At 34.0% G+C, this 144,179-nt stretch overlaps 2 long non-coding RNA genes across 2 annotated transcripts; both read right to left on the bottom strand.

Moving 5' to 3' along the window:
• Positions 1–8,901: 8,901 nt before the first annotated feature.
• On the bottom strand, positions 8,902–51,259 carry LOC119868841. Its single transcript, XR_005373905.1, has 4 exons — positions 51,215–51,259; positions 37,648–37,758; positions 35,299–35,401; positions 8,902–9,833 (listed from the first exon to the last, which is right to left on the bottom strand). It is a non-coding gene; the product is annotated as an uncharacterized LOC119868841 (long non-coding RNA).
• An 11,031-nt stretch (positions 51,260–62,290) lies between these two features.
• Positions 62,291–75,347, bottom strand: LOC111091103. Its single transcript, XR_005373907.1, has 4 exons — positions 75,295–75,347; positions 72,243–72,434; positions 69,463–69,492; positions 62,291–62,438 (listed from the first exon to the last, which is right to left on the bottom strand). It is a non-coding gene; the product is annotated as an uncharacterized LOC111091103 (long non-coding RNA).
• Between the last annotated feature and the right edge of the window lie 68,832 nt (positions 75,348–144,179).

Raw genomic sequence — 144,179 nt, forward strand, 5'->3', positions numbered from 1 at the left:
AAACCTCACCTCAAAAGAAAGAATCAGAAACAGTCCTCTCTCCCATACAATTACAAAATCTGGATTACAATTCAATGTCAGAAAGCCAATTCAGAAGCACTATTATACGGCTACTGGAGGCTCTAGAAAAAAGCATAAAGGACTCAAGAGACTTCATGACTGCAGAATTTAGAGCTAATCAGGCAGAAATTAAAAATCAATTGAATGAGATGCAATCCAAACTAGAAGCCCTAACGACGAGGGTTAACGAGGTGGAAGAACGAGTGAGTGACATAGAAGACAAGTTGATGGCAAAGAGGGAAACTGAGGAAAAAAGAGACAAACAATTAAAAGACCATGAAGATAGATTAAGGGAAATAAACGACAGCCTGAGGAAGAAAAACCTACGTTTAATTGGGGTTCCCGAGGGCGCCGAAAGGGACAGAGGGCCAGAATATGTATTTGAACAAATTCTAGCTGAAAACTTTCCTAATCTGGGAAAGGAAACAGGCATTCAGATCCAGGAAATAGAGAGATTCCCCCCCTAAAATCAATAAAAACCGTTCAACACCTCGACATTTAATAGTGAAGCTTGCAAATTCCAAAGATAAAGAGAAGATCCTTAAAGCAGCAAGAGACAAGAAATCCCTGACTTTTATGGGGAGGAGTATTAGGGTAACAGCAGACCTCTCCACAGAGACCTGGCAGGCCAGAAAGGGCTGGCAGGATATATTCAGGATCCTCAATGAGAAGAACATGCAACCAAGAATACTTTATCCAGCAAGGCTGTCATTCAAAATGGAAGGAGAGATAAAGAGCTTCCAAGACAGGCAGGAACTGAAAGAATATGTGACCTCCAAACCAGCTCTGCAAGAAATTTTAAGGGGGACTCTTAAAATCCCCTTTTAAGAAGAAGTCCAGTGGAACAATCCACAAAAACAAGGACTGAATAGATATCATGATGACACTAAACTCATATCTGTCAATAGTAACTCTGAACGTGAACGGGCTTAATGATCCCATCAAAAGGCGCAGGGTTTCAGACTGGATAAAAAAGCAGGACCCATCTATTTGCTGTCTACAAGAGACTCATTTTAGACAGAAGGACACCGACAGCCTGAAAATAAAAGGTTGGAGAACCATTTACCATTCGAATGGTCCTCAAAAGAAAGCAAGGGTAGCCATCCTAGCCTCAGCAATCAGACAACAAAAAGACATTAAAGGCATTCAAATTGGCAAAGAAGAAGTCAAACTCTCCCTCTTCGCCGATGACATGATACTCTACATAGAAAACACAAAAGTCTCCACCCCAAGATTGCTAGAACTCATACAGCAATTCGGTAGCGTGGCAGGATACAAAATCAATGCCCAGAAATCAGTGGCATTTCTATACACTAACAATGAGACTGAAGAAAGAGAAATTAAGGAGTCAATCCCATTTACAATTGCACCCAAAAGTATAAGATACCTAGGAATAAACCTAACCAAAGAGGTAAAGGATCTATACCCTCAAAACTATAGAACACTTCTGAAAGAAATTGAGGAAGCTGCAAAGAGATGGAAAAATATTCCATGCTCATGGATTGGCAGAATTAATATTGTGAAAATGTCAATGTTACCCAGGGCAATATACACGTTTAATGCAATCCCTATCAAAATACCATGGACTTTCTTTAGAGAGTTGGAACAAATCATCTTAAGATTTGTGTGGAATCAGAAAGGACCCCGAATAGCCAGGGGAATTTTAAAAAAGAAAACCATATCTGGGGGCATCACAATGCCAGATTTCAGGGTGTACTACAAAGCTGTGGTCATCAAGACAGTGTGGTACTGGCACAAAAACAGACACATAGATCAATGGTACAGAATAGAGAACCCAGAAGTGGACCCTGAACTTTATGGTCAACTAATATTCAATAAAGGAGGAAAGACTATCCATTGGAAGAAAGACAGTCTCTTTGATAAATGGTGCTGGGAAAATTGGACATCCACATGCAGAAGAATGAAACTAGACCGCTCTCTTGCACCATACACAAAGATAAACTCAAAATGGATGAAAGATCTAAATGTGAGACAAGATTCCATCAAAATCCTAGAGGAAAACACAGGCAACACCCTTTTTGAACTCGGCCACAGTAACTTCTTGCAAGATACATCCACGAAGGCAAAAGAAACAAAAGCAAAAATGAACTATTGGGACTTCATCAAGATAAGAAGCTTTTGCACAGCAAAGGATACAGTCAACAAAACTCAAAGACAACCTACAGAATGGGAGAAGATATTTGCAAATGACATATCAGATAAAGGGCTAGTTTCCAAGATCTATAAAGAACTTATTAAACTCAACACCAAAGAAACAAACAATCCAATCATGAAATGGGCAAAAGACATGAACAGAAATCTCACAGAGGAAGACATAGACATGGCCAACATGCATATGAGAAAATGCTCTGCATCACTTGCCATCAGGGAAATACAAATCAAAACCACAATGAGATACCACCTCACACCAGTGAGAATGGGGCAAATTAACAAGGCAGGAAACCACAAATGTTGGAGAGGATGCGGAGAAAAGGGAACCCTCTTACACTGTTGGTGGGAATGTGAACTGGTGCAGCCACTCTGGAAAACTGTGTGGAGGTTCCTCAAAGAGTTAAAAATAGATCTGCCCTAGGACCCAGCAATTGCTCTGCTGGGGATTTACCCCAAAGATACAGATGCAATGAAACGCCGGGACACCTGCACCCCGATGTTTCTAGCAGCAATGTCCACAACAGCAACACTGTGGAATGAGCCTTGGTGTCCATCGAAAGATGAATGGATAAAGAAGCTGTGGTCTATGTATGCAATGGAATATTCCTCAGCCATTAGAAATGACAAGTACCCACCATTTGCTTCAACGTGGATGGAACTGGAGGGTATTATGCTGAGTGAAGTAAGTCAGTCGGAGAAGGACAAACATTATATGTTCTCATTCATTTGGGGAATATAAATATTAGTGAAAGGAAATATAAGGGAAGGGAGAAGAAATGTGTGGGAAATATCAGAAAGGGAGACAGAACATAAAGACTCCTAACTCTGGGAAACGAACAGTTAACTAGGGGTGGTGGAAGGGGAGGAGGACAGAGGGTGGGGGTGAGTGGGTGTCGGGCACTGGGGGTTATTCTGTATGTTGGTAAATTGAACTCCAATAAAAAATAAATTTAAAAAAAAGATTTATTTACTTATGTGAGAGAGAGAAAAAAAAGAAAAGGTTGGGGAAGAGGGCAAGAATCTTTGAGCAGACTTCCAGCTGAGCACAGAGCTGGACATGGGGCTGGATCACAACTTATGAGATCATGACCTGAGCCCAAACCAAGACCTGGCTGCTGAACTAACTGAGCCACCCAGGATGCCCCTGGTTATTTTAAAGGTTGGAATTATGTCAAAGTTGTTGTAAACTCCTCATGAAGTCACTAAATTATAGATGATTTCTTTCTGTAGTAGCTGTAAGTTAACTAATCCAAAATTAGATCAAATATCCATTTTATAAATCTTAATGTATTTCTGAAACTGAATATAAATTTATGACACAGTTTAGTTAATTCAGTTAATTTTTCTCACAGGCATATGTATGTAGTCTCAAAGTGTAATTATAGTAATTCATGATTTTTGTGAATAGATATTTCAGAGGGAAATTATACGTTTAATCACTGAGCAAAAGAGCTTTATTCCGAGGACTTAACTCATTGTTTCTTCTTGTGCATATTTGACTATAATGAAATCAAAAAATATAAGTTGATATTTTATAGAATGGCATTTCATTGAATTAATGAATTAATGAATTTCTATTTTTCATAACTAGGAAAATATCATTTCCCAGTTTAATGTATAAAATTGTTTCATGCATAAAATTTGAAGAGAGTAATTTCCAATATCATATTTAAAATGTTATAAAACTATGAACCTGCCTTTCTTTTCCATTTCTGTTTTTTAAAATTTGAAACACACAATGCTGAATACTGGTATTTTAAATGTATGTCAAGTCCCTTGAGTAATAATGTTATTTTTTTTGAGTAATAATGTTATATATGATAACTTGTTGGTATCTGTTCTTTAAATCCACATTACCCTGGTCCCACAATTGCCCTGATAGTTGCAGTATGGCAAATCAATAAATGACTAAGCTTCAAAGCTAACTCAATAATCCTTTGACTTAAATTTTCTAATTGAAAAAAAACAAGAAAAAAAAATTCTAATTGTTCAACCAAATGTAATTGTCAACTACTTGGGGGGCCTTGGGTGGCTCAGTGGTTTAGCACCTGCCTTCAGTCTAGGGCGTGATCCTGGAGTCCTGGGATCAAGTCCCATATCAGGCTCCTGCATGGAGCCTGCTTCTCCTCTATCTGTGTCTCTGCCTCTCTCTCTCTCTCTCTCTGTCTCTCATGAATAAATAAATAAAATCTTTAAAAAAAAAATCTAAAAAAAAAGTCCACTACTTTGCACACCATGAAATTCATAATTTACCTAGAATTATAATGTTTATGCTTGTATAATTTCTCTGACATCTGACATTGTAATTTCATGTTACTAATGCATGATAACTTTAAATTGAAAAATGCAGGAATACATAAAATAGCAAAATGTTTTACTAAAGCATATAAAAGAAACATGAATTAAGTGAAGAAACTGAATATTAGCAGAAAATGCTGGAATAAGTAATCTTGATCTTTACTAAAGAAGACAAAATTAGAACATGTTTAAGTGACTGCTAAAGGAATAAAAAAGTTGGAAGAGAACAAAAGATTTTAGGACTAATTTTAGGACTGATTGTGAACAGAAGAAATAATTTTAAAATACTCATACCTATGTACACTTATAAACATCTGCACACATATACATTATTCAAGTATACTTTTAATAAATGTTAACCTTAATAAATAACTTTAATGTTAACCCTTGTTCAAAACCAGAATTCTACATTTACTGCCTATTTTTAATCTGTAAGATAAATCTAAGAAATGACTCATAAAAATATCCTTCCAAATTTTATATTGATTTATTAAAAGAAAAAAAATAAGATAAATGATCAATTATTGAAAAAGATAAATATTCAAAAGTATAGCATAACCAGGAGATCATCAACTGAGATTTTCACAGCCTTTTTAGTTAAAACAGTAAAATCTCATCTTACAAATTTAACCATGAATAGTCCATTAACCATTAACTCATTTTCCTTACAAACTCAGTTTTCATCATGTAAAAATGTGTAAACAATTCCTTTAGAAAATTTACAGCTTTATAGCTTGCAAAGTTAATTGCAATGAAACCAAAGAATTTTGACAAAACATTTCAAGATTTTTTCCATCTGAATGTGCATTTTAATGATTTAACATGCAATTCCTTGTCTCATTTTGAAACTGTCAAATTTACATGCACTTGTCCTCTGCCCTGTAAACAGTTGTTATTGCAAATAAATATTGCAGTTGAGCTTGAAGATGGATTTGAAATATTAGATCTAAATTACCAAAATATTTTTTAAATTACCAAAATATAACCACTATGATGACAAGTAATTTCCATGAAGTGTCACCCTTTTATTCTTGAGCAAGTTATAACTTTTATGCTGATGATATTGTTGCAGGAAAGAAAAACCTGATCTTAGTACAAAAGGTTAATTTTAAAATTAGGAAGACAAATCTAAAAATGATGCCATTTCCTATTAGTTTTCTAATTTCCGTTACATTTTAATATAATTTATAAATGGCAACATGTATTTATCCTCATTGAAAGTTATTTTTTACATTATTATTCAGTATCAAGAGCCCTTAATCAAAATGATTTGCTATTGAAGAGATATCTAATTGTGAATACTTAAAAAATATAGTAGCCATGACCCTTTATGACATATTGTATCTTCTAGACTTAAATTATTTTCACAATAATGGCTACTAGAAATTTTAATCAGTTTATATTTAAAGATGTATTTTGGAAAGAACAAGCTTTGAAAATCGATTCATGGAATGATCTTTTGTTTGTATTCAGAGTTCTTATGTCATTTGTGCAAATATGAAGAAAGAGAAAAGCATTCCTTAAAAAGTATTATTGAATAATTAAATAATTGAGTAAGAGTAAAAAACAGTAATGATGAGGTAATATATATTATAAGAATTTAAGGGAAAAAAGAATTATAAATATTAAAATAAGAAATTGGTAAAGAATACATAATAGATGGTGGACTCAAACATAAAACATATACCCAAATATCTTTGCAGAAGAGAAAAAATAATTTCTGTGACTATAGAGAATCGGCCTACTCTAACCACCACTTGGAAAAGAGCGAATTAATCAAAATACAAAAATATTAACTCAATCCAGTGAAATCATTTAAGCATTAACAATGACAAAAATAATATGATAGCAATGATAAAATAATGATGATGACAAAATTAAAAAATAATGGTCACACCTAAAACACCTTGAAACATGAGTAGAGTAATGTGTCCAGGAGCCGCTGGGAGCAGAAGTGGCCAGAAATAGATTCTCTCTTGGAACCTCGAGAAGGAACACAACCCCAATGACACTTTGCTTTTAGCTCCTTAAGGCTTCCTTTAGATTTCTGCCTCTAGAAGTGTAAAAAAAATAAATCTGTGCCATTTTTGTCACTGCATTTGTGGAAATTTGTGATAGCACCAGAAAATTACATACCCTGGAACTGGATTCTACCCTTTAGCTTTCATTTACATAGAAATCATTGGCAGGCATCCCAAAGCAAGCAAACTGTTCTTCAAGAGAAGCCAAGACCATTGTGTCCTTCATCAGTCATACTTGACCTAGAAGAAATTGTATTATATACCCAGTTATCTACCCTGTGGTCATGGAAAAGAGAAATAGAGAGTGGAGCAGGCAAAGCATCTTCATTAATTCACCCGACAAATACTTACTCAATGAAATAGGCTTAATCTGGGGGCAATGGAGAAAAAAAAAATACTCAAGAACCCCTGCTCTCATGGATACTACATTCTAGCTTTCTTTTTTATAGACTGTCTCTTCCATTAAAAAAAAAATGTGACTGTTTAAAAGTATAAGCATGGTTCACTTGATGCATGTTTAGTTTTGCTTGCCAAATGGGTGGTCAGGGTAGAGAGAAAAAAAAATATGGTAGCAAGTATTTTTTGGACAAGTTTCTCTGTGAACTCTGCATCAAATATAATCTTTTGAATAAGCCCAGGAATGGTCTATGGTCTGAGAAAGAAAAATGAAACCACTAAACTGTTTCTTGCCAGATACTTCCTTCAATGCAGATTTTATGAGACCTGGATAGGGTGTTGGAAATTTAATACCTAGGGAGACTTTGTAGGTGATGTTTATGAGTTGTCCACAGTGTCTCTGTGGTAATTTATTAAAATTAGCTCTTAATTTAACATTTCTCTCCAAACCATAGATACTCTCTGTCTTTATTGATCTAAGTAGAGCCATGTTTAAAGATTTATTTATTTATTTGAGAGAAAGAGAATGAGTGGGAGTTAGGGGTAGAGCTAGAGAATCTCCAGGAGATTCCATGCTGAGCTCAGAGCCCACGTGGATAAGTCCTACAACCCATGAGATCATGACCTGAGCAGAAACCAGGTATTAATCATTCAACCGACTGAGCCACCCAGAGCCCCTAAGTGGAGTCATGTTTAAAAGATCAAAATGCTTCAGATTTAGTGATCTAGGTTGTTGTTCTAATTTACCTATGTACTATGAATGAAAATGTTACTGGCATAAAGCTTAAATCCCTCATCTGCAATTTTGAATCCACTTAGCCTATCCTACAAAATTCAGTCTATTCCACTGTGATAAATTCTTTAAATAAATATAAGTAATAAAAACAAATGGAGAATACATATTTTGGGTTAAACTTATAGGTTAAACTACCAGCTCTTCCTATAAAATGTGAAATTACATAATCATAAATGAGTATTTGGAGAACTGGATGTCTTGGTATTAATCATAATTATAATTTTATATGACTAATTCACATATTCATAAAATGCCTTTGGTTATCATTCTAAATGTAAACATTCAATCACAAAAGAAAATTTACAAAGTTGTCTTGCTTTTAAAAAGTTTTATTTGGAATTTGACATAATGTTAAGAAACAGAAGGAACCAAAGTTTGAACAAGTTTTTCAGGAAGAAGAACTGTCAAAGGAGAAAGTTTTGCTAGAATAATAGTGAATAGAAAAATTGATTAAAAGCCATCAATAGGGATCCCTGGGTGGCTCAGCGGTTTAGCGCCGCCTTCAGCCCAGGGCGCGATCCTGGAGACCCGGGATCGAATCCCACGTCAGGCTCCCGGTGCATGGAGCCTGCTTCTGCCTCTGCCTGTGTCTCTGCCTCTCTCTCTCTCTCTCTCTGTGACTATCATAAATAAATTTTTTTTAAAAGGTAGAATTTAAAAATATAAATAAAAGCCATCAATAATACTTTCGATTTTTTATTAAAAGTTATACATCATAACCTAATACTATTTTTAATGAGTTTATTCTGTGTTTCTCAACATGAACAAATGCTTAATCAGGACTTTTTTTAACTTCTCCTATGGGAAGTTTGACCAAAGAGGAAGGACAAAAGGGGAAAAAATAGGGTCATCTTCTGCATATACATCTCAATCTTTTCACCTGTAAACTTCTATATTTTTCTTTATTCTGGGAAATATTGTGAGACCATGGATCAAAGCCAATCAAATTAGGCTGAATTTCTACTTACTTGAGAAAAACAATGTTAAATATTTATAATTCCCCTAATATAATACAATTAAGGAATTTGTAAGATTTGTGACCAAATAAATACAAAATACTTTAAAATAAATTTAAAATTTTCAAATTTGATATAAATATGATTACCACAATATGATAAATTACATTTTGCAAGTGATGGCTAAGTATAAAAGTGTATATTTACTTTATTAAGATATAGCCAATATCAAATAATCATTTCATAGTACATTATTGTCATTACTATTTATTTTATTAACTCTAGTTTACAAGCTAATCTTAATATTCAGAAATCCTTAGCTTTCTCTTGGGTGATGCAAATCAAAGTACCTTCCCTCCATTGTCAACATCCTCTAGATATACTTTATTCATTCCAGATCAATCAATCAATAAAGCAATGAGGTAGAAATAAAACTGGAGATGTCTTATTTAAATGTGAAGAACAAAAGTGCAATGGATGTAAATACCTTGCAAACTTTGGAATCTATCTTCCTGGGAAAGTTATGAGAAAATAAAAATTTCTTCTTTTCTGTTCCATAAACTGCATATTTGTTTAGACAATGGCAGAAGCTAGTGAAATACCTTAAATCATCCTGCTTCCAAAGAAGGAAAAATTCAAAGATTTGCAACACGATTTTTAAAAATATTTTATTTATTTATTCATGAAAGAGAGAGAGAGGAAGAGAGAGAGAGGCAGAGAGATAGGCAGAAGGAGAAGCAGGCTCCACGCAGGAAGCCTGATGTGGGACTTGATCCCAGGATTCCAGGGTCACGCCCTGAGCCAAAGGCAGACCCTCAACCACTGAGCCACCCAGGCATCCCTGCAAGACAAAATTTAAAGTCACAGTCTGTATAATACAGCCAAGTGGAAACAATTACCTGGCAATAATTCCCAACTACAAATACATCTACTCTTTCTGGGATTTAATTAAAACTCCTTTTGATAAATGTTCATAGATACTAAAATATAGTAAAGCAATTTTACGTGATTATTTCTAATAAAACTTGAGATGTATGTCATACGCAGTAAATATCTCCTGATAGGAAGTATATTTACCTATTCTCTGTAAGAATATCAAGAATTTGGCCAAGGCAATTCCCTGAGGAATTTAACCTGCAAGGGGGTCATGCAAAGAAAAAGAAGAGAGTCAAGTTTTTGATGGCTGAGGTAGACTGGCCTAAGATAGCAGAATGGCCCTATCAAGTAGAAATCATTGGGAAGAGCTTGGACATCACTCTACAAAATTTAGCTACTGCATATAGAAATATGTTAACTAAAAATTAGAGTGCATGGTCCCTGGAAGAGTAAAGAAATCGAACTCTTCTTTTAGGAAGTTTGACCTACAACTCCTGATGTATCACAGATAACCATTTGCATTGGGCTGGGGGGTTTATATCTGTTGTTTTTTAGAAGATAAATGTATTATGAAGAAGAATATATTTTACCCAACTTGCAAATAAGAGTAAAAACATAAATTCTTCAATTCAAAATTGTAATTCAAAAAAATTGTAATTCAGCAGTATTCTTAAAAAAAAAAGCTTTTTTTCTGATGGGGGAGTGTTAAAAAGTATATCCATTTTTTTCCCATTATTTCCACAAAATGAAAAATAATCAAAACAGTTCTCTTTACTCATTTAGAACAGAACTAGCACAGCACAGAATTCACTGCTAAACACAAATCGACTACAGATATATTTTTTTAAAAATAACTTTTTTATATAAATGTGGTTTCAGAGGCTGTATTTCAAAGACAACACATTAGTAAAAAAGTTGACTTAAATTTTGACAATGTGTTACTATAATCAGCATTTATACAATAACAGAAATATCATTATATATATATATAACACCTATAATTACATGCTGTGATAACCTGTATAAAATACAGATTTTTAAATCTTAATCTCTTTCTTTACACCTTGAATTAAAATCATAATGCCCCTTTCAGGATTATGGTGGAATATATGAGAATTATAGGCAAAGTGTCCAATAACATATTTCATTCGGAATACATCACAAATAACTGATAGGTAATTTCACTCAAGCCATCACAGTGATGGAAAGGTTCTGAGTTTTGGAAAATATGTGTAAATGATCAAACACAAGTCATGTAGGTGAGTTCTTTAAAATTTGGTACCCTTGATGTCGCAATATAAGTTCCATCTTCTACAGATGGGAGGCAATTTCATACTGTTTGATTTCCCATTGAAATGAGAGTAGCCAACTAGGTCTCTCTTAGTGTACTATAAACTGACTTACTGATTTAAACAGATATAATTTAAATAAATATTTAGATCAGCAAAACACAGGGTATAGTTTCCTCACTTTGATGTACACATACACACATTCTTGATGTATATATTTTTACTATTACCTCAAATAATAATCAACTACTCATATCTCCCTCTCTCTATAACATAGTGACTCTAGGTTTCTTGTTTATTCTGTTCTCATTTCCTACATACTTTACCTGGAATTATTAACAGAATTATTTTTATTATCATATCATAGAATTCTTAAAGCCTAGAAGATAATGTTGGATTCTTGTTTTTTATAATGTTGGATTCTAAGAAATAACATTTCAGAAAATTAAATGCAGTCTATTTTTTGTCTTATATATTTCATTAAAGTCACCTGGAGAACAATTGAATAAGTCAGAAATGCAGCATTATCAAATTATTCACAAGGCTTATCTAACTGATTAGAAGTAATTGAAAATATCTTTAAAAGATTGCAAAAGCATGGCTTATGGCAGTCTGATCAGGAAGCATGTAACTACTTTATCAAAAAAACTGGAGGTTTTAAAGCTGCCGCAGACTTGGTAGTGATTTCTTGGATAAGACACAGAGAGCATAGTCAACAACCATATCGAATAGAAAGCTCCTGCACAGCAAAGGAAACAATCAATACATTGAGAAGGCAAATCTATAGAATTGGGAAGATTATTTAGAAACCATACACACTTATGGATTTAATACCCCAAATTTATAGAGCTCATGCAACTCAATTATCAAAAAAAGTAAATAGTCCAATTTAAAAGTGGGCACAAGACTTGAATAGACATTTATCTTAGTTAATACAAACATACATACATGAGCATTACACAACAGAAGTTGACATTTTCCCATATCCTACTTCTCCCTCTGCCTGTGTCTCTGCCTCTCTCTGTCTCTCAAAAATAAATAGATAAACTATTAAAAAAAAAACAAAAAATAAAAAACAAATTACTACTTGAGACTAACTACAAAACTGACCTTATATGTAATATGTCCTCAGTTTGTTATGGTTATTTCCTTCGTTCTTTATTTACTCGGAGTCCTTTTATTATTTATTTTATTTTATTTTATTTTATTTTATTTTACTTTATTCTGTTATTTTATTTTTTTAAGATTTTATTTACTTATTCATGAAAGACACACACAGAGAGAGAAAGAGGCAGAGACACAGGCAGAGGGAGAAGCAGGCTCCATGCAGGGAGCCCGACGTGGGACTCGATCCCAGGACTCCAGGGTTAGGCTCTGGGCTGAAGGCCGCGCTAAACCGCTGAGCAACCCGGGCTGCCCTATTAGTCCTTTTAGTTTAGAATAAAGACAGTTGCCTAAACTTTTCTTTCTTTATTTTTATTTTTTTTTAATTTTTATTTATTTATGATAGTCACACACACACACACACACACACACACACACACACAGAGAGAGAGAGAGAGAGGCGAGACACAGGCCGAGGGAGAAGCAGGCTCCATGCACTGGGAGCCCGACATGGTACTCGATCCTGGGTCTCCAGGATCGCCCCTGGGCCAAAGGCAGGCGCCAAACTGCTGCGCCACCCAAGGATCCCAACTTTTCTTTCTTTAGTAATAGATTTGTATACTGATTGCTTAGTTTAAAGGTAAGGTATTCATTGATAAGATCTAGACCCATAATTTGCCATCTAAAGAATTTACATGGATGTGTTAGTAATATCCTCTAGGTCTACTTTTTAGAAAAGGCTGGGATACACTATTTTGGAATGTGCTTTTGTACAATTATTTCAAATTTTTGTTGAATACATGCCCAAGGAATTTCTTTTAAAGATTTTTCTTTCTTTCTTTTTTTTTTTTTTTTAATTTTTATTTTTTTATGATAGTCACAGAGAGAGAGAGAGGCAGAGAAACAGGCAGAGGGAGAAGCAGGCTCCATGCCCCGGGAGCCTGATGTGGGATTCGATCCCGGGTCTCCAGGATCGCACCCTGGGCCAAAGGCAGGCGCCAAACCGCTGCGCCACCCAGGGATCCCTATTTCTTTCTTTATTCATGAGAGACACACATAGAGAGGCAGAGACACAGGCAGAGGAAGAAGCAGGCTCCATGCAGGAAGCCTGATGTGGGACTAGATCCTGGAACCCTGGATCATTCCCTGGGCCCAACGCAGACGCTCAATCGCTGAGCCACCCCGGCATTCCCCCAAGGAATTTCTTAAATATAAATATCCTCAACATGTGTACATAAATAATATATGCTTAGGAATAAAGGATTATGAAGGATCTTTCAATAAACAAATTTAGATAATTTCACACACACATATTTGGAAATATTGAATTAGAAAATTAAAATGCCAATATTATTATTTCCAGGACTTTTATTCAGAAACATTTAGAATGACCTTTATATTCTGTGCATTCCTACATTGTGTTATTCTTAACTGTTCTTATCTTTTTGTTCTTTCTTTTATAATTGCAAGCATCAGTTTACTCTGTTAAAAGGGTAGACCTGTTAATTATTCTTACCATAATAATAATAATAATAATAATAATAATAATAATATTAATAAAATATAACCATTCATTATGTGGTAACTTAAAATATTGGCACAAATAAACATATAATTACCTTAAAAATTCTGTAATCTCACAATCTAAAGAAGAACAAGTAGAACTATACATATAATAACATGCTTTTTTGTCTTAAAGAAAAACAAAAGTAGAGTTCATGTTAATGAGAGTCATTGTCTCATCCATCCACTACCAGTCCCTTAACTCTCTCTTTCTTTCATAACCTGCTTCATTCAAAATAAATTTTCAATTGTCAATCAAAATAATTAGCATACAATATAAATGTCATTATGATGCACTCATGCTTGAAGTTATTTCTACTTATAATTCATTTTAAACTTAGTTGGACACACCCTTGCTTAAATAGCTTCAGCTTCTAGCACATCATGCTATGGTGCACCCAGAGGAAACTTTACTGTCTTGTAGAAATTTTCCACCCTTTCTGCCTTGTGGATTTTTTGAACTTATGCTATGTTCTCTATATGAACCAATCTTGTAAGAAACTGCCCTCCACCACAATTTCATTTGGATAAAACATTCTTGAACATATGATTTACATTGTATCCCTATATGGTCTACTATTACAACTAATATTTCTTTAGCATAAATTTAAAACCCTTAATTGAACTGTATATTTAATCATCTTTTTCATCTGCCAGGTTGTAAACTCCTTAATGGTTGGTACTGCCATTTTCTTGTTCAGCATTTTACCACTGGTGCATGTCAGAATGCATTAAATGTATTACTGAACACTAAATTGTGGCAGATATCTTTTAGGCCCTGAGGATTTGGTAGTTTACAAGATCAGATAGGCTGCACTCAGAGAGACTGCTTATATATTAATGAAAAGGAGAGAGAAAAAGCATGGAAATATATAAACATGAAAAAGACTCAGATGTGACAATGATGGTGATGTACTATGATGGTTTTAAAAACTAGGATAATAATAGGATAGAGAATATTTTAGGCTGGGAGGAATGGAATCTCTGAAGGTATGATAGTAGAACTATCATGTGAATACTAAGAAGAAAGCTATATAACAATCAGAAGAAATAAATAATCCAATTAAGAAATGGGCAGAAGACATGAAGATACATTACTCCAGAGAAGACACAAATGGCCAAACAGACACATGAAAAAAATGCTCAACACCACTCATAATCAGGGAAATATAAATCAAAACCATAATGAGACACCACCTCACACCTGTCAGAATGGCTAAAATGAACAATTCAGAAAACAACAGTTGGTGAGAATGTGAGAAAGGGCAACCCTCTTGCACTGTTGGTGGGAATGAAAACTGGTGCAGCTGGTCTGGAAAACAGTAGAGGGGTTATTCTATATTCATAATGACACCTATTCATACTCTTATTCATAATAACAGTATAATAATTATAAATAATTATAAATAAACTATAAATAATTATAATTATTATTATAATTATTGTTACAATTATTATAATTATAAATAATAACTTGCACTATTAGATATTTATCCAAAGGATACAAAAATACTAATTCGAAGGGGCACATGCACATCAGTATTTCTGGCAGCATTATCCACAATAGCCAAGTTATGGGAAAATGCCCAAATGTCCATCGACTGACTTCTCTGTCTCTCAAATAAGTAAGTAAATTTTTTTTTTTTTTAAAGGAAGGGGAGCACCTGGGTGGCTCAGTTGGTTACATGTCCGACTCTTGGTTTTGTCTCAGGTCATGATCTCATGGATCATGAGATCGAGCCCCATGCACTCAGCAGGGAGTCTGCTTCTCTCCCTCTCTCTCTCTCTCTCTTACCTTTCTCCTCTCTGTGACTTGAACTCTCTCTCTCTCAAATAAATAAATCTTAAAAAAAAATTTCCCATCAACTGATGAATGGCTAAAGAAGAGGTGATACATATAAATAATAGAATATTACTCAGCCATCAAAAAAAACTCTGACGTGGATGGTGCTAGAGAGTATTATTATTATGTGCTAGAGAAATAAGTCAGTCAGAGAAAGACAAGTACCATATGATTTCACTCATGCATGGAATTTAAAAAACAAAACAGATGAACATAGGGGAAAGGGAAGGAAAACAAAATAAGATAAAAATAAAAAGAGGCAAACCATAAGGGACTCTTAACTATAGAGAACAAACAGGCTTGCTGGAGGGGAGATTGGTGGGGTAATGGGCTAAATGGGTCATAAGTATTTAGGAAGGCACTTGTTGGGATGAGAACTGTGTTGTATGTAAGTGGTGAATCACTAAATTCTTCTCTTGAAACAAACAAACAAAATAGTATGGAAAGAAATAATAAGCTCTGAAAAAACATATTCAAATCTTACAGATATTAATAGAACAAAACAAAACAAACAAAAACAAGAAAATAAATAAAAAGTCAGGATACTACATCAGGTCCTTATGAGACAGGGGAAAAGTGACTGGAGAAAAGGCCAGTGACTGGGGAACAAGTGAGTTTGTAAAGCATCTTATAGGCCATGGTAGGAGTTTGGATTTGTTTTTGCTTGAAATGAAAACCATCAAAGGATAATAAGCAAGATATTACTATGATCATGTTTATTATATAAATGAAAGATTCCAGTAACTGCTGTGCCAAAAATAAAATGTACAGTCTGCTTAGTAATATACTAAATACATATATATACATATATACATATATATATACATATATTCCATTCAAGAGATGATAGTGGCTGAAAATTAGTTGTAAAATGAAGATAGTAAAATGTAATTAAAGTTAGAAAAATATTTTTGAGGCTGAACCAAAAGAAATTGCTTATAGTAAGCTTAAAATATGGGGAAAAGAGTTAAATGAATCGTATCTTCTGTATTTTCTTGTTGAAAATTTCAATGAACTAAATGGATGGTTTCATCATTTATGGCACTAGAGAAGGAACAGATTATAGCAGGAACTGAGAGGTACATTTTGTCTGAATTATATTTGATATGCCAGTTAGGCTTCCAAATGAAGATGCTAAACAGACAGTTTCATATGTGTTTGGGGCCCAGGGCTAGATCAGATGAAGATGAGGCTTGAGACTTATCAAGATACATATGGCAACAGATTTATGAGACTTTTCTGATTGTCTAAGGTAAGATTGGCTAGAACATCTAACACCGAACTTTTTGTAGTTTTCACTTTCTAGGTATAGCAGAAGAAAGACCCTAAGAAAAGACAGGGAAAAAATAAGTTTTCACAGAAACTTAGGATATGAAGAAAAAAGAAAAAAAAAAAGGTTTCAGTTAGAGAAGAATGATGCACCAAGCTAAATGCTATTGAAAGTTCAGGCAATGTTAAGGAAGGTAAATGAGTATCACATTTGCCAAGATTGAGGTTTTGATGAATCTGAGAATTATTTTTGTGGATCATGAGAATGAGTGACCAAATGGAATAAACTGAAGAGGAAATAAAGGAGATGTCATGTATCAAATTACTCTTTAGGGGAGGGGATTGGTATGAAAGAATAGGGAAACATAAAAGACAGTAAATTAAGTTGTTTAAAGCAAAACAAGGGATATCTACATACGAATGGAAATGATCCAGCAGAAGCAAAAGCAATAACAGTAAAGAACAAAATAATTATAATAGTACATGTTCTTGAGTAGGCTACATACAATACTCACTAAAGGATTTAGTAAGCATTTAGTGAGCATTCCAGACACTGGCAATAACGCAGTGTTGTCAATAAACCTCCATCTCTCCCTCCTTGCAGAACCACCAAATTTGAAAAAAAAAAAAATATATATATATATATATAACAGAGATGGTGCAAAGTCAGACATTAGTCTTTGTTGATATTTTTCAATGAATAAGTTTGATAAAGGAGATAAACAGGAGAATTAACAGTTTGTAAAGTTAATGGAAATACCTAAGAAAGTAACCAGTGGCTTTCAGAAAGGAATGAGGAAGAATGGTTTAGAAGTGGAAATGGGGAGTAGGACTAACACCTACCCCATTTTGTCTGTATCCTGCATATATATATATATATATAGTGTGTGTGTGTGTGTAAAGAGAGAGACATAGGGTTTATAATTAAAAAAAAGACCAATAACACATCAATTTGACACAGTTACCAGAGAAATGATAAAAAATGATCATGTCATTTGAGAAAAATCATCTCTGAAGATGGAAAGGAAATAAAGGGAATGTTTACAGAAATCTGAGGACATAGAAGCACCTTCTTATGTCTGTTTTGGGATTCTAGTAGGCATAATGGAGAGGCTGGAGTTGAAAGGAAGAACCTAGAGGTGAAAGGAAAACCTAGATGTGACATTAATTGGGATTTTTCTTGTGGGCCATGGTCTCCCAGTGTGTGAGAGCATAGGGTTAGAGCCAAAACTTTGAAGGTAGAAGCTAAGCAGTGCTCCATCTTATTCTCTTGAGGTATGAGGTTGTGCCTCAGCTAGAGCCAAGTGAAATATAAGGATCTCAGGACTCACTAGCAAGGAGGTGGAATTAAGTCCCTTTGCTTCCTAAAAGAACACTACATAGAAACACAATAATATTGCTTCCACCTGTGAAAGGATAAAATACAAAATCTGAGATATTAATCTTAATTAACTATCTTAGAGAAATAAACTGGCATCAAAATGATAAGAGATTCTGACTAAATGTTAAGACTTCTAGCCCTAGGCAGTAGAGGGACAAGGCTAGATATAGAACAATCAGTGTAGGCCTGAGATTCACTGAGTATAAAGTAGCAGAGAAAGTATAACACAAAAGAGGAGAACTTTAAAAATCAAGGCAATAGACATAAAGTAGTCTGGAAACTTTAATCAAGGGAAAACAGCCAAAACACTTCAGTATGATAAAATAGTATCATTTACTACAGGATTATTACAATGGTTCATGTTTCTAATGATAACTGTTAGTCATCGAGGCAAAGAATAAGTTTTATTAGGATAGTAACTTAAAGCTCTTGACCCTTAGAAGTATTTATTTCATAAAGGCTCATGTTAAAATTTGTTTAAAGATTTCCTGGGTGCCTCATGAGATAAATCTTCAGCTTTCTGGAAATCAAAGCTAGCCCGGTAAACAACATCCCAATATTTCTAGGTAATTTTACTTTCAGAGTTAAGAACATTTTCTTTAGAAAGCAGTAAGAGAGTAAATAAATATTTACCAAATTTTATTTTCATTAGGAATTTTTGCTTTTACTTGATTATTTTTCTTAATTAATTTCTAGATTCTACACTTCCCTTGACTAATTAGAAGGATAGCCTTAGTTGATGTTTTAACTAGCTGTTACACCAAAATACAAATTCAACTGAGTTATTTAAGAGCCAGATAATATGAAAAGCAAAGAGATTATTTGAACTAATGTTGCAAAATGAAAACATAATGAAATGTATTCATTATAAGTCAACAAATGTTTGCCCCATAATATGTGATATCTGAACTAAATGGGTTTCTACTTAGTTCTTTGTTTATTAGGGTAGAATTAGAAGTTTTGAATTTAATATTATATGGGAATCTTTCGTAAAGAGTGTTCCATAGAACATTGGTCCATGCAACTTTTAGAAGTGCTCTGCAGGACAGGTTTATGATTCTCAAAGATATGATCAGTAAAGCAACATTAAACTAGTATTTTTATGCCATAATTTCTCAAATCTTTTATCAAGTAATGCTCTGTTTGATCATGGAATCCATTTTTCAGGACATTTCTCTTAGGTTAATATTCCATGGAATATATACTTTGAGGCATATTGCTATATTTATTTAGTTAGAAAACAATTGTGAAAACTAAACAAGAAATAATTAAACAGAAAAAAAGCCCTCCTTTCTTGTCTCCAACAATAATGACAGAAAAATAAAAAAAAATAGAAAATATATCCCTACCCTACACCTGTGGAAAATCAAAACTACAAATTATATCACATGGTGAAGAAGTTATCTTTTACTCAGTTGTTAAATGTGATCTGCTTAATATCATTTTTTTTCTTTGTCATTTTGGCTCCCTTATTCATTTTTATTTTTAAAAATATTTATTTTTTTGAGAAAGAGAGTTGGAGGAAGAGTTAGGGGGAAAGGGAGAGAGAGAATCCTAAGCAGTTTCCTGCTGAGCATGGAGCCCAACATGATACTCTATCTCATGAGCCTGAGGGTCATGTCCTAGGTTGAAATCAAGAGTCTGGATGCTTAACCAATTGAGCCATCCAAGTACCCCTGAACCTTTCTTTAAAATAGAATCATCTATAATCAAAGTGATTAATGCTCCTTCAGTACAATAAAATACAGCTGGAAGGGACCTAAGAATTGAATAAATGATACGGAAACTATTCAATATATTAAAACATTCACTGACATTGAAAGATCACAGGTCTGCATTTTTATATTAGATAAAACTTATTTCTTGTGTGTTTTCTCCAGTTTAATTGAGATATAATTGACATACAGGTATGTTTAAACTTAAGGTGTTGATTTGATACACTTACCTACTGCAAAATGATCACCACCTTAGCGCCGGCTAGTGAACTCTATCAAGTTACATACATACTGCAAAGTAGCCAAAACTTGTAGGACACCATGTTAGGCATAGCCTGAAGTGTTTGTTTTCTCCCTAAATCTTCACAACTGTCCTATGGAGTTTCATTTTGATAATGTCCTCATTTTCCAGTTAAGGAAAGAGACTGACTAAAGTAGAGATGTTTGCTAATGATACAGGGTAAATACATAGTGCAACCATATTTGAAAATGTATAGTCTGGCCCCAGAGTCCACCTCCTCAAACATTCCTTATAATTTTCCATAATGATGAGGAACAATTACTTACTATGCTAAGGATACTTTTGCTTGGGCTGCTATGGGTGGACAGATTACGTTTCATTCTTTTCATGTAAAACCATATATTTGGTAAGAAGATAGCCATTGGCATATGTAATTTTATTAATGATCATAAAATAGTTTCCTTGCTGCAAAGAAGATAACATTATCTTTAGATTGAAAAAAGAAGAAAGCTTAACACAAAAATAGACTTGCTCAGCGATGAGTAAATTTGTTGTTGTGATGGTAAAATCCTGGTTAAATTGTTAAATAAATATTAAAGCATTCACTTTATTGCTTCTAATATAATGATAACCGCATTTTTTGTATAATCCATCCTTTTATTTTTATAAGTATATGATATATGTTAAATGTGCGCACCACTTACAAGTGCTTAAAGGAATGTAATTCAATAAAATCATTCTTATTGTGCCTTTTTTTCTATTTAAATGCTTTTTTATATCATCCATAACAGAAGGTTGAACTATTATAAACATGGACAACACCATTATATTAGTTTTTCTTATTCAAGTCTCTTTCATGATTTTCAGTCTTTTCCTAGGCACTGTAAAAAGAAATGAGTCACCCAAACACTAAAAAGATAAAATGAAAAAAAAAAAAAACTATAGACAATGTGATATTTATACAACAGTTGAAACTGCAATCCTCAGAGAAAGAAAATAGTGTTTTGACTTGTAAACTGAGAAAAAATAACTAAGGATGTCAGCAAAGGATAATAATATAAACTATAGATGTCATGTTCTTACATTGTCACTTTTCTGACCATAATCACAATTTAAAATGAAACATGTGAATAAAGAGTATTGGATGATAACATAAGCTATAATGACTATAACACATAACAAGAAAAATGACTACATGTGTTTTTTTCTAAGATTTGATCACCATTAATCAACTCTCCACAAAAGTTACGAATTTAAGGAATTGATGAAACCATAGTTCTAAAAAAAATTGGGGACTGATGTACTTATACAGCATACTGAAAACAAACTGAACAACTTGTACGTCCTGAAATTGTTTTTCCAAGATTAATTTTTAAAGGAGCAATGAATTATTTTCCAAAGTATTTTCTTCCATAGGAGAAAAAAGGGCAAATATATATATATTCTACTACCCATTTTTAAAATTGACATTATGTTCTTATAAGTATCATGTGCATAAATAGCTGGCCATTGCCATTTGCATCTATGGAATAGGTAGTGAGAACACCAAATCTCGTCATCATCTATCATTTCAATTATTTTTTTTTTCCAAACACCTACCAATCTATTTTTTATTACATCTCCATGAAAAAAAGTGTCACTATAGCTCTGGAATCTAAGCCATTTAATGACTCTTATCTTCAATATTTATCGTGTGAAATGTATCATTTATCTGATAGATGTTATGAACTTTTATCTTGCTTTACCCTTTGGTGAGGTTAAAGCTAACTAGACACCAACTTTGTCCTACTACTCCTTATTAAAGTTACTCCTTATTAAAGTTACTTATTAGCATTTTATGGTAATAGACAAAAGAATCCCCCAATTGCCAAAAACTGGTAGGAATGCAAAATGTATTTATCAAAATTTTTCCTGAATACAAGAGAATAATACAAGCTTAGGGGAGAAAATGACAGAAAAAAGACAGAATATTTTGACACTTCTAAAATTTCACAGGATGAAATATATAACCTGAAATATTATATTATAAAACTGAGATGGATAATTATAAATGCAAATAGATTTATGCGATCTATGCAAATAGATTTATGCGGATCTAATAAGATTTAAGGAAGAGTGGACATGGACTGATACATGCTTCCAGACAGAAGCAATCTCTATATAATATGCTTCTTACCAGATTGAGGCCCTTTATGTCTAGAAATGCCAAAAGCAGTTGACCAAGATAAAACCACCCCAATCTAAAAGAATGGTCTAAGTCAGTACTTTGTAACAACTACAAAGAAGATAACTTAACAATAATTATATTAACAATTTAAAATAAGAATTACAAATTTTCTAAGTAGCATAATTATACACATCAACATATAATTTTGGATATAAAAAAATTTGGATATAATGAAAATCTTTGTATTAATTATGGCAGGTAATTGTCTCTGCTTTTGTGCCATGGCTATATCCTCTTTTTTTTCCCCTTTAACTCAAGAGAGTTTTGCTCTTCTGATCATTTTCTACATGTACCACCTTATTCTTCCATTTGCCCCCTGCCTTGGAATGGTTGGCAATATCTTTCCGCTAATATTGTCAGAAAATTCTTATGTGTCTACATAAACATAGGTCAAACTTGGCTTTTAACTACTTAGTTTTTATCAAGGATATCTTCTGGATGATTTCTTTGCTCCCATTTACTTTGAAGACTTTTTTTTTTTTTTTTTTTTTTTTTGCTTTGAAGAAATTTTAACCATTAGTTACTTATTAATGAGGAATGACTTTTCATTCTATTTAGGTTTTCTCACCTCTATAAATGTCTTTAGTATGAATGTTTCTTGAACAAGTTGTGTTGTTACCTGATATCTTCCATGATGCACAAAACTATTAATGCCACAGGGTTTGGTTTTGTTTTTAAAGAAATGTTAAATGTCTCTCTCACAGCAAAGTGGCCTTTAAAGTTTATCTTTTCTTTTTGATTTATTTATTTTTTTAAAGTCTATCTTTTCATTGCAGCTGGTGATAGTAATAAAAGTTGGTAAGAAAGAATTCAACCCTTGAACACACAAATGAGTAGGTGTAATCAGAAGTATCTGTAATTTCTTCTCCTCAATACTTACAAATCGTATAAAGGTGGATAAGTGAGAGACAAAACTGCATATCATTTAAGATATCAAAATTACATGCAGTTTTGTCTCTCATCCATCTTTCCTCTCTTCTTACAAAGATACTTACAAAGATACTCTCATCTGCATATAACCATGTGATGATATGGGCACATAACGTACCGCACACAATAAAGACCCAGTGACAGGCCAGTGTTTGGTTAATAGGATAATATACCTAGAAAGGATCGCTATTATTTTGTGATAAAATGATTTCCAATTGAAATATCTTTCTTACATGTGATTCTAGATCCGAGACAAAAACAAAACAAAATTTTTAGAAAGAAAAAAAAAACTTGCAATGCAGTGGAGCACGTCTATTTTCACATATGGGCAAACTGGATGTTGATGATTCAAACTCTAGAACAAGCATGGAATCAGTAGCATCACTGAGTACTTACGGTGGCAACAATGTGTGATGTGAATGTAATGAGGAAAGCTCTGTGACAGGGTATGGTTTCACAGAGTTTATACTTAAGTTAATATGCTTTGAGTTAGACACATTCACAATTGAGTTCTCTTTTATTTAATCAGTTTTAATGTGCCTTAAGTGAGGTTAAAGGTCTCCTATTTCCACGTATTGAAATTGTATTAATGAAATTAAGTAGAGTGTAAAAATGTCTAGTTTACTCACCAGTCATGGTTACTTTTCTCTGTTGAAGTCCAGAGACCATTGATACATGAATTCTTAGGTTTTAGAAATGAAAATTTTCCACTCAAATTTTTATATGAATTTTTAAATGAGACAGGGTATAATTATATTGTCCTGTTAGTCACTAAATTGTCCACAAGAGATTATAATATCTGAATTTATAAGACTTAATATATCTACAAATGACTCAAAGCTGTAGAAACTGTATTATGTGAAAAGCTTATTGATAAATCCATGTTAAAATAAGTAATGGTAAAATCATTCTATTTGAAACAATTTTACATATGATTAAAATAACTATTTCAAAGCCATAAAGTTTAAAGCTAAATTCATTTTACTCATGCCCAGAAGGCATTCGCAGTTCATCACATATCTGATGAAAGCTGTCTTTGCACATTAACTATTTCATTTTTCCCGGCAACAAAACCATGAGGAAAAAAATACACACACACACACTCTAGGTGTGAAAATCTTGGCATTCCAGCTGTTCTCAAAGATAAGCCTATGCATTTTTGACCTTTCAATTTGTTCCAAGAGTTTTCAACTAGCTCTTTTCTGCATTATTTTCTGAAAATTTTATGATTTGGCATTCCTGTCTTCTTCATTATATGGGCCAAGATGAATAAAATATTTCTTTCTTTCTTACATTACATGAAATAATTAACTTCTTCCAAAAATGAAAACGGCAATAGAATGAATGAAGAGACAAAATAATTTATTTGAGCAACCAGACAAAAGTAAGGAAATAGTTGAGTTCCCAGTGTGGCTGGATCTCTTTATATCATAATGGAATTGTTACTTTATGTTTTGATATTCCGTCTTTATTTTTTACGTTTAACTTTTTTTTAAAGATAATACATACACATGACTGAATAATCCAGTGAAATTCACACTTCTCTCCCTGTGCTCCAGGAATCCTGCAATTCCCACAGATAATTGTATTTGTTTCTTATCTGCCATACCAGAGTATTTTAAAGAAAAAATTTTCACTTGTGAGTGTATGCTTATCCTCCACTTTTTATACACAGAGTACTATATGTGTGTGTGTGTGTGTGTGTTTGTGTGTGTGTGTGTGTGTGTGTGTGTATCTTCATCTCCTTGTTTTCCCACTTAATATATCTTGGAGTCTATTTTCATATAAATAAGCCTAGAGCTTCCTCATTGATTAGAGTAGCACATCATAATATTATTTGTTACATGGTAATTTATTTTAACATTCTCTTGTCAAAAGACAGATTATTTTAATTAATTTTATTTTTGTTGTTACAAACAATGCTGCAATTAATGACTTTAGTGAGAGCAGTATATACATAGGATATTTCTCAATTGAGTCAGAGTGAATCCATTTTAATTTAAATATTAAAATTGTAATTATAATGAAGTGAATACATCCTCCTTACAGATGTAATAGCTGACACTCCCACATGCTTTATAAGAGAATACCTATTTTCCAGAAGCTTAATTAACAAAGCACATTGTCATTTATGTTTCAGGTCTAGATAGGGACTGGATACCCTTCCAGCAGCAAAAGCTCTTTTTCTGGCCTTACTTTGATTAGTGTGAGCAGGACCTGCAGTTTTCAATCATTTTCCCTTTAACCTACAAGAGTCTTCATATTTATATTTATACTCAAAGTGAGTTTCTTGTAGGTGGAATACAGTGGGTTTTGTTTCAGATCTCCATTTTCCACCATCATGAAATGCAGAGGTATTCCAGTAGAGAGGAGTTAGTGGTGATGGATGTTTCAGTGCAATGCTGCTTGTATTATAGTATTTGTTATATTATGTCTTGAAGAATAATCTGTGATATGTATACTGCCATAGAGTAAATAGAACTGTGATTTATGATTCACCATTTACATAACTATTTTAATATGCTACCTTCTATCCTGCTTTAATGCATTCCAAAGAAAATTAATCCTATTCTCCTCTACATTTATTCTTCTTTTTGCATTATGGGCCATGGAGGGATTCTTAAACAGAAATTATGGGGCTCTATGATATATTCCTGATGCTGTGTTCACTTCTTCCTTCCTAATATTTGGTCTCAGAACAACAGTGAACTTAAAGATGAAATGGCAAATTTCTTACTTTCAGGTATCTCCCATATTTATACATGTGATATTTTAGGTAAAGATGGGAAGAGGGCATGGCAAATAATCCTGTGTATTATAAAACACTCTGTTTTTCTGTATCCATTTCTAATTGCTAGGTTCAGGCAGTGCAGATTCACTGAATGAGAAAAGATTTTTTCAGCACATTTCATGAAAAATTTTCAAATTTCTAACCTATATTTTTCATTAAATTAATTAAGGAAAACTTCTTAGAAGATTAATATTCTTGTTACAAAAACACTATTTTAGAAAAAGGCTGTTTGAGGAATTCCATTATTTGGACAAAATAATAAAGATAAAGAACTTATTAATAAAGTAGCAGATTTTTTTTTCTCAAAACAATGTTACTAACACTATGCAACATTTAATCTCCAGATATTGAAGACAATTTTCTTTAGAGAAAGATGCTCAATTAACCTCATAGGAAATATTTGACATGCGATGTACAATTCATTCAGGTTGAGTAATTAAACTTCAGTTTACACCAGTATTATAGGATGACAGTGATTTTCCCTACATTTTCAAAATTGGCCATTTATGATTAGTTCACAAGTGTTTAAGGTTTCATTATTTATGTAAACTAGATGTTTCATATTACATAAAATATTTGTTAATATAATATGTCATATACATGTTAACTCTGATTAAAATAAGTTTTTATCTTAAGGACCACTGTGGTGTTCCTTCTTTATGCCAAAAATGTACAGGATGTAAAATATACTGAGAAATATTTAGTACTTTGCTTAGAGCAGTTTAGAAAATGTGTTTATGTGTTGATTGTTTGATTTTACAGGCTTGATTTTGATGTCCACTTTAACTCATTTATTTTATTAATATTTAATATTATTAATATTTAATTGATTAATAAAAATAAAAATATTTGATTCATTAATAATTTCAACCCATACACATAGGATATAATGATACATTTTGCTCATTGGCTTATAATAAAAAAGTAAAACATAATCAATTAAATTAATAATTATAATGTCACAGTATGGCCAGCCTGTGCCTAACCATCACTAGTTTTGAGGAACTATTACTTGAGGAAAACCATTCCATTTCTAAAAATCTGTTGGTAATTACCACCAAGCCTATATACACACAATTTTTAATAGACATCATTCTTAGCATCTGTTTCCCTTCAAGTTTATTTTTAAGGACCAAGGAGGAAAACCAGCATGTAGCACATTTCTTGCATGTGAGCCATTTCTTTTACCTTACTGTTATTTTTTCTACTTAAATATATTAATTTACCCTAAACTTCTTTAATCAGATAAGATTAACTCAATATTTCAGTTATGGCCTGTTTCAAACAGACTAATATTGTTGCATCAATTCTAAATATGTTTATATTACGATAATAGTAAATTAAGCAATAAAGTCCATAGTAATCCCATTTGACTTTTCTCTGAAAAATGAGGAAGTTTTCCTTAAATATTCTCATTTTCACTAATATTTAAGAAAAACAATATCAACAACTTACCTGTGTTATTCGATTATTATTCCTTAGTATTGAAAATATGTATTTTCTTTTACTTTCCATTATTAGATCAAGCTCTCAGTAGAAGTATGGAACAAGTTAAAAGCTCAGAAAATATAAACCTTAAATCAATTATATACATCAATGATTAATAAAATGACTGCAATTTAAATTACCAAATAGCACGAATTTATTTATACATTTATTCATAACATGAAATAATCTAATGACATATATAATCCTAAATCCATTTTGGACCAAACTAGTTATATTGGCATTTTAATCATAGTATAGTTTGATCACACTGTATTAAAAACTAATTTAACTTTTTCAGTATTCACAAAACTCGTGTTTTATTCTGACAATGATAAATGGTTAAAATACTCTACATAGAGTGACATACCACATTGCACGAGGATAAATCATCAAGTTGGTCAGTTATAAAGTGTGAAAAATTCTTCCATTATATTTATTATAATTATCAACTTGTTATTAATGTTATAGTTGCTGTTTAGTGAATACTTGCTAAAACTACAGTTAGAACAAAGTAGCAGATATAATACAGAGTGCCCTAAGCCAGGGATAATAACATCGATAGAGAGACTTTTTCAGTTCTTAGAGATGAAGAGAAGGGTCATAATGAATATTCAGGAAGATGCCAAGTTGTTAATGCCAATAAATGAAAGAGATTAGGTCTGTGAAAAACTGGAAAACACATTTATCCTCTAAAGGAGATAACCAGTGCTTAGCTAGCTAAATTTTAAACATTTTTTAACTTTTTTTTTTTTTCATTTTTTAACTTTTTAATTCTCATTTTGCTGTCATGGAGTTATGAAAACAAGTGAAGTATATGGGCCAAATTAATATGTATATTTGAAGTAGTCTACTTTGCCAATTTCCCTGTTGTAAAACTTCCAATATGGCCAATTTAAATTTGTCAGTGAAATTTGTCAAGGTGATGTCACTGATCATGGGATTGAGAAAAGTTGCATACAATCATTCCTCACAAGCATGTAAAATTCATCTTCAGCATACCACTCACATAGGCCACAGGCTTGCTACCTCAGCTTTAACAAGTTTTTTGATCATCCACAAGCACCAAGAAGTCTACCAAAGGGGGCGTCTATGTATATATTGGTACAACCAGTAACATTTTAACTTTCTCTTTACTTCGTTCACCCTCCTTGATCTCATTGCCTATGTTCTAATTCATATTCGCTTCTTGTTTTTCTATACTTGCTGCCCTACTCCTTCCCACCTGTTCCAAAACTTGCATTTATGGTGACTGGTACCTTTTCATTTCTCTAGGTCATTTTATCCAATACAGAGTTTCCTGTGTTTGGTTCTTTCTGCTCCCACAAACACTCGAGACAGTCCTGCCTCTCTTCTAGTCCTGAGCCCAGTTCCAGATTCTCCCAGACTTTGCTCAGGAGAAGACAAAAGAAAAATACATACAGTTTTCCACTGGAAACATAGTATTTGTTATTACCACACTGGAATGAATACCCTAACAAAGCTATGCACTAAGTATTATAAAAATGTGTAAAAGTGGCATCTAAATGATCTGAGGTAGTTAGTAAAGGAGGGAGAAGACACTTCAGGAAGAAATTGGGAGGTCAACATCTTCATGGAAAAGACTACTAACATTAGACCACATGATGAATCATTAAAAGTACCTTCACCATTTATAGACAGTGACTATAAGACATCTCAAATCCCAATTCTATTATGAAAAAAGAACACACACACACACACACACACACACATGCCACAAGAGAGATGTTCAACTTGGCTTTGTTGGGCTTGGCTTTAAAACAAATCTCTAAAAAGGTGGAAGTACATAGAAAATTATAAATAAAGAACTGAGCAAATTTTCCATATTGTTTTATAATTCTCAATGAGAAAGGGACATACACTTCTTGTGCTTGAGTGGGATTGAAAAACCAAGTGAAGGAAATTGCAAAATCATTACACACAGAGGAATGAGGACAGAGAAAAAAACTCTCATTACACAGATACGCGTACACGCATGTAATTCAAAATGAACCCACAAACCAAACACTATTATTCTAAAACACAGAACGAAATCTTAGGCAGCCAAAACAGCAGTCTAAATATGAGATTCTTGGAGCAAAACATAATTTCCCAGTCACGTCTAGCAAAATCTTTAAAAAATACACTTAAATGGTTAATATGAATTTTATTTACAAAAGGAAAAACCCAAACTGGGGCCCTACAAAGAATGAATTTGGAACTATGACTATATAACAGGAGCAGGCTAATCCAGTTTTTCTTAATGTGTTCACTTTTAGTCCACGGATTATCTGTATCGTACCATGAGCCCTAAAGAGAAAGTGAATGTCCAGATTTCTGCATGTCCAACTCTCCCCTCACTGCCCCAGGACTTTGAGAATCTAAATATCCAGGAGTGAAGCCCAGAGTCTTCATTTTCTATATATTATCTAAGGATATTTTTTGCTTCATTTCCTTCACCATAAGAACTAAATCAACTAAAGGTAAATCACACAATTTAAATGCCAGCTCCTTTCTCCATAATTAGCACTTGGTAGGAAGTAGGAAGTATTACCTGAACACTAAAAGTACTTCACTGAGGTTCAATGAGAGACAGAATGTCATGGTGGCTATGAAGCTTTGGAAGGAACCAGATCTAGGTTCAAATGCTGGCTTCCGTAATAACTACATATGTAAGCATGACATATTATTTAATCTCCTTGAACTTGAGTTTTCGCCACATGGAAAATGGAGATAATACCATGTCACATATTTGTGGTCAAGATTAAATGCAGCCACAAAAGGAGAGTCTTCAGAATAGATCTGACACATTCTAGGTACTTGATACATGATCAGGATTATGATGATTGTTCTATGATTCTTCCTCTCCTTCACCTTTGTTACTATTAGGATCTGAAGAGGATATTAGAGAAACAAAGGATGAAAAGAGATTACTGGGAAAAAATAAATAGTGAATGTATCTGATGTTAATGAGAATATATAGAATGAGGAATACAATGATATTGCAAACTTAAACTGTGGCTGATATTACAGACCTAAATTTGGCAATGCCATATATAGGACCAAATCTTAGGAATTTCATGTACAACCACCAACACTATTTCTAAGTCTATTTTTAGGGTAATTCACGTATTCGCATAGAAATCGGTTCAGCTGTGTTTGTTATATCCTAGATATAAATGATCAAAGTCAGAATTAATCTGAATAACTATCAAGGGAAAATAAGCAAATAAAATCTGGTATTGTCACTTTATTTTGTCAGTGGACTCCACTAAAAGATCACCGGGGTCCTACCTGTAGTTGAATGAACTGCATGTGCAGTTGACCCTTGAATAATGTAAAAGTTAGAGGCACCAATCCTCTGAGCAGTTGAAAACCCACGTGTAATTTTTGACTTTTCAAAAACTTAACTACAAATAGCCTATGTTGACTAGAAGTCTCACCAATAACATAAAACTTGAGTCAACACAAATTTTGTATGTTACATGCATGTTCCATATACTGTATTCTTACAATAAAGTAAGGAAGAGAAAGAAAATGTAATTAAGAAAATCATAAGGAAGAGAAGGGGCTCTTGGGTGGCCCAGTTGCTTTAGCGGTTTGGTTTCAGCTCAGGTCATGAGGTGAGAGTCATAAGATCAAGCCCCGCCTTAGGCTTCATCCACATTCATTGCAAAGTCTGGTTGAGTTTCACTCTCCCTCTGCCTCTTCCCCCCACTCACGTGCTCTCTCTCTTTAAAATAAAGAAATAAATCTTAAAAAAAAGAAAATCAAAAGGAAAAGACATCTATAGGTTATGCAGTGTTTATTGAAAAAAGTTCACATGTGTAATTCCACCCACACAGTTCACACCTGTGTTATTCAAGAGGCAACTGTATTGCTAATTGCACGCAGCTAGACAAATTACACTGTGCAAAACTGTGCAGCATCTAATTAGAATGCATGGAGGGGAATCTCACTTGATTTGGGTCTTTGAGATTATTTAGGGGAGGGTTCAAGAAAACTGAGCTTTGTTTCAATTTAAAAGTTGTTAGAAAGCAGGAGTAATTCTATCATTTGCTATCTTAATAAATCTTTCAGTAGGACCAGCATAAGAAACTGTAATTGGTGAAGGAGCATTCACTTATACCAACCAGAAGAGTTGTACATATTGGGTTTTTATAATTTGCGTCTTATATGGATTGCTTCTTTCAGTACTCAGACTCTTTGCCTTCCTTCCTCACAGTCACAGTGTGTCCTTAATTGATGTTGATGTTCTATGAATTTTTTTTTTTTATGAAATTGTCAACATTTAAAAGAAAGACCTCAGGCTTAGCTCTGAGGGCTTAGGTCAGCACTTGGATGTCTGCTTTGCTCTTTCTTACATAAAATAAAATATGGAAGCTAGAAGAAAGGAGAAGTACACATGTGAGCTTCTACTTATTGTAGCTCCTCCTCCTCTTATAATTTTAACTCTTCCTGTTTTAAAAATCTCGTGTCCTAGTGCACTCTCACTCTGCTGTAGTTCTCTGGTCCCGATCTTGCTAATTTCAATTAATTTCTATTAACTTTGGTTTTTGGTTTCTTTTCTCTCATGTTTGATAAAAAAAAAATTTTTGCTTTAATGTTTAGTGTTTGAGTCTAAGCTAGTTAATATATAGCACTTTCTTTGGGTGGCAGGTTAGTAATAATGTGCTGGCTGTTTTTATTCAAAATTAATTTGAGAGACACCATAGATCTATCTTGGGTACTTTGATTTGGTTGTATAATGAATATCTTAGCAGATGGTAAGAAATTTTTTTACTTAATTAGACATATTAAGAATAATTAAATGAGTTTGACTTTGAAAATGATATTGCTCTTGTCTTCAGTGGTTCTCATACGCATATAAACTAATTGATTAATAGGGAAGAAGACAGGCCACCTGCACATACACAGTGTAACAATCCATGAATGCCCGTATCTGTGCCTTGGATTTTGCACACACACACACACACACACACACACACAGGAACATGTGTGTGCACACCATTTTTCCAAATTTGAGATAATTGTTAAATATATTGAACCATTACCAATATTAGAAAATATCAAAGGAGGCAGAGATCTAGCATAGTATAATCTAAAAACATTTCCGTGGGAAAAAAAAAATTTCTCACTGTTCACTTTACTTGCTAACCTTCTAGCATCTAATTCCTAGATACATAAAAAATGTCAAGTCTTAAGTAAGTTAAGACTGTGTAGTGCACACAGCTGTGATTTAATTACTAACAGTGATATTGTAAAAATTATTAATATGATGTTCTCTTTTTGTACTTTCAAATACGTAACCTTCTTTATCTGTTCAGGAGTACTTGAGTATTTGCTACAGAAGGAACACACATAAGTAGATCAAGGTAACATAACTACAGGATAAAAAAGATTAGCATTATTTTTCCCATTCCAAATAAGGTAGTTTCTCCTCAAAAAATTAATGACAATTTGTTTCTCACTTCATTCATAAAACCTTGCTTCCAAATTTGTCTGATTGGGCAAGCACTAGTGGCACATGACTTTTACAAACTTGAAATATGCCTAAATTAATATGTGCTATAAGTGTAAAATTTGAAATATCTAATATAAAAAAGTATATTAAATACATCATTAATAGTTTCTTATATTGATTGTATTCTGAAATATTCATTTCGATTAAATAAAATATATTGTTGAAATAAAATGTACCTAATTATTAATCTATCCATTAAATATAAAATCACATATATTGGTCCCATTATATTTTTATTCGACAGCACTTGTCTAGACTGCAAATCACCTTTATAAGGTACAGAAGGGGAAAGGAAAGTAAAAGGAACTTCAGAACCTGAAGGAGCAAGACAGATACCCTCTCTGTTGGTAGGATTGAGATAAGGAGAAAGAAGAGGTAAGAATGAGAAAGAGAATAGCAAGGTGTAGGGAAAACACATGTAGAGGCACATATCTATCCCTACTAACATTTAAATCTTCTATTAGGAAGAGAACGAGGTGTGAAGGTCATGGAGGGAGAAGAGAAGCGACACAATTGTTTAAATTATAAGGTCAGGCTCATTTAGTACTTTGTTATTTTTACTTGTACAGGCCCTAAAGCATGCTGGGGCACCTGGGTGGCTCAGTGGTTGAGCATTTGCCTTTGGCTCAGGTCATGATCCCAGGGTCCTGGGGTAGAGTCCCGCATCAGGCCCCCTCCATGGAGCCTGCTTCTCCCTCTGCCTGTGTCTCTGCCTCTGTCTCTCTGTGTCTCTAATGAATAAATGAATAAAATACTTTTTTTAAAAAAGGAAGAAACTGGACATTTTAGAACATATGGTGTAACAACTGAAGGGACTACTCTCTGCACTCTCCACCAGGGCTTGTGGTTGGGTTTCTTGCTTGTATAATTTTTAGTGACTGGGTAGACTGGGTTAATGAAATCTGTTTGTCCTTTACTGACAATGTTAAGCCTTTGATGTCACTCCACAGGCTTGTGCAGCTTCCAGTCACCTTCGGAATATCAGTGGTATGTATTGATAGGGCTCTCTCTCTCTCTCTCTCTCTTTCTCTGATCACATTGGGCTGTTAAGCTCCACTGGTCAGTGGGCAGATTCCTCAATGTTTCAGCAATTCCTGTGGAATCAGTTGCTTTACAAATTAATACAATCAAATTTTGGCTCTTTCTGAGGTCCCTGGTTGATCCTATCCTCACTCCGGGAAAGCTCTCTACAGCCACCTGCTTACCTGGCTCTCTTCCACAAACTATCCAGTTTATGGCATGGATTGTATCTTTAGTAAACCCACAAATCTCCTCCTGTCAATTTTCACCACATTCCACTGTTTTAGAAAGTTTTAAAGATTGACATTTTTCACTTAATAATATGTATTAAAGGCTCCTCCTTGCCTTCTCCTGAATTTATAGCTCATTTGTTTTTAGCACCAAATAATAATAGTCCACAGTCTAGATTTACCAGTTTACTTATCCGTTTACCTAATGAATTGCTTCCATGTTTTGCCAATTTTTAATAAAACTACTAAAACCATCTACGTGCAGTTTTTAGGTGAACATAAACTTTCAACTCCTTTGAGTAAATAGCAAGGCTTGTGATTGCTGGATTACATATGGTAAGACTATTTTCTTTTTTATGAGTTTGCTAAACTATCTTCCAAAATGGTTGTGCTATTTTGCATTCTTACAAGCACCAAATGAGAGTTCCTGTTGCTCCACATCATTGCTAGGGTTAGTATTGTCAATGTTCTGGAATTTGGCCATTCTAATAAATGTGTAGTGGTATCTCACTGTTGTTTTATTTCACTATTCTCTAATGACATATGATGTTGAGAATCTTTTCATATGCATATTTGGTATCTGTATATTTACTGAAGTGTCTGCCCCGGTCTTTTCTCATTTTTAATCAGGTTGTTTTCTTATTTTTGAATTAGAGTTCTTTGTATATTTTGGATAAGAGTCCCTTATCAGATATGTTTTGCAAATATTTTCTCCCATTCAGAGGCTTGTCTTCTCATTTTCCTAATAGCGTTTTTCGCAGAGCATAATTTTTTTAAATTTTTAATAAAATAACTGCTATTTAAAAATAATAAAAAAATAATAATTTTTAAAATTTTTAATAAAATAACTGCTATTTAAAAATAATGAAAAAAATATTTTCATCTCTGCTTCTCTGTGTGTGTGTGTCTCTCATGAATAAATAAATAAAATCTTTAAAATTTTTTTTCATCACTTTCTCTGGTAAGTGGGTCAGTGTGGCTCCTTATGTTGTCATGCCAGAAGTTGATATCTGAGATAGACTTTCTATATCGTGAAATTAATGACTATGAAAATAGTAAACTATATACTATTCCACAGCAGAAAAAAAATCTGTTAATAATAAGTACTTACATATTTTATTATATATCCACATATTTCAATGCTGAGGGAATATAAAATTATCTGTAGAGAAGTCCAGATTATATCCTTCTAGGTTCTAAACCCAAATTTGTATCTGGAAAAAGCAACAAGAAACTTAAAGAATAGAAAGGCTTTTTCAGGAATGCAAAATTAATGAGAAGTAAATGTACTGAAACATTTGGGCAGTCATCTGTATACTGCACTTCACTGTAAACTAAGCATAAAAAGAATACGTTGGGATAAATAATATAAAATGCTCAAATATATTAACACATGTATAAATAGTTACACACACCTCTATCTATATCTATACAATCTACCTCTATCTACATCTATACAATCTATCTGTATAGAGAGATTTTCCACCTCTTTTCCCTAAGTTTTTATTTAAAAACCAGTAAGTTAGTATTACAGTGTAATATTCATTTCAGGTGTACAATTTAGTGTGATTCAGCACTTCCTTCACAAGTGCACTCCTAATCCCCATCACCTACTTCACCCATCTCCTCTCACCCACCTTCCTTCTGGTAACCATCAGTTTGTTCTCTATAGTTAAGAGTCCATTTTCTTGGTTTGCTTCTTTTTTTCCATGTTCATTTTTTTTTGTTTGTTTCTTCAATTCCACAAATGAGTGAAATCCTGTGATATTTGCCTTTCTCCGACTGACTTATTTTGCTTAACATAATACACACTAGCTCTATACACATCATTGCAAACAGCGAGATTTCATTCTTTTTTATGGCTGAATAATATTGCATTATATGTATGTATATGGAATGGAATAGATATAGATAGATGATGATGATGATGATGATGATGAAGATAGATGATAGATAGAGAGATAGATAGATAGATGATAGATAGATCTACCACCTTTCTTTATCCATTCATCAGTCAATGGACCCTTGGGTTCTTTCCATAATTTGGCTATTGTGGATAATGCTGCTATAAATATTGTGGTGCATGTTTCCCTTCAGATCAGTATTTTGTATCCTTTTGGTAAATACCTAGTAATGCAATAGCTGGATCTTAAGGTAGTTCCATTTTTAACTTTTTGGGGGGATCTCCACACTGTTTTCCAGATTGGCTATACCAGTGTGTATTCCCATCAACGGTGTAAGAGGGTTTCCCTTTTTCCACTTGCTCCCAAACACCTGTTGTTTCCTGTTTTGTTGATTTCAGCCATTCCAACTGATGTGAGATGATATCTCATTGTAGTTTTGATTTGTATTTCCTGATGATGAGTAACGTTGATCATCTTTTCATGTGTGGAACGGATTTTCTCTTGATGAGTGACTTAGCATATCTTTTTTTCTTTCTTTCTCTTCAAAACATATTCAGAAATTAAATTCCTTTAAGTATGCTATCTTTGATAAACTTTTGAAATATACCATAATAATAAATATCCAAGCATAGGTCCACAGATAGAGTCTCTCATTTCTGTAATTGATTAATTATGCCCATCTGCCAGCAAAAAAAGAGTGTCTAAGAACATTTCTTTAATAGCAGGTATAATATTAAGTAGTTATAAGCCTTGGGCAAAGACAAAAAGCAAACTATTTCCACTTTTTCTCTCCAAAGTAAACTTGCTAATAATTTCTTATATAAAAACATAGAGAATGTCATTAAAACTGTATAATTACCTAAAAAATGTTCTGCTCCTTAATTTAGCTTGCCATAATACATACAACTGATATATTTTAAATAATTTCCTCTTTTAAATTATTGTCAGTAGTATTTAGGATATATCTACAGTAAGAATTTCTTCTGTTCTATTTTTTGGTTTGGATAAATATATTTAATTAGGTCTTGTCACTTTTGCCATCAAGTACTATAGAAATTTATGTATATATATATATATATATATACACATTATTTTAGTTGATTATATTATTAATACTATACATTGATATTTTTATAACTCAACTGTTTGATATTATTATATTTTACATGCCTTAAGATGCCTAGATCGTATTACATCTTTTCAAATTATCCCACGTTGTTGGTAAATTAGGAAAATTCCAATTTATTGTTATAATGAACACTGTTGCAATAAATTTCTTGTAGATCTTTTCATTCACATAATTGTTTCCTTAGGTTATATTTCTGAAGTGCTATTTCTTACTCATTTTTAAGGCTTTTGCAACTCATTACCAAATTGCCTTCCAAAAAGGTCATACCAATTTATACTCTCATATTAATACAGTGTGAAGAAGACACTTTTTATGTTTTTAATTAGGAGGTTAATTGGCAGATGCTTTCTATAGTATAAGGAAAAGGAAAGTAACCAGTAATTCTAAATTAAAGGAAAAATGTATGCTATAGCTTATGTGTGATTACCATAGGATTTTCTTCTTATAACCCAGGATGCGGAGATTAGAAATAAGTCCAAAGTTATATAGTCCCATTGCTTCATTTTTTTCTTCTGAGAATGGTAAATTGATAAACTCACTACAGAAAAGAAAAACTTTTGTAATATTCTGTAGTTTAAGCTGTTGTTCAGTGGGTAAAATGTTAAAGTATTCAAGATGAATAAGCTCTAGAGATCTGCTATACAACATACCATCTATGGTTAACGACACTGTATTGTACACTTAAAAATTTGTTAAAAGGGTAATCTCATGTTAAGTGTTAGTACTGCAATAAAATATTAAATTAAATTAAAAAATTAATACCAAAGGGGCTGGAAGAAACTTTTTGGGATGATCAATATGTTCGCTAATTTGATGGTGATGATAGTTTTGTGGGTTTACACATGTCTATGCTTATTAAATTGTATTAAATATGTGCAGTTTTTGTATATTTATTATATTTCAATAAAGCTCTTTAAGATATGGTGTATAAGTAAGAAACATCAAAATTTATACCTCTATATCTAATTTGATGAACAGTAGCTATATAATCTAATCCCCTTTTCTACTCAAGAAAACATATGGGAATGCCAATGCATGCTCAGCGAAGCTTTTATGTACATACTATTGATTCCATTGAAATATACATATTTATGGAAAATTTCATCTCTAAATCCTTACACATGTTCTGATCTTTCACAATCTGGTGGATTGCTCGAGGCAGATTAGACAAATAGATTCATCAGGACAAGAGACCATTAATAGGTTTTACCACTACTGAAGATACCACGATATAATTTCCTCATGATTAAGCTTAATTTTAGGAATTGCTACCTTGCCATATCTGGTTTAAGTGATCTGTTTAAATTTGGTCTTATATTCAACATAGCAGTTTGCATTTCTTCAGTTTATTTTTATAAATATATCATTGTTTATATGTTTGCATTCTAATGTAAAACTAGCGTATAAAACACAAAAATCAATGTATTAGAAATATATCAACCAATTTCATTTTACTTTTATTTTTTTAGAGAGAGAGCGCACAAGGCAGGGCAAGAGGTAGACAGAGAGGGAAAGAGGGAAAGAGAAAGTAAGCAGGCTCCACAGTTAATGCAGAGCCCAATGTGGGGCTCGATCTCACAACCCTGAGATCATGAGTTATCTGAGACCAAATCAAGAGTTAGAGGCTTGCCAACTGAACCACCCAGATGTCCCACCAGCTGATTTTATTTCAATAAATAATTTTCCTATGTTCAGAATTCTAAGTTAAGAGCGATGCACTCTACCATATAATAGAGGTCAAGAGTCTGAGCTTTGGACATCTCTTTGTGACTTAGGCAAAGTCATCAATTCAACCTGTGGCAAATTGGTATATAAGTATGCATGTATATATAAGCACAAAATCCAGATAGCAACTGAGATCTATATATACATCTCAGTCATTTTTGTGAGCATATATATATTTGTTGCTATCAAGATTTAATGAAACAGGGGAGGAGCAAGATGGCGGAGGAGTAGGGTCTCCAAATCACCTGTCTCCACCAAACTACCTAGAAAACCTTCAAATTATCCTGAAAATCTATGAATTCGGCCTGAGATTCAAAGAGAGACCAGCTGGAATGCTACAGTGAGAAGAGTTCGCGCTTCTATCAAGGTAGGAAGACGGGGAAAAAGAAATAAAGGAACAAAGGCCTCCAAGGGGGAGGGGCCCCGCGAGGAGCCGGGCTGAGGCCGGGGCGAGTGTCCCCAGGACAGGAGAGCCCCGTCCCGGAGACGCAGGAGCTGCACCGACCTTCCCGGGCGGAAAGGGGCTCGCGGGGAGGTGGAGCAGGACCCGGGAGGGCGGGGATGCCCTCGGGCTCCCTGGGACACTAACAGCAACTGCGCGCCCAGGAGAGTGCGCCGAGCTCCCTAAGGGCTGCAGCGCGCACGGCGGGACCCGGCGGGACCCGGAGCAGCTGGAGGGGCTCGGGCGGCGGCTCCGCGGAGGGGGCTGCGCGGCCCCGGGAGCAGCTCGGCGGGGGCTCGGGCAGAGGAAGAGGCTCCGTGCGGAGGGGCCTGCGCGGTTCCAGGAGCAGCTCGGAGGGGCTCGGGCGGCGGCTCCGCGGAAGGGGTTGCGCGGCCCGGGAGCGCGAATCCACCAGCGCAGGCTCCGGAGCACAGGGCGCCGGGACACAGCCCAGGATCCCGCCTCCCCCGGGACAGGCAGAGGCCGGGAGGGCCCAGGACAGCGAGGACGCTCCTGCCCCAGCTGAGCAGATCAGCGGCCCCGCCCCGGAGCCCCCAGGCCCTGCAGACGGAGTTCCTGCCGGAGCTGAATCCAGGTTTCCAGAGCTGCCCCGCCACTGAGGCTGTTCCTCCTGCGGCCTCACGGGGTAAACAACCCCCACCGAGCCCTGCACCAGGCAGGGGCACAGCAGCTCCCCCAACTGCTAACACCTGAAAATCAGCACAACAGGCCCCTCCCCCAGAACACCAGCTAGACGGACAACTTCCAGGAGAAGCCAAGGGACTTAAAGTATACAGAATCAGAAGATACTCCCCGGTGGTTCTTTTTTTGTTTGTTTGTTTTTGTTTTTGTTTTTGTTTTTGTTTTTGTTTTGTTTTGCTTTTTGATTTGTTTCCTTCCCCCACCCCCTTTTTTTCTCCTTTCTTTTTCTTTCTCTTTTTCTTCTTTTTTTTTTTTTTTTTTTTTCGTTTTTTTTTCTTTTTCTTCCCTTTTTTTTTCTCTTTCTCTTTTCTTTCCTTCTTTCTCTCCTCTCTTTTTCTCTTTTTCCCAATACAACTTGCTTTTGGCCACTCTGCACTGAGCAAAATGACTAGAAGGAAAACCTCACCTCAAAAGAAAGAATCAGAAACAGTCCTCTCTCCCACAGAGTTACAAAATCTGGATTACAATTCAATGTCAGAAAGCCAATTCAGAAGCACTATTATACAGCTACTGGTGGCTCTAGAAAAAAGTATAAAGGACTCAAGAGACTTCATGACTGCAGAATTTAGAGCTAATCAGGCAGAAATTAAAAACCAATTGAATGAGATGCAATCCAAACTAGAAGTCCTAACGACGAGGGTTAACGAGGTGGAAAAACGAGTGAGTGACCTAGAAGACAAGTTGACAGCAAAGAGGGAAACTGAGGAAAAAAGAGACAAACAATTAAAAGACCATGAAGATAGATTAAGGGAAATAAACGACAGCCTGAGGAAGAAAAACCTACGTTTAATTGGGGTTCCCGAGGGCGCCGAAAGGGACAGAGGGCCAGAATATGTATTTGAACAAATTCTAGCTGAAAACTTTCCTAATCTGGGAAGGGAAACAGGCATTCAGATCCAGGAAATAGAGAGATCCCCCCCTAAAATCAATAAAAACCGTTCAACACCTCGACATTTAATTGTGAAGCTTGCAAATTCCAAAGATAAGGAGAAGATCCTTAAAGCAGCAAGAGACAAGAAATCCCTGACTTTTATGGGGAGGAGTATTAGGGTAACAGCAGACCTCTCCACAGAGACCTGGCAGGCCAGAAAGGGCTGGCAGGATATATTCAGGGTCCTAAATGAAAAGAACATGCAACCAAGAATACTTTATCCAGCAAGGCTCTCATTCAAAATGGAAGGAGAGATAAAGAGCTTCCAAGACAGGCAGCAACTAAAAGAATATGTGACCTCCAAACCAGCTCTGCAAGAAATTTTAAGGGGGCCTCTTAAAATTCCCCTTTAAGAAGAAGTTCAGTGGAACAGTCCACAAAAACAAAGACTGAATAGATATCATGATGACACTAAACTCATATCTCTCAATAGTAACTCTGAATGTGAACGGGCTTAATGACCCCATCAAAAGGCTCAGGGTTTCAGACTGGATAAAAAAGCAGGACCCATCTATTTGCTGTCTACAAGAGACTCATTTTAGACAGAAGGACACCTACAGCCTGAAAATAAAAGGTTGGAGAACCATTTACCATTCGAATGGTCCTCAAAAGAAAGCAGGGGTAGCCATCCTTATATCAGATAAACTAAAATTTACCCCAAAGACTGTAGTGAGAGATGAAGAGGGACACTATATCATACTTAAAGGATCTATTCAACAAGAGGACTTAACAATCCTCAATATATATGCTCCGAATGTGGGAGCTGCCAAATATATAAATCAATTATTAACCAAAGTGAAGAAATACTTAGATAATAATACACTTATACTTGGTGACTTCAATCTAGCTCTTTCTATACTTGATAGGTCTTCTAAGCAAAACATCTCCAAAGAAACGAGAGCTTTAAATGATACACTGGACCAGATGGATTTCACAGATATCTACAGAACTTTACATCCAAACTCAACTGAATACACATTCTTCTCAAGCGCACATGGAACTTTCTCCAGAATAGACCACATATTGGGTCACAAATCGGGTCTGAACCGATACCAAAAGATTGGGATTGTCCCCTGCATATTCTCGGACCATAATGCCTTGAAATTAGAACTAAATCACAACAAGAAGTTTGGAAGGACCTCAAACACATGGAGGTTAAGGACCATCCTGCTAAAAGATAAAAGGGTCAACCAGGAAATTAAGGAAGAATTAAAAAGATTCATGGAAACTAATGAGAATGAAGATACAACCGTTCAAAATCTTTGGGATGCAGCAAAAGCAGTCCTAAGGGGGAAATACATCGCAATACAAGCATCCATTCAAAAACTGGAAAGAACTCAAATACAAAAGCTAACCTTACACATAAAGGAGCTAGAGAAAAAACAGCAAATAGATCCTACACCCAAGAGAAGAAGGGAGCTAATAAAGATTCGAGCAGAACTCAACGAAATCGAGACCAGAAGAACTGTGGAACAGATCAACAGAACCAGGAGTTGGTTCTTTGAAAGAATTAATAAGATAGATAAACCATTAGCCAGCCTTATTAAAAAGAAGAGAGAGAAGACTCAAATTAATAAAATCATGAATGAGAAAGGAGAGATCACTACCAACACCAAGGAAATACAAACGATTTTAAAAACATATTATGAACAGCTATACGCCAATAAATTAGGCAATCTAGAAGAAATGGACGCATTCCTGGAAAGCCACAAACTACCAAAACTGGAACAGGAAGAAATAGAAAACCTGAACAGGCCAATAACCAGGGAGGAAATTGAAGCAGTCATCAAAAACCTCCCAAGACACAAGAGTCCAGGGCCAGATGGCTTCCCAGGAGAATTTTATCAAACGTTTAAAGAAGAAATCATACCTATTCTCCTAAAGCTGTTTGGAAAGATAGAAAGAGATGGAGTACTTCCAAATTCGTTCTATGAAGCCAGCATCACCTTAATTCCAAAGCCAGACAAAGACCCCGCCAAAAAGGAGAATTACAGACCAATATCCCTGATGAACATGGATGCAAAAATTCTCAACAAGATACTGGCCAATAGGATCCAACAGTACATTAAGAAAATTATTCACCATGACCAAGTAGGATTTATCCCTGGGACACAAGGCTGGTTCAACACCCGTAAAACAATCAATGTGATTCATCATATCAGCAAGAGAAAAACCAAGAACCATATGATCCTCTCATTGGATGCAGAGAAAGCATTTGACAAAATACAGCATCCATTCCTGATCAAAACTCTTCAGAGTGTAGGGATAGAGGGAACATTCCTCGACATCTTAAAAGCCATCTATGAAAAGCCCACAGCAAATATCATTCTCAATGGGGAAGCACTGGGAGCCTTTCCCCTAAGATCAGGAACAAGACAGGGATGTCCACTCTCACCACTGCTATTCAACATAGTACTGGAAGTCCTAGCCTCAGCAATCAGACAACAAAAAGACATTAAAGGCATTCAAATTGGCAAAGAAGAAGTCAAACTCTCCCTCTTCGCCGATGACATGATACTCTACATAGAAAACCCAAAAGTCTCCACCCCAAGATTGCTAGAACTCATACAGCAATTCGGTAGCGTGGCAGGATACAAGATCAATGCCCAGAAGTCAGTGGCATTTCTATACACTAACAATGAGACTGAAGAAAAAGAAATTAAGGAGTCAATCCCATTTACAATTGCACCCAAAAGCATAAGATACCTAGGAATAAACCTCACCAAAGATGTAAAGGATCTATACCCTCAAAACTATAGAACACTTCTGAAAGAAATTGTGGAAGACACAAAGAGATGGAAAAATATTCCATGCTCATGGATTGGCAGAATTAATATTGTGAAAATGTCAATGTTACCCAGGGCAATATACACGTTTAATGCAATCCCTATCAAAATACCATGGACTTTCTTCAGAGAGTTAGAACAAATTATTTTAAGATTTGTGTGGAATCAGAAAAGACCCCGAATAGCCAGGGGAATTTTAAAAAAGGAAACCATATCTGGGGGCATCACAATGCCAGATTTCAGGTTGTACTACAAAGCTGTGGTCATCAAGACAGTGTGGTACTGGCACAAAAACAGACGCATAGATCAGTGGAACAGAATAGAGAATCCAGAAGTGGACCCTGAACTTTATGGGCAACTAATATTCGATAAAGGAGGAAAGACTATCCATGGGAAGAAAGACAGTCTCTTCAATAAATGGTGCTGGGAAAATTGGACATCCACATGCAGAAGAATGAAACTAGACCACTCTCTTTCACCATACACAAAGATAAACTCAAAATGGATGAAAGATCTAAATGTGAGACAAGATTCCATCAAAATCCTAGAGAAGAACACAGGCAACACCCTTTTTGAACTCGGCCATAGTAACTTCTTGCAAGATACATCCACGAAGGCAAAAGAAACAAAAGCAAAAATGAACTATTGGGACTTCATCAAGATAAGAAGCTTTTGCACAGCAAAGGATACAGTCAACAAAACTCAAAGACAACCTACAGAATGGGAGAAGATATTTGCAAATGACATATCAGATAAAGGGCTAGTTTCCAAGATCTATAAAGAACTTATTAAACTCAACACCAAAGAAACAAACAATCCAATCATGAAATGGGCAAAAGACATGAACAGAAATCTCACAGAAGAAGACATAGACATGGCCAACATGCACATGAGAAAATGCTCTGCATCACTTGCCATCAGGGAAATACAAATCAAAACCACAATGAGATACCACCTCACACCAGTGAGAATGGGAAAAATTAACAAGGCAGGAAACAACAAATGTTGGAGAGGATGTGGAGAAAAGGGAACCCTCTTACACTGTTGGTGGGAATGTGAACTGGTGCAGCCACTGTGGAAAACTGTGTGGAGGTTCCTCAAACAGTTAAAAATATACCTGCCCTACGACCCAGCAATTGCACTGTTGGGGATTTACCCCAAAGATACAAATGCAATGAAACGCCGGGACACCTGCACCCCGATGTTTCTAGCAGCAATGGCCACGATAGCCAAACTGTGGAAGGAGCCTCGGTGTCCAACGAAAGATGAATGGATAAAGAAGATGTGGTTTATGTATACAATGGAATATTACTCAGCTATTAGAAATGACAAATACCCACCATTTGCTTCAACGTGGATGGAACTGGAGGGTATTATGCTGAGTGAAGTAAGTCAGTCGGAGAAGGACAAACATTATATGTTCTCATTCATTTGGGGAATATAAATAATAGTGAAAGGGAAAATAAGGGAAGGGAGAAGAAATGTGTGGGAAATATCAGAAAGGGAGACAGAACATAAAGACTGCTAACTCTGGGAAACGAACTAGGGGTGGTAGAAGGGGAGGAGGGCGGGGGGTGGGAGTGAATGGGTGACGGGCACTGGGTGTTATTCTGTATGTTAGTAAATTGAACACCAATAAAAAATAAAAAATAAAAAAAATAAAAAATAAAAATAAAAATAAAAAAAAAAAAAAAAAAAAAAGATTTAATGAAACAATATTTCTGAAATATTTGGTATAATGAATGCCTGGTACAGAATAAGCATTCACAAGTGTTAGTTATGGTTATTTTCTGCATGTTCATTATAAAATAATTTATCATAAATTGTTAAAAATGCTATATAACATGTTGTAATAGAAGTATTATATTCCTTATTATCATGTTGAGTTTTACTAGAGATATCAATTTTCATTTGTATTTGCTATTATGAATATTAAATAAAACCAAAGGAGATTTATTTACATATGGCATATTTTAACTTTCTAAATGTAAGGGAAAACCTTTTGTCAAATACTGCATTTCTATAAATACTTTAAAACTTTTTTTTTTTACCAAGAAAGGGAGTTAAAGGGATTCAATATATTTGAGAAAAGAAAATAAGCGCTAAGAAAATGTGGCACAGAATGGTTCTGACATGTATATTATCTTACCTGGAATCATTTCATTATGAGGTCTAAAAAAATAGCTGTTCTTTGGGACCGAGTGAATATAGCTCTAATTTCAGCTTCTAATTTCAGGTTCTCATATATAATTACTCTCTCTATGAGTGTAGAGTGGAGGGTTTTCTGTTACCTTGGGTATGAGCTTTAATTTAAATCCTCAGATTTCCAAAATTCTAATTTAAACTGCAGAGCAGCACAGCTATGATCAGATTGTTCTCTTGCAAATGGGGTTTATAATTTGCGAATCCCAAATGAAACAAATCATTTAGCAGAACTCAAAGAAGCCAGTTAGTCTATGCTTTATTTTTTTTTCTTTTACAAAATGAAAGTAAAGAAAACCTTAAATACTGTTCTGAGAACCTAATCAAGAAAAACTACAGAGTTAGTCTTGAATTATATGCCCAATGGCAATTTAAATCCAATCCTTTGGAGAAATATTAGTAAGTTATAGAAATGGCAAATTGGGACAGTCTGAAAACTTTAGTGTCATGTAGCTGATTTTCATGGTTTATAAAAATGGAAGAGAAAGGACCTTTCTTTTATAGATTATATCACACAAGTTTGATGCCATTGCTACTGTAGTAAGAAAGAATTCTCTATTCCCCATATGCAATTCTCAAGGATTTCTAAAATGACAGATATAGAAAATTACTAGTTATTTGCAATTGTCTTCTCTCTTACTCTATTCTCCATTTCCCCAAAGTCACTGGCCCTAAAGCTGGTGAGAAGAACAATCTAACCAGATAGAGAGAGTCAGGGAAAATGTCTTTACAGTCAGAATGTGAGTTCAGAAGTGTGAAGAAAGAAAGGTCAAAACCAAATCAGGAAACAGTTTTCAAGTCCTTTTAAGAGTGAAGTTGGAGCACTTCTACCCCATGTGGGCTTTAGGTAGAGGTTAGTTGACATAAAGATGTCAAGATAAACATACTGCCCTAATCCTAGCTTACCTCCCTTGGTGATATAGTTCAAGACTTCAATATTGATAATGGAAAGTTATTGCACAAACTGAATCTTTTTGAAGATGAATAGTTGTTATCACAAATACTACTCTGGTCTGTATAAAATCTACTATATCTTCAATTGCTTCAAGTGCTAGAAATTTCTTAAGTAGTAGCACAGATTTTGAAAATGTTAGAAAAAGCATTCATTTTGATCATTTAAAAATATAAAGCAAGCTGCCAAGTTTTTGGTAGTATGAAGGGAAAAAGCAAAAATATAAGCGAGATAAACATGCTAAGAAGTAGCTACACGTGAACAGAATTTTTAATCAGTAAGATTTATCTTGATTATCTTATTATGAATAGGCCAAAGAAAGAGCTGTCAAATTACAAATATGGTAGAAACAGAGTCAGATTAAGTTTATAACTTGCATACTTTCTTGTGACACAGACAGAGGGAGAAGCAGGCTCCATACATGGAGCCCGATGTGGGACTCGATTCTGGGGGCCCAGGATCACACCCTGGGATGAAGGCAGGGCCCAAACCTCTGAGCCACCCGGGCTGCCCTATGGCTCCAGTTCTGTTTTTAGTAAGAATTGGGATGATTTTTCCAGTTAAAGATATTTGATTATCCAGGTAAACAAATTAAATAGTTGAATACATCTGATGACCCATAATGGTAAAGACAAACATTTATCAAGCCCAACCAGGCAGACCTTGAAAGCTTCATTAATTATGTAAGTGTTGACATCTAAGTGGAGTAAGATCTGTGAGTAAGCGAGACAAAAGCAAGAATCATAAAATACGGAGCGTGGTGGAAAATTTGTACCAAATCTATGTTAATGGAAAATTTTAAAGGGGTCTAAGTCTCTAGTAAAGGATTAGCAGAATTTATGAAAGTGATGTAGATCTCACTTACCATGTCATGACGCAATACTATATTATACTTGAAGGATATAAAAAAAATGGATAGAGGGTAGTTAAATAGACAGATTGCCTTGTTGCAAGAAGACAAATTCAAGATGTCAAATTTCTGTAGCTACATGTATTTTAAGAAATCTGTTGCTCTTCAGAAATTTCAGCCCTGAGTGCATGAGAAATGTTACATAATTTGAATCTCCTGGGCTGATAAGGTGAAAGATAAAGAAAAATGTCCAGATAATCTACAAGGAGCTTAATATGTGTGGATTGTAGATGGGATAGTTTTATACTTTCTATTTTCATTTTATCTATATTATATGTATGCTGTATGAAGGCTTTTATAGCCAATTTCTCTTAGAATTCAGAATGAAGGAAAAACAAACAAACAAACTAAAACTAATCTGCCCAAAAAGAAAAAAAATGAATGTTTTTCCTCTTGGCTATCAGGACTAAGCACATGCTTTTTATTCCTTACTCTACTCTGACGTCTTAGTCCAGTATGTTCTATGCTTTCCCTTCCTTACTGAACTACTTAGTTTATTCTTTCCTCAATTTTACAAAATATTGATTTACTCATGTAAAAATGAAGAAGAGTTATTTTAGGCACAGTGCATTTATAAAATATAACAATTAATTAGCAACCAAGAGCTATTTCTAAATTAAAGGTAGAGGCCCTACGTAGGGATTAGATGGAATTTTTGAACATATTCATTTAAATTGTAAGTGTGCATGTTCACAAAGGTTAAAATGGCGGCAGGAGTTCATTATATATAAATATATATAATGTATATAAGTATATATATATATATACATATATATATTTAATAGGTAGACTTGCCTATGGATGATGTCTTTGAATTATTATGTTTAATCAAAGCTATTATGAATTATTCCACAACACACATAATATATAATCAAGTACTCTTGTGAATCAGCTTGGTTAGAAATATTCCTGATAATACTTTATGCAATATGAGGGCCTTCAAATTAGCAATAATGGGGAAGAAATGGTTATTAATCTTTGATCATGATGGGGCCTTTGGTCAAGCTGTAGTGATTTCTTAATAATCTAATTCAAATTTCAATCACTTGTTTTCAAATTATTAAATCAATTGATTGAACATAGACAAAGAGAATCAGAGCAAAGAAAAACTAAAGATGGGCATTCTCCAATTGTTCAAGTATTGACATTTTCATCAGTATGATTGGTTCTATTTACTACTAACGCACTAATGCAGCTCTTTCAAAATACTCCATGACAGATAGCCAAATTAAAAATATACACAGTTTATGACATTCAAAGATAACCTATTCTTTAATAAACAATACAATTAGACCTTAGAATCAGTAGCCTAAAAAAGATATTCCTTTCCTTAAGAGAGAAGGGGAAATTACTCCTACTTTTAGTAGACAGTGCCTCCCTAGGGAATTACCATGATGTATACTTTATTTATCCAATCAGTAGTTTGGATTCATTTGTCTTCTTTTCCTACTTTTTCTCTAATCCTAAGAAATATAACATTTGAAGTCTGGGCCACTATGGAAATATGCTTGAGAAATTAAGAAGAGTAATAAGTAAATGGATTAGCCCAGAAAAATCAGTTCTAGGTGCCTATTGTACCCTTCTCTGATGACTTTAACCCCTGAGTTAGCTCCCTCTCTTAATTCATCATTCTTTTGATGTCATACATTGGGGATAGAATCCCACTCAGGAGGTGTGGTCTCTCTGCCTCAAATATCACCAACATACCCCTTTGCAACTCCATGGGGATGTTATTGTTACTTAGGGAAAATTCCAAACATTATCTATAAAAACTCCACATGGTTAAGGCTGCAGCAGATGTGAAAGATGCTAAAATTCAATGTTTTAGGCCTCTACCAGACTATTATTGTATATAAAGTTAAGTAATTCTTATGATAAATTCTGGCAAATGAGAAAACTAACAAGAAAAAGGAGGAGAAAGAGAATGATTTAGAAAAGAATCTCCCCATAATACTTTCATCATTACTCACTTCAGTTTATTTTTAAAGATTTTATCTATTTATTCATGAGACACACACACACACACACACACACACACACACACACACAGGCAGAGACATAGGCATACCTAGAAGCAGGCTCCCCACAAGAAGCCCCATGCAGGACTTGATCCCGGACTCTGGGATCACGCCCTGAGCTGAAGGCAGACGCTCAACCCAGGAGCCACCCAGGCATCCCTAATTACTTCAGTTTAAATAAAAATGTAAAAAGTATCTCAACAAAATTTGCCACACTAAAATGTGGTGATGAAGACAAGTGAGTGAATTTGTCACTTTTACTACAATATACTGAGTGAATTTTGATCGAGATTAAATTAAATATATAGCTCCATTTATGATTAATGTATATAAGATTTTAGCAAAGCTTTCCAATCCAGTAATTTGATAAAATGTGTCAATTATTTAGACATTCTATTTCTCTAATATATTGCAATTTTCTATACAGATGTCTTACACATATTTTGTTAGATCTATCTGTTAGATATTGTTAGATCTATCAGTTGTTAGATTTCAGTGTTTGATATTTTGATGCTACGAAATACATTTGGCTTGTAAATTGAGTGTGCCAAATCATTCTTTTTGATATCTAGAAATGCAAGGTTTTCTACTGACCTTGTATCTGCACCCCCAAATAAACTAATTATAATGACTTTTTACATCTACTTCTATGATATATGTAACTTTATTTCTCTATTATCTCTCATTGCACTGACTAGGGCATCTGAAATACTGTTGAATTGCAATAATAGCAAACAAAGATTTTGTGGTCTCCTTATTGAATTAAAGGAATAGCATATTCAATATTTTACTACTTACTATATCTATTGATTTTGTTTTTTACTGTATGTAAATATCTTTAATTAGGCTAATGAGGTTGTCTTCTAATCCTGGTTTGTAATTTTTAAAATTTATGTATTTATGTATGTATTTATGTATGTATGTATTTATTTAAAGATTTATGCATTTATTCATGAGAGACAGAGACAAAGGCAGAGACATAGGCAGAGGGAGAAGCAGGCTTCCTGCAGAGAGCCCAATATGGGACTGGATCTTCGATCCCCTGACCCAAAAGCAGATGCTCCACTGCTGAGCCACCCAGGAGTCCCTGGTTTGTAATTTTTTAGAGGATAATTGGATAATGTTTTTTTTAAGTGCTTGTTTTACATCTTCTCATAATCATATGATTTATATATCACATTCTGACATATTGATTCATTGATTTTACATGTGAAACAAATGTGCCGTTCCCAAAATTAACCCATCCTCATTGTCACACACCTTCAATCTCTTGTATTACTGAATAGAGTTTGCTTATGTTGGTTTAGGATTTCTAAATTTACATACCTGAGAAACAGTTGCTTCTATTTTTTTATGAAGACTTTATTTATTTATCCATGAGAGATACAGAGAAGCAGAGACATAGGCAGAGGGAGAAGCAGGCTCCATGCAGGGAGCCCGACGTGGGACTCGATCCGGGACTCCAGGATCACGCCCTGGGCTGAAGGCGGCAGTAAACTGCTGAGCCACCCGGGCTGCCCGAAAGAGTTGCTTCTAATCGTTCTTTATTTGTAATGCACTTGTAAGGTTATAGTATCAAGATCCGTATAAACTTCTTAAATCATTGTGTTGTTCATCTGAAAATAATGTAGCATTTTGTGTCAATAATATTCAATTTTTTAAAAAAGAGGGAGAAATATCGGTTTGCCTCATAAAGTGAGTTGAAAATATTTTAACCTTTGGTAGTATCAATAAAATACAGATATGTTGTAATTTCTTTCTGGAATTTGGTAAGACTCATTAGTAAAAACCATAATCTCAGTATATTTCTGATATTTCAACTTATACATTTAAACTGGCAGAAAACAGTTCCAACTTTTCATTTCATTTGTAATTTTGTTAATGGTGCTTTGTGTTTTGGAATTCTTTTTCCATTTCACATATGTAATTATCATTTAATAATTATTGATAAAAAAACAAACAAAAAACAAAAAAAACAAAAACAAAAAAATAGTTATTAATAATATATCATTTATTCTCTTTAATGTCTGCAGGATTTATTTTTACTTACAGTAATTTTACATCTGTGCCCTCTGTCTCATGTACATGAAATCTTACTCTATCACCCCTCTCAGCATTTATTGATCCATTTTATTTGTTTGCTTTAATAACTTTGCCATTCTTGGGTTTCATGCAATAATGTTAACAGAATGTCTCTATTCAAGTTCCGAAAATCACAGTGATATAAAGGATGTACACAAATCCATAAATTACCATCACTTGCATCCTAAAAAAAATAGATATAGACTATTAAAATATATATAAATGATCCATATGCAGGATGATAAACAGTACAATCCAGTAGATGCTAGAGCCCAGAGATAGGGAGAGTAGGGCAGAAAATCCAAAGTATATGCAGAATAGAAGAGATATGTTCAGGAAACATGGATGGGAGAGCATAGATGAGCTCTCCCCAGGAAGAATGAAATTACATACATAATTAGTAATACTGAGGAAAAGGTTGACATCTGAAAGATTAACATTTTGGCTATGAGACATAGGGAGGAAAGCATCTGGAAGACTGTATGATCCCAGGGGTTGCCTCAAAGAGCTGTCTTTTTAAAGAAGAAGGTGACAATTTAGAAAAAGGTGGTAACTCTCCAGATTTGGTTGAGAGGAGAAAAAAAAAAAAAAACAAATCAAGGAAAGCCAGAAGACTTGAAGAAACAAAGAGAATTGAGAAATCTGAAGACAAATCAAAGAACATCTCCCACACTGTGAAGAAATATGGCTATCCATCTCAAAAGCTCAAGTATCTTCTATATTTAACTGTTATTTTTACTTCAGGCACAAATATTGTAAGAAATGGACAGAAAATGGAGGGACATATGCATTCAGGAAGGGACCATGACTTGTTATTTACTGGCTTATCCCCACCATTCACTTACCAAACATAGCTGATACATTGTGGAGACTGAGTAAACATGTATTTATTAAAGACCTTGTATTAAAATGATTGATAATAGATTATTTAAACAAAGTATTTAATTTAAAATACCTGGAATAAAATCAAGAGATGCTTTTAGGATTCACTAAAGAAATGAAAATTACTTAAAACTACTAAAAGATCAGCCTTCAAGAAAGTCTTTATCATTCAGGACACACATATGGTTGAAATTTTTTTAAAAAAAGATCAATTTAAGCAGTTTTTAAAAAATCATTACATTAAAAAATGATCGATATATGATGAAAAGTTAATAATTAATTTCCTCCTAAGCCCTTAATAAGAATTTGAAACAATGTTAAGAAAGGAGTAGATGAATCAAACTATGAATTATTTGAGACTACCCAAAACCATTCATCAAACCATTGTGGAATTTTTATGGTGCTTTTCACAGGCTCTGTAATTTTTTACCTATGTCACATTAATAATTTAAAAGATGTGAAATCTATATTGATTTTGAAAAATTTGAATTAATTTTCCTTCTTATCTTTATACATAATTTACCCATAATCGGTATAAATGTGTGCCAAATATATTTACATAAAAACATATTCAAAATTAAGATTTAATTCTTTGGGAAAATATTTATCTTAGAAAGAGTAAAATTCAAGACATGTTGTATAATGCATTGTACAAGGAACCAAGGAGCTTCATTTTAACACATTTCAACTTCCCTAAGCACCACTCACCACTTACTGAATGGAAATAACTTTTACAGAAAAGTGTTCTAAATTGTATATTTCAAAATAACATGTTATATATTACAAGTTATGGAAAGTAGAAGTAAAGGTGGATGAGACACGAGAGGACAAAGAAAGAAGTTCCACACCTCTTATGCCCAAAAGAGCATTTGTTGTAATCTTAGTATACATTTACACAGATATCAAGTCACAAGCCTGAAAGCACAAAGATTATAGTAGTTAAGGAGAATTTTAAAATTGAAGAAAGTAAGAAGATAAAGGTAGAAAAATGTATATCAATTTTTACTGCATAACTGCCAACCACAAGCTTTGAGTGGCATGGAACACTGAAAGTTTATTTCAAAAGTGTGTGTTGCTGGATAGTGGCAGAGCAACTATGCTAATGAAGTCTTCATTACAGGTCCTGGACCGAAGGAACAGCAGCAAACCCTGGGAAACTTTTCTCATGGTGATATCACAAACACAGGAGTACATGAGTACATGCTCCGTTGTCCTAACAATTTCAACAGCAACAAAAAAAATTAATCTAAATCCTGCATTAAAGAATTTTTTTTATTATGAGTATGTGTTGGATTGCATCAAATTATTTTTCTGCACAATTAAGTTCGTTAAATGATTTTTCTGCTGATTTATTTTCTACCATTTCATCACTTTCCAGTCATGGGTACAAACCCAATACAATATAATCTAGTAATCATTTTTATATATTGCTCATTTCCATTTGCTAATATTTTAGTAATTTTTGTGTCTTATCTCCTTCATGGGATTGGCTTAGAGATTTCTTTCTCTACAATTCTTTGTGGAGTTTGGAATCAAGGTTATTCAATCTTCATAAAATGCTTTGGGGTATTTAAATAACATAGCACTCTAATCTAGCAAAGGTAATAGGAATATACAATAAGATGTGTCAAAGTTATTGATCTAAAGACATCTTTTGATTCAAAATTTTGTTTTTTTAATACTATCCATAAGATTTATATAAAGTATTAAAATTTTAAGAAAATTAATTTTTTCTGTAAGTGTATCTCACATTTAACAGCAGAAAAGGCAACAAACACATTTATAATATGACAGAGCTACAAACAAGGCATGATCCCGGGGTCCTAGGATGAAGCCCCACATTGGGCTCCCTGCATGGAGCCTGCTTCTCCCTCTGCTTATGTCTCTGCCTCTCTCTATATCTCTAGTGAATAAATAAATAAAATCTTTAAAAAATAAAATAAAATAAAATAAAATAAAATCTGTATATTGATTAATAACTCACTTCCACAACAGAATTACAAGATGCAGGATTCATGTGTGTAAGTGTGTGTATTCATATTATGTATGTTCTTATATATAAAGTATATATGTATCTACATACATATGTAAAAATATACATATAACCATAAAATCAAGTAAGGCATTCCCATATGGACATCTAAGTAAAAGTTATTCTACAGTTACAAACAGCACTAGTCACAGTCTCCTAGGACAGGACAGAGAGGTAAACTGCAATGGGTCAAAAGTAAGCCTTTCAGTGAATAAAAATGTTCTATATTGGGCAGCCCAGGTGGCTCAGCAGTTTACTGCCGACTTCAGCCCAGGACGTGATCCTGGGGACCCAGGATCAAGTCCCACATTGGGCTCTCTGCATGGGGCATGGCTCTCCCTCTGCCTGCGTCTCTGCCCCTCTCTCTCTCTCCTGAATAAATAAATAAAATCTTAAAAAATATGTTCTAAATCATAATAGGGGTTCCCATTACATGGGTATAGACGTTCATCTAAACTCATTAAATAAAATAAGTAGAAGTTATTATTTATAAGTTATACTTCAATAAAATTAATTACAAATCGAATTTATTTTTTGGAGTTTATTAGCTAGTAATTAACCAGAACCTCTAGTTAAGTTAGTGGCAGTGTTTTTTTGAGGGGTATAGCATGTGATGAAGGGTATTTAAGAAGATGTATTGATTGAGGATGTCCTTATCATACAAATTATTATTATAGGAGTCCTCTAGGTAACATCAATTAATAAATTTTATTTGGCCAAATTTGCATACACTCAGGGAATTTGATAGCAATTGAATTCAACAAAATTAACTTGAATAGTATGTTATGAAACTCTGTTGGAAATACCACTTCATGCTAGGAAGGTAGCTTATCTTCCACACATTATAGAAGCCAAAAAAAAAAAAGAAAAAAAAAAAAGAAACTTGGTCACACTGAAACAGAAGAATTCTATAGGAAAAACAAATACCCTCAAACTTACAATCTCATCTCACTTTTCTGGCCCTCAGTAGTAATTAACTTTCAAAACAAGTTACCATCCACCAGATTAAATAACAGCATTCTAAGCTTATCTATCATTAAAATAAACCAATGGCTTATATTTATATTTATTTATGATTAAAATAGATAGTGTAACATCATTATCTTTGAAAATCAAAGTGAACATGAATACCTTTTAGTATAATTTGATGCCCTAGAGATTGATCAATGAGTCTACCATGCAAATTACAAATAAAGAAGGAAAGTGGGCCAGGCTAAACAATTTAGTATTCTTGTGTAGGTAAATAAAATTGCTCAAAAAAAAAAAAACTTGAAAATATCACACAGAAAACTTATTTGTCATGTCTTTGGGCTGTTTAAATCAGAAGTCCATGAACTCTCTCTGTAAACAATAGCAAAATCCCTAGAAAAAGCAGAGACTAAATATATTTTAAGCTTTGGGGGCTATCTTGTATCTATTACCTTTTTCAAGTTGGCCATTGTAGTGTGAAAACACATAAATAAATAAATAAATAAATAACAAATAAATATTAATATATTTTCAGACTTTCCTCTAGCAACTCATTTTCTATCTCCTTTTTGTGTTTGTTTCAGTTATATCGATTTCCTTTTTTTTTTTTAAAGATTTTATTTATTCATTCATGAGAGACAGAGAGAGAGAGAGGCAGAGACATAGGCAGAGGGAGGAGCAGGCTCCATGCAGGGAGCACGACGTGGGACTCCATCCCAGGTCTCCAGGATCACACCCTGGACTGAAGGTGGGCGCCAAACCGCTGAGCCACCCAGGGATTCCCTAGTTTCCCTTTTAAACAGGGGAACTAGTAATGGATGAATATGGATGCATTCGGATAAAAACTTAGCAAGAGGCTGTGGGATGTGCCCCACAAGATGTTATTATTATTATATATTATCATAAGTACCAGAGCGGATAAGTCAGTGATGTTATAATTATTTTAAAAGTTATTTCCTATCCTCTATTTGCAAAATAAATTCAGAAATATGTTTAGAACATGGTTAATTATGGATTTTTTTAATAATAAATTTATTTTTTAATTGATGTTCAATTTGCCAACATACAGAATAACACCCAGTGCTCATCCCGTCAAGTGTAATTATGGATTTTTTGTATATTTTTATTGGAGTTTTATTTGCGGACATATAGTATAACATCCAGTGCTCATCCCATCAAGTGCCCCCCTCAGTACCCGTCACCCAGTCACCCCGATCCCCTGCCCACCTCCCCTTCCACTATCCCTTGTTGGTTTCCCAGAGTTAGGAGTCTCTTATGTTGTCTCCCTTTCTGATATCTCTCAGTCATTTTCTCTCCTTTCCCTTTTATTCCCTTTCCTATTTTTTTATATTCCCTGAATGAATGAGACCATATAAGGTTTGTCTTTCTCCGATTGACTTACTTCACTCAGCATAATTATGTTTTATGAAAACTGATGGAGTGTTCTACATTATAACACTAACTGAGTAGTGTTGAGATCTCCAGGGTGCACCTCAAAATATGGTATATCTCAATTTCAACTAAGCTCTTCATATTGTAACAGAAATCAAAGGAGTAAAATAGAAACCCAAATGCCAAGTATATTTCTGACAGAGGCCAGGTCAAAAGACATAGCTTAGTGCAAGAGCTAAACAGTTCTGTTAAATAAATCTTATAATTAATAAGCATATTTACCCACCCCATAAAGTGGTGCTTGATGTAATGGGGCTCCATCCTTTAGGTTTACACTGTTACATAAATTTACAGAGTTAACATCAAGAGAAAGAAGGTCTGAATGAAGATAAGCACCAAGTTATTCTTCCCAAGTTTGGTTCCCTAATCATTCATTTCACCTACTTGGATTGGAGTGATTATAAAAAAGAAAGAAGCTTTCCTACTAAAAAATAGATTATGTCTCTTAGACAATTTACATTTAGTTTACAAATGTAAACTTCAAAGACTTCTGTTTGATGCTTATATGTTTTAGTCATTTTTCCCAAAATCATTAATCTTTGGCAGACTCCTAATCCTTTTTTTTCAATTGTTGCAATCACAGTCAGTAGACACATCAGTAACACTTTGCTGAAAACACTACTGATTGTCATGAACTCATTTGAGATTTATGCAGACTAATATTTATTTCCCTAAAATATTCTATTACAATGTAGAATTGGTTGAGTTCCATGGATTTCTGAGGTTCTGGATGACTGCCAAAGCTTAGTTTTGTTTTGTTTTTCTCTTTGTTAATTGTATTAAATGATATTTCCCTTTAACTCATTATAAAATTTTATCGCTAAATGGAGCATATTACAACTATTAGAAATAGTGAATGAAATTTTCTAATTTTATGCCGAGATGAAGATTAGACAAATGCAACTGTCCCACATTAAATATCTTGCTATAACCTAATACATGTAATGTGTATACATATTACATATAAAAAGGGGTCAGTGCTTTTATTACTTTTTTCTCCAGCTTAAAAATAAAACAGATTGAAATAAACAACATAATAATAAGATAGAGTAACTCCAAGAAGGAAAAAAACTTAGAGGCAAATTAAAGAAGTTTTTGTTTGCACACATATAGATGGGCATATATTTTTGCCTAGATAAATTAGGATGAAAAAAAAGTTACAGTAGAATACAGAAGTGTTATGAATACAGTGCTTTGAAAATAAAGGAGTGTCTTATGAATCACAATGTTTATACAAAAAGCCTGATTTAAAAATTTAGGTGACATTTTCTCAAAAATATGCTCCTGACATTTTTTGTCTATCGTCAACATCAGTCTTTCCCCCCCGAATATACATATTCAGTAGACAATATTTAAAATATATATGGATAGGTAAGTAGGGAGATCAGTAGGTAGATAGAGTACTTGTTATATTAGTAAAGTCTGAGAAACAGAATTGTATTTATGTAGGTACAAATATTTCCTTTACGTGTCTTTGGCCTTGCATCATTTTCTCTCTTGGGTAATAAGCATGTAGAGGATAATAATATGCTCGATTTTTTTAAATAAACACTATGTAATATTTTATTCAGTTCATTAAATTCTTCAGAGGTCCCCCTGCATGGTGCATGACAAATTTTCCTTTCCCCCCAAGTCACTGATGTGGTGAATTCAGAGTTCCCCTGCATGTTTATATACTTTATATAAATGTAATCTGGTATTGTTAACTATGATTAAGTCATAGTTAATAATAAATTAACTTTAAATAAATTTACTTTAAATAAAACTATAGTTTTATTTAATAAACTATTTAAAACTTGAAATAATTTCTTTTTACCAAACATGGCCATTCTAAATTGTATTTTTTCTCTCCACATTACTTTTCATAGATTTTTAAAAAGATTCCATTTATTTATTCATGAGACACATACACACACACACAGAGTTAGAGACACAGGGAGAGAGAGAGAAGCAGGCTCTATGCAGGAGCCCAAAGTGGGACTTGATCCAGGTCTCCAGAATAACGCCCTAGGCGGGAGGCAGGCGGCCAATGGCTGAGCCACTTTTCACAGATTCTATGTTAATAGATATAGAGCTAGTTAATTAATTTAAATTCCTCATTAAAATTATGTTGGGGGGATCCCTCGGTGGCGCAGCGGTTTGGCGCCTGCCTTTGGCCCAGGGCGCGATCCTGGAGACCCGGGATTGAATCCCACGTCGGGCTCCCGGTGCATGGAGCCTGCTTCTCCCTCTGCCTATGTCTCTGCCTCTCTCTCTTTCTCTCTCTGTGACTATCATAAATAAATATAAAAAAATTCTGTTGGATGCATATCCTTGTATCCAAGAACTATTGATGGACATTTAAGCTAATTTGAAAATTACTCTTCTATATCCTATGTTATATTGAAATCTAAGTGTATATAAATTCTAGGCTCATTTATGACTTTTTCTAGAGAACATACAGAGGAATGAGATACCCAAGTAAAAGAGTGTGATTTTTTATTTTAATTTGATTTTATTAATTTTGATTTGATTTTAATTAATTTTGCCAAAAATTAATCAAATTCATCAATCTTTCTATTGTAATTTTTGTTTTTGTGGTTTGTAAAAGAAAACCTTTCCTATTTGTATATCACATAGCTTGTCTCCTGTTTTGTCTTGTATAATTTAAATTGCATTTCAAAGTTGATGATGCCAAACGAATGAAATTTATTTTATTGGTGGTATGTTAAATGAATCTAAATTTATTTTAATGTATTACCAGTTGTTTCAGGAGTTATTGACACTTAACTTTACATTTGTCCTATACAAAGTTTCTATGAATGTTTTTCTCATTCTGAGCTTTTTAATCATACCCTTTTATCTATTTGTTTATGATAATAACAATAGTAATAATAATTAATCTTAGTATTTTTTTAATGTGCCAGATACTATCCTAAGTACTTTATAAATACTTAATCTTTTAATCTTACAACATTCTATGAGGTAGGTACTTTATATCTTCATTTACCAGATGAGCAGAGAATTTAAATAACTTGTCTAAGATCACATAGTACTTGGGAGAGTCAGGTTTAAACCAACATTTGGCTCCAGAGTTTTAATTTAATTTAACTCATTAATTTAATTTAACCCTCAGCTATCCTGCCCGTCCAATATCATACTCTGAGAGAAACTGCTATGTGTTACCAAGGCATATTTCATTTTCCTCTTCGGCATACTATTAACTTCTAATTCCCCAGCCTCCCTTTTAGCAAGGTATATTTATGTGATTTTTTTCTAATCAATGGACGATGAACAAAGTAATGTGTGTTATTTTGAGCCTTGGCTCATAAAATGTTCTTATGTATAATCTCCCCCTCCATTTACATACAAGATGCAGAAAAGCAAGTAAAGGATTATGAGATCCTAAAAGATAGACTACACATAAGATGCACTGAGCCTGGTCTCTGAATCACAGTGTGGACCACAGATGCCAAAGGATGGTTTTAAAGATTTAGGTAGGCAGGAAATAATATTCCAGAGCTGTGCTATCACATACAGTAGGTACTAGCCACATTGGTTACTAAATTTAAATTTTGATTGATTAAAATTAACTAAAATTAGAATTTTAGTTATACAGTCATATTAGCCACAGTCAAGTGTTCAGTAGGCACATATGGTTATCACATGATCATTATATTGAACAGCACTTATTTTAAGTGTAGAATAAGATTCTATTACAAATATTGTTATATAGATGTAGTACAATTTATTTATCTATTCACCTAAATGAAGGACAGCTCAGTTGCTTCCCTGTTTCGGCAATTATGAACAAAGCTCCCATAAACACTTATGTGTAGGTAGGTGAATGGATAACTAAACTGTGATACTTACTACTATGTAAAAGAAGCCAAGTCCATAGCATATACAACACCAAGAGTAACCTCTAAGGTTAAACTCTGGATATTGGGTAATTATGATATGTCAATCTAGATTCATCAGTGATAACAAATGTACCACTCTGATGGAGGGTGTTGATAATGGGTAAGTGTATGCATGTGTGGATGCCAGGGATATATGAGAAATTTCTTTACCTTTCTCTCAATTTTCCTGTGAACCTAAAACTGGTATAAAAACTTAAGTCTTTAAAAAATTAATTTATAAAGATAATATCATCAGTCATCATGGAAATGCAAATAATAATCATAACAGAATGCCACTTCACACCACTAGCATGGTTATAATCAGAATAACAGAAAGCAACTAGTGTTGATGAGGCTTCAGAGAAATTGAAATTGTTGTTAATTGCTAGTGAGAAATATATAATGGCATCATCACATTGGAAAACAGTTTGTGGGGAGATAGGGTAACTGGATGATGGGCACTGAGGAGGGCATTTGATAGGATGAGCACCGGATGTTAAACTGTATGTTGGCAAATTGAATTTCAATTAAAAAACGTAAAAAAAAAAAAAAAAAAAAAAGGAAAACATTTTGAAAATCCCTGAAAATGTTCAACATAGAGTTACCATTTAAACCCAGAAATTCCAATCCTAAGGATACCAAAAAATAAGAAAAATATATGTCAATACACAAAATTGTATATGAAAGTTCAGAATAGTGTTATCAATTAACGCCTAAACGTAGAAAGAGTACAAGGTCAATTATCTGATGAATGAATAGTAACATTTAGTATATTCATACGACAATATTATTTGTCAATGTAAAGACTGAATTGCTGATACATGCCACATCGTAGATGTGCCTTGAGAACTCTACACCATGAAAGAAGGCAGTCATAAATTAAAATCTATTGTATTACTCTATTTATATCAAATTTCTTTAATAGAAAAATTCATGGAGACCGAAAATAGATTATTGTTTGCCAGTGAATTCCAATATATATAGCAGTTTCTCTTATGGTGATGAAATGCTCTAAAATTAGATAATACTGATATTTGCACACTTCTGTGAATATACTGGAATCAATGAATTATAGAGTCTAAAAGAGTAAAATTTATGGGTATAAATAATACTTTAATAAGCTGTTATAAGAAAAATATCATGTTATGCACATTTCTACATGCCTTTCTATGCACAGGTGTATTTATTTCTTCTGGTATATATTTCTTGGCTTGCTTTTGGCCACATCACTGTCCGCTTTTACTCTTGTTCACTAAAAACAAAACAAAACAAACTAGGTTTTGGCTCACATGTGGAGGAGGTAGAGATCAATTACACTGTATTATTTTAGGCCTTATCATAGCTCTAATACAGAGAAAAGACCAAAGAAGAAACACTTAGTAAAGAAAACATATAGAAAAAAGATAAATCAAAAATGTTTATTGCTAAGAATGTAGTCAAATTGTTAATTAATAAATAAAATTCTGAAAGAAGAGTGACTAATGTTATAGGAAATACACGTGAAATTATTTTCAAATATACTTATTATTATGTACCCAAATTGCATGCATCTGAAACTATTTTTCCCTAACATGATCTCTTCTTGGTAAAATACCCAAGTAGGGCTTCTTTCATTTCATTCTCTTTTGTTTCTATTTCTTGATAGAAATATTAAAGGAAAAGCAATTATTGCAAATGTATTTAAATACACTAAACACATTTAACTTTTCACTTCTTTCCATTAGAAATAACTGGATGATTAATTGATAATGCAGTGTAAAGTATAAGCATAATAGTAACAGTTATCTAATACTTACTATGCATTATGCATAATTTTGAGCACTTTACATAATTCGCTGATTTAAAATTTGGGCGATAACACTAGCAGGACTGAAAATGTGACAGGAAAATACTAAAATATCTAGTCTAAACTATATGAATATAAAAATCCTAACTTTTAAGTTCACAAAACTTTATTTGTAAGCTTTATTTGTAAGCTCCCACAAAAATTACTAAACATCAGTATACAGTTTAATGCAAATTGTACCTATGCTTCTAACAAAACTGAAAATATAGTCAGAACTGAGGTCTTCACAACACAATTGTTTGGTCACCTTTAAAATGAATTTTTGCAGGTCAAACATTAACTTCTAATGCATATTAGAAAAAAAAGCATATGCTGTTTTCTAACTATTGAATTGGTAAAATAAATAAGTTATAGATCAGTAAGAACTTCATACACATATACATGCTCTGAGTTTCCCTTTTGCTTCTCTGTGTTGAATGTTCTTATAATGTTTTTTTTTTTTTAAAGACTTTTATTTATTTATTTATGAGAGACTCACAGAGAGAGAGGCAGACACAGGCAGAGGGAGAAGCAGGATCCATGCAGGGAGCCTGACATGGGACTCAATCCTGGGACTCCAGGATCATGCCCTAAGGTGAAGGCAGATGCTTAACCACTGAGCCACCCAGGCGTCTCATTCTTAAAAGTTCTGTCTGTAAAACATAAGTGGATTCCCTTTAGTAATATCTCCTATTAATCCCCAATAATCCAGCCATGCCTGATTATCATTTTCCTGGTTTCCAGGCCAGAGTTTATGACTTTCTATATGTGCTGATATCTTTAGACTCAAATATTAACAGCCTTTATTCCAGAATATGTGAATATAACTGAATTCTGCTCCCAAAGAAATTATATGTACCCTAATTTGTCTTCTCAAATATTATGATATATTTTCTGGACTGCATGTTCTAATTTTGTTGAAAGATTATGACTTCTTTAGAGTCAGGCCACTTTCTAACACTATCTGCATCCCCCTTTTTCATATAACTCTCCATTGTGGTAGAAGTATACTAATGCAGCTATTTTGCATAGCCACTCCAGAGTCCCTTTAAGGAAATATCAATGAATAATGCTCCATGAATTGATTATATCCTATGAACTTATTGTGTGACCTTTGTCTATGGAAAAATATGGACATAAATATTTACTGCATTGTACAATATCTTATGACTTACACCAAAAATAAGACTAGGCAATTATAGATTAAGACCCTTTATATATTGCCTGTATTAAATGGCAAATGATATGTTATTTTTAAACCATTTTTTCCAACTTTGGAATGTAGATGACATTTGTTGCATGTAACAGATAGAACAAATAAATACTTAGCTAAACAATTTTGGGATTCCAGGATAAAGGATAGCATCTTCTGTCTTACTGTCTTTGGAGAAACTGTAAGGATTTCCTTTATCCAATAGCAACATGTTTGTACCTATGAGAACCTAATGTTTCCTTAATAATTGAAAATATTACAATATCTTTGAATTCTACTTAATTTTTACTTGACTGGGTCATCACAATGTTAAATAAGCTCAAGATTATTTGGCCATTATTAGGAATGGCCAAAATGGTTTTACAAAAGTTATTTCCCTGAAAACTCTAATGCAAGAAAAATGTTTTAAATAATATACTTCAAAAATAGTATACCCCACTATTTCTTTTTTACTTGAATCTATTTTTCTGGGATTAGAATAAGATCTGATAGACAAATCTAAGAACTTTAGCTCTGTTAAGCAGTATTAGCAGCAGTGATGATTGTAACATTAAATTTCTTGATTTGGGGCGGCACCTGGGTAGCTCAGTTGGTTAAGCATCTGCCTTCAACTTAGGTCATGATCTCAGGTCCTGGGATGGAGCCCTGGTCCCTGCTCAGTAAGGAGTCTGCTTCTCCCTCTCCCTCTGTCCCTCCTCCTGCTTGCTCTCTCTTGCACACACATGCCCTATGCATCTCTTTCTCTCTCCCTCGAATGAAAAAAAATAAAAATCTTTAGAAAAATAAATTTATTGTTTTTTTAAATTCAATCTAAAATATTTAGTAAATATCCTGTGAACCTTAAATCCTATTTTCTACCCTAAAAGCAACTGAAGTTAACAGTTTATATGTTCTTCTTGACTTTTTTCTATGCTGTACAGATATATTTTTTATATAAAATAGACAATATCTTTGAAATTATTATTTGATCTCTAGTAATGCAACAAAAACAGTATTCTGTATGGAAGTTTAGCTAGGCCTTGCAATTTCAACATTCCTTGAATCTGATGGAGAAATAAAGACAAGTTATTTGAAAATATAATTTGAGACACTATGATCTAGCTTCACCCTATAGTTCATAAAAAGGATCTCTTATACCCATATTGTCTAATGTGATAGCCTTTAAAACTTATGGCTATTGAGCGATGAAATATGACTAATCTGAACTGAAATCTTAAGCTCCACATATTTGGAAATTAAGGACTATATCTCAAAATAATCACAGCTTCTAGCAAAATAAATCTCAAGGTAATTTTAAAATATTTTGAACTAATGATCTGAACAATATAATAAACACAGGACTTAGCTAATAGCAGGGCTTATGGAGGAATTTATAGCTTTAGGGACTATAATTAAACATAATATCTAAATTTAATCACCTATCTTAGTAAGCTAGGAAGAAAAGCACAAACTAAACTCAAAGTCAGAAGAAAATATTTATAAATGTTTATTGACTATCATTTAGATTAAGGCAACATACCAGTGTTTTAATTTCATATATCCTTGAAACTAGTTTTATACATTTCACAACACATCTTATTTGCATGTGACTGAAATATATATAGCAGCAGGAAAGTTTTCAAGACATTTATTTTTCTTTCACTACAATTTCAATAAGAACAATTTTGCTACAAACCTTTTATTTTTATGACATTAGAAGTTGTTCAGTTTTGGAAACCCACATTAGCATGGAAAGCACTAACTGGAAAATATAAACAGGAACTTCTAATGTTTACATTTTTTAAGATTTTATTTATTTATTTATTTATTTATTTATTTATTTATTTATTTTAATTTATTTTTTATTGGTGTTCAATTTACTAACATACAGAATAACCCCCAGTGCCCGTCACCCATTCACTCCCACCCCCCGCCCTTCTCCCCTTCTACCACCCCTAGTTCGTTTCCCAGAGTTAGCAGTCTTTACGTTCTGTCTCCCTTTCTGATATTTCCCACACATTTCTTCTCCCTTCCCTTATATTTATTTATTCATGAGAGACACAGAGAGAAAGGCAGAGGCACAGGCAGAGGGAGAAGCAGGCTCCATGCAGGGAGCCTGATGTGGGGTCCCCAGGATCATGCCCTGGGCTGAAAGTGGTGCTAAACTGCTGAGTCACCTGAGCTGCCCAGGAACTTCTAATAAAAGAAAAATGAATAAATAGTGGTTACATGAAGGAAAAAAAATTGGAAAAATATTCCCAAAGAATGTAAACATAGTAGTTACATTGGTGTACAACTCAACAAAATTGTTAGATACCATTTGTCTCATTTACATGAGTCAAAATGTAGGAGATGAAAATTAGAATAGCATTTTTCCAATTAAACTGTCATAATTACCTGTATTGAAGTAACCTATAATGAAACATGACGAGTCTTCACTTCCTACTAATTTGTTATTTAGCACAAGATAGAAACATACAGAATTTATACTGAGTAAGAAAATATTCTGGACAGTAATGAATTCTGGAGTCATATTATATATTAAAAATACTTATTTTGGAAAAGCATAATCTGGGCCAACCTGTGATCTCACATTATATTTTTGAGATTAAGGTCTTTAGCAGCCAGGACAATGCCATAAGTTAAAGATACTTTAAGGAGAAAAAAAAGAAATCTAAGTCAGTAAGGATCTCTTAAACCTAACAAGAATAAAAAACTTATTAACAAATCACCTTTTTCCTGATTCTCAAGATGAAATTTTGAAATTTTGAAAAGATTGTGATTTCAATAAAATAAAATAAGACACATAAAAAAGCAAATACATTTGGTTGACTTATAAGAACTGAATAGTAATAAAAAAGGGGGAGGAAAGGAATCAAGCTATATAAAATTAATGTTTTATATATTACTGGAATTAAGCTAGTTTAAACCTGAATTTAATTCTAATTGGTTAAGATGTATTAAACCCTATAGCAATCATTGAACAAAGAATTCTCAAAAGATAAAATCATGGAAAACATAATTAACGTGCATCATTGAACAAAGAATTCTCAAAAGATAAAAATCATGGAAAACATAATTAAAACATAATTAAAGTGCAACACTAAAAAGCATTTACTTAATGCCGAAGTAAGTAGGAAAGGAAAAAATATAGGATTAAAAAATATATGAGACTCTGAAAACAGGTAGTAAAATAGAAAACATAAATCTGACAATCGCAACAATAATATCAAATGGTAATGGATTAAATAATCCAATGAAAATTAAGACAGTGTCAAACTTGATAAAAAATATGATATAACCCTATGCTGTCTATAGAAGTCAGATTTTAAAATACAATGAGGTATGGGAAAAGGTGTGTGAATTATATATCATGCAAGTAGTAACAGCAAGAATGCTAGATAGGCTATACAAATATTACACAATATAGCTATAAAAAAAGAATTTGCTAGTGATGAAGAGGGACATTTCAGAATGATTCACTGATCAATTTATCAAGAAGATATAATTAGAAACATATGCGCCTATTAACACAGCACTATAGCAAATGAATCAAAAACTAACAGAAGAGAGGAAATTCAGTAAGAGTTGGAAATTTCAATATCCCATTTCAATAATGATTAGAACAAGTAGAAGACTAACAATAAAAGATTTGAACAATACAATAAACTGACAGACAATATAGATTTAACAGAGAACATTCTATACAACAGAAAATATACATTCTTCTCAACTCCACATGGAATATTTCCCAGGATTGACCATTGCTAGGCCATTAAAAACAAAACAAAACAAAAACCTCAATAAATTTAAAAGGATAGAAATAATACGAAGATATGTTCTCTGATCACAATGGAATGAAATTAGAAATAAATAACAAAAAGAATTTGATAAACTCACATGCATACAGAAATGAAACAACACACTGAACTTAAAAACAAGAAAAAAGAAGAAAATTATAAAAATTAAAATAGAAATTCATAAAATAGAGAACTAAAAGCAGTAGACAAAAAATTAGTGAACAAAACACTGATTCTTTAAAGAGAGAGGGAGAAGGGGACTAGAGGTGGTGGGGGGAGAGTGAGAGAAAGAGAGAGAGAGACCTAGATTACTAGGATCAGAAGTGAAAAAGGAGACATTACTATGAAAGAAGAAGGAAATATGAAGGATTATAAGAGAAAAACATGAACAAGTATATTCCAACAAATTAGATGACTTTAGAAAAATTCAATAAACTAGAAAGCAGAGTAAAGAAATAAAGAAATTAAACTGAAAAAAGAAAAAAAAAAGTTGTGTTATTGAAAAACCAAATAAAGTGGCAAGTATTTTGATAAACTGATTTTAAAAAGACACATAAACATCATTAGCAATAAAAAGTGCATATGAATTTAAAAAAATAAAGCTTAATAAAAATCCATAAAATCTTTATCCCAATAAATTAAAGATTTGAAAGGAATATTTTCTATAAAACATAATTTATATAAACCCAATAAAATAAGAAAATGCAGCAATAAAAAAAGTAAAAGAAAATGCAATGATAACAGGCTGCTGGAATAAGTTGAGTCTTTTGAAATCCATACCTGTACTTAAAAGGGGGAAAGTAATCCAAAATATGTTCAAAGGTGATAAAACACTTAGGAGATTTTAAATATTGGCTATAGAAGATTAAGTGTAATGGGAAGGAGCCTAATGGTGGGTATGATTACCACTTTACATAACTTTATAAGAACTTGGATAAAATTAAAAATACCCATATTTGTAAAATAATAATTTACTGTAAAAAATAATGAAGTCTGCTCTTAAGCTAACCAAATACTTAATGGCTTCAACCCATATTTGTAAGCAGTTTTTACATCACCTCAGAGATTTAAAATAAATTTAAATTTTTAAATGGAATCTTAAAAAAATGCATTTAGAAGTCATATGAAAATGTTACATAAAATTAAGATAGTTTGTCTTTTGTCTTATTTTCTATAATTGAACCATGGGACTCACTTAGGCCCTAAGCAGGAGCCCCAGTTGAGACAGAAATTGTTGACATCGCAAAGTAGTAAATACACAGATCGCAAACAAGATTGTGACCTAACCCTCTTACTTTGATCTCGATTTGAAGAGAAGGTACAATTTCAAATTTACTTTTGAAATTGTACAATTGGTACAATTTCAAATTTACTTTTGATTACAATTGACAAAATGATATTCTTTGATGGGTATAGGGAAGCCTATATTCAAAAGCTACAGTAATAACCCCAAACTTACATGACAGAGAGGAGTATCACTCTGGAAAGCCTGTAAAATGAAACATAAATGTCCTTTTGCTACAAAATCACTCTCAGGTAAATTATTCAACATAATCTCTTAATTATCATTAATAAAAAGATATTTTCTCCATTTAGGCATACATCCTGCTGTTAAACTGATAAATACTGATACCTTTCCAAGAGGATAAAATTTCTAGAATGTATGTATGCATAACCATACTAAAGAAATATATTCTCCTAAAATATTTGAAACTTAGAGTAAATGTTAATATAAGGAAATCAGTTTCCTAGTTCCGATCAAGTACTTTTTGTAAAAGTTTTTATTTATTTATTTGAGAGAGAGAGTGAGCACAAGCAGGAGAACTGAATATGGAGAAGGAGAAGCAGCCTCCCCACTGAGTAGGGAGTCCCTGCTGGCCTCGAACCCAGGACCCTGAGATCATGATCTGACCCCAAGGCAGACACTTAATTACCAACTGAGCAACCCAAATGCCCCATGAACAAATAACAAAGTATTTTTCAGAAGACAGATTAGCAAGAGTAATTTTGTTGCTTCTGATGTTTTTTTTCTTAGATTTATAAATATATTTTTAAAAACCCTCAGTTAAACAAGAAAGGAAAGAGTAGGCTAATTATATTTTGTATTATTCTGTCATGTAAAGTCCTAATTTTAAACAGGAAATTTCTAATAGAAATACTACCAAGGCAAAGTTAACCAACATAAATTTCTCTAATGATAAAAATGTTCCGCATATGTGTTGTCCTATATAATAGCAGCTAACCCCAACTCATTAGTGAGACTTGAAAAGTAGCTAGTAATACAGAAGAATGGAATTTTTATTTCCTTTTAATTAATTTTAATTTAAATATCCACATGTGGCTAATGGCTACAATACAGGAAAGCAAAGCAAGAATTTATATATTTTACTCGGTCAGGACTTCGTGTACAAGCTTGCATCCTCTAAGACACATTAAACATGAGTTTTGTGAAAATGAATAATCACTTTCAGCTTTTTCAAAAGAGAAATTGCCACAGAGATTCACAAAAGCCCACTTTTAGAAAGAACAAATGAGCATATACTACCATGTTAATCAGTGTTTAAATGTGTTAAAAAACAACAAACAAACACAATGATAATAAGGATATGAAAAGCTACTTGTTAGAACTAATAAGAGAACAAGAAAGCATTTTTATCTGGTGGCCCAATTTGACAACATTTCAGTAAGTCTTTCAAAAAGAACAGTTTGCTAAAGACAAAATTACGCAATTAAAGCATGCTATATGGAATTTCATTAATATGTTCATGTTAAAAACAGATAATCTTCATTTGAAGTCTACGTGATAGGAAAATACATAAATCACATTTATCATCTCTCTTACTTCTAGGTGCTTTTTGTGACTTTTGCATTTATTTGAAGAAGCAAAGGAAAACTTACAGTTATTTTGGAAATTTGGGAAACTCTTCCAAATTAGTCCAAGTCTTTGAAATACTCTGATTTGGATTTTAAAATGAGCATTTCTCTTAAAAGTTTATACAATGTAATACGATTATTTTTGGTTAGATAACTGGGTAATTTTATTCCGTATAATTTTCCAGGGACTGTAGAGACTCACATTTTCTAGTTCTAAGTAATCGATGTCAACAGTTTTTGAATGCTCTTTATACAGACTCATAAAGTAAATTAAAATACAATCACATTGGTTATAACATCATGGATGCATCAAATACTTTGAAAATAAAGACTAAAGGGCAAAGTACACATAATAAAGGGACATAGAGCCAAATTTACTAGAAATCACTAGTGCTAAGCATAAATTCTTCAACCTAAAAATTAACTCAGTGCCTTTACCAGTCTGTGAAAAGTGGAATCAAAATGAATTATGCGGATCTTACTTTCTAATAAAACAATTCACATAGGGCACCTGGGTGGCTCAGTGGTTGAGCATCTGCCTTTGGCTCAGGTCATCATCCCAGCGTCCTGGGATTGAGTCCCAATTAGGGTTCCCCACAGGGAGCCTGCTTCTTCCTCTGGCTTTCTCTTTGTGTTTCATGATTAAATAAATAAAATATATTTTTTAAAAAACTCACACAATACCATCAGAAGAAACAAAGTGTTTTTTTAAATCTAAACTCTGATGAGAATGAATTTGGAGTATTATATTTTCAATGATAGATGTGTCAATATATTTAATTCAGTCATTCATTATCTTGACCCTGTACAAACAAAACCACTAAAACTATGTTCATAGTTGTCAAAATATTAGCTTAAATTTTTGCTTCTGAAATATTCAGATCACAAGAAAACTCCTTCCTTTAAAAATGGAACTACCCTACAACCCAGCAATGGCACTATTAGGTATTAGCCCAGAGGATACAAAAATCCGGATTCTAAAGGGCATATGCACCCTGCTGTTTATAGTAGTATTAGTAACAATAGCCAAATTATGGAAAGAACCCAAATGTCCATCTACTGATGAATGGATAAAGAAGAGGTGGTAAATATATGTGATGCACTCTTCAGCCATCAAAAGCATGAAATCTTCCCATTTGCAATATGATGTAGATGGAGCTAGAGTATATTATGCTAAGTTAAATAAGTCAGTCAGAGAAAGACAAATAATACTTGATTTATACATTAACCTTCCTAGTTTGGAACTCGATAATATAAATAAGAACTGCAGCAAATAAGTACTATAGGGCTGAAATTAAAGTTATTTCTCAGAGGTAAAAATTAAAGTGTGTGTATTTATATATTCTTTTAAATTATTGTTTCTACCTGTTTGTTTGAAGACATCAGACACATCTGTTAAAGCAATTAGGATCTGAAAGGACAGGATCATAAACAAGGTGCCAACAATGAAACACAAAGGAGTGAGATGACTTCCAGTCTGACGGCAACTTTATCTTTCCTGGGACATTTGCCGATTCTGTATGCTGTAGAAGAAGCCAAGGATCTGAGTTCCCTTAGCTAAGGGCCAATAGGAAGATGCAGAGACACAAACAAAAATTTGAGAGGTTTTGTGAGACAATATTAGAAACAATGAGGATGAGGGAAAAAAGCAGGGCATAGAACTCAGTCACTTGCTCTGTTTTTCCCTCCAGACAATAGGCTGTAATCAAAAGCTATACAAGGGAGAGTAAGAAATTCAGTAGAATGTTTCCTGAAAGCAGAGCACAAATATTGTGACTGTTCCAACCCCAAGGATCGAAAGTATACAGCTCAAAAGAGACCCTGATGACAATTTGAGCTTCACAGTAATGTGACTATAACTATGAGTTAGGCAAAGATTTTATAAAAATATTAAAAACCCATTAAACATAAAAAGAAAAATGATAAATTCTATTATATTATTTACAACTACTCCTTTTTTTATTTTATTTTATTTTTTTCTTTGTCTCTGTCTTTATTTTATTTTTTATTTTTTTTGTCTCTGTCTTTAAATATCTTAACTCAGCCTGCCCTTTTCTTTTCTTTTTTTTTTCTTTTTTTTTTTTTAATTTTTTATTGGTGTTCAATTTACTAACATACAGAATAACCCCCAGTGCCCGTCACCCATTCACTCCCACCCCCCACCCTCCTCCCCTTCTACCACCCCTAGTTCGTTTCCCAGAGTTAGCAGTCTTTATGTTCTGTCTCCCTTTCTGATATTTCCCACACATTTCTTCTCCCTTCCCTTATATTCCCTTTCACTATTATTTATATTCCCCAAATGAATGAGAACATATAATGTTTGTCCTTCTCCGACTGACTTACTTCACTCAGCTATTTACAACTACTCCTTATCAATTATTACGATAAAATAAAACCACAAAATTGAAGAATATGTTTTATAATCCATGTATCTGACAAAAACTTAGTCCATATTTAATTAAATTAATTCCTTGCATCAACTTAAATAAGAAATAAGCAGAAAAACCAGGAGAAAAAGTGATTAAAACACACCAACACTTGCTAAAAGCATATCTAAATAACCAATAAATATATGAAAATGCACTCAACATCATTAGTGATCAATGAAATGCAAACTCGAATTACAGTGTTATCACGTATCCAGCATGACTAAAATAAAAAAATACAATACCATATGTTAACAAGGATGTGAAGAAATTGGCACATACATTGATAATGAGGTTTAATTTTTTTATATTTACTTTGAAAAATTATCAGCATCCATTAAAGTTTAACATACACACACTGGTAATTCAGCAGTTTCATTCTTCTGAATACGCAGAAGAAATCCACATTCATGTTTACTAAATACACGTTTATTTTTATAAGTAACTAACAAAATGTTTTCGGGGGTGACTGTATTAATTTACCTTCTCACCAGCAATGTGTGAGTGATCTTGTGACTGTGCATCCTTAATGACATTTTGCATTATCACTATTTTTATTGTACCTATTCTAATACGTATGTACTGATATTTCATTGTAGTTTTAATTTTCATTTCCTTAGTGGCTAGTAATGTTTAATATCCTTACGTGCTTATTTTCTCCTGGTATATCCTGCTTGGTATATCTGTACATCTTTGCTCACTTCTTAATTGGATTGCTTATTTTTTTACTGTTACATTTTGAGTTCTTTAAATATATTTTTGTTATCACTAGTCCTCTGTCAGGTATGTCAATTGCAAATATTTTCTTATCTGTAACTTGTCTTTTATCACAACAGATTCTTTTGCAAATCATGAAGTCTAATATTATGAATTTTCCTTTTATTGTTCATACTTTTTGTGTCAAATCTAAGCAGTCTTTGCCTAGACCTAGGTTCTAAAGATTGTCATTTTTTCTAGGATTTTTATAATTTTATGTTTAAGCCCATGATCTATTATTGTTAATTTCTACAGACTGTGTGATTTAGTAAAGGTTCTTTATTTGACTGTTGATGTCCAATTGTTCAACACCACTTCTTGAAAAGACTATTCCTCCTCCACTGAATTGCTTTTACTCCTTTGTTAAAAATAAATTGGACATATTTGTGCATTCTCTATTGCAACTTCATTTTTAATAGCCAAAAACTAAAATCAATTCAAATTTCTATGAATTTTAGATTGGCTAAGTAAATAGTGGTAGAGTCATAGAGTGGAATATCAGAAAGTTATAAGAATATAAAATTATTACTGCACACACATAAACACACACACAACAATGAATCTCAAACATAATACTGAGCAAAAGAATTCAGGCAAAAAACAAGGCATAATATGTATAAGGTTTGAAATGGTCAAAAGTATTTCTGTTGCTACAACGCAGAACAATGACATTTATCATTGGAAAGTGACTGGCAAGAGTCATAATGAAGCTTCTTAGATTTCAATAATATTCTATTTTTTATGTGTGTGATAGCCTAATGTACTCACTTTGTGAAAATTTTCTTAATTGTACATTTATGATCAGTGCATTTTTCTGTATGCTGATTCTATTTCAATATCTCAATTAAGATATAAGAAAAATATCCTATTCTCTTTCATTCCTTGGTCAGTTTAAGTGAGGAGAACCTGTACTGTTCATGTATGTGGAAGATGTGCTGAAATAAAGACTAAAGACTAAGAATCCTGCTCGACTTGTATATTACTCAATATGTTGTAGAACTATCTCACTGATAACTTACAAATACAATTTCTCCATGTTTCCCAACACTGAGAAAATTTCTTCATATTTTTGTCACTTAAATATGGATATGATACTATGAATATCAGGAATTAACTTCATATACTCAAATTGACAATCACAAGACATTTTTTGTTTAGTCAAGTTAAATTTGTATTTTGAAGACTATAGAAGAACTTTTGACATGTAATGAGTCCAATGTATAAATAGAACTTACAGGGCAGCCCGGGTGACTCAGCGGTTTAGTACCTCCTTCAGCCCAGGACATGATCCTGGAGACCCAGGATCGAGTCCCACGTTGGGCTCCGTGCATGGAGCCTGCTTCTCCCTCTGCCTGTGTCTCTGCCTCTCTCTCTCTCTCTCTCTGTGTCTCATGAGTAAATAAATAAAATCTTTAAAATAGAAGAAGAAAGACTTTCAAAAAGAATAAAAAGTAAAAATGCAAAGCTGAACTTAACTTTTTTACATAATATAATTTTTGAGAGACTTGATGAAATGAAACTATATGGGATAACAAAATCCTTTGATCCATCTCCATCTTTTAGTATTTTATATTTTTTATAGCATTGTGAAAACAATGAATCAGAGTAAAATGTCACACAGAGAAGAGAATAATTCCTTATTTTAAAGAAGTTAAGATGGGATCCTTATGGAGAAGTCCATGACTCTAAACACTCTCCTTATTCTAATCTCCCTCAGCCTTCAGAAAACAGAACTCATAACCTGCAGGATTATGCAGGATATATTCCCCTCATTTTTAGAACTGCCTTGTATACGTCAGTATAACATATCATGTCTGAAAAAAAATGTGTCAATATATGTTTCTTTCTATGCTATAACTTGGGTATAAGGTTTTATTAACTGGTAGTACTTGTTTCTACTTCACATTATTATGCAGAACATTGTTAATTTCCTCTGTACTCTTCCTTCTGTCAGTTTCTTTTTACTCTTTCTCGATAAAAGCTGTAAACTTTTCATGGCTAATGACTACTCTATTACACAAAGACCTTGTCAAAGCTTTTAAATACCCATAGTGATCTTTCATTAATCTCTTGGACAAGTCAATTTCCTACATTTTCTGTTGGCTGTTTGTGGACACTGTGGTTCATTGAGTTATAGAAGAAAAAAATAAATTGGTGAATAAAAGTTACGTGTGTGTGTGTGTGTGTGTGTGTGTGTGTATGCACAAATAATTAAGGGAAGACATGATGAAAGAAGTATGGATAACAGGGATGTAGGGAATTTGTGACCAATAGAGTTGAAATAATAGATATTTAGCTAGTTCTTAAACATCTAATAAGCAATTATAGCTTAATTTAGAAAGCAGAAGTAAAAATAAGCAGTACAGTAAGTTGGCAACATTACTCAGAATGAATTAAAGAAAGACATAAAGACTAGATTTTGAAATGTCTCAGGAAGTACTACATTTGGCCAGAAAAGAAAAAGTAAAGTTTAAGCTAGTGAATTCACAGTGAATGAGGAAAAGATATTATCTGTATGAATGATTTAAAGAGTATCAGGAACAATTTGCAACTAATATATAATGGGGACAATGGCTAGGATTATGATGTGACTGGAATAATAGTTATGTGGTGATGACATTTTCAACCAAATTAGAGAATTTAGAAAGAAAACCTGCATTTGAGTAGAAAGAATAAGTTTTATAATGGATATTTGCATACATTAGAAAGGCAATGCCTATTTATAATTTTAATCACTAATTATATTTAACTTCAGACATTGTAGTTATGTTTTTCCCATTATTATCAATCATAGAAAGTAAGTGGGACCTTAGCCAGCACACCAGTGTCCTGATGCAGATACAGGGGACAGTATCATAGTGTTTGTCAAAACCCAGGTCAAAATCTGTTAGTAGGTCAAGATCAGCACTTTTAAAAATGTAGTGAATGAAGGAAATAATCTATAATAGAAAATGAAAGTATCAGAATGTATCCCAGGTACTCAGGGTAAGTGTGCGTGTGTGTGTGTGTGTGTGTGTGTGCATGTGCACACATATGCATGCATGAGGGATCATTACATAAAAATATTTTCGTTTTGGGCAGCCCGGGTAGCTCAGTGGTTCAGCACCGCCTTCAGCCCAGGGCCTGATCCTGAAGACCAGGGATCGAGTCCCACGTCGGGCTCCCTGCATGGAACCTGCTTCTCCCTCTGCCTGTGTCTCCACCTCTCCCTCTCTCTCTCTCTCTGTGTCTCTCATAAATAAATAAATAAATAAATAAATAAATAAATAAATAAATAAATATCTTTTAAAAAATTAAAAAATATTTTCATTTTTAGTATGGATTGTTCAAAACATGATGGAAGCAACTGCTGTAAGGAGTTTTAAAACACCCTGTGGAAGCAGATATCCTGGGTTTAAATCCTGGACCCACCAATATCATGTATGTCACATTGGCATGTTACCTGAAATCTGAAAAATAACTGAAAAATCAAAGAATATCATAATTCATAACATTTTCACAGTGTTGCTGGGATGAGTGAATAAGTAAATATATGTGTAGCAGTTATAATGGTACCCAGATTATATTAAGTGCAATGAATCAAGTCAGATGTATCCTCTTCATGTAACATGCAATAAAGAGAAATTATTCAGCAGTCATTAGTATACCATGTTTTTTGTTTTGTTTTGTTTTGTTTTGTTTTGTTTTGTTTTGTTTTATATGCCAGAATAATCTCTGTCTTTAATACTGCAGCTGCTAAAGGGGAGCCAGACTCCGGAAGTAAATCTTTGGACAGTTATATAATCCACAGGACTACAAAGAGAAAGGGTTATATAGCCTAACTGCTAGAGCCCTTAGATTTAAGGCCTTTCAATCCCTTTCATTTCTCTTACTCCCTATGGAGGCAGGCTTCTGAGCCAACTGGTCAGCCATTTCTATTAAAGTATTTTAAAAATCCTCTTTGGCTCCAGAAAGATTTTATCTGAGATCAATTGAAAGTTGAAGTGATTTAATATGTGATCAGTAGTACCAGTTTTTATTCATCAATTTTTAGGACTTTGTAATATTTAGTTCACTAGCCTTTGGAAAAATAAAACCACAATAATTTCTGCTTAAAAACAAAACAAAACAAAATAGAAACAATTATAATTCTTTCCAAATTTAATGCTTGTTTAGTGTTAAATTTAATAAAACATAAACTTTAATTTTAAGAAGTAAAGAACTATTACATGTGTTATATGTGCTACTTTGCATATTTTTTATAACAATTCCCATTTTCTCCAGAATAATATTAGGTTAAAGTATTTTCACTGTTCTCTGTCCCATTCCCTTGGACCTTGTAGCTGATGCTTTGTCTATTAATGTCTTCCAACCCTTCCTCTTTCCTCAGATATAATTCAAACATCATACCATATCATATCATATGTGCCTTACCATATCACTTGTGCCTTTTTCATACCCACTTTTACTAAAGGGTCAGTCTCAAAATTTAAGGAATTCCATTTGAAATGCAAAATAAATACATCAATATTTTAAATAATTACTTGAGTTAATATCTTGGGAAGAAGGGTAGGAAAATATCTTATGGGACGGGTGGGGGGCTCAGCAGTTGAGCATCAGCCTTTGGCTCAGGGCGTGATCCTGGATCCTGGATCTACTCCCGTGTCCGGCTCCCCACAGAAAGTCTGCTTCTCCTTCTGGCTATGCCCCTCTCTCTCGCGCTTGCTCGCTCTCTGTCTCTCATGAATAAATATATAAATCTTAAAAAAAAGAATATAACATCTTAGACATATATTTTTCTAATACTTTTTATGAGCATTACCTACAAAGTAAATACAAATAGTTAAAATATGAGTATCTATCGTAAAACTGTTACAGAGTAACTATACTTACCTCAAGTTCTTTGAAATTTCAAAAGAATACCCTTAACTGTACAATCCATTAAAATTAACTTTCACATATGTAGATGCTATATGCATAATAAATGATTATTTAAACATTATTCCATTCCGGTAATTAGCACACATTGGAGAGCCTAAGGAAGCATCTGCATCCTTCTGTTGTGATCAGTAAGTTCCTTAAACTTCCTATGCTTTAGCTTCCTCAACCATAAAACAGGGATAAAAGAGGAACCAAGCCCACTGGATAGCAATGAAGACTATGAAAGTTGTTATGCAGATCACTTAGAATAAAGCCAGACATTTGGGGCACCGAAATTGGTTGGTTAACACATTAAATGCAATCCCTATCAAAATACCATGGACTTTCTTCAGAGAGTTGGAACAAATCATCTTAAGATTTGTGTGGAATCAGAAAAGACTCCAAATAGCCAGGGGAATATTAAAAAAAGGAAACCATAGCCGGGGCATCACAATACCAGATTTCAGGCTGTACTACAAAGCTGTGGTCATCAAGACAGTGTGATACTGGCACAAAAACAGACACATAGATCAATGGAACAGAATAGAGAACCCAGAAGTGGACCCTCAACTTTATGGTCAACTAATATTTGACAAAGCAGGGAAGACTATCCACTGGAAGAAAGACAGTCTCTTCAATAAATGGTGCTGGGAAAATTGGACATCCACATGCAGAAGAATGAAACTAGACCATTCTCTTACACCATACACAAAGATAAACTCAAAATAGATGAAAGATCTAAATGTGAGACAAGATTCCATCAAAATCCTAGAGGAGAACACAGGCAACACCCTTTTTGAACTTGGCCACAGCAACTTCTTGCAAGATACATCCATGAAGGCGAGAGAAACAAAAGCAAAAATGAATTATTGGGACTTTATCAAGACAAGAAGCTTCGGCATAGAAAAAGAAACAAGTCAACAAAACTCAAAGACAACCTACAGAATGGGAGAAGATATTTGCAAATGACATATCAGATAAAGGACTAGTATCCAAGATCTATAAATAACTCATTAATTCAACAGCAAGAAACAAACAATCCAATCATGAAATGGGCAAAAGACATGAACAGAAATCTCACAGAAGAAGACACAGACATGGCCAACAAGCACATGAGAAAATGCTCCGCATCACTGGCCATCAGGGAAATACAAATCAAAACCACAATGAGATACCACCTCACACCAGTGAGAATGGGGAAAATTAACAAGACAGGACACAACAAATGTTGGAGAAGATGTGGAGAAAGGGGATCCCTCTTGCACTGTTGTTGGGAATGTGAACTGGGGCAGCCACTCTGGAAAACTGTGTGGAGGTTCCTCAAAGAGTTAAAAATAGAGCTGCCCTATGACCCAGCAATTGCACTGCTGCGGATTTTCCCCAAAGATAAAGATATAGTAAAACAACAGGACACCTGCAGCCCAAAGTTCATAGCAGCAATGTCCATAATAGCCAAACTGTGGAAGGAACCTTGATGCCATATGTATACAATGGAATATTACTCAGCCATTAGAAATGACAAATACCCACTATTTGCTTCAACCTGGAGGGACCTGGAGGGTATTATGCTGAGTGAAATAAGCCAATCGGAAAAGGACAAACATTATATGGTCTCATTCATTTGGAAAATATAAAAATTAGTGAAAGGGAATAAAGGGAAAGGAGAGAAAATGAGTGAAAATATCAGTGAGGGTGACAAAACATGAGAAACACCTAACTCTGGGAAATGAACAAGGGGTAGTAGAAGTTAAGTGGGTGGGGCTTGGGGTGACTGCGTGATGGGCAATGAGGGGGGCTAAAAAATTAAAAAAAACTGGTTGGTTAAGCATCTGCCTATGGCTCAGGTCATGATCTCAGGGTCCTGGGATTGAGCCCGGCATTGGGCTTCCTGCACAGCAGGAGACTGCTTCTCCCTCTCCCTTTGCCCCTTGCCTCAGTTCCTGCTTGCTCTCTCTCTCAAATAAATAAGTAAAATCTTTTCTTTAAAAAATAAAAAAAATGAACAAGGCCAAATATGAGAATTGTAAATGCTACTCGTTTTTTTTTTTAATTAATTACTTCAGAGATGATTATTACAAAACACTAAGAACCCAGAATCTAAGTCATTGTCATAACTTTATGTCACGTAGGAAAATTCCCTTTCCTGGGGAAATATATTTAACAATTCTAGTTTCATTTATTCCAGAATTTTATATTTAATGTATTGTTGAAGGTTTTATTATTAAGGAAGATTCTTTAAGTTGGCAATGTTTCCAGACTACATAAGTGAATTCCAATTATGGAAAGAGATTAAAGCTATAATTCTCAAATTTTACTATGCAAAAGAATCATTGAAATACATGCAGTTTTCTACCCCTATAATTCCTGAATTCAAATTCTGGATGAAGGTACTTATATATTAACCAAGCGTTACAGGAGATTTTGATGCAGGTAAACCTAGTGAAACACAGAATGATAAAAAGGCCATTTCCCTCAAAGATTGTCCCCATATATGGTGAATAGTATATACATTTATTTGATTTCACATGTAAACTCAGGCAGTAAACATGCTAAAAGGCTGTTCTTCACTTTAAAAATATGATTAAGAAAACTGAACACTCAAGAAAAATTCAGATGAGATAAAGTATTTTTATAGTTTTTTTTCTGTCAATAGATACTTTCAATTGCAAGGTTAAGGAGAGAAAAATAATACAATGAAAAGAGTATGTCAGGATGATTAAATCTTCTTAAAAATGACAACTACCTGTGTTTTCAGAAGTACAAATACACAAGACAAAAGGACAAGCTTAAGACTAATAATGAAGTAGAACAAAAATTTTTATGTTGAGCTGTCAGGATAATTTCATGATACTTTGTCTAGTGAAATATTGGGATGGGGTGTAGGGTAATCTATACTAAAATCCTAACTGAGATTTAACTGATTAAAATTTATAATGCTGCAAATTGGCGATCTTTACATGGATTGCAGAAACATGCCTAATAGAACATACCTAATGGGCAATACACAATCATTAACAGCTGAGGCAGCATATACAAAAAAAAAAAAAAAGATTGTTGGATATTGAGAGAAGAGAAAAAAAGTCCTAAAACTAAGAAATGAGCAAATTATGTTCTGCCTCACTCTTTGCAGCTTGAAAGAAAAAAAAAATCACGGATGATGGTCTCTTTAAAATCAGATTACACTGCTTTACTCTGCCTGTGGTCTCTGTGTGACACCATTTCCTGTCTTCTTGCTTGTTGGCCCTATTGGATCCTACGGACAGGGGATCAAATCCTTTTATTCCAATTTCAGACACAGATGTGGCTTTCTCATTTGCTTCTTCAATGTGTTAATTTTGCCTCCAGACTGATATTCCACACACCTGGCACTTCTCATCACCAAACCCCAGACCTCCTATGTAAAATCCAATCTGGACATGAAACTTTTAAGAATATGTGAATTTAAAATTCAAAGCTTTCTTTTAAAAAAAATTAGCTGCTTATATAAGTATCCTTGGACCTCCTCCATACCCTGCAACTGTCCTGTTTTATTTGCTACCATTTTTAAAATTTGTGGTGTATTGTTGATATTAATAAAATTTTGTTTTGAACAAAAATATTTTAACAGAACAATCCTATCTATTAAAGGAAGAAAAGAAGAAAGGAAGCATGAGTAAACTTCATAGGATGATTAAAATGAGAATTACCGAGAAATATTAACAGAAAATATTTATTTAAAAGAAGAATCATGTATGAGTAGCATGGCATTCAAATCCATGAATTGTACTTTCTTTTTTGTTTGTTTCATTAAGGACTTTCTCCCTTCTTCCTCTTCCTGCTCTGACACACAGACACACACACACAAAAATATTGTGCTGTGCAGTACAAGGATTTACGAGTTAAGAAGGCAACATTATGTACTTTTTGTTTTCTCTAAGGACAAGTAACTAGTTGTGACCCACTTGCAGTCATCATTTTCAAGAGATCTATGTCACAACAGAATGACACAGCAGAGACCCGAAGGATTCAGATTCAATGGTGGGAGATAGGATAAATGAAATTTATCAAATTAGATCAAGGTTAGATTATTTGTGACTGATGATAGCTGATGTCTATTGTCATAAAGAATATGTGCATCAAACATGTTTTAAATTAGCAGCATATTTTGATAAAAATTACATTCTAAATTATACATTAATTTTATTATATTTATAATATTTGAGATTTGTAAGGAGGAATAGTTTAATGGATCATATACTAAAAATTCTGAGCCTACCTGGTTCTATCATAGACAGGTTTACCTTAGCAGGCACCTGGGTGGCTCAGTGGTTGAGTGTCTACCTTTGGCTCAGGTCGAGATCCCGGGGTCCTGGGATCGAGTTCTGCACCAGGCTCCCAACAGAAGGACTACTTCTCCCTTTGCCTGTGTCTCTGCCTCTCTCTTGTGTCTCTTATGAATAAATAAATAAAATCTAAAAAAAGAGAAAGGTTTAGCTTATTAACTTACACTTACACACACTGAGTTGCCAGTTAATGGCAAGTGTACACATTATGTACATAACATAGGAAGAACAATTTAACTTTATAAACAAGAATTGGATACAGTAAAAAAATATTATACATGATCACAGATTCTGCCAATATTCTTGAAAATTAACTACTCGAATCTCTTCTTTCAACTTCATTCCTTAAATGATTTCTCTTACTTTATACTATGCATTTTCCAATTATTAGAGACACAGAAATAAGAAGACCTGATGTGTGCTTTCATAACATTCTGACTATTAAGCAGATATAAATAACTAAAAACAAGGAAGTAAGAATATGAAATTTGATGCTACTAATAAATTATTATGGATTCTAAAGAGAAGTCTGTGTAAGATACCCTGAACATGAGAGGCAAGGTCAATGTATTCTGATGGGGTGAAGATGGGAGACAGAAAAACTTTACATGGGAGGGTGATGCTCAAGATGGGAATGCCAAAATGAAAATAAAAACTAGAATCTTGTGCTATTATAAGAAATTCTAGCACTAGAAGAAAAAAAAACCTATGTTTTAAAACTGTTGCTAGAATAACAGTTAACAAATTGGCTTTAAACAAATAAAATTGGATATTTAAAAATATAGTTTAGAGTCCATCTGTGGCAGTTCATGATTCTAATTATATAAGTATTCTTGGACATGAAGGCCATTCACCAAATTCAGGGCACTTTTTTTCTGGATTGAAAAAAATGACTTTTCTTTCTGTCAATATACCTAAAACAATTTTTCCAAACTCTAATTTTGCTCTTATTTTTCTAAACATTCTCAGAAGAAACCTTGTTAAGCAAAATACCTAGTCAGATATTGTTAAAAGTAGAATTTCACTAAATATTTTAATATAAGAATAAAAGTAAGATGATTTAAAAAACAAGAATCTCCTTATTTTGGGTAACAAGGTATTCCCTGGAAATGTATAAGAAAATAACACAAGTAAAAAAGGATAATTGGTGATAAAAGTTTGAAAAGCAAAATAAATAAATAGGTGAATTATAAGGAGATAGAATGACTGCAAAAATATATCTGCTAAGAGAAGATATGGTCAATAATATGGAGTTGCTGGGCTGAAAAAAATATTAGATAGTTTTCTATTTTATTTTGTTTATAAAAAGCATTATTGATAAGTAAGCAAATCAATTCAGAAAGTATGTGTACTAAATTGACCATGTGAAAATCATGATCCTAGATAATATGTAGGTAATAGAGGAATCATCTTTTTTAATCAGAAAATCATTCAGTACAAAAAAATGCAATTCAAGATGCAAATGATTCAAGAAACATTATGGTAGAGATGGAAATAATCTTGAAATCAGGTCAGCTTTACTCAGTGACTAAGTACAGTCTACCTACCAAAACTAGCAGTCAGGTAGGAAAGGAAAGACTGTCACTCAGTTACTGAAACATTGTTTCTTGAGTTTTTAAACTGTAACTTTTTGTTTTTAGGCAGAAATTAATAACAGAATAATAAAAAATTACTATTAAAAACACTATATATTACTAGGAGTTATAGAGAAAAGAATGATTTAGCAGTTATGACCAAGTGATGAAAATCAAAGTGCTCAACTCATGGACACATTCACTGGCCTTAGTAAGACAGCAGATCGCTTTCTCACCAGAAATGAGAGTTTAAAAAAAAAAGGAAAATGTGGGAATAAAAGAGTTATGGGTAGAAAGAACCTCAAAACAAAGCACAACCACCACCACAACAAATGTCATGTGGTTTGGCCAGGACACGCCATATTTGAATACAATTGCCAAAAGAAAATCTTTTTATTCTGGAATTTTACTAAAAAGGTATCTTTCATGAGCTACATAAAATATATTTCTTTCAGAATATGCATTTAAGTTACAAGTAGACATTTTGAACAAAATCAATATATAACTTAATTAAATTAGTGATATAACAAATACATGAGAAAAAAGAAATCATAAAATGTTTTACTACTCAACTAGTTCATATTAGGTAGTATATTTTGGGAGTTCCTAAAACACTACAGAGTTGCAACTGCAAGAGGAAAATCAATCAAGATTCCCTTGCTAATATTTCCGTAATACAATAGTAAAGTATTGGAAATCCACTTATATGTGACTATGAAGTGTTTGGGGAAAATATAAATAAAATGCCTTTAACCTTGAGTGTATCTGTGTGTCTGTGTATGTGTGTGTGTGTGTGTGTGCATTTTTAAACAGTCAATTGCCATGAATCTGATCAACATGATTAGGTTATGAAGTTTTGTTGGAAAGAGTAAGATTGTATTTAAATGTGGGAATTATAAGAAAAATCGATTTTATTTTAAATCATGTATTAAAACACAAGGGAATGAATATTGAACAGACAAAACATAACTGTCAGTGCAATTAAAATTTAAGTTGGCATCTTAGAGTGGAAAAAAATGAAATCATTTTTAGGAAATCAAATTAACTAATGCAATATCCATCCAAACACTGGAGGGGGAGAATTTTCTTAGCTAAGCGGTTTAGAAAGCAAAGCAAACCTTTCTTTAAACGTACTTTTCTAAAATGTGCAAATATTAAAGTTATCAATTCTATAGGGTAAACCACTCTGCTATACAGCCAGATTATGGCTTTACTGGTGTATATTTAAGTTAATTCAATCTACATCCCTTCAACATATTCAAAGTTAACAAACCATGCAATTTTATCAATCAAGGGCTAGTCAGGAGACAAAAACCACCTTAATATTTTGAATAGGGGGAATTTAATATAAGTGATTGTTAAGGAAGTATAAGTTTATTAACTAAGTAATAGAATAGGTAAAAGGAGAATCTGGCCATCATGAAAGTAGGGCTTAAGTAGTAGCTACCCTTCCAGAGAAGAAGGAAGAGAGAAGATACTGAGATTATTACGATTTAGAAATTAAGAGGAGGGCCCTGAGAAGCTGAAACTCCTCCTTGAGGAGAAGAAGATGCTACTCAACTTATGTGGTACATGCCACGGGAGTCCCATGGGGCTAAGACCCTTACCCCTAAGGAAGAGACAAACATCTGCTACTCGGTGCTTATGTCTCTGAATGAGTACAACAAGGCTACTTTTGTAAATGTTGGGAAAAAGGTCAAACAATCCAGCTCTGCTCCAGGAAGGCAGTGCTTCCGCCAAGGTCAACAAACAAGGCTGAGATGATGCTCACAGAAACTAAACTGCCAGCCTCAACTATTTATCTGCCTCCCCTACGAAAGAGCCTCACAGGGAGGAGCTGGCGGGGGGAGAATATGGAAGGGTGGATTGGGAGCTGAGAGGAAATAATTTAATAACCTGTCTAGCATTGAATCCCATGCCAGAGGACTAAAAGAAGTTATTGAGGTAAGTGTAAATAAATTTAATTTAAAAACATAAAACAGGAAATTTATTCTTCATTGGAATCAAGCCTAGATTTAAACTAATCCAGTAGAATTTTGAGCAATTAGTATAGTGATCAACAACAACAAAATCAAAATGTAATCATAATATCATATACTTCAATCACTGAACAATTTTAGGAAACATTTTTTAAAGGTGAAAATATTTTTAAAAACTAAAGGTGAAAATATTTCAGAGGATCATAACATAACTTGCCCAAAATCATAACAAAGATTACTGATGAGAGGAAAATTGCAAATCAATTTCTTCAGTCTTATTTTCTATTTCTTAGAATATAAGACTCCTCTGATCATTTGAAAATAGGTAATATTTTTAGTAAAAAACACTTTTAGTATCCTTACTTTTGATATAAAGGTCTTAAGTAAAATAACTATAAAATCATATACAAGCCAGTACTAACTTTCTTTCTTAAACTATTACTTTTCCCTCTAATTTATGGTAGCTCTTCTACTACTGTTGTCAATCTGATTCAATTACAGGAAAAACCCAGCGTTACTGTTAACTATTATTTTCTTAATAACTATTGATTGAATATTTGAACATAATATTTAGACATTAAATGTATTTAGACAATTATAAATGTGCCACATGCCTTCAGAATCTATCACTGAGATATTGTAAAACCTAATGAACTGCTCCTGGAGTCTAGACGTACAATTTGTAGAAGAAACTGACAGTACAGAAAATCAATAATCTACCAATAGTCTGCATTAGTTATCTATTGCTGTTATAAATTATCTCCAAGCTAAATGTCTGACGAGATCATGCAGCTCTTGGGAGCCTGTAAGTCCTAAGTGGCTGTTGATTGGCCTGAGAAGATCTACTTCCAACTCTCTCACATGACTGTCTTCAAACTCCAAGTTCTCACTGACTGTTGGCCAAATACCTCACTCCCTTGCTATTTGGGTGTCTCCACAGGGATATTTACAATGGGCAGCCTCCCTCTCCCAGAAGGAGGATACCATCAAAGAGAAGGTGAGAGATGACAGGAGGACAGAGAACACATTTATTTTGTAACCTAATCTCAGATATGACATTCAACCACTTTTGATGTATTCCATTCATCACAAGTCGGTTGCTAGAACTAACCCATAACCAAGGGGCAAGAGTTGGTTACACAAAGTCACAAATGCCAAGAGGTAGATGTCATTTGGAGACATTTTAGAGGCTGTCTACCACAAGGTCTATCTCCAGCGCCCAAAAAGAGACAAAATGCAGAGGGAATCATACTGAATTTTTTCATCCTTAGTCATTCCGAGTCCTATTTAAATATCTTAATTAAGTTTTACAACAGAACAAATAAAGAAAAATGTTTTGAAATGTGACAGAACTATCAAAAGCACATCAAACAGATCACATAATTTGTGAAATTGGAACAGATTTTAAAAAATAAACATGTAACAGTTCTACCAAGGATCTCTCTCTCTTTTACTGAAGGCTTTTTTTTTTTAAAGTATAGCTAGCATACAATGTTACATTATTTTCAGATGTACAGCATAGTGATTGAACAATCTATGCATTATTTTGTGCTTATCACAACTGTAGGTACCATTTGTCACCATACAATGCTTCTACAATTACCATTAACTCTCTTCCCTTGCTGTACATTTTATCCCAGTGACTTATTCATTCCGTTACTGGAGGTATCTTTCACTCTCCTTCACCCATTCTGCCCATCTCCACCATCCCCCTTCCTTCTGGCAAGTTTATTCTATTTACATGTCTGTTTCTGCTTTTTGTTTGTTCATTAATTCATTTGTGCTTTCTTTGTTTTTAGATTCTACGTAAGTGAAATCCTATGGCATTTGTCTTTCTCTGATGACTGATTTCACTTAGCATAATACCCTCTAGGTCTATCCATATTGTCTTAAATGGCAAGATCCCATTATTTATATGGCTAATATTCCACTCTATCCAAGGATCTCTTTACTAGTATAAAAATGTTATCTGTGAAATTGTGATTTAAAATTTTTTTTTAACTTTCATTGAATGACTGTCCTAAACCTAACAGTTTCAGACTTTAGGTTATAAAACTGTCAAGCTTGAAAACAGATGCATCAATGATTTCAGTCTATCATGCCTTCCAAAACTCCTGTGCCGTTGTCATCTATGATTCAGATTGTTTTATTTCACACTTGTTGCAATATTGATTTAACTGGTGATTCAAAATCACTAGGATAACTAGTGTAGTATGACTGATATTTGCATCTTTACCTTCCTGCATTACATGTTCTTTTTTTTTAGGTAAGAGACTCCAAATTATGGGAGATACTTTATCTCCATTCTCAGGCCAGGGCTCAGTGAATTATATACCTCTGGCTACTGTAATTATTTAGCCCAGATTAGGTTATAAAGCTCAGGTCTGGACTTGCCTTGCAATCAGCTGAGATATTAAAAGGTCTCTCCTGTTTGCTTCTTTTACGAAGCAGTGGAAATGAGACTACAGATTCTGACAACTCTGTCCTAAGTCTAGAGACCTCCTGCAAGTGACAGTAATGCTGAGGAAATCTGGAGGTTAGAGAAGTGGATAGTAAATCAGTGAGACCACTCTTGAGCCACTTCATTCAGCTATGTCTGAAATAAGCCTTATTAGTGATCTGATTCCAAAAGACTATAGTCTGTCTGTTGTGCTTTCACTAAGCATATTTGACTTGGTTTTGTAGAGTTTGCTACCCAGTGAGTTCCAGCTTCTATAATCAGTAAGCAAAATGGTGTTTACCTGAACGCATGTCTTCGCAGTGTAATTCAGTAATGGAAGTAAAAACCAATCTGCTACCATATATTGAATTTGGAATATTTTTATTTAGATTTAAATATGATAGAAGCAGAAATGACTTATTATTTGAATTAAAAAAAAAAACCTTATTTGATCAGTCACGTTTGTATGCAGAACTTAATTACCTATTGAGAAAAAGATGTACCTTCACTTCAGAATCAAACTTCTAAGTAAATGTAGGTAATGTTTAAACTGCCACTTGATATATCAAGTCACAACTTTATAAAGAGGGAACAAATTCTTTATCAGCAATTAAAGTAATTTGAAAATGTACAATTAAAAGGAATCCAAAAGCTTTTTTTATATATATAATACTTTCACCTTGTTACTAAACTGTTTTTAGTTATTAGCTTGACAGATCAAAGATGCTAATGTGTGTAGTGGAAGAAAATAATTCTAACATAATTAAATGTTAGTATGTTAGCAGGAATGGTGAAATCTTGTTGCACTCCTGCAGTTAAGAAGCTGTGTGATTTCAGAACATTTTGTGATCTCTCTGATATTTGAAAGTCAAGCTATTTTCTCTACAATAGTTGTTGTGGACTTTCTGCCATTGACTCTACCAAATATATTCCAAGTGATAGACTAAAACTGAGAGGTATATCACTTCATTATCCCGCTTAAATTTTTCAAGCTTATATGCACCTAAGATGATGTTTATTACTTTTCATGAGGACTATTGCCAGAATATCTGTCCTTTGCCTGACTTCCAAGTTTTTTTCTTTTTTTTCATTCCTCACATACAGTTCAGCTAACCTGACTTTCAACCATTTCTTCTTCTAACCTGTTCCCAGTCTTATATACTTTGCAAATACTATTTTTTCTCTCTCCAAAATGGTAGCTTCTATAATCTTGACTTACCTAACTCTTCCTCCTTTTTCTTACACTACTTTAAATGTCACATGCTCAGTTATTCCTTCTCTAACCCATTACCACTAATCCCAATTTAGTCCTTCCTTCATAGTATTTTGATATTTTCTAAAGATAATTTGTTTCATTTTATAATTTTATAGACACACATAGATATAATTTATTCTTTACATATACATATATGCATATATATGTATGTGTGTAAATATCTGTACATGTATACACATATATTTACTCTATTTAATAAATCTACACCATTGTATATGTAGTACCAGACACTTCTCTCTAGTGAATATTAGGATCGATATAAAACTGTTAGATTGATTTGTATTTTTAAAAACTGGTAGAAGAAATACTGAGGTGATTTTTTTTTCTGAATCCATACACTTTTGAAGGTTTCTCAAAAAGTTAAAAATAGAACTACCCTATGATCCAGCAATTGCACTACTAGGTACTTACACAAAGGATATAAAAATACAGATTCAAAGGGTCACATGCACCCCGATGTTTATAGCAGCAATATCAAGAATAGCCAAACTTTAAAGGGAGCCAAATATCCATCGACTGATGAATGGATAAAGAAGATGTGGTGTATATAAATATATGTACATATATATACACAATGAAATATTATTCAGCTATAGAATGAATGAAATCTTGCCATTTGCAATGACATGGATGGAGCTAAGAGTATATTATGTAACTGAAATAATTGGTCAGAGAAAGACAAATGCCACATGATCTCACTCATAGGGAATTTAAGAAAGAAAACAGATGAACATATAGGAAGGGGAGGGAAGGAAAGAAGGAAGTAAGCCATAAGTGATTCTTAACCATTGAGAACAAACTGAGGGTTGACGGAGGGAAGTGGGTGGTGGATGGGCTAGTTGAGTAATGATTATTAAAGAAGGCACTTGTGATGAGCACTGGGTGTTGTATATAAGTGATGAATCACTGAATTCTATTCCAGAAATGAATTGCACTGTATATTAACTAACAAAATAAAAAATAATATATTTGAGATTTTGTGAATGTCTTTTTGCCTTTATTTGTTCACATGTCTAATTTTTTAAAATTTATTGCATTAAAACATAATTTTTAAAAAAGATTCATCACAGCACACATCATGATAATTTAGGGTAATCAAAGGCAGTATATAGAACACTTAAATAATAAATTTATATTCCCCTCAGAAAACACTGCCACTTCTACTGTAAATAAAATCTGAATTTACTTACTATGTTTTGTAACTCTTATGTCCCACATAGTTAATGATCATTTTCCTTCTTTTTTATTATAAATAAATACATAGACTTTGGTTGACCTATCTACTCTTATTGTCAGACTTGTGTCCTAAACTCAAAACTTTAATCATTATTACCTGAATCCTTCTGTCTCTCCTTCCCCTGGAATACATCCTTAACTCCCTTATCTGGCTGAAGAACTCATATTTATTTGTTAAGATTTTATTTTAAACAGGCACTTTTGTTGATACTATTCTAACTACCACTCTCAATTTATTTTTTTATTTTCTAATGTTTTATAGAATCATCATACAAAAATTGAATCAAAATTAGCAGCATGATGAATTATCAAAAAACCCAAATGTCCATATGATAGAAATGGAATATTACCACTGTCCTAAAGTTCCACTCTTCTCCTTCTAACCACTCCCCTGTACTTCCACTACAAAACTTACCATCATTCTGATCATTAATAACAAAACTCAATTTACCTGTTTTGAACTTTGAAAAATGGAATCATGCTTAGGTATTCATTTTGACTTGGCTGCTTTTTAACAATATAATATTCTTGGGACCCTTCCATATTATTTTCTAGAAATGGGTTATATTTTCATTGCTGTATAGTATTCTATTGATTCATCTAGGATTTTTTTAATTCAACCATTATAAATATTTATGTGTCTATTTCCCATTATAACAAATAATTTCACTACACATATCCTTATGCATGCCTTTGTTTGAACTTTTACATGTTTAAGATAAACAAAGCACATGTGCACATGCACATGCATACACACACACTCAGAAGAGAAATAATAAGTCACGAAGCATCTTTACATGAATACAGTCAAATAGTTTTCCACAAAACTCCAGTGAATAGATGATACCAGGTGAAAAAACAACCTCCTGAAAGGGAGAAGGTATTTTTGTGAGTGATTTATCTAAAAAGGGGTTAATATCCAAAATATATAGAGAATTTATACAACTCAACACCAAAAGCACCAAATAATTCAATAGAAAAATGTGCAGAAGATCTGAATAGACATTTTTCCAAGAAGGCATACAGATGGCCAACAGACACATGGGAAGATGTTCAACATCACTAATTATCAGGGCTACGCAAATCAAAACCACAATCAAATATAATCTTACTCCTGTCAGAATGGCTAGAATAAGAAGACAAGAAATAAAAGTGTTGGCAAATATGTAAAGAAAAAGGAAACCTCATACACTGTTGGTGTAAATATAAACTGGTACAGTCACTATGACAAACAGTATGGAGGTTCCTCAAAAAACTAAAAATGGAATTATCATATGATCCAGTAATTCCACTACTGGATATTTACCCAAGGAAAATGAAAACACTAATTTGAAAAGATATATACATCTTTATGTTTACTGCAGTATTATTTACAATATCCAAGACACAGAAGCAATCTAAGTGTCCAGTGGTAGTTGAAAGAATAAAGATCTAAAAACAAAACAAAACAAATAAACAAAAAAGCAGAAAAACACCCATAAGTACAGAGAACTGATAGTTGCTGAAGGGAAGGGGGATGAGGAGATGAGCAAAATAGATGAAGGAGATTGGAACGTACAAGCTTCCACTTATGGAATAAGACATAGGGATGAAGGACAGCATATGAAATATAGTCAATGATAATGTAATAGGGTTGTATGGTGACAGATGGTAGCTCTTCTTGTGGTGAGTTATAACTCATACAGTTACTGAATCACTGTGCTGTATACCTTAAAAATAATGTAGCATTGTGTTTCAACTATGTTTTAATAAAAAAAATGCTCTTCTTGACTGGCTATGGGTTTATATTATAATTAGGAATACCGTTTATTGAATTATTCTTCTGTATCTATTGATATATCTTTATGATTTCTCCTTTATTCTGTTAATCTGGTAAATTATACTTAAATGTTAAGTTAGCAATACATTCCTGAATCTAAAATGGTCATATATTTTTTTTATAATTAAATATTTGAATTTGGTTTAATAATAATTAACTCAAGATTTTTATATCTATGTTCATAAAAAATTCATAACTGTCACTGCAATATCTTCACCAGGTTTTCTTATTATATATCCCAAAGCAAGTTTAAATATGATTTCTTCTTGGGATGCCTGGGTGGCTCAGTGGTTGAGCATCTGCCTTTAGCTCAGGGAGTGATCCGGGATCCTGGGATTGAGTTCTGCATCAGGCTTCCTTTAGGGAGCCTGCATCTCCCTCTGCCTGTGTGTCCGCCTCTCTCTCTCTGTGTCTCTCATGAATAAATAAATAAATAAATAAATAAATAAATAAATAAATAAATAAGATTTCTTCTTTATTCCTTCAAATTGTTTTGAATATCTGGAGTTTCTTTTTCCTTAAATATATTTTTTTAAATTTTTATTTATTTATGATAGTCACAGTGAGAGAGAGAGAGAGAAAGAGGCAGAGACACAGTAGGAGGGAGAAGCAGGCTCCATGCACCGGAAGCCCAATGTGGGATTCGATCCCAGGTCTCCAGGATCACGCCCTGGGCCAAAGGCAGGCGCCAAACTGCTGCGCCACCCAGGGATCCCTTTTTCCTTAAATATTGATCAAATTTTTCATGGAAGGCATCTTGACTTTTAGTCATTTTGTGTGTGTGTGTGTGTGAGAGAGAGAAGGATTTTAACAGAGGTAAATTTTATAAATATAGAATAATTCAGATTATAAATTTTTGTTATATCAGTTTGTATAAATCAGGTTTTCCTCCATATTTTCCTGTTGCATTTATCAGGTGTACTTCTAGAAAGATGTTCATAATATGCTTTTATAATCATTTTCACGTTTGTAAGATCTCTACTTCTATTTCTTTTATCATTCCCATTATCGATTACTGGGACTCTCCAATATCTTGATGTGTCTCACCAGGGATTTATTATTTTTAGTAATATATTATAAAATATATTTCTTATATGATTAATTTTTATCATCTTGATTATTATCTTATGATTTCTTTTTAGTGTTTTAAGTGATAGGAATGCTTAAATCATCAATTTTCTCACTTTATTGTCTTGCATATGCGAGTAAGTGTCACAGCTAGACTTTTTGGCTTTCGAATCAAAAAAGATTTTCTAATTGCATTGTGATTTTTTTTCATCTCAACTGGATATTTAGAATTCTGCCTTTTAATTTCTTAATTTAATTATACTTGAGTGTTACTTGTTTTAATATTAATTTTTAAGGTAACCCCATAATAATTGATAATATACTATCTATTTTAAGGCTTTGATATTCTTGTGACTTTATCTGTGACTCAGCATGTGGTAAATTTTACTTATTATTCTACCATGAGTCCTTACAAAGAATGTATATTTGGAAGTTGTTGGGCTCAGCTCAAACTTAATAATCAGATCATCCATATGTTATAAAGGCTTACTGTGTTTTTTTTTTTTCAGCTTGCTTTATCAGTTACTAAGAAAGCTGTTTAATATTCCATTAGTTCTGTTAATTTTATTTTTTAAAGATTTTATTTATTTATTCATGATAGACACAGAGAGAGAGAGAGAGAGAGAGGCAGAGACACAGGCAGAAGAGAAGCAGGCTCCATGCAGGGAGCCCGACGTGGAACTCGATCCCGGGTCCCCAGGCTCAGGCCCTGGGCTGAAGGCAGGTGCTATACTGCAGAGCCACCCGGGCTGCCCAGTTCTGTTACTTTTAACTTTATATACTTTATGGTATATAATTAGCACAGACATACTTATAATTTTGTATCTTTATGATGAATTATAATTTTATTATCATGACTCACACTTTTCCAAACACACATTAAAAATCTTTTTATATATGTATTTTATTTCACCCCTAATAAATCTCTATAGTAGCAAAAATACTGCCAGTCAAAAGTTTTCGACTCAAGGAACTGCAATCCCTTTTGTAACGAATGCATAGACATAGGAATGGCTTATCATTTCTGTGTCTACTCCTTTGTACTTCTCCAACGTAAGATTATATAATTTTCTGCCTTATTTAAGTCACCCAAATATTCTACACACCTTAGTCCATTGAACCTTTGCTTGCATGTTTTTCTTATCATCAAAAGCTTAGTTTTTATCCCTTTGACTGCCTTAATGCTATTCATTCTTTAAACTTAAAATCAAATACAATTTCCCAAGTAAGTCTGGCTTCATCTCCCAAACTAAATGAGGCTTGTGTTATTGTTATCCTCATAGTATTTTTCCTTAGACCTGAATGAATATAATTGATAGTACCCATCTCATAGGTTTGTGTGTGATTATTGAATAAACAGAACATGGAAAGCAATCAGAAGACTGCCTGGCATTAATAACAATTCAATAAAGTTTAGTTATTGTAAAGCTATTTCCATTTTTACATAAAATGGTGGATCTCCAAATGAATAAGAGATTTTCCCCAAGGATACAAAATCAATAAGATGCCATGTTTTACCCCATATACAAATACTGGTTTTAATTTTTCCGTCCTGTCTTTGTTAGCCATTTTGCTCATTGACCTGATGTTTCCCTGATATATTTGTAGGTATATGCATGCAGATGAATATATATGTAAGTATATACACATATACATGGAAAGTCCCATTCACCCACTAACACACACATTTGTAACTGAATACTATAATAGAATCTCCTTAAAGAATTTGTGATAGGGTAGTTAAATAAATGTTTAATAAATCATTGCTTTCAAAAAGTAGTAAAACTCCATACTTGATTGGAGTAGTTATTCCAAAAATTTTTACAAAATTGTTGCATCTATGGGTAGTCATCAAAATATTTTGAGGATAATATTCCTTTATGTTTGTTTTATTTCCAAATAACCAATGTTTATCCAGGATTGCAACTTGGAACTATGACTTTCTATTCAGGCTGCAGACAAATTTCATTATACTTTATTTATACAGTATCCCTCATGTTTCCTAAAATTCATTCCTTAAAAGTGGTATAACATAGAGTTTCCTATATCTAAAAGAAGAAATGCAATTGATAAAAATATTGAAATATATGATGTTTTGATTTGATGTGACATGGTACATCATCATCTGCTTGGCTTTCCTTTTTAAACTACTTATTTATTTTTCTCCTAGGGCATAAGAGGCAAGTAATGAAAATTATCAGATTTCAGTCATAAGTACAAGTTAACTCACAATCATTAATATGTGGCACTTGAACCAATTTAAAACAGAAATGAAAAATACAATATATTTTATATGATTATATATTAAATATGAGAAATGTGAAAATATGCATGTGTATTAAAACACAGTTTTAAGATATTTTACAATTCAGATTGTTTCTGGCTAAAATTTTATGTAATAATATTAGTAAAAATATACATTTGAAAATATAATGCTTCTGAGTTTTATTAAGCTTTTGTATAGAAAAGTGTGTGTATGTTCATGTGCATGTGTATGTATATGAATGTGCATGCATTAAAAAAAAGAGTCATGAAGAAAAAAATTTAAAATAATGTTTCCTATATGGATTAATGTGAGTATAAAAGTGTGCAGGAAAGTCATTGCCTTTTTGACAATGCAAACTCACATTATTTTATTACTTGAAACATGAATGGATACTGACCTCAAAAATTAAGCATATTCATTAAAATTTTATTTGATGACCCCTGAATATAGGTGGACACTGGCATAAAATTGAGAATATTCATTATAAAATTTGTCACTGTTTCTAAAAATATTGTTCTATGATTTCTAAAAGGACTTTCATTTTAAGACTCAGAGGAACATTTATTTTTATAGTTTATAAGACACTCTCCAGACTGCTAAAATTCACAAGGAAAATTGCATCATATCCTAAATAGACTTCTTGCCTCTGGGTGTGTTTTCTCAGTAACAAATGTTCATTTGTCAGAAGCAAGTATATATATTTGCAAATTGTATTTAATGATTATTTTAGAAAGACCCATGTAAGCTTAAACATAGATACATTGAATCAGAAATATTAAAATTCCAAATATTCCAATTATCTTTTTCTTGTATAACCTGTTGTTTCAACATACTAAATATATTAAACTTCTCATAAAATAAAAGTTTTGTCTTTGGTAAATTTTCTGTTATGAGTAAAGTATTAACAAATGTGAATATCTAATTTGTTACATGCCAGAGTACGTACACATTTATTCCAAAAATAATACCAACAAAAATAACCTTAAATAAAAACATAAATCAGCAAATTTGAATATAGATTTCTTTCTATTATAAAATATGTCTTTAAACTAGAAGCAGCTTAGCTTGAACTCATTTTCATAATTTCATAATTTTAATAATTCATTTTATATTAATTTATTAGTAGAATAAATTAAATGAAAGCTAAATTAAAATATGAGGTATATATGTATTAAATCCTTTTCAGTGATCAATTAGAAGTGAGATGATTAGAGAATATAAATTTTCTTTTGAGTGTTTCTCAATGATAACTCAGATTAAGCAATATTTGGTTATTGTAAGTAAGGAAATAAGATTATTTTAGATATACTACATTTTAAACAGACCATATAAACTATTAATATTTCTATAATTTAAAAAAAACATATATAATTTATATACATACCAAAGATATTGTTTTTTTTTTAATAGTCCTATTTAAAGAAAATACATTGCTTGGTGTGATTATTGTATCCCTTTCAAGTATAGTTAGTTATAGCTCTATGAACCATGAGCCAAATTTTCAAATTTCCTTCTAATTATAACTGCCCAAAGTTATGGGAAGTATCATTCTTTAAGCAAAATTACCACAATGAAAAATTTTCATGTACTGTATTTTGTGCTACTTTTTCTTGAGTGTTAAGAATATAAAAAAAAATTTTTATTTCTTTAAATTGAACAAAACCATAGTAACTGACCATAAAAAAGAAATTTCAAATTTTTAATTATATTTAACTTTTCTAAAGTATATATAAAGCAGAGAGCAAGAATTATTTAAGATAATACTTATTAACTTACTACTGGCATAGAAAAATACTGGACTCTATATTTGTTTGTTTAATCTTAAAGGAAAAAAATGTTTGAAAGGGAGAATGTCTTCTGTTTATACTTTTTACCATCATTCCTTAACTTTTGCTTACAATGAAAATCATGAAAGAAATATTTTCCCAGAGTCAACAAACTAAAAACAATCTATGCCACTGAAGAGTAATCCTGTTTATCATGCTTTTTTAGATTGTACACATATCCCAGCACAGTGCCATATACACATGGAAGACAGTACAGCAAAACCTTTTAAATGGCTTTGAGTATGGAACTTACATTTAGTGTTGCCTCTGCTTGAAAGACATAAGCAGAAGAGAAGTAGGGAAACATGCTCTCTAATACTGCCATGCTATAATAGGCGGAAAAGAAGTATGTTACAGGAGAGGGACAAATTCTTACAGAAAAAAAAAAATACAGTAAGGAAAGAGAGATCTAATTTCTCCAAAATAGTAGAATAATCTACTAGTGTATGGATAGTCCTTCTTTCAATATTTTTTCTGCCGATGGGCCAAAAGGTACCATCAGAAGTGACAATGTGTCCATATGCAGTACTGAGTAAGTTTTCCATTTCCAACATCTGACCTCCTGAATGTGCTTCACTCTCAGTTGTCCCTTTAACTGGATAAATTAGAAGTTGCTCCTTGTAAGGGAAAGTTGGAGACTACCAATTTGGCCCAAGTTCCTCATTTTACAAAGGGAAAATTGAGGTTGAAAAAGGTTAAATGGCTTTTTCATGGTCATGCATATATTCAACAGGAAGTCAGTACAAGAACTTTTGTTTCTTTGCTATCCTTCAGAGATCAGAATATGACCAGAATACGAGATAGGAAAAACCCTAAGACTGAGTCTCACACTTTTACCTAAAATAAGGTATGTGTATATGTGTATGCATATAAACTCAATCTATACATATACATATACCTTCATAAGTTTAGTGTGTGTATATATATGTATATATAAAATACTGTTTTATATATATTATATATTGACTATAAAGAAATTATGTATATATTGGCTATAAAGACATACCTTCTATAGATGTTATCTACAGTTACTGACTCAGAAAAGATTTTGAAATTAAGAAAAGCAACATTAATTGACTTATAGACCATAATACATGTATAATGGGATCTGAAAATAATTTAATCATAAATCACACAGTTATTTGCATTATTTAAAATGAAAGCACTTTTGTATGAAAATTCTAATTGGGAGAATAATTTTCTCTATGTTAAAACAATATATTATTGAGTTATGTTACATTTCAAAAAATAAAAGAGAAATAGAAAATAAATTTCTTAGCTTACATTCATGCTATTGTTTAAATTCCTATAATGAAATATGGAGGTACCGTGTTTTAATGTATGCAGCTTTTTGAGAGCTGGAGAAGTATTTGAAGAAAATAAGATCATCACTCTAAACATTCCAATGTTTTTAATTTGACTGGAAATTTAGTATAATTTAAATAGTATTTATATCTAGGGTCATTTTCCCTATTTATTATTTTCTTTGGAACTCTTTCTAAGGTATATTTCAAATTAAATGTACATGTAATTCTGTTTGGGGGCTAGTTAACAAATGTTCTTCCTTAATTTCTTTGTGATGAGCTTATTTTTCCCCAGGATCTGATCAAAATAATTGTTTCACTTTAAAAGTGTAGTAAATATACTTTATTAAAGTACATATATATGTAAAATATTAATAAATAGTATATTCTGACATATTCTCTGGTGGAGGAATTAAAACAGGTGATTTAAAGTGAAGAGATCAACAGTTGTAAGACAAGTATCTCCAAAGAGTAGAGACAAAAATGAATTAATGAAGTCTACTATTTTCATACAAGGTTTAGTTTTATTATTAGAAGTCTAAAGAATTGGCACAAACTCTATTTATGTTTTCACTGAACTATTAAGTATCATATCATTGAGTTGGATTGTATTGAACATTATATTCATCCATAGTATTAGTCAATGTATGTCAGTTGATATTAACTTCTGTATTCCTACATAAATTTTCATACCTGTTAATTTATTTAATATATTTTAGAAACAAGTATTTACTATCCTGTGATATACTGACTGCTAGTCAGTATAAGAGAATAAGTGGCTTATGCCTTTAGTTGTTCAGTCTGATATTAGGACTCTATATGTTTCTGGTGGAGATCATAGTAGAAGCAAAACATTACTGCCTTCTGGAATCTTTTCAGACTTGGATCTGTAAAGATCTAAGGGAATTTAGCATCATATATAAATGATATTGCATCATTCATGTCTTTGGAAATTACCACCATTATTTATTTTGTTATATGTTTTCCAAATAAATGGCCTTAGACTTTATTTGAACATTGCATAGTATAGTTTTCATAATTATTTCTATATTGAAATGAAACTGTGAAATGTCAAAAAAAAATTAAGGAATAGACTTAAAAACTAAAACAGGGTTTCCCAAACTAGTCTTCAAAATTCTTGTACAAACTTAACTGAAATATTTGATAAAATGAAGATTTTAAAAAACCTTTTCCAAAACATATTAAATCAAAATCTCTGTCACTGCAATTTAAATATCTATAATTTTAAAACTATTTAAGTACATATAAACATTCATTTTATAACCAGTGATGTAAATCGTATCATGCCACTTATATTCTGATTTTATTTGGGTTACCCTAAAGGCAAAGACCTGTGTGCTGATACATTATGTCAATAGGCAAAAGTGAACGAGGGAAATGGGAGTTGAAAAGTGAATAATCAAATAAATATGAATAATTTATCAAAATTGCTGTTCTGAACAAAAGATGCTTATTTCTACAGGGATCTCTGAAAAGCATATGGAATGCCTCTCAAACCATCTTTTAAAGATGAGTAGCTGAAGCATTTATCCATCAACCTCCACTAGTTGAAGGTTGCCTGCAAGGAAAGCTCTCCCACACTTCCAGGAGGCATTTTTTGTGTAGGCCAAGTGAGTTCTCACAGCTTCAGAGCAGGCCCCATGGTCAAAGCACAAAATGATATGTGGCAGAGACCTGAGGGGGTTACTATTAGAATGAGTCTGAGCTTGCAAGAACATCAAAACAAACAAGCAAACAAACAAAAACCTAAAACACCATCACAACTGTGGTTAAGTCTAGAAATGTAAGCAGAATACCAAATATCTTGCTTATATGTGTCTTAACATTGCTCAGATCCATTCATGCCAAATGCAAAGTCTCCCTCTGTCGTAAAGTTTCAAATACTTTCTGGTTGACAATTTCTATGAAAGCCAATGCATAGAAGAAGTAATGGAAAAGCAACAGTCCCTGCTATTATAAGGCAGCATCATTGTTTTCGTGGTGAGAGAGGAGCCATAATCCTGACTCTCTAAAAGCACCATCCCTATCACCAATGCTACTCTATTTATGGGAACATTAGTCAAGAATGAGATGGGCAATACAGAGGATGGCTATCATATAAAGGACAAGTCATTTTGCCTTTTGAAGGAAGCCAAAGGTAAACAAAACTTTTTATTTTATTTTTTTAAATTTTTATTTATTTATGATAGTCACAGAGAGAGAGAGAGAGAGAGGCAGAGACACAGGCAGAAGGAGAAGCAGGCTCCCTGCACTGGGAGCCTGACATGGGATTCGATCCCATGTCTTCAGGATCGCGCCCTGGGCCAAAGGCAGGCGACAAACCGCTGCGCCACCCAGGGATCCCAAACAAAACTTTTTAAAAAGGTGAGTGAAATACCACTTTCTCTAGCCTTATAACCATCCCCTCAACCTAATTGACCTTTACTTTCCTTTCTGTCCTGTAAACATCTACTTTCTCTCACTTATAAATTTTTTTGGCACTTTCCCTCAGCTTTCCTAGGAGACACTTGTAATTTGAAATAAACAAATAGTCATTTTGTTCTACATATTTGTTGAGTACTCTCTCTGCAGTAGAGAGTTTTCTGTTCTGTGAACATTAATGTGAACCACGAACCCCCAAAATTTGTGTTGGCCCCTATGTTCCAGCCAGTTTCTTTCCCCGATCTCTTTACAAACAAAAAGAATTTTGTTTGAATTTATATCAATTTTTCCATACTGTGCCTTCAAGGTCCTGAAAAAAGCAAGTGAGCCACTTATCACTGCTCAGGAATACTTATATATTCTTATCTCACAATTCATCTCACACTATACAGACTCTCAGTATCATGAATAACATGCTGCCCAATTGAGAGAATTTCTTCCTAATAATATTGGTTAGAGTCATCCCTGAATGGAATTACAGCTTAGCAGGAATCCATTTTCAGATATGTTCCAAAATATTAAACCACCCCTTTATAAAACAGGTGTAAGCCTTTTCCTTTTCCACTAACTAATCACGAAGAATGCCTCGCCATAGGTGAGACTTCTGTAAGATGAAAAGATACATAATAGTAGCTATCATATAAATCTGGGGCATCAGGACCAGTAACATGCTTGTGTCATCTGAATCTGCTCAGGTCCAATCTGAAAGATCACATTTCCATTATATAATGGATAGCTGCTCTGTCCACTTAAATTTGTTTTGTGGTAGATCTTAACATACCCAGCTTTGGTGGAAGGCAGTTTGTGTCACATAGCCATTTAATGTCATCTGTTGTCACCTCTCATTCAGGAAGGGACTAGTTTGTGGTTCATCATCAGAAATATAGATAAATAGATAGATAGGTGATGATGATGATAGATAGATAGATAGATAGATAGATAGATAGATAGATAGATAGAAAGATAGATTTTATTGGTATATGTTTGCCATTTGTGCTGGCAAAGCCTCAACCAGCACACTATCCAGAGGAGAGTACCTGACCAACAGGCATGGACTACCACATGGCTTAGCATATGATAAAGGGATCCGCTTCACATCAAAGAATATGCAGAAATGGATGTGTCACAATAGGTTCCACAGGTTGCATTACACAGCATATAATGCAGAAAAAGATGGCTTTACATAATTCTCAAATAACTTTCTAAAAGCACATCTGAAGTATATCCCCTGAAGCAACATTGAAAATACCTGGTACTGTCATTTGGGATGAAATGTGTACATTAGGGTTTTTCAGGCTAAGAGCAAGGAGTGGAAGCAGGAGCAGCAGCTCCACTTACTAATGACCAAATAGTGGACTTTGTGCATCTTATGTATCCCCAAAATCAGGGCTCTGCGTGAAAAGCAGATGAACTCTTCCCAGAGACATATATCTACGTCAATGTCTAGGTCAATGGTCCCATTGAGCTATAAGCTATAGATACCACCAGGAAACTGAAATTCTGATATCTTGGAGATAGAAGGCACATATAAGTATAAATGTGACCAGAATAATTGACCCTGATGATCAGGAGCCAGTGACTAGGACTGCTTTTAGGTCATAAGTGTAGGGAGAAACATGTATTGAAAACAAGGGATCTACTTGGGTAAATCCAGGTACTTGCTTCCCATATTATAATTGTGAATGGATAGGTACAGCAGCCCTAATCTAAGAAGGATTTTGAGAACTCTTAGGCTTCAGTCACACTACCAGCTAAGCTACCAAACTTACTGATATGATAGGTTAAATTTAAAGGAATTTAGAGCATATAATAAATGAGATGGAATGGATACCAAGTTGTAGCTATAAGACTGACTATAGTGAAGGTAGTTCATCCCATTAATTTCCTCTTTTAAGTTTCCAACAGGAAGAAAGCCCACAGAAACTGTGGAGGAGCTGATCTTTGAACTTGTGAAAGAAACACATCTATGCGGAGATTGGCAAATATCCGGATGGTCCAGCTCCCAAATATGAGCAAAGTGGTCCTCTATTAGATATTTTTCTCATAAGCTTTTATTGTTTTAACATCTCTGTGATATGATAAAATAGGGATTTTTTATACATATATAATTTTGTTGTTTTTGTTTTGGGGAGAGAGTCTGTCTTTTGTAAATTATTCCATCATAGCCAGAAGTAGATGGTCCCCCAAATTTAAAGGATAATTTCTAGAAATTTCACATAAAACATTTGTTTCTTTCTATTTTAATTACATGGCTATAAAATCTGCAAAGGACCATAAAAAAATATACCCAGTCAAAAATCTTAAGTTCTATTAATGAAGAGAGCAATGATAGATAATGAATGTACAAATAATAAGGCCTACTACAATCATTAAATCCAGTTTAAGAAATGGTGGGGTGGAGATAATCCATTAGGAATGGGGAAGCTGATGTATTTTGTGAGCACTGACTCCAACAATTATTAAAATAAGATTGGAAACTTAACTTATATATAAAAGCAGTATATACTTGGTTAAGGTCTGACTCTTGATTTTTGTCTTGGGTCAAGGTCTCAGGGTCTATGAAATCAAGCCTGTGTGGAGCTCTGCTCAGGACAGAATCTGTCTTTCCTTCTCTTTGCCTCTCTGCCCTCCCTCCACTTGTGTGCACACATGCACTCTCTCTTAAATAAGATCTTTTAAAAAAATAAAATTAGTATATATATAATAGAACTATTAACAATGTAAAAGTTAAATAATGACCACATGAGATACAACTTTACTCCCACGAGGATGGTTATTAAAAAAAAAAAAAAGAAAGAAAGAAAAGTTCGTTTCCCAGAGTTAGGAGTCTTCCATGTTCTGTCTCCCTTTCTGATATTTCCTACCCATTTCTTCTCTCTTCCCCTCTATTCCCTTTCACTATTATTTACATTCCCCAAATGAATGAGACCATATAATGTTTGTCCTTCTCCCATTGACTTATTTCACTCAGCATAATACCCTCCAGTTCCATCCACATCGAGGCAAATGGTGGGTATTTGTCGTTTCTAATGGCTGAGTAATATTCCATTGTATACATAAACCACATTTTCTTTATCCATGCCCAGAGGTCAGTGGCATTTCTATACATTAACAATGAGACTGAAGAAAGAGAAATTAAGGAGTCAATCCCATTTACAATTGCACCCCAAAGCATAAAATACCTAGGAATAAACCTAACCAAAGAGGTAAAGGATCTATACCCTAAAAACTATAGAACACTTCTGAAAGAAATTGAGGAAGACACAAAGAGATGGAAAAATCTTCCATGCTCATGGATTGGAAGAATAGATCAGAGATTTAAACGTGAAACACAGAAATATAAAATTCTAGGATAGACTGAATGTTCGTGCCACCCTCTTTTGTGCCAGAGTGAAGTCCTTATTGACAATGTGATGGTATTTTGAATAGGGCCTTGGGAAGATAATTAAGCTTACATGTGATCATGAAGATGGGGCCTCCGATATGGGATTAGTATCCTTATAGGAAGACAGACCAAAGCTCCCTTTCTCTCTTGCTATCATGTAAGGGAATAGCAAGACAGTAATAGCCATCTGTAAGTCAGAAGGGAGTTCTCACCAGGAACTGAATTGGCCAGCATCTTGATTGTGGAATTCCCAACCTCCATTATGAGAAATAAATTTCTGTTGTTTAAGCCACCCAATCCATGCTATTTTGTTATAGCAACCTGAGCAACCAAAGATGAACTACTAAAAGATAATATATGAAAAATTCTATATGACCTTGATTATAGCAATGACTTTCAGATACAAATTTGAAAGTATAATCCATGAAATAAAGAATTGAACTGGGCTTCATTAAAATCAAAATCTACACTGTGAAGGAAAATGTCAAGAGAATGAAAAGACAAGCTATAGAATGCAAGAAAATATTTACCAAAGGTATATCTGATAAATGACAGTAATCCAAAATATACAAGGAACTTTTAAAACTTATCAGTAAGAAAACTGAAGCACTTGATTAAAAAGTGGCAAAAGACTTGAAGAGACACTTCACCTACACACACACACAAAGGTATACAAATGGCAATCAAGCATATGAAAAAATGCTCCACATTATATGTCACTAGAGAACTGCAAACTAAAACAACAAACAATGAGATATGTATTAAAATTGTCAAAATCTAGGGATGCCTGGGTAGCTCAAAGGTTCAGCATCTGCCTTTGGTTCAGGTCATGATCCCAGAGTCCTGGGATCGAGTCCCTCATCAGGCTCCCTGCATGGAGCCTGCTTCTCCCTCTTCCTATGTCTCTGCCTCTCTCTCTGTATCTCTCATGAATAAATAAATAAAATCCTTAAAAATAAATAAATACAAATAAAATGGTCAAAATCTGAAATTGTGACAACATCAAATGTTGAGAATGATGTGGAGCAACAGTCATTCCCATTCATTGTTGGTGGAAATACAAAATGGTACAGCCACTGTGGAAGACAGTTTGGAAGTTTTTTTTACAAAACTAGACATTATTATCCTACGATTTAGCAATTGTACTCCTTGGTGTTTTCCCACAGAAGTTGAAAACTGATGTCCACTCCTAAGTTGAATCTAACATAGATGTTAAGATCAGCTTTATTTATATTTGCCAAAGCTTGGCAACAATAAAGATTATCCTTCAGTAGATGAATTGATGAATAAACTGCCGTACATCTGGACAATGGAATGCTATTAATTTTAAAAGAAAATTACCTATCAAGTCATGAAAGGACATGGTGGAAATGTAGATGCATATTATTAAGTGAAAGAAGCCAATCTGAAAAGTTACATGCTGTATGATTCAAACTATGTGACGTTTTGGAAAAGGCAAACTGTGGAGATAGTAAAAGGATAAATGGTTGTTAGGAGTTAGAAGACAGGCTGGGAAACACAGAATATGGAGTATTTTTAGGGAAGTGAAACTACTCTATATGATATAATAATACATAGATGCCATTAAATGTTTGTCAAAACTCACAGAATGTACAGCCTCAAGAGTGAACCATAATATGAACTATGGATTTGGGGTAATAATGACATTTCTTTTTAGGTTCATCAGTTGTAATAAAACTAGCATTGTGGTGGAAAGAAGTACATAATGGGGGGCCTATGGATATGCAGGGGCAGGAGGTATTGGGGAAAGCTCTGTATCTTCTCAGTTTTGCTGTGAACCTAGACCTGATCTTTTTTTTTTTAATTTTTTATTTATTTATGATAGTCACAGAGAGAGAGAGAGAGAGGCGCAGAGACACAGGCAGAGGGAGAAGCAGGCTCCATGCACCGGGAACCCGACGTGGGATTCGATCCCGGGTCTCCAGGATCGCGCCCTGGGCCAAAGGCAGGCGCCAAACCGCTGCGCCACCCAGGGATCCCCCTAGACCTGATCTTAAAAAAAAAATAATATATAAAGTCTGCAATAAAAAAGAAATACATATTCCCAGAGTCTATTCAAACCAATAGAGTCAGAATTTCTGGGAGTGTGATCTTATACATTAATTAACTTCCCAGGAGACATTTTATACATACAAATGTCTAAGATGGGTCATGATCTCTCTCTTAAACTTGTCTCAGATCATGATTGCTTCATTTCATAAAGCTTTATATGAAAATTATATAACTCAATTTATAGTTGAGATATTTTAGAAAACTACTTAAAGCTTAGAGAAACAATGTACTACACTTAAGTTTAATTTCTAAATGTATGATTCCTCACCTGTTTCTGACTTACTTATTTTTTATTTTTATTTTTTAAAATATTTTATTTATTCATTCATGAGACACCCAGAGATAGAGATAGAGAGAGAGAGAGAGGCAGAGACACAGGCAGAGGGAGAGAGAAACAGGCTCCATGCAGGGAGGCCCAACACGGGACTCGATCCCGGGACTCTAGGATCACGCCCTGGGCCGAAGGCAGGTGTTAAACCACGGAGCCACCCAGGCGTCCCTTCTGAATTATTTATTTTTAATGAATTAATTTATTAGTTTTGAATAAACAGAAATTACATAATCTAAAGTTCCACTGTATTTGTAAATAAAAATCAACATCTATCCAGCAGTCAGTCATATTCTGTGTATTTAATTTTATGCATTATAATACTGCATTATAAATATTTTACCTGTCAGTTATGATTTTTAAAATTTTATAAGACTTTATGATTCCCACATGAATATTTGCTCACTCTAAAATTCAAACTAATTATATTCCACTGTTCACACACTGCCCATCTCATGCAGTCATTCATGTTGTCGCTGTCCTCTGCTGCCATTCCCACATTTTCTCAAAATACAGAATATATTATCTTATAATCTATCTTAAAATAGCTGTTTAAAATTTCTCTCTCTCATCTCTCTGATTCTTTTCAGTATATGAAAAGTTGAAGAGAAAAAAATCTAAAAGCAGCATTACTCTTATGCTGAATCAGTATTATAAACATCTTGAATTGGTTTTTCTATTTAAAATGGTTACTGGCAGCAGAATTTGTATCAGCTTTCAATATAATTTTCAACTCACTTGGTATAGACAGTTAATACTATTAGTGGACGGTATCCAAGAAGCTCTCTCGTTAAAACCATGTCAGTAATATGAAGAAAACTTAGCAGTCGATTAAAAGCAAATTTTCATTTTATGAAAAAATTGCAATAAATTATTATGAATCTATAATCAGAACATGAAAGACTTTTGATAATACAGACCTAGCCCCTAAGAATCATGTTTGACATTCTAATTTGTTTAGCCTGCCTCATGAGAATCAATAAAATAAAAAATATAGATTCCAAGATTATCTTTATGATGAGAAGAAAAATCAAGCTGTTCCAAAGCTCCCTCTTAATTAAAAAGAAGGGGAAATGAAAAGCTATATACCTTTCATGAAGTCACCCAAATAAGTTTTCTTTTGATTGTGATTGGAGAAATATGAGAGTTTAAAAGATGTTAATTTATTATTTTTTTCTTTTGGGGCACCCAGGTGGCTCAGTGGTTGAGCATCTGCCTTTGGCTCAGGTTGTGATCCCAAGGGTCCTGGAATCAAATCCCACATCAGGATCCCCACAGGGAGCCTGCTTCTCCCTTTGCCTATGTCTCTGCTTCTCTCTGTCACTCATGAATAAATAAATAAAATCTTTAAAATATTTTATATATTTTTCTCTTTTGGCTTTTAATCCAATTATTTACATGGTTTATAATTTTTATATTTCAAGTTGACCTATCAACTTTCCAAACAATTGCCTGCTATGTTACCTAAGAATTTAATGCTTCTTAAGTACTATCTTTACCCTCCCAACGTTTCTATATCAGAAATTTTTTTTTAAAGATTTTATTTATTTATTCATGATAGTCACAGAGAGAGAGAGAGAGAGAGGCAGAGACACAGGCAGAGGGAGAAGCAGGCTCCAGGCAGGGAGCCCGACGTGGGATTCGATCCCGAGTCTTCGGGATGGCGCCCTGGGCCAAAGGCAGGCGCCAAACTGCTGCGCCACCCAGGGATCCCATATATCAGAAATTTTAATAAAAATTTGTTAATATCGATACTATCTGTATTAACACTACTCGCTGTTAAACCAAATAATAGTTTTGGCTTCTGATTACCTATACATACATAAACACACATATATGCAATTTGTATACATATATATATATATATATATATATACACATACATGTGTGTGTATATATATATATATATATATATATATATATATACCCTTGTAGTTTTTATTATTGCCATTTATATTATTCTTATTCTCAGTGTTCTGAGTTCACTTTCTAATTGGCTTTTATGTGAGGCTTTATTAACTTATTTTTCTGGGCACTGGATAAGTCTCTTTTATCTGAGTGATAAGAAAAGTTCTGGAATTACTTTTTTTAGATTCTTTTTATAGTTACCCCTTCTCTGTTTTTAATTCATATTTTGGAAAGAATTCATATTGCTCGAATACTGAAACTTCTTATCCAATCTTTATATATCCTTAACTTTCTTTTTTTAAAGATTTTATTTATTTATTCATAAGAGATACACAGAGAGAGAGGCAGAGACACAGGCAGAGGGAGAAGCAGGCTCCATGCAGGGAGCCCAACGTGGGACTTGATCCCATGTCTCCAGGGTCACGCCCTGGGCTGAAGGTGGCGCCAAACTGCTGGGCCACTGGGGCTGCCCTATCCTTATCTTTCTTAACCAATTTTGTTCATTATCCTTTTTGTTGGTTTCAACTTTAGAAACATTTTCTAAATTTTATCTTTCAAATTTCCTACTATTTTTTTACTGACTGATATTTTAATTTCTAGGAGATTACTATTGATTTAGCATTATTCTTTTTCCCAAACTTATTTTTCCATGTTAAAGAATCTAATGTCTCTGAGAATTTCAGTTACATTCTTAAAATATTTTTTCTCTCGATTCCCTCCCCCACATTATTATGGGATGCTTCCTTATGTCACTTATAGGCAATGCTTAAAGAAAGCAAGGCACATTCCAAAAGAAAAACAAAAAAGAGATTAACATTAGAAAATGTCAAGATACGTCACTAAAGGCTATTTAGAAGGTTCACCAACATCCAGAATTAAACAGAGATTTCAAGGAGTATTGATTAGAAGAGCATTTGACTGTGAATTTCTCTTCCTAAAGAGGGAAATAGATTCTGGGAAGATGCCGCATTCAATCACAAGCTTAGGGAGTCATAAATGTCCCCTTGCAGGTGGAGGCACTCTAGATGGGTATCTGACATATGGCTGTGATGGAAGAGCATCGAGTTGCCTCTAGGAGAGTCAGTGATTGACTGGCTTCATGAATGAATGCATGATTGAATGAAACAAAGGACATCTATTGCTATTTACAATGTGCTGCATAAACAACTATAATGTAGTTATATATTTATATATATACTATATGTAAACATCAATAATGACAACAATACATCTGAGAACTAATAAATTATAAAATCTGACAGGGAGTTTTCACTAACTTCAATTCAGTGGTGACTATGAAAGCAACATTTGTTGACTCCTTCATCTATACTCATCATCAAGTTGGGAAGGTGGAGGTTCCTTATTTACCATATACTACTAGAAGCATGCCCTTTATACTCTATTTTAAAACATTCAGAGTTTATTCTATTGCCCCATGTAAATACTCTATTATTGCTGTTATAATGGCATTAACGATTGTCTCACACACATAAAGTCTACAGCTAAGTAGAGAGGAGGTATTATGGCCTATTGTAGATTGTACTATTTTTTTTAATTGAAGTATAGTTGCCACACAATGTTACATTAGCTTCAGGTGTACAACATAGTGATAAGACAATTCTATATGTTATGTTATGCTCACGAGTGTAGCTACCATCAGTCATCAGGCAACACTATACAACACCTTTGAATATATTCCCTCTGCTAGACATTGTATCTCTGTGACTTAATCATTCCACAACTGGAAGCCTGTATCTCAACTCTCCTTCACTTGTTTTGCCTATGCAATAAGTTTTAATTAGGCACCCAGATCCATGAGACAGAGGTCCAAAAATAAGAGTTAGAGAGAGGAACTTTGATTAGGAGAGCCACTCCAGTGTGTTGGGCTATGAGGTTGCAAACAATTTACTGTATATGTAACTGTAGATTTTTTGAGTGAGTATAACTAGAACTTATCTAATTGCAATCATATTAAGTAATCTCAGTTTTTCTCTCAGCTGTAATGTTGAAAGAAGAATTGATGAGAAGGGGAATCTGTTGAGGATAGATAACCTAGACCTGAAATTTTGAAATGTCTATACATCAGGAGCAAGATAAAAAACAAAACTTTGAGACAGAGAACACTGCAGAGAGGCAGTAAGAATATTTTAATGCTTTATATGCCAAAACAGAAAATGTTAAGATTAGGGAGTGATGAATGATGAACCTATATGGTTAGCAGTTATCAGTTAAAATTATAAATCTTAACAGAGGTGGGTATTTTTGTTTGATTTTTTTTAACAAATGTTGGTGTTTTCAGTGAAAAACTTCCTGCCATGGTAGCCACCTCATTCTGCATAAAAACCTTCATGATTATAACATTTTGACAGCAAAAAAGCATTCCATCAACTGCCACTTGTTCCAGGAAATAGCTGGCCAAGGAAAACTCTCAACCTCTAAGATTGAATAATCCTTCCTTTTTTGAAATGACTTCAAAACTGTAAGGTTTTGGCAACCAAGGCTGCCAAATGTAGAAGACCAACTAAAATGTCTCCCTGCATCTAAAACCTTCACCTTAAGAGATAACTTATCAGTCAGAGACTGTCAGCTTTTTCTGCTTTTACTCTATAAAATATAGTTTCCTTTCTGACTCCTTGTTTGAACCCCTATTGAAATGTAACTGATGACAGATGGGTTCCCTTATGGCAACTTTGTGAATAAACAAACTTTGTCTATGTTGTAGCAGACTTAGTTTTGTCCTTGACATCAATAAAAGGGCCCATAAATTTAAAAGATGAATAAATTTCAATATGAAGTAACTAAGTACACAAATGCCAAATCAACACTCTAGTAAACTTTAACATTTTTGTGGTCTGTTATAATTAGCAAAGCATCTTCACTTAGATTATGTACACTTGAACACAATCCATACAATCATTCAATATAACAGATATAGGAAATAGGTTCTAGATTTTTATTTATATTTTCACAAATTCAGTAAATATGAGCTAGAACTTGAACTGAGGCCCCTCTGATACAAGATCCTTTTCCTTGGACAATTCAGCACGTTGTTTATATTATGTTACAGGGACAAAATTGAGATAGTGTTCTTCAACAGTAGAGATGTCTGAAGTGAGAAATAGAACATGGTTTGGCTTCTTAAAGGAATTTAGCCTTGGCTAAATTTCTAAAAAAAAAAAAAAAAAAAGAAAAAAAAGTGATATTAACAGACTGGGAAGGAGCAGAAGAGTAAAATGTCATCAGAATAAAGAAACTTGAAAAAAAAAAAAAAAAAACACATGAAAAATTTTTCCAGTACATGAAAACAAGTATATTTTGCAGACTAATTTCTTTTTCAGTTTAAAACATGGAAAAATGAGATAAAAATCTACCCTCTGCTATGTTTAACCTATAGATTAAAGGATCATCAAAGATCAAATGTGTCATGAGACACATGCACACACCCAGATGCAGAGACACCGGCAGAGGGAGAAGCAAGCTCCCTACAGGGAGCCTGATGCAGGACTAGATCCAGGGACCCTGGGACCACACATGAGATCTCAACCACTCAGCCACCCAGGCATCCCTAATACAGTAATTTACAATTATTGTCATTGATAGATGTAAATGTGGTTCACTGACAGTGAAAAGGTCTTAGGAGATACACTTTTATAGGCCAAATTCCATCCAGGCCCAGCATCAAAGAAGATTATCTTTTTTCTTTTTAGGAATTATAAATCTTTCTGTAATTATTTTCTCCTTCCCTCAGGTCTTTATATTTCTTTCACTTGACGATATTTCATCCATATAAACCTACAAATCTGATCACATCATCACAATACTTAAAATCTCCCTCTGACTTCAGGGTGAAATTCAAAACTTATTAGCACATAAAGGTTACTTGTGCCACCGCAAAAAGATCGTGGTTTGGAGAGTCAGTGAGGATTAAGAATAAATCTGGATCTATCATTTCAACAGACTCAATTTCTTAATCTTTATATAGACATAATAATAGACAACTCACAGGTCTGTTGCACAGACTGGCAAGAGTTTGCACGGACAGGACAGAGTATAGCAGGTATGCACTAGGGACACATGACATTATTTATGATCCTTAGTATTTATCATTTATGAATCTGTATAGCTTTCACACAATATCACCTCTTGCCTGTTAAAATATACTTATCTTGTCCGTGGAGCTCTTTTTTTCTGCTTTCATTCATAATTTTGCTCTTTCTGACTCAGTTCTTTAAAAAAAAAAAAAAAAGAATTTATTTACTTATTCATGAGAGACACAGAGAGAGAGAGAGGCAGAGACACAGGCAGAGGGAGAAGCAGGCTCCATGCAGGGAGCCTGATGTGGGACTCGATCCCAGGACCCCGGGATCACGCTCTGGGCAGAAGGCAGAGGCTTAACTGCTGAGCCATCCAGGTGTCCCTCTGACTCAGTTCTCACCTATGAGGTAGAGAGAGGACTTCAGAGGTAGGGGGAGATAGTAGGAATTTTTTATTTGATGGATTACCAGGCTCCTTTCCAATGTGTGGAATCAAATAATGGACATAGTCAAGAGAAACAATTAAGATAAAACTCCATAGGCTAAATATATCTCCACAGTAAGGAAATGAGAGAAGGGGAATTCTGCAACAAGTCCTCCAAATTCTACTATAATAAACTTGTGCAGGGGCCCCTGGGTGGCTCTGTGATTGAGTATCTGCCTTTGGCTCAGGCCCTGATCCCAGGGTCCTGGGATCAAATCCACCATTGGGTTCCTCGTGGGGAGCCTGCTTCTCCCTCTATGTCTCTGCCTCTGTCTCTGTGTCTCTTAGGAATAAATAAACTTTTAAAATATCTTTAAAAAATAAATAAATTTGTGCAGTTGTAATGTGCTCTTTATTTTCATACAATATTTGAAAATGGAAAACACTTTTTTTTTAAATTTTTTCTTTACTTATGATAGTCACACAGAGAGAGAGAGAGAGAGAGAGAGGCAGAGACACAGGCAGAGGGAAGAGCAGGCTCCATGCACCGGGAGCCCGACGTGGGACTTGATCCTGGGTCTCCAGGATCGCGCCCTGGGCCAAAGGCAGGCGCCAAACCGCTGCACCACCCAGGGATCCCTGAAAATGGAAAACACTTAAACATGTTTTTGTTTTATATACTTTTATATTTAGTCAAATGAACTTTCCTGATTTGTTTTTTTCCAGAACCCATTTTAGTTTCACAAGGTTAATTCACTTCAATACCCTCACTATATCAGTTTTCACCGCCCAAAGCAAAGAAACAAAACATATCCCAGTTACAAGGATACATATAAAAATATATCATAGACATCTGGGAGTTTCAAACAAAAACAAAGATTAAAGAATGCAGGCGACACATCACATGCATGAGACATTTTGTCTCCAGTAATGTTTGAAGCTGGAGACCTGAGGCTCCCCTTGATATGGTGAGATCAGAGATTATGTTTCACACGTAAATGGAACAGTGTATTTGAAGTAAATGGGGCACCTGGGTGGCTCAGCCAGCTAAGTGTCTGCCTTTAGCTCAGGGCATGATCCTGGAGTCCTAGGATTGAGTCTGGCATCAGGCTCCCCGCTTCACGGGGAACCTGCCTCTCCCTCTGCCTCCCTGTCTCTTTCTCTGCCTCCCATTAATGAATAAGTAAAATATTTTTAAAAACGAGTATTTGAAGTAAATATTCTTTTTTAATTAATTTATTTTTTTAGAGAGAGACAGTAAGTGTGAGCAGAGCGAGGAGCCGAGCAAGAGGAAGAGAAGCAGAGCACAGAGCCCAAACCCAAACCACGGCTTCATCTCATGATCCTGAAATCACTGCCTGAGCTGAAATCAACAGTAGGATGCTTAGCTTGCCTGGATGGCTCCACGGTTGAGCGTCTGCCTTTGGCTCAGGTAGTGATCCGGGGCCTGGGAATGAGTCCTACATCAGGCTCCCCATGAGGAGTCTGTTTCTCCCTCTGCCTATGTCTTTGCTTTTCTCTCTCTCTCTCTCTGTCTCTCTCATGAATAAAATCTAAAAAAAAAAAAAAAAAAAAAAAAAAAAAAGTAGGATGCTTAACCGAATGAGCCACCCAGGTGTTCCTTGAAGTAAACATTTTAATTTGCATACTCACTATAGAATGGGTAATTTAATGAAAGCCTATAAATATAGCAAATGCTTTAAATTTTCTTTTTTTTTTAATTTATTTTTTATTGGTGTTCAATTTACTAACATACAGAATAACCCCCCCGTGCCCGTCACCCATTCACTCCCACCCCCCGCCCTTCTCCCCTTCCACCACCCCTAGTTCATTTCCCAGAGTTAGGAGTCTTTACGTTCTGTCTCCCTTTCTGATATTTCCCACACATTTCTTCTCCCTTCCCTTATATTCCCTTTCACTATTATTTATATTCCCCAAATGAATGAGAACATATAATGTTTGTCCTTCACCGACTGATTTACTTCACTCAGCATAATACCCTCCAGTTCCATCCACGTTGAAGCAAATGGTGGGTATTTGTCATTTCTAATAGCTGAGGAATATTCCATTGTATACATAAACCACATCTTCTTTATCCATTCATCTTTCGTTGGACACCGAGGCTCCTTCCACAGTTTGGCTATCGTGGCCATTGCTGCTAGAAACATCGGGGTGCAGGTGTCCCGGCGTTTCATTGCATCTGTATCTTTGGGGTAAATCCCCAGCAGTGCAATTGCTGGGTCGTAGGGCAGGTATATTTTTAACTCTTTGAGGAACCTCCACACAGTTTTCCAGAGTGGCTGCCCCAGTTCACATTCCCACCAACAGTGTAAGAGGGTTCCCTTTTCTCCGCATCCTCTGCAACATTTGTGGTTTCCTGCCTTGTTAATTTGCCCCATTCTCACTGGTGTGAGGTGGTATCTCATTGTGGTTTTGATTTGTATTTCCCTGATGGCAAGTGATGCAGAGCATTTTCTCATATGCATGTTGGCCATGTCTATGTCTTCCTCTGTGAGATTTCTGTTCATGTCTTTTGCCCATTTCATGATTGGATTGTTTGTTTCTTTGATGTTGAGTTTAATAAGTTCTTTATAGATCTTGGAAACTAGCCCTTTATCTGATAGGTCATTTGCAAATATCTTCTCCCATTCTGCAGGTTGTCTTTGAGTTTTGTTGACTGTATCCTTTGCTGTGCAAAAGCTTCTTATCTTGATGAAGTCCCAATAGTTCATTTTTGCTTTTGTTTCTTTTGCCTTCGTGGATGTATCTTGCAAGAAGTTACTGTGGCCGAGTTCAAAAAGGGTGTTGCCTGTGTTCTTCTCTAGGATTTTGATGGAATCTTGTCTCACATTTAGATCTTTCATCCATTTTGAGTTTATCTTTGTGTATGGTGCAAGAGAGTGGTCTAGTTTCATTCTTCTGCATGTGGATGTCCAATTTTCCCAGCACCATTTATTGAAGAGACTGTCTTTCTTCCAATGGATAGTCTTTCCTCCTTTATTGAATATTAGTTGACCATAAAGTTCAGGGTCCACTTCTGGGTTCTCTATTCTGTTCCATTGATCTATGTGTCTGTTTTTGTGCCAGTACCACACTGTCTTGATGACCACAGCTTTGTAGTACAACCTGAAATCTGGCATTGTGATGCCCCCAGATATGGTTTTCTTTTTTAAAATTCCCCTGGCTATTCGGGGTCTTTTCGGATTCCACACAAATCTTAAAATAATTTGTTCTAACTCTCTGAAGAAAGTCCATGGTATTTTGATAGGGATTGCATTAAACGTGTATATTGCCCTGGGTAACATTGACATTTTCACAATATTAATTCTTCCAATCCATGAGCATGGAATATTTTTCCATCTCTTTGTGTCTTCCTCAATTTCTTTCAGAAGTGTTCTATAGTTTTGAGGGTATAGATCCTTTACATCTTTGGTTAGGTTTATTCCTAGGTATCTTATGCTTTTGGGTGCAATTGTAAATGGGATTGACTCCTTAATTTCTCTTTCTTCAGTCTCATTGTTAGTGTATAGAAATGCCATTGATTTCTGGGCATTGATTTTGTATCCTGCCACGCTACCGAATTGCTGTATGAGTTCTAGCAATCTTGGGGTGGAGACTTTTGGGTTTTCTATGTAGAGTATCATGTCATCGGCGAAGAGGGAGAGTTTGACTTCTTCTTTGCCAATTTGAATGCCTTTAATGTCTTTTTGTTGTCTGATTGCTGAGGCTAGGACTTCCAGTACTATGTTGAACAGCAGTGGTGAGAGTGGACATCCCTGTCTCGTTCCTGATCTTAGGGGAAAGGCTCCCAGTGCTTCCCCATTGAGAATGATATTTGCTGTGGGCTTTTCATAGATGGCTTTTAAGATGTCGAGGAATGTTCCCTCTATCCCTACACTCTGAAGAGTTTTGATCAGGACTGGATGCTGTATTTTGTCAAATGCTTTCTCTGCATCTAATGAGAGGATCATATGGTTCTTGGTTTTTCTCTTGCTGATATGATGAATCACATTGATTGTTTTATGGGTGTTGAACCAGCCTTGTGTCCCAGGGATAAATCCTACTTCGTCATGGTGAATAATTGTCTTAATGTACTGTTGGATCCTATTGGCCAGTATCTCGTTGAGAATTTTTGCATCCATGTTCATCAGGGATATTGGTCTGTAATTCTCCTTTTTGGTGGGGTCTTTGTCTGGTTTTGGAATTAAGGTGATGCTGGCCTCATAGAACGAATTTGGAAGTAGTCCATCTCTTTCTATCTTTCCAAACAGCTTTAGGAGAACAGGTATGGTTTCTTCTTTAAACATTTGATAAAATTCCCCAGGGAAGCCATCTGGCCCTGGACTCTTGTGTCTTGGGAGGTTTTTGATGACTGCTTCAATTTCCTCCCTGGTTATTGGCCTGTTAAGGTTTTCTATTTCTTCCTGTTCCAGTTTTGGTAGTTTGTGGCTTTCCAGGAATGCGTCCATTTCTCCTAGATTGCCTAATTTATTGGCATATAGCTGTTCATAATATGTTTTTAAAATCGTTTGTATTTCCTTGGTGTTGGTAGTGATCTCTCCTTTCTCATTCATGATTTTATTAATTTGAGTCTTCTCTCTCTTCTTTTTAATAAGGCTGGCTAATGGTTTATCTATCTTATTAATTCTTTCAAAGAACCAACTCCTGGTTCTGTTGATCTGTTCCACAGTTCTTCTGGTCTCGATTTCGTTGAGTTCTGCTCGAATCTTAATTAACTCTCTTCTTCTCCTGGGTGTAGGATCTATCTGCTGTTTTTTCTCTAGCTCCTTTATGTGTAAGGTTAGCTTTTGTATTTGAGTTCTTTCCAGTTTTTGAATGGATGCTTGTATTGCGATGTATTTCCCCCTTAGGACTGCTTTTGCTGCATCCCAAAAATTTTGGATGGTTGTATCTTCATTCTCATTAGTTTCCATGAATGTTTTTAATTCTTCCTTAATTTCCTGGTTGACCCTTTCATCTTTTAGCAGGATGGTCCTTAACCTCCACGTGTTTGAGGTCCTTCCAAACTTCTTGTTGTGATTTAGTTCTAATTTCAAGGCATTATGGTCTGAGAATATGCAGGGGACGATCCCAATCTTTTGGTATCGGTTCAGACCCGATTTGTGACCCAATATGTGGTCTATTCTGGAGAAAGTTCCATGTGCGCTTGAGAAGAATGTGTATTCAGTTGAGTTTGGATGTAAAGTTCTGTAGATGTCAGTGAAATCCATCTGGTCCAGTGTATCATTGAAAGCTCTCGTTTCTTTGGAGATGTTGTGCTTAGAAGACCTATCGAGTATAGAAAGAGCTAGATTGAAGTCACCAAGTATAAGTGTATTATTATCTAAGTATTTCTTCACTTTGGTTAATAATTGATTTATATATTTGGCAGCTCCCACATTCGGGGCATATATATTGAGGATTGTTAAGTCCTCTTGTTGAATAGATCCTTTAAGTATGATATAGTGTCCCTCTTCATCTCTCACTACAGTCTTTGAGGTAAATTTTAGTTTATCTGATATAAGGATGGCTACCCCTGCTTTCTTTTGAGGACCATTAGAATGGTAAATGGTTCTCCAACCTTTTATTTTCAGGCTGTAGGTGTCCTTCTGTCTAAAATGAGTCTCTTGTAGACAGCAAATAGATGGGTCCTGCTTTTTTATCCAGTCTGAAACCCTGAGCCTTTTGATGGGGTCATTAAGCCCGTTCACATTCAGAGTTACTATTGAGAGATATGAGTTTAGTGTCATCATGATATCTATTTAGTCCTTGTTTTTGTGGAATGTTCCACTGAACTTCTTCTTAAAGGGGAATTTTAAGAGTCCCCCTTAAAATTTCTTGCAGAGCTGGTTTGGAGGTCACATATTCTTTTAGTTGCTGCCTGTCTTGGAAGCTCTTTATCTCTCCTTCCATTTTGAATGAGAGCATTGCTGGATAAAGTATTCTTGGTTGCATGTTCTTCTCATTGAGGATCCTGAATATATCCTGCCAGCCCTTTCTGGCCTGCCAGGTCTCTGTGGAGAGGTCTGCTGTTACCCTAATACTCCTCCCCATAAAAGTCAGGGATTTCTTGTCTCTTGCTGCTTTAAGGATCTTCTCTTTATCTTTGGAATTTGCAAGCTTCACTATTAAATGTCGAGGTGTTGAACGGTTTTTATTGATTTTAGGGGGGGATCTCTCTATTTCCTGGATCTGAATGCCTATATTTCCCTTTCCAGATTAGGAAAGTTTTCAGCTAGAATTTGTTCAAATACATATTCTGGCCCTCTGTCCCTTTCGGCGCCCTCGGGAACCCCAATTAAACGTAGGTTTTTCTTCCTCAGGCTGTCGTTTATTTCCCTTATTCTATCTTCATGGTCTTTTAATTGTTTGTCTCTTTTTTCCTCAGTTTCCCTCTTTGCCATCAACTTGTCTTCTATGTCACTCACTCGTTCTTCCACCTCGTTAACCCTCGTCCTTAGGACTTCTAGTTTGGATTGCATCTCATTCAATTGATTTTTAATTTCTGCCTGATTAGCTCTAAATTCTGCAGTCATGAAGTCTCTTGAGTCCTTTATGCTTCTTTCTAGAGCCACCAGTAGCTGTATAATAGTGCTTCTGAATTGGCTTTCTGACATTGAATTGTAATCCAGATTTTGTAACTCTGTGGGAGAGAGGACTGTTTCTGATTCTTTCTTTTGAGGTGAGGTTTTCCTTCTAGTCATTTTGCTCAGTGCAGAGTGGCCAAAAGCAAGTTGTACTGGGAAAAGAAGAAAAAGAGGAGAGAAAGAAGGAAAGAAAAGAGAAAGAGAAAAAAAAGGAAGAAAAAAAAACGAAAAAAAAAAAAAAGAAAAAGAGAAAGAAAAAGAAAGAAAGGAGAAAAATGGGGGGTGGGGGAAGGAAACAAATCAAAAAGCAAAACAAAACAAAACAAAACAAAACAAAACAAAAAAAAAGAACCACGGGGGAGTATCTTCTGCTTCTGTGTACTTTAAGTCCCTTGGCTTCCCCTGGAAGTTGTCAGTCAGTCTAGCTGGTCTTCTGGGGGAGGAGCCTGCTGTGCTGGTTTTCAGGTGTTAGCAGTTGGGGGAGCTGCTCTGCCCCTGCCTGTGCAGGGCTCAGTGGGGGTGTTTACGCCGTGAGGCCCCAGGAGGAACAGCCCCAGTGGCGGGGCCAGCTCTGGAGCCCTGGATTCAGCCCCTGTAGGAACTCCGGGGCTCTCCGTCTGCAGGGCCTGGAGGCTCGGGCCGGGGCCGCTGATCTGCTCAGCTCGGGCAGGAGCGTCCTCGCTGTCCTGGGCCCTCCCGGCCTCTGCCTGTCCCGGGGGGAGGCCGGATCCTGGGCTGTGTCCCGGCGCCCTGCGCTCCCGGGCCGCGCAACCCCCTCCGCGGAGCCGCCCCCGAGCCCCCCCGAGCTGCTCCGGGTCCCCCGTGCGCGCTGCAGCCCTTAGGGAGCTCGGCGCACTCTCCCGGGGCGCAGGTGTCTGTTAGTGTCCCCAGGAGCCCGAGGGCATCCCCGCCCTCCCGGGTCCTGCTCCATCTCCCCGCGAGCCCCTTTCCCCCGGGAAGGTCGGTGCAGCTCCTGCGTCTCCGGGTCGGGGCTCTCCTGTCCTGGGGACACTCGCCCCGGCCTCAGCCCGGCTCCTCGCGGGGCCCCTCCCCCTTGGAGGCCTTTTGTGTCTTTACTTCTTTTTTCCTGTCTTCCTACCTGGATAGACGCGCGAACTCTTCTCACTGTAGCATTCCAGGTGTTCTCTCTTTAATTCTCAGGCCGAATTCATAGATTTTCAGGATAATTTGAAGGTTTTCTAGGTAATTTGGTGGAGACAGGTGATTTGGGGACCCTGCTCTTCCGCCATCTTGCCCCTCCCCTCTGCTTTAAATTTTCTGCTTGAAACTTTCACTACATATGCTAAAATTGCAATAGCATCTAAAAGTAATTATGATACATATATATATATATATATATATATATATATATTTACATATATCTGTCAACTTCAAAAAAGAAATGGACATTTGCCTATATTTTGGGACTTACATTCAGCCATTGAAATAAAAACCATTAGAATTACAGAGAAAAAAATACAAGCTGAAAAAGAGTTATAATAAATGCCTTTCACAAAGCATAATCACAACTGCATGCCCTTAAACTTTAAGACAATAATGCAGAAAGAGAAAGAGAAATGTTATAATGCATTGTCATGAACCTGTGTTATCACACTCTCAAAGCAGTAAAAAAGAGTAGGAAAATAAGATGAGCAAAAGTTATTTTTAAAAAAGTGTTTTGGACTCAGTCCAATTCATAGAAAAGTATTGAATAGATAGTATGGAAAATAAACCAGCATGGATTTTTTAAAGATTTTATTTATTTATTCATGAGAGACCCAGAGAAAGAGACAGAGAGAGAGAGGCAGAGACACAGGCAGAGGGAGAAGCAGGCTCCATGCAGGGAGCCCGAGGTGGGACTGGATCCCGGGACCCCAGATCACCCTTGGGCTGAAGGCGGTGCTAAACCCCTGAGCCACCCGGGGAAGCTTCAGCATGATTTTTGTTAATGCAAATTCTTCCTTAACAAACCAATAGAGATTCTTCATGCTCCTTTCTGTGGAGAATTTACTAGGAGGAAAAAAATTACAAATGACAAATGATATAAAGGAATGCTAACTGATGGTTATTTTCTCTACAGACTGAATACAGGATTGGTAAGAATCTGAATTTTATGAGGACAATCCCACTGGATTTAACTGTGTCTTGGTCTTTGTTTCAAAAAAAGAAGAAAGGAAGAAAAGAAAGAAAAGAAAGAAAGAAAAGAAAGATAGAAAGAAAGGAAAGAAAGAAAGAAAGAAAGAAAGAAAGAAAGAAAAAAGGAAGAAGGACGGCATGATCCATTAAGGAATCAGGAAGGACGCCTGTAATTAAGGAAGGAGGCCTTACAAATAAGAAATTCATACCCCCTCCCTCCCTCCCTCCCTCCATACATCCCTCCCTCCCCCCTCCCTCCCTACCCCCCCCCCTCCATCCCTCCCCCTCCCTCCTCCCTCCCTCCCTCCCTCCCTCCCCCCTCCTCCCTCCTCCTCCTTCCTTCCTTCCGTCTCCTTCCTTCCTTCTTCCTTCCTTCTTCTCCTCCCTCCCTCCCTCCCTCCTCACGCCAGAAAGAAAACTACGCAAAATTGAAGCAAACTGGTCATTTATTTGATGACTCACTGAATTCCTGGAAGTAGGATTGACAAGGACACTAGTGAGGCTTCATGAGAATTCAAGAAAGGCAGAGCTGCACAGCAGCCACATGATGTCCTGGGGCTCCACAGTTGCAGCATATCGATCTCCTGAGAATTTGTTACTCAGTTTCTCAAATCCTCTCAATCATAGAAACTAATCTCTACCTCTCTGTGGTACCTTTGGTCATTGAATAAATTTGCTAAGGCTGCCATGACAACAGTACCAGAGACAAGGTGGCTTAAACAACTTATTTTCTCACAATTCTGGAGCCTGAAAGTCTAAGAATAAGATGTCAATAGGGTTGGTTTCTTCTGAGGCCTCTCTTCTTATTTTGTATATGGCCATCTTCTTCCTGTCTCTTCACATGGTCCTCCCTCTGCATCTGTGACCAAAGGCCATTCTTATAAGGTATCGATCATATTGGATTAGGGCCCACACTAATGGTCTCATTTTAGTTTAATTATCATTTTGAAGGTGCTACCTCCAAATACAGTCACATTCTGAGGTATTGGGGGAAGGGACATAATTTAGCTCATAATAGTAACTCAGCTGAGATTTAAATTTCTTGAAATGTCAATCTGATTGACCAAGCACAGGTTTGCATTCCTATTCATGGACTTCAACTTTTTAAAAATATAGTATAAATTTTATCTTACAATTGGAAATGGATTCCCCATGTACCCAGGTGAATTAACCTGAAGTTTCATAGCTGGCATCATGTTCAGGATCTATGGATTGATTCTTTGTGTTTATCATGATCTTATCTCACTATTCTATTCTGCATCTTGGAATCCATACTGTCACAGTATCTACTGCCAATATACCCTATTTAAAACAGCAAGGGGAAAAAACAAACAAAACAAAACAAAAAACAAAACAAAAAACCCCCCACAAAAACCAAAAGCAAAACAAAATAAAAAAAACCCTGTGTATTTGCTTTCCACAAATATACCACAGCTTAGAAGGACATCCAGGTAAATAAAGTGCTGTTTTAGACATGTATTTATATATTCATAATTTATATTTACATCTTGTGGCAGACACTTGCAATGATTTGTCAAGTAAAATGACAACTGAGAATTAAATTTGGATGTAGCAAAGTGGCAGTCCCTAATGATCTTTAAAAAATAATGATTTAATATCCTATTATGATGGTTTTAAAAATAAAGTGGAATCTTATGTACAGTTAAATATAGAAAACTCTTAGGAGGACTTTTTTCTTCTATGGGAAAGAATATAGATGATTATCTAGAGAGAGAAATGAATTCAAATAAACATTTTATTTGTTTATTTTTAATAGTGGAAAAATTATCAAAAGTTTGAATGCTAATGGGAACCATCTAGTTGAGAGCAAAACCTAAGTAGTATGGGAGGAAAAAGGGGGTCCGTTCTTTCTTTCTTTCTTTCTTTCTCTTTCTTTCTTTCTTTCTTCTTTCTTTCTTTCTTTCTTTCTTTCTTTCTTTCTTTCTTTCTTTCTTTCTTTCTTCTTTCTTTCTTTCTTTCTTTCTTTCTTTCTTTCTTTCTTTCTTTCTTTTCTTTCTTTTTCTTTCTTTTCTTCTTTCTTCTTTCTTTCTTTCCTTCTCTTTCTTTTCTTTCTAGCTTTTAACTTATTTACTTACTTTTTCTCAAAAAGTAGCATATTTATAGGGATCAAAATCCAGATGACACATAATAATGAACATTGAGAAGTCATTCCTATCCTTGTGCCCATATCCACACCATACTCTCACCCCGTGGAGGAAATAACTTTTGTTAGCTTTTAAAATATATTTGTTTGGTGTTTATTCATGTAGACATACAAAAATGTAAATATACATCTAAAAAGGGATATTTTCTGTAGTAATCATCTTAACTATGTGAGATCCTCCAGATTCTGGAGAATGTGTCTCCAGCACAATGGAGAAGGTAATACTAGAAGCCAGTGAGATCTACGTAAGGAGGTTTCATAGGGTTGTGTGCTTAGAAGAATACTTTAAGGTGGAAGAAAAAAAGCTGTTTCAAGCACAGGAATAGAACAACAAATAATTCTTGACATTGATATAGGAACATCTCCAAAATATTTTCTGAAGGTTTTTACCTCGTCCATCTCTCAATCTGTAATCTAGGTGAGACAATTTTGAAACTAGAAAAAGTTAATTTTGAATAAATTACCTTTGTCCTCAGAGTTATTCTGTACAATGTGTTCTTTTAAAAAAATCTATTTTATATCTATGGATATCTTTCTGATGTTGTCTTTCATTTGATTTCATGTGTTCTTTTGTTAAATATGGAATGCTTTTCTGGAAATGTTCATATGATCTTTTCAAAAAAACATGCATTTGAGAACAATGTCTGTAATTACTCCATTGTTACATTTTGTACCCCTTTCCTGAGTCTGACTCATTTTTTTAAATGTTTGACCATTGACTTCTTTGTAAGTCTAATGCTCCTTTTCTTTGACCTTACATCTGAAGGAGCCCTTGCTAGTCTCCTCCTTTGGAACTGCTTGAAAAATTTAAACCCTACAACTCTTTAACCCACCATAGCAACCTTTCCTCAGTCATACCCTCTACCTCCCATAAAGGCCCAACTCTGTCTCAGTCTTCACTCAAGCCAACCCTGCTTTTCCAGATATCTGCTGTGTGAAGAATAAACTTGATCTGAAATTATCTTAGTGGGTAGAGTGCCATCAGCCTTGACACCTGCTCTAAAAGTAACAGAGATCCATTTTACTTCTTACACGGTGACTGCAAAACACTGGGTATGTAAACAATTTATTGTTCTAGAATGTGAATTTCTGCTCTTAACCTGATAAATGGAAGAACGTTTTAAAAGAAACCAAAACCCCCAAATTATGTCTCTCGCATATAGCTATACAGTCGTGTGGTGTCTGTTGAACAACATATATAGAAAAACTGGTAATTACAGTGCAAACAAATGTTAAGATTTGGGATATTCTAACCCAGAGGATGAAATCAAACATTTTTCTTTAAAATAAAATTATATGTATTTAATATTTATATGTATTCAAGAACTGTATAGAGTGTGAGGTATAAGTAGGTGTACAATCATATTTGCATGTGCATATGTATATATATATGTGTGTATGTGGGTGTGTGGGTGTGTTATCCAAATGAGGGCACTTAAGAGAGCAAAGGAGAACTCTTCCAAAGTTCAAGAGGTATTTTGCAAAACTATCCAGAAAATCTGAATTTTGTGGTAATTTATACAAATCAGATTCAGATGTACCAAAACGCATATAATTTTGCCTAACTCTATCATCCCATGGTCTTTTCTTCATTTATATATTAATCCCTATGTTCGCATTAATTCATTTTAAAATGCTTTTAAGGTTTATTATTCCCTCTCTTTTACTACTGTCAACAAATACTATTCTGTGTCTAGATTACTAGATTGAATGAATATTTTGTCTCCTATCTTAAGTGTCTTTTTCTGCTTTCAAATTGCATACTACTTGTCAAATTTAATCTTCTTAAATTATACTTTTATCTCTTTACTCAAGAATAATTTCCCCTATTATTATATTATATTCCAATTCCATTAATCAAACTGAATTATCTTCCCCTTTCTGGCCTACCAATTCAAACCCCTTCTATAATTCACACCACTATTCAATTCCAGCTTCCCTGTAAGACCACTTCTTTATCTTTCCTGTTGCAGTTTCCATTAAATTCTCAAACATCTAGTGTCCCCCTGAGTATAGACTGTCCACCATACAACCAACCATTGTTGTTTCTCTCTAGCTCTCTTCTTTCTTTCTCTTCTTCCCTCCTTTCCTTCTCACCTCCCTCATTGTTAATTTCATCTCTCCAGTTTCAATCTCTAACAAATGTTTATTATTATTATTATTATTATTATTATTATTATTCTTTCAGCTAAGGCTCAAAACACAACACAGAAACTCCTTCATTAGAAAAAAAAATAGAGAGACTTACAGAATAATAATGTTAATAAAGGTAATGGCTGGGTTGCCTGGATGGCACATTCAGTTAAGCATCCGACTCTTGGTTTTGGCTCAGGTCCTGATCTGGGGTAGTGAAATCAAGCCCCATGTGGGCCTCCATGCTCGACAGAGTCTGCTTGTCCCTTTTCCTCTGCTTCTCCCTCTCCCTCCGCTCTTCCTCTGTGCTCTCTCTCTTTCAAATAAAGAATTAAATAAACTCTTAAAACACTTAAAAAAAAAGGTAATGGCTAATATTTATTGAACATTTACTATGTACCAGATTCTGTACTAAGACCTGTACAGGCAGCCATTTTGATTGCATTTAAATTCCATGGTTACTGTGATCATCTTCCTTTTATTCGTGATAATTTTAAGGCTTAAGGAAAGTAAGCATTATCCTCCAAGATCACTGAGAGCAAGCAATGCTATTCAAACCCTATTACAGTTGGCTTCAAAGACTGTGCTATTAAAATTGACAGCATGTTTGAAGATTATGTCACTTAAGCCATATGCAAAGCATATGATGTAGGATTGGCAGCAAGTAGATTTTTGTTTTGTTTTGCTTGATTTTTTTTTCAAAACTGAATAGTAGGAGCTCAACTGATGCGTCATTTGACCAGACAGAGATGACAAATCTGAGCATTAGTTTATTTTCTAAATCATTTAGCATTCTTTTAGATTCAACTTCAAAATACATTATTGTCTAACTTTACCTTTGTGTTTAAATACTAATAAAGTTTAGTGAACTAGCCAAGTATCATAAGCAATGTAATAATGAAGTGTTCAAGCCTAAGAACTTAACTCACTTTGTAGTACAAAATTGCCATTATATCATCCCCTCCTATTTTTTCTCTTTTTCTTTTTTTTCCCCACTCCTCTTTAATATATGTTGAAGGCATAATGTTAAAACAGGTAGGGAAGTAATATTGGGGAGAATTAATATCTTATCAATTTTAAATGTATAGATTATGGTAATGGAAACTATAAAAGATGAGAAATATTGATGTAATACTATAAGCAAAATAGTTAACCATAATACAAATGACAACATAAAAAAATGCAATGTTTCTTAAACTCAATGGATATTCCTTCAGAAACACTGTCTCTGGCTATTAGCTGCTTAATTATTATTATTTTTACTTACTTTGATCTAATATTTTATAGAACACCTTTTTTGAAACATTTGATAAGAAATCAGTTGTGGTTTAACATTGGAGTGATTCCTCTTCCTGGAAGCATATCTTTTTTTAATATTTAGGCTAACCATACAATCATCTGGGTAATCTAACTTTTAAAAGTGGAAAATTATTTGTCTGTAGATGAATTAAAAAGATCACCTTATTCTTTGCATTGTTAAGAATTTTAATGCATATTTATTATTACAATCTGTGGTCCCTCATGCATTATTTAATTTCATTAGAGATAATAGGTAAATTGATACTCAGGACACTTTCTTTCATTCCACTCTGTCTCTATGCTGGCATGGAGGAAATATAATCAGCTTATAATCAGATAAGTATTATGGAATACATTGTCCTTTGTTTTAAATTTAGAGGTCCCTTTCAGCTTCTTTTCTGTACTGAAATGCAATAGCATTACTAGAACATTTTTAAAAAGAACATTTCAAACAACAGCTTAATGAGGAAAAGACAGCATTTAATATTTTCAGAAAAATCATTAAAATGTGCCTATGCTTTGAATTTTTCTCTCTGGTTTCTTATATAAAACATAATTAACTTTAGAATTATTTACTAAAATTTGGGCAATTTATAATTTTGTGGCTTTATTGATCAGGTCGTGATTAAGAGAGAAGTATCTTAGCTTTAAAATCATACTACTCTTTGAGATAATTGAGTTCAATGCGGATTCAAAAGACAAATAACAATGACAAAAACAAACACAACCTAAAGGTTAAAGCAGTAGTCTATCGCACTAAAGTCTTCAAGATAGAAATAACATTAACCAGGAAAGAACAAATGGTTATATAAGAATTTTTTTAAATGTACAGTCACCATACCCATAATTCTATTAAGCTTCATTAAAATGATAAAAATAAAATCATACTGTTATCTTTTAATATTTAGATATAATTTAAGACAATTTAGAAAATTCATTGCAAAAGAATTAGAAAATATACTTCTTGCAAGAAAATCTTGGAGGTTACTAGTACAACCCAGGAGTAGGGGGAGTAGTCCCTAGGTATTTTTAAAAAAATGTGTGTGTGTGTATACACACAAATACAGTTTATATAATTCTAGTAATATATATTTTAATTTTAAAAATTATCAATATTTTAAAGAGTTAAACATAATATAGAAATAATACTATCAAAAGTTATTTAATTATTTAAAAATATGCTAAGCAATAGATGATAGTCCACACTTCACACTCGTACAAATTCGAATAGACCATAGATATAAAAATTCAAATTTTCGTTTTGCTGTTTGAAATGCCAATTTTACGTGTTCACAAAGTTGTGGATACTTTAAATTGAAAACTATCAACATCTTTCAACCAAGTAAATTCAACCACATAAAAGTAAATAAACCCACATTCATACATATTCATATACATATAAATGTATGCAATTTATAAATATATATAAATTTATATATAATATCTGTGTATCCATATGCCTGTTCATTGCATAATTGTTCTGAATGATGAATTAGGGAACTGTTTACCAGTTGACCCATTCACACCATGAATACTATGTAGCCTTTATAAACATGAAGTAAACTTCCGTCAGCTGGTACCCAGATATATTTCAACATGTATTGTAGAGTGTAAAAAACAACATGCAGGGATCCCTGGGTGGCGCAGCAGTATAGCGCCTGCCTTTGGCCCAGGGCCCGATCCTGGAGACCCGGGATCAAATCCCACGTCGGGCTCCCGGTGCATGGAGCCTGCTTCTCCCTCTGCCTATGTCTCTACCTCTCTCTCTCTCTCTGTGACTATTATATATATATATATGCAAAATAGTACTTATAAATATAACTGGTTTTGCCAATAAACGACCAAGAAGTGTTGTGTGTGTGTGTGTTTATAATTTTAAGAACATGGAGAAAAATAAGCCAGTCCTTATAAAGAGACATTAATATGAACATTCTATGTTTGAAGTGTTAGAAATTGGAATGGCAAAAAATAAAAGGATTAATGAAAACCTGTTGTTGATCTTATATGATTGTGTTTGTGATATTATATAAATTATACACACATGTATGTATCTGTATGCTTAAAGAAAGGTAAAAAATCAAAATAAAACCAATGCATTTCAAACTAATCATTAACATTGCTCTTGATGACAATTCATGGAAAGCACTTCTCTAAATTTAAGAATTAAAGATACCATCTAACACTACTATTACCTAATATTTCTTGAAAGCTTTATTTCATAATTTTCAATATCAGTACTACTAACATTTGAGTGAGATTCTTTCTTGTTTTTGGGTTGTCTTGTGCATTGTAGGATGTTTAGAAGCATCCCCTCCTTCTCCAGTAGATAACAGTAGCATCTTCTGGTTGTGATAACCAAAAGTTTCCCAGCATTGCCAAGCTTCCCCAGGTATAAATATGTCACTGTAAATTATCACTCAGGTAGTATTAAGTAAAAATAAGAGTTGGGGTTTACAAGAAGGACAAAAAATTCTTCGCTGATTATTAGTGTTCTATGTGGAGAAAACCTGATCAACTATTAAAATATGAAAACTTCTATTAGTGCTGATATAGAATAAATAATTAAGAACTGGTATTTTCATGTTATATTTAAAAGCAGGGAGAAAATATGATGAAGAAAATATGCCTTTACCAAAAAGTTAAAAAAATATAATGGTGCTGTTGATGCAATGACGTGGTTAGAAATAAAATACAGAGAGATAGCTGTATTGGTACTAAGAGCTTAAGAGGTGACCCGATTCCTTCCCAGCTTCCTTGTATTAATGACATTGATTCCATGCCTCTCTAATGTGAGTTGAATGGACCACCAGAACGGTGGCATAATGTCATGAGAGAGAATGGGAGCAGGAGGATGAGAATTTACCTCCCATTTGTAAGAACTTATTGAGATATAAATTACATCTCATAAAATTCAGCCTGTAAAGATCATGATTCATTAATGTATAAAGTATTTACAGTTACATACCTTTCATCATAACCTAATTTTATCACATTTCATCATGCCCAAAACAAATCTTGTACCCTTGCAGATACTCCCCATTCTTGTTTTCCTACCACTAGGAATCATAAAATACATGACTATCCTCCTGCAATTAGCATAATAATTTTGGAATTATCTGTGTTGTAGCATGTATCAGTACCACATTCCTTTCTGTTGTCAAATAATATTCTATTGTATGGATATACCACATACTGCTTATCCATTAAATTGCCTTTTTTTAAAGATTATTTATTTATTTATTTATTCATGAGAGACACAGAGAGAGAGAGGCAGAGACATAGGCAGAGAGAGAAGCAGGGTCCATGCAGGGAGCCCGATGTGGGACTCGATCCCAGGTCTCCAGGATCAGCCCTGGGCCAAAGGCAGGCACTCAACCACTGAGCCACCCAGGCATCCCCCCATTAATTTGTTGATAGGCATTGGTTTTCCCCACTTTTTGGCTATTATGTATAATGTTACTATTAATATTCATGTAAAAGTTTCTTATGGGCATGTTTTCATTTCCTTTGGGTAGATACTTAGGCGTACAATTCCTGGGTAATACAGTATCACTATGTTGAACATTTTGAGGAACTTCCAATCTGTTTTCCAATGTGGTTCCAAAATTTTATATCTCCATCAGTAATGCAAAGGTGTATCAATTTCTCCATATGTTTGACAATACTTGTTATTGTCAGTTTTTTTTTTTTATTACAATGATTTTCGTGGGATCTTCATTAGATCTGGTGGGATTCCATAGAGTGGAATGTCCTGATTTTGATATTCACTTCCCTAATGACTAATGATATTAACTTCTTTTTATATGCTTTTGACTAATTGTATATCCATTTTTGACAAATATATGTTGGATTCTTTGCTCATTTTCCAAATTGAATTGTCTTACTACTGAGTTTTAGGGGTTCTTTATACATTCTGGATGTAAGCCCTGTATTTGATATGTGATTTTCAGTTTTTTTTTTTTTCTCTCCTAGCCTTTGTAATGTCTTCTTTTGATGTTCTATGGAGCACAAAAGTTATTTATCTTAATATTGATTAAATCTGATTTAATAATCTCCTATTTTATTACCTGCACTTTGGGCATTATATCTAAGAAATCATAGCCTAACCTAAGTTCTCAAAGACATACCCCTTTTTAAGAGTCTTATGTTTTTTTAAATAAGTGTTTTATACTTTTAACTTTTACATTCTACAATCCAGTTTGAGTTATTTTTTGTATATGTAAAGTAGCTATGTACATTCATTCTTTACTACGTGGATATCCAGTTGTCCCAGCATAATTTATAGCAAAGGTTTTTTCCTTTATCCATGGAATTTTCTTTGCCCTTACTTAAAAATTAACCATAAAGAGGTGTTTGGGTGGCCCAGTTAGGTAAGCATCTGTTTTCAGCTCAGGTCTTTTTCCTAAGGTCCTGGGATCCAGCCTCTAGGCTCTTGTTTCTCCCTCTCTCTTTCTCAGCTGCCCTTGCTTGTACTTTCTCTCAGTCTCTCAATCTGTCAAATAAATGAATACACAAACTCTTTCATAAATAAATAAGTAATAAAATTGACCATAAAGGTTAGGGTTTATTTCTGCACTTCCAAATCTATTCCATTGATCTGTGTCTATCCTTGTGCCAGTGTCATACTGCAGCTAGATAGTTAAGTTTAGGTATTAGGACATGAACTTCATTCTTTATTATTCAACTTTTATTATATTTTTATTTTCAACTTTTATTTTTCACCATATTACTTTATTCTTAACTTTATTTTTATTTTTCAGAAATATTTTGCCTATTACTTGATTTTCCACATTAATTTTAGTGTCAGCTTGTTAATTTAAGCAAACTAAAACAAAAACAAATGAACAAAAAAAGCCAAGGCTTTTAAAGGAATTGTGCCGGATCCATAGTCATAGATCAATTTGGAGATTATAGCTATCTTAAAAATATTAAGTTTTATGATCCTATTTGGAAATATTTGTAGTACTTAGATCATTTTTTTTTTGTTTCTTTCAACATATTTTTAAAATTTTTCAGGTACAGGTCTTACATTTAGTTTGTTAACTGTTTTCATTAATTCTTCATTATTTTAAAGCTATTGATGGAATTGTTTTCCTAATGTTATTTTCAAATTGTTCATTGTATAGAACTACAATTGCTTTTTGTGCATTATTTTTGTATTCTTTAAGATTACTAATTTTATGATATTTAATAGTGAATTTCTTAGAATATTTTATATGAAATAAAGGTATAGTATTGACACACCCATTTGCTATTTACTGGTTTGAGAATAGACCCTAAAGAAGGAAAACTTGCATTCCATCTAAACTTTTCTTCCTATGACACTATCAACCTAAGCTAAATTCTGTGACCTGCCTATGGCTTTTTTGGAAATAATAAAACAGGTGGGCCTGGATGACACAGTCAGTTAAGCATCCAACTCTCAGTTTCAGTTTAGGTCGTTATCTCAGAGATATGGAATGGAGACCCATGCCAGTCTCTGTGGTTGGTGTGAGCCTGCTTAAGACTCTCTCTACATAGGATGCCTGAGTGGCTCAGCAGTTAAAGCATCTGCCTTGGGCTCAGGGCATGATCCTGGGGTCCTGGGATCAAGTCTCCCTGCATGGAGCCTGCTTCTCCCTCTGCCTGTGTCTCTCTGTGTGTCTCTCAAAAATAAATGAAAATCTTTAAAATTAAAAAAAAAAAGACTCTCTCTCTCTCTTGGGTAGCCCCAGTGGTGCAGCGGTTTAGTGCAGTCTGCAGCCCGGGGTGTGATCCTGGAGACCCATGATCGAGTCCCACATCAGGCTCCCTGCATGGAGCCCGCTTCTCCCTCTTCCTGTGTCTCTGCCTCTCTCTCTCTATCTCTGTGTCTCTATGAATAAATAAATAAAATCTTAAATATATATATATATATATATATATATATATATAAGACTCTCTCTCTTCCTCTACCCCTTTTTTCCTCTCTAATAATAAATAATCTTTAAAAGACAAAAGAAAGAATAAAATAAATATATTAACCTATAAGATAATAATAATAGTTCATGGAACAACATAATTACACTTAAATAAATTGAGCCAGAATCATGCTCCAAAATGAGAAGAAACTTTCCCCCAAAGTGCCAAATTTGATCAAGAGGTTTCTAACATGTTGGAACAAAGTGCATCTTAAATATGCAATGAATAGAGTAATGTTTATAGATACTGTTATTGTTCAAATAGTTAATCATCATCATTTGGAAGAAAATATAGTATCTGTATCTTATACTATAACCAAAGTGAATCCCCTGTGTAAAAAAAAGATGGCTTAATAACAAATTTGATGGACTATAGTTCCATGTATAGTATCCATGTATTCAAAGGAGAATTTTATTGTATAAACATAAAACAAAGCAATTAAGTAGTTGTAAAAAAAAAAAAAAAAAAGAAACAACATTAAGAAAAGTATTCACAAAATATCTGAGTGACAGGGTGTTAGGGAGGAGGGGTCAGAATCCTAAAATGACCCACCTCAGGTTTCTTGCTTATTCCCTGGAAAGGTGAATATAGAGATACATAAGAAACACACTAACTAGGGATATTGTAGATGTAATTAAGGCAATTAGTCACTGAAGTCAGAGTTAGTAGAAGATAAATTATCTAGGAAGTCCTAATCTGATCATATCAGCCCTTTAAAAGTCAATGTTTTCTACAGCTGGTCACAGTTTAACAAAAAGTTGATGGTTTGAAGACCGAGGATCCCATTAAAAAGTAATGTGGTCACCCTCTAGAAGCTGAGTATAACTCCCATATGACAGATTGCAAGGAAAGAGGTACTTCAGTCCTACAGCCACAAGGAACTAAGTGAGTTTAAAAAATATTGATTCCTAAAACCTCCAGATAACATTCCTGAATGACTGACACACTGATTTTCCTCTCAAGAGATTTTTAGCAGAGAACTCAGCAAATCCTGTCCAGATTTCCAATCTACAGACCTGTGAAATAATAAATGTACATTGTTTTAGTTTCCTAATGTAGTGATATATTTTAATTCATCAATTAAAAATAATAAAATGCCAAATACAGAACTATTATTAGTCAGGTGGGGCAAGCTGCTACTTCAACACTTTGCTTAAAAATCTCATCACTTAAACATCCAATTTTATCACTCACAAATTTGTTCTTTCACAAAACACTAAAAAAAAGTTTGAATTCTTTGCCACTTATAACGAGGATTATCTACCCTTCATTTTCCAACAACACATTTTTCTTTTCTGTCCAAGACTTCATCAGAATCATCCTTAACATACATATTTCTAGCATGCACCTCAAAACTCTCCCACCCTCTACCCATCACCCAATTTCAAAGCCACTTCCACACGTTTACGTATTCATTATGGCAGCATTCTACCTTCAATAACTGAATCTTAGTCAGCTTAGGTTGATGTAACAAATACCATAGGCTGAGTGCTTAAATACAGAAATTTATTTCTCAGTTTTAGAGACCAGGGTGCCAGCATGGTTGGTTCCTGATGAAATCTCTTTTCCTGGCTGGCAGAGGCTACCTTCTCACTATGTTCTCACAATACAGAGAAATTGGGAGAAGACAATATCTCTGTTGTTTCTCATAATAAGAGCACTAGTCCTTTAATGAGGACTCCACCTCCATGATTTCATCTAAACCTAATTATCTCACAAAGGCTCCATCTCCAAATACCATCACGTGGGGGTTAGGGTTTCAAAATAGGAACAGAGAAGTGGGAGATACAATCCCATCCACTTGTCATGAAAATATCTTCCCCTAACTGCAATAATTCCTTACCAACTTATTTTTTCTTCCTAGCTCATATTTTATTTTTCTTCCATGCATTGCGTTTTATTTTATTTATCCCTGATTACAAACTATTTTCCTTAACTTTCCTTCTTAATGATACCATGGTGGGAGGAAGATCTATCAAACACATGCATGTGTCCTCCCTTAGAAGACATCAATTCGAATCAATGTACAAAGAGTGTTCTAGATTAATGAGGGCTGCACAATATAGCAACATATCCATACTATCCAGCAGTCATAACTGAGTGGTGGAGATAACATATATACACAAAAAATAAGAAACTCAAGATTGTTGTAAATGCTACAGAAAAGATATAAAGAAATTGCTATAGGAAACATGAAGGAAGGAAGCATTAATTATGCCTGGAAAAAAAGAGAAGAAAAGTAATATGTGAATTGAGCCTTCAAATATTCTGATGAAAAATGAATCTGCTTCTTTTGTTCTTTAAGCTCTGTAGCTCCTCCTTCCCCCTCCCAAAGTGGACTCTCCATTTCCTCTCTAGTTCTTAGCTTCTTTATTCTGTTTCTCTCTGCTTCTATCTCTGACTGTTATTCAGATATGATCCACACTTGATCTGGCAACCAAACCTTGGACATCTTGGAAACAGCATTTTATATAAAAACACATGGAGGTGAAAATAGAAATATTTCTTGGAGACAGGAAGGAATTTACCTTCGGATAAGCTAGACAAGAGTCAAGAACAGGAATAAGTCCTCAGCCTGGGCTAGAAGTATACTTCAGTTTTTATGCAAAAATAGACATGGTCAGTCCTCCTGGTGGTTTGCCTCAGGAGTGTGGTGGAGTCTAATGAAAGTAGCTGACTCAAGAATCCTTAGGAATCACATATGAAAAATAAAGAGCAGGAAACACATAAACTGAGCCACCTTAAGAAATCATTTTTTGTATTGTCTGTTTTAATTTCCTCATTGTATGTATTATATAGAATTAATCTTTTTCACTTTTAAGATTTCTATGAAAAAAAGAAAACGATAGTAAAATTATATAAGAAAACCAATATTTTAAACATCTTTATAATTAATATACAATATAGATTTTTTTTTCCTTAGAGAATCTTATTGTGCTCCAACACACTGTGACAATCACACTGCAGGATTACAGGCTATTTGGAACTCAAAGGAATTTTATGAAATGTAAGCAGGGTGAAGAAAGAAATGTGTGAATCTGAAGTAAAAGTGATGACAGCATAATCAGATGATCTAGCAGGCCAGTGTAAGTTTGCTTTAGTAATACTTATAAGAGGATATGTGAAGGACAGAAGTTTAGAGAAAAAATACGTCTAGCACATAGTACAAATCATTACAAAAATAATAAAAATCTGTCATAATAGTTCCTGTTTTTCAAAGCTATTTTTATCAATTGAAAACATATGTAGGTAGGCCTGGGTGGCTCAGTCAGTTAACTGTCCAACTCTTGATCTCAGTTCAGGTCTTTATCTCAGGTTCTTGAGTTCAAGCCTCACATCAGCCTCCACACTGGGCATGGAGCCTATTTAAAAACAAACAAACCAAAACATATGTATGTCCACTACAAGGGTATATCATAAAACATCTAATTTTATAATAATATATACTAGCTACATGTGACGTTAATAATATTAAAATCTTTCGAGCTTGCTTGTATAATGTAAACAATTTAAAGTTAAAATAAATTAATGCTAGCCACCAAAGAGTACCCCTTCTTTACTGTGTTACCATTCCAACCCTTTCAAGGAGTTTTTGCTGATCACTATTGTATGATTCATCTTTCACAACTGGATAACTTCTAATAAACTCATTCTTATTTCAAAAATCCCTTTTATGTTTACTTGTGAAAAATTGATTCTGAGCTTCCTTTTTGTTTTTCTGAAATCACAGGAATGTTAAATTAATGGCTAATTATAACAAGATAAATTACCACTGGTGATAAAACTATATAGATATTAATTTTAGAGATTCAAAATACATGCTTCAAGGCTATCTCACATAGGTTAAAATATGAGCAAGCATTCATTAAACAACTATTAAATTATATTATACTAATTATAGTAATAATTCCAAGCATATATTTAAAAAAGAAAACAGGTTTCTTTTCTCGTGTTTTTAAAATAGAAATCATATTGTAAACATGATAGAAGTCTAAATTTCATTCTAAAAATAATAATAGTATGAAATCAATATCATCACATATTAAATGTGATAATACTCACAAAACAAACATTTTAAAAAACAAAAGACAGTATAAAAGTTATTGTTGGTTTAAACATCGCAGTGAACCAATCTAAATTAAAAGTAACTTTAATACTGAGGAAAAGAGTCTTCCACTTTCCTTAATTATGTAGGCAATTAAAAAGTCTTGCCTGTACTTAAGTAGTCAAAAGTTGATGAGTTTCTAAGATTAACAAAAATGGATCAGTATATGTATTGTGTGGTGATCCTTTTCCATTTCTGAGACTTTTAGCATCAAAAAAAATTCCCTCGTGCTGACAATATCACATTAGAAACAAATTTAGAAACATGCTCACATTTTCATCTTTCTTGGGGAACTATTCTTTCATTGTGTGTTTAAGAGAATACTGTTTTATTTTGTAAATGAATCATTCTACCCATAAAACATCTATAGGTAAAAAAAAAAAAACTTAATGTGTAAAAAATAAATAAAAACATACAATGTGAACATGTCGTATCAAGTGGTATTTTTAATTTGTTATTCATCAAGTTAGATTTGCCAAGGAATTGCAAATAATTCTATTTAGAGAATTGATTGTCATCTCTGATCTTCTGTTTCTTAGTTAATATTTTCCTAAATATTTCTAATCTGATTCAGAGAATATTATAGTTCTGCATCAGTGCTGAAGATAATCTTGCTTAACATTCTAATTTCTAATTTATTCAGCAAATATTTATCTGGTGCTTACTACATATTAGGAATCTTCTGAGCACAGCTAATACTATAATAAGCAGGATGACCTGCTTCTTTTTGGTCACCATTCCAGTGGTCACCATTTCAGGGGAAATGACAGCCAATGGAAAGTGGTAAGTGCCATAAAGAAATAGGAAAAAAAAATCAGGGCCAACTACCAATATGGTGACATAGGAGACCCTAACTTTTCTGACTCCCAACAAAGATAAACAATTAGATAGCTATCCAGAATCAAAAACATCTCTAGGAGAACTTTAAATCTACTTAAGAAATTTTAGCAACACAATGGTACAAAAAAGTGAGGATAACTGCACAAGAAGAGAAGGAAGACAGCTTCATTTTGCCTGCAACATCCTATCCCTCAAACTGGCAGTACTCAATGCCAACAGGAAACTTTCCAGCTAGAAAGAGTATACATCTCCAGTAATGGAAAAGCAGGATGAGCAACCAGCTTTTTAGCATTTCAGGACACTGAAAAAGGTTCTATTTCAGTTTCACTCCTCCCATATTGGTGAAGCTACGATGTATAGGATGGCTAGGATCAGAAATAAAAGCAGGGGCTATTAATAGCAGCCATGCAGGGGAAGCAATTGTGGTTCACAGAGACCTGTTCTGCTAATTAATTCATTAGATTTTGCCATCGAAGAAGAATTGCCATAGCTACCACAGAACCCCTGAAAACTTCACCGGAATTCTTTTCACAAGTATCCCATTGAAAGACTTATGGTATACCATCAAGACAATGTAAGCATCACTGGAGTCTCCCAAAGAAAAGCATAGGAGAAAGGAGTAGAGAGCTTATTTAAATAAATAATGTCTGAAATATACCAAACATGGAAAGAAATCTGAACATCCAGTTTTATGAAGCTAATGGGTCACCTCAAAATTTCAGTCCAGAATAGTCTTCAAGACACATGATAATAAAGCTCTCTGAAAACAAACACAAAGAGAGAATTTTAACTCTGTCATATAAGAAAATACCCCTCACCACCACCACCAATAAGGCTATCAGTGGATTTTTCAACAGTAACCTTGCTGTCCAGTAGACAGTGGGAGAGTATTTTCAAAATGCTGAAAGAAAGAAAATGCCAACCAAGACCTCTTTACTCAGCAAAACTGTCCTTCAGACATGAAGGCAACATATTTTCCCTACTAAACAAAACCTGACATGTTCACCACTCTACTTGCCTTATAAAATATACTGAAAGTAGTTCTTCAAGCTGAAATGAAAGGACACCAATACCATGAAAACATGAAAATATCATACAAAGTGTTAAAGATAAGCATATGGTCAAATTCAGAATCCAGTAATGCTGTAATTTGGTGATGTATTAACAACCTAACTCTGGTATAAAGGTTAAAAGACAAAAGGATTAAAAATAGCTACAGGTACAACAATTTGTTATGAGGTACAAAAATAAAGATATGTAACTAATGACATCAAAAATGCAAAAAGAGGGACAGCCCCAGTGGCCCAGTGGTTTAGCGCCGTCTTCAGCCCAGGGCATGATCCTGGAGACCCGGGATGGAGTCCCACCTCAGGCTGCCTGCATGGAAGCCTGCTTCTCCCTCTGCCTGTATTTCTGCCTCTTCTCTCTGTGTGTGACTGTCATGAATAAATAAATAAAATCTTTTTAAAAAATGCAAAAAGGAGGAGTTAAAAAAAACAAACCTTTCATATATCTTTGAAATTATTATTAGTATAAAGCAGACCATTATATATGTAACAGGTTTTATGTAAGCTTCGTGGTAAGCACAAACAAAAATGTACAGTAAATTCACATAAGATAAGGAGAAGGGAATCAAAGCATACCACTGAGGAAAATCATCAATTCATAAAAGAAGGCAGCAAGAGAGGAAGAAAAGAACAAAAGAATGTAACAAATCCAGAAAAAAAGGGGTTCTATTCATAAATTCTGACCTATCAATAATTACTCTAAATATAAATGAAATGAATTCTGCAATCAAAAGACACAAAGTGGCTGAATAATTTAAAAAAAAAAAAAGCAACTATATGCTGCAAAAGAAGAAAACTGGATGACTTACTACCATTATACACAAAAAGAAATTCAAAATGATCCAAGACCTACATGTGAGACAAGAAACCATCAAAATCATGGAGGGGAACACAGGCAGTGACCTCTTTGACATTGGCCATAGCAACTTTTTTTCTAGGCATGACTCTAGAAGCAAGGGAAGCAAAAGTGAAAATGAACTATTGGTACTTCATCAGGATAAAAAGCTTTTACACAGCAAAGCAAACAATCAACAAACCTAAAAGACAGCCTGAGGAATGGGAGAAGATATCCACAATGATATATCTGATCAAGAGCTAGTATCCAGAACCTATAAAGTACTTAACAAACTCAACACTCAAAAAACAAAAAATACAGTCAAGAAATGAGCAGAAAGCATGAACAGAATTTTTTTGAAATAAAATATACAAATGCCTAACAGATACATGAAAAAATGTTCCACATCACTTGGCATCAGGGAAATACAAATAAAAACCACGATGAGATACCACCTCACACCAGTCAGAATGGCTAAGATTAAGAAGTCAGGAAGCAACAGATGTCAGTGAGGATGCAGAGAAAGGACAACCTTCTTGCATTGCTGGTGGGAATATAAACTGGTGCAGCCACTCTGGAAAACAGTACGGAGGCTCCTCAAAGAGTTGAAAATAGGGCTACCCTATGACCCAGCAATTGCCCTAGTAGGTATTTATCCAAAGGATACAAACATATTGATTTAAAGGGAAATGTACACCCCAATGTTTATAGCAGCAATATCCTCAATAGCCAAAGTATGAAAGGAGCCCAGATGTCCATTGACAGGTGAGTGAATTTAGAAGATTTGATATATAATATCGGAATATTAATCAGTCATTTAAAAGAATGAAATCCTATCACTTGCAACAATGGGGACGGAACTACATGGTATTATGCTATGCAAAATAAGTCAGTAAGGGAAAGACAAATATATCATTTCACTTATATGTGGAATTTAAGAAACAAAACAGATGAACATAGGGGAAGGGAAGAAAAAATAAAATAAGATAAAAACAGAAAAAGAGGCAAATCATAAGAGACTCTTAACTATAGAAAACAAACGGGGCGGGGGGATCCTTGGGTGGCGCAGCGGTTTAGCACCTGCCTTTGGCCCAGGGCACGATCCTGAAGACCCGGGATTGAATCCCACATCAGGCTCCCAGTGCATGGAGCCTGCTTCTCCCTCTTCCTGTGTCTCTGCCTCTCTCTCTCTCTCTGTGTGACTATCATAAATAAATAAAAAAACATAAAAAAAAAGAAAAAGAAAACAAACAGGGTTGCTGGAATGGAGATGGGTGGGGAGATGGGGTAATTGGGTGATGGTTATATAGGATGACACTTGATGTAATGAGCACTGGGTGTTATATGGAATTGATGAATCAATAAATTCTATCCCTAAAACAAATAATACACTATATTATAACTAAATTTAATTTAAGCAAAAAATTAAAAATAATCAACAAGGAAATACTGGACATGACCTATACTTTAAATCAAATAGACCTAACAGACATACAAAACAGCCCATTTAACAGCAGCAGAATACACATTTTTTTTAAGCACTCATGAACATTATCTAGGATAGATGATTTGGTAGGTCACTAAACAAATCTTAGCAAACTTAAGAAGAATGAAATTATATGAAGTATCTTTTGCACCCACAATAATATGAAGCTAGAAATTAATGACAAAAAAATAGAAAATCCACAAATATATGGAAATTAAACAATATATTCCTGAACAACCAATAGATCAAAGATAAAATCAAGAGGAAAATCAAAAGTATCTTGAGACAAATGTAAATGGAAACATTATATATCAAAATTTATGGGATGCTGCAAAAAGATCTTGCAAGAGGGAAGTTAAGAGTAATAAATACCTAACTTAAGAAAAAAGAAAGATCTTAATAAACAACCTAATTTTACACCTCAAGTAACCAGTACAAAAAAAAAAAACTAAAACTAAAACAACTTACTAAGCCCAAACATAGTCAAAGAAAGCATGAAATAACAAGAGGAAATAACAGAGCAGAAATGAGTGAAACAGAGACTAGAAAAAGAATAGATTCACAAAACCAAAAGGTTTTTTTTTTTTTTAAGATCAACTAAATGGACAAACCTTTAGTTAGACTAAGAAAAAAAAAAGATGATCAAAAGAATAAAAATAGAAATGAAAGAAAGATATTACAACTGGAAACACAGAAATACACAGGATCCTGAAACCAGTATGAGCAATCATGTGCCAACAAACTAGATAACCTAGAAGAGATACACTTGTAGAAATATACAACCTACCAAGAATAAATCATGAATAATTAGAAAATCTTAATAGGTCAATAATGAGTAAGACAATGGAGTCAGTAATCAAAAATTTCTCAAAAAAGAAAAGTCCATGATCAGATGGCTTCACCAATGAATCCTACCAAACAAAAG

This window comes from Canis lupus, chromosome 19, assembly GCF_011100685.1.
Source record: "Canis lupus familiaris isolate Mischka breed German Shepherd chromosome 19, alternate assembly UU_Cfam_GSD_1.0, whole genome shotgun sequence".
NCBI classification, from domain to species: domain Eukaryota; kingdom Metazoa; phylum Chordata; class Mammalia; order Carnivora; family Canidae; genus Canis; species Canis lupus.